This window comes from Xiphophorus maculatus, chromosome 15 (genome assembly GCF_002775205.1).
Source record: "Xiphophorus maculatus strain JP 163 A chromosome 15, X_maculatus-5.0-male, whole genome shotgun sequence".
NCBI lineage: Eukaryota > Metazoa > Chordata > Actinopteri > Cyprinodontiformes > Poeciliidae > Xiphophorus > Xiphophorus maculatus.
The window spans coordinates 21,981,510-22,125,688 of record NC_036457.1 but is presented as its reverse complement, the minus strand read 5'-3'; the positions used below and the strand labels follow the sequence as shown (position 1 = coordinate 22,125,688).

General features: G+C 40.0%; 3 protein-coding genes across 7 annotated transcripts; 2 read left to right on the top strand and 1 right to left on the bottom strand.

Annotated features, from left to right (window-relative positions):
* The first annotated feature begins 1,588 nt into the window (after positions 1-1,588).
* On the top strand, positions 1,589-64,464 carry cdk19 (cyclin dependent kinase 19). 2 transcript variants are annotated; one of them, XR_002754018.1, is made up of 14 exons: positions 1,589-1,865; positions 7,264-7,339; positions 33,249-33,359; positions 33,618-33,758; positions 45,799-45,856; positions 47,256-47,387; positions 48,267-48,410; positions 48,594-48,663; positions 48,821-48,893; positions 49,541-49,638; positions 49,776-49,854; positions 51,664-51,909; positions 55,259-56,310; positions 56,533-64,464. XR_002754018.1 is itself a non-coding variant. In XM_005806018.2 (13 exons), exons 1-13 carry the CDS (start codon positions 1,738-1,740, stop codon positions 55,382-55,384), a joined length of 1,482 nt encoding a protein of 493 aa, XP_005806075.1. In that variant the 5' UTR covers positions 1,589-1,737; the 3' UTR covers positions 55,385-64,464. The 2 variants fall into 2 exon arrangements, 1 of the variants encoding a protein (XP_005806075.1); XM_005806018.2 differs by having other exon boundaries at positions 55,259-64,464.
* Positions 64,465-75,859: 11,395 nt separating this feature from the next.
* Positions 75,860-126,230, top strand: tab2 (TGF-beta activated kinase 1/MAP3K7 binding protein 2). Of its 2 annotated transcripts, XM_023347805.1 has the most exons (7): positions 75,861-77,592; positions 113,502-113,694; positions 115,162-116,791; positions 120,189-120,349; positions 120,996-121,089; positions 121,560-121,655; positions 124,184-126,230. In XM_023347805.1, the coding sequence occupies exons 2-7, from the start codon at positions 113,593-113,595 to the stop codon at positions 124,321-124,323; spliced, it is 2,223 nt and encodes a 740-aa protein (XP_023203573.1). In that variant the 5' UTR covers positions 75,861-77,592; positions 113,502-113,592; the 3' UTR covers positions 124,324-126,230. The 2 variants fall into 2 exon arrangements, with proteins under 2 accessions (XP_023203574.1, XP_023203573.1); XM_023347806.1 differs by lacking the exon at positions 121,560-121,655 and having other exon boundaries at positions 75,860-77,592.
* A 3,455-nt stretch (positions 126,231-129,685) lies between these two features.
* On the bottom strand, positions 129,686-141,108 carry zc3h12d (zinc finger CCCH-type containing 12D). Of its 3 annotated transcripts, XM_023348338.1 has the most exons (7): positions 140,286-141,107; positions 139,739-139,859; positions 138,845-139,233; positions 135,107-135,246; positions 132,496-132,730; positions 132,292-132,398; positions 129,686-131,069 (listed from the first exon to the last, which is right to left on the bottom strand). In XM_023348338.1, the coding sequence occupies exons 3-7, from the start codon at positions 139,135-139,137 to the stop codon at positions 130,228-130,230; spliced, it is 1,617 nt and encodes a 538-aa protein (XP_023204106.1). In that variant the 5' UTR covers positions 139,138-139,233; positions 139,739-139,859; positions 140,286-141,107; the 3' UTR covers positions 129,686-130,227. The 3 variants fall into 3 exon arrangements, with proteins under 3 accessions (XP_023204106.1, XP_023204107.1, XP_005806093.1); XM_023348339.1 differs by lacking the exon at positions 139,739-139,859 and having other exon boundaries at positions 138,845-139,295; positions 140,286-141,108; XM_005806036.2 differs by lacking the exon at positions 139,739-139,859.
* Between the last annotated feature and the right edge of the window lie 3,071 nt (positions 141,109-144,179).

Below are 144,179 nucleotides of genomic sequence, written 5' to 3'. Positions count from 1 at the left end.
AATCTAACAGCAGGACCACTTCTTGTGGTTTCTGATTGGTCCAAGGACATGTCACTTTATGGCAGAGAAAGGTTTCCTCACGTGCCCTTCTACAGGTACTAAAAATTACGACACAATGGGGATTTATTGTTTTCATACGGCATAATATCAAATATTGGGCATTACTATTTGATAATTCTATGATTCTTTTTTATTTGAATTTGTAAAACTTTTTTGTTACATAGAAAAGTTGTGAATGTTTTTAGTGCGAACTGTAATGAGAACAAGAAAAAGCAATATTTTGAAATGAGCTAATACAGTATTTTAATAAACAAATTAAATATTCTTGAACACCATATGCATGTTTTCTAGGTCAGAAAAGATTTTTTTTATCCATGCAAAAATCATTATTAATGTTCAGCTTAAGTTTAATTGGAGTATCACATATCATTGCATACATTTAAAAGGGCGTTTAATTATAACCAGTCATTTTAAATATTGACTAAGCATTAAGAAGAAATACATATCCTCACACACCTATATATATATATATATATATATATATATATATATATATATATATATATATATATATATATATAAACAGCTAAAAACAGTATTTTAATAATCACATTTTAAAGATAAAATTAGAATGATTTAATTATTGAGCAGAAATGAAAATGCTGGAGATGTCAAAGTGAACGCTATGCAACAGCTGCTGTTGTTACCAGACACCACCACTGTTGCAGTGTAAGCAGGTACACTGCTACATATTCTGCCCTACAGTTTGAGAATGGTACAATGATAAGCCTGGACTTCCTGAATAACTTTGTGTATCCAGTCATTGTGTCACTGCATGAACAACACAGGCCTCATTTCACATTCATGGCTGAAAATGCTCCAAATCATCATGGCCACTGGAGACTGGGGTTCCTCGTACGGAGTGACCTGCAATTTCTCCAGACCTTAGTCCCATATGAAACCCAGAGAAACAACTCTAACTCTGAAGGCCACGTTTCAAGAAGAGTGGGATGCCATGCCTCAGCAGACAATAAACTGACTTGTGAACAGCATGAGTAGTACTGTCAAGCTGTTCCTGATGTTCAGGGAAACATGGAACATTATTGAGACATCGACACTTTCTGCTGTGGTAAAAGGCGGCCCACAGTTCTATGCAAAGAGGGTCCTCAGCTATTGAGAAATGATTGCTGGCTATTTGTACATTTTACCCAGTCAATAACATTTGGCTGCGGCTTATGTAAGGCATCGATTGGATGCTATGAAACTTACTGGAAATTACGTACAAATAACCAAAATATGATATCCCCAAATATATATATATATATATATATATATATATATATATATATATATATATATATATATATATATAACCCCATATTTGGTTATTTAAAAAACTGAAGCTATCCATGAACTCAAATGTCCGAGCTGCATTTTTGAACAGCGCTCAGGGGTACGCAAAGTGCACTAAACCGCAGCGAGTAAGGCGGGTTGTAGTTTTTTGCGTCTTCAGTTTGATAGTTTGCGAGCGGTGGCGACTGCCCAGAAGGACTGCTTTTCCCAGAAACCCACGCGCCCCAATTAGAAACGTCAACGAGCCAGTGAACATTAAGCGGAGCAGACCAAAATCCCAAACAAGGAAATGGTGGGGGAATAAAACGACCAGATTATTTAATTAATGCATGTAATAATTAATATTTTATTTTATTGTAATTTAAGACGTATTTATGGGTTAAAATGGATTACGACTTCAAAACAAAGCTGGCAGCCGAGAGGGAGAGAGTAGAAGATCTGTTCGAATATGAAGGTTGCAAAGTGGGTCGAGGCACCTACGGGCACGTTTATAAAGCTAAGCGCAAAGACGGGTAAGATAACCGTGATCGGTATTGTTTGTTCTGAGATTCAGCCCATTGCAGGATGCATTTTGGGACCGCGAGTACCGCTTGTGTGTTGAACGCAGCGTTAGATTTGAACCTCCCCGAAGCGATATCCTTCTGCGTGTGTGTGTGTGTGTGTGTGTCTGTGTTTTTGTTTTCATGTAACGCACGCATTCACTCACCAACGGTCCCCCTCTACACTCACGCGCACTCACACTCACGTATACACACACGCGCATACTTCCTCTCTTTCCTCCTCCTCAACTTCTCTCCCAACACCCCAAACAGCAGCATTGAAACCACGGCTGCTGGTTGTCTCTTAGAAAGCGTGGCGGCGTAGGTAGCTCGGTGTGCTGCGGCGCTCCGTAGGGGGCTGCTTGCGACACTTGGCGGGGTTGCGGTGGCCCCAGCTTTAACAGTGAGCAATACCGAACTTTGTTTACAGACACACTAGGCTATTAGGGGCTCCTTTTATTTTTGACAATCCGTGTGAAGCAGAAGACAAGCCCAGCATCACAGCAAATGGGATGTTTACATTTCTGCTCAACTGTTGTTAATGTTTACATTACTGTCAGTACTTACCCAAACCCCGTTTCTACCTCCTTGTGGGCTTTTATTTGACATTTGTATGCTAGCCAAGAGGTGAATCACTCTGACCCTTCAGCATAGAGGCGGAAATAGCATGGCAGACCAGGCAGTAAGTGCTATTTACAAAGGTTAAGATCAGCTACTTTCCCCCTGTCATACTCTGACAATTCTGTGTGATAATATGACGTAGGAGGTGCATGCTGCATACTCACCAATTGCACACACATTTTCTATCACTAACAGCAAGTTTGTTTTAAATTGGTAAATCAAACTATTGCAATTTCTTTTCTTAAACTAAAGAAAGTTCAGAGAATAGATCATTGCTTTTCAAAAACTAGGAAAATGATACGCAAATGTTTGCATAGGCCATAGATGTTCTACATATTTGGAGGGATAGTTTGCAGGCTTAAAGTAAAAGAGTAAAAGAAGCTATTGAAGGCTCCCGACTGACTTTTGAGGAGGCAGGATGATGGGTAGTCCTTGACTGACTGCAAAATACCTGCAGCAGTGGCTTAGTGACAGCCGCCGCTGAGATTTCAATTCCCAAAGCAAAGAACATACCAAGTACTGAGGACCTCCTTGCCTGAACTCCACAAAGTGCCACTTCTGACGTATAAGTACAAGTAAAAAGCAGTTTGCTCCCATCTACATAAATAAACTTAAAGCAGTTCAGGGATGAATCAAAACTGGGTCTATTTCAGGCCTGTGAACCGGCAATGTGACTGGAGAAGGAAGAATGATTTTCTCTTTATTTGTCCAGGTCTCAATATTTTGACCAGGAGTGAATGAATTTCTAAGTTGTAGAATATCACTCAAACCACAAGAGCTCTAAAAGCAAGAATTTTTTTTTTTTTTTTTTTTGCCTTCAAGGAAATACAGTGTTTGGAAAATATACTTACATGATTATGAACATGAATGTGAACTTTGGAGTCGATGAAATTGAGAAAAGTCAACAGTAGACAGATATGAAACAGCTGTGTAGCTTTTAGAAAAGCTCTCATCAGCGAGGCGAATCAAAACAGTTTGCCAGGGTCCATAAAGATTAGCCCTTGTAGCAATGGAAAAATGTCATGTGGTGTAATGGAGCCATATTTACTCTGCCGCAGGGCGATGATCAGGCCGAAATAAGAAGAACGCCGAAAGAATAAAGAGCCAGATTTTCTATTATTAGGTCTATTTATGAGTTCACAGGAATATTTAATAATCAGTTCATCAGTTTACAGGTGTCTGGCTCATCAGTTCAGTCTTGTTAAACTGTTATTATAACTCTGGGCAGAATTAAATGGAGTCGTACCATTAGCTTAATGCCTGGAAAAACCTATAAGTATCTGTACGCACATGGCCATGGATCGCTGGTGGGCCCAGATTCCTGCTAATGTTGCATACAGATGCAGATAAATTAGTTAGCACCTCTGGTAAATATGTGTTTAAAGCCATAAAATAGATATTTTTAAATGCAGCAGCATAATCTCCCTTTAGTAAACATTTTTATTTGAGCATGCTAAAATATAGTTGTTTTTCTCTAAATTACTAACTGGTGGCATATTTATTGTCCAGCCCCTTTGGCCAAATGCTAGACAGAGGGATGTTTGAACCTTTGGTCCTCTCTGATGCTCTCTGCAGTTCAGCTCAGTCTACAGGCTTTCTGTAGGTTGTAGCTCCTGGTACTGAGATATTGGTGGAGGAATGTTGAATCTGTGCCTGGTGAACCATTTTTCTGTTCATATGACCATATATTTTGGATTAGTGGACACTCACCTATTCACAGTTCTGTATTTGCAGAATTTTTTTTATAAAGCACAAGTAAAATATTCAAAAGGCACAGGAGCTATGGGAAGTTGAAATGGTGCAATGCTTCTCAACACATCATTGGCTGGTGCTTGCAAAGCCACCAATCCATTTGTTTTCCTTGCCACTGATTGGCTGAACCCTCCGAGAATGTAAACAAGGAAGATTGTGGATATGAACACTGCCTTTGCTGTAGTGCAAAGAGAGTGTTCATTGTTTGTATTAATGCATATTGTGGTGTATTTTGTAGAGATTCAATGATAAATTGGCTGGTCGATAAATTGCTCTCCTTCATTTTGAGAGATCTATGATTGGCCGATGCTTAGATGTGAAACCGATGTTTTCCACCGATCTTATCTACATCTGCAAAGGTCTGAAAATCAGCCACTGTCCCGTTTTGTTCTGCCCTGATAGAAGGCTGACTGACTGACAGACCCACCCACCAGGTCATATGGTTAACAGTAATCACTCTACTGTTTCCAATTTAGTGACCTTATTGTTATATTTTGTGACTTTTCATACAAAAAAAATGGTATTGGCCAATATCAGAATGAGCAGCTCTGTTTTTTTTCTGTTTTTTTTTTTAAAGATCACTGATCTGTTAGAAAACTGCAGTCTACTCCTAATTTGTGCCTACACTTTGGCATTTCCTCTACTTGTTCATAAATAATTTTGCACATACATGATGTATTTGTGTCAGTTTTTTGTTGTTGTAGTTAAGGGTTGCCATGATTCATAGACAATAAATGGTCATAAAAATGTTGAAATCTTAGGTGTGATGTAATGTACTTGCATAGCATTGTCAAGAATATTTGTATTGTATTTTAGTCCCATCTGTAAGACTCACACAGTTGTAAATGACTAATAGCAAGTTTCTGGAAAATTTGATTGATTTTAACAAGTAACGTGCAAATGAAATCAGCCGTTCACAATTTATATTGTTCTTTAGCTACATTTTAAATATGGATTGTTAGCAGGCAAGAATTGTGGCCAAATAGGAGTGGACAAAAAAGTCAGCATTAGCCAGTGGTATCAGGAGTTAGTTTCCTCTGATGGAGCCTGAGCCTGGGTTGGATTGTCAGTGGCAGCAGGGGAGGCTCCAGGGAAAGGAAGCATCACCTGTTCTCACCGGACCCAACCTGTAAAAATTATTAAAGTGAAAACTCCTGGTGCCATCCCCTGTGAGTGGAACACTGGGAACGAATTAATCCACCTTCTTAGGTAATATGAAGATATTCAATGCTTTTTATTTAACGTCGGTGCGCTTCACGCCTAAAGCCAGAGCAATATAGTGCTTTAGCAAGTTAATCCCACCAGAGGGATGGCAGAGCTCGACAAGGTGTGAGCAGGGTTTAATGTGCAAAAAGAAATTGAGGGATTGTCCCTCAATGTGCATTCAGTTTGGAATTGTGCTCATGAACTGTTAGACAGGATTAGGAAAGTGTGACTCGAAGAATGTGCCCACATGAACAAGTAAAGCATGATGTATGTGAAAGCTGTACTGTTTTTAAAAAAACCCATTTTGTTTCTATTCACTGAAGATTAGTGAAGAAAAACTTTTTTCACTGAAGAAAAAAGTTGAGGACCCAGAAGAATGGGTTATTTTTGTTTTGTTTGCGGGCAAAACATACTGAGAAATTCAAGTTTTAGTATTGCCGTAATTAAATTTGAAGAGTAGACTTAAATAATAATGTTTAATGTGATTTTTTTTTTAAATCTAGTCAGAAATAACCTCATTAATTGTTTAAAATGACTGAAATTCCACACATTTGCAGAAAGTAAAAAAAAAAAATCTCTAAAATTGTTTCACTACATTTTCTGGGATTTAGAAAAAAGAATTGTACTAATTCAAAAACAGTTTGGTCTGGTTTACCTTCGATAGTAAAGAATAACCCAGTCTGTATTATATCACAGTACATTAATTGTAAAGGAAAAAACCTCAAAACATATCTTAAAAGTTGCTGTGCTGGACTTGTAGACAAGTATATGTCAATATATATGTCGTTACATTTTTCCTTGCAAAAATGATTCGTAGCTTTTAGCCATGTATGGGTGAGTACAACAGACAACAACAAATCCCTTAGTTCCTAGTGAACCTCTGGGTATCTGTGTTTTTGCCCTGCAGAGTTCCTGATAAAGTTCTTCATGATCTGAATTTGCTTAAACGATAAGCACCTATTTTGTTTACAGACCAAAAGCTGAAATGTGACGAGTGCCTGCGCTGCTCGGTTAGCGTCTGCCAAGTGTGCCTGAGAGCTCCTTTTATAAACCGCGTCCATCTGAGATGCAAATGAGGCTGGAGAGGGTTTGATGTGAGCACTACCAGGAAGTGTTTGATCTGTGCGGGCTCCGCACTCTGTCAAGTCCTCTCTGGATGCTGCTTACGCTTTAATCACGCCTCTCAGCGTAGGTTTTAACAGGGCCGTGTCTCCCTTTGGCCATGATTTTCTCCAGTCTGCCTCTCCAACCCGTGGCCCTAAACACAGGGAGGTTGCTCAGTTGAAGCTATCGCTATTAGCCTGCAGACTCTGCTCTGCCCTGCAGGCTCACATTTCACTTATTAACTGATTTTCATGCACAGATCTGATTCTCAAGGGTAAATGGGGAAAAAAAGGGAAATGTGCCAGCTGAGAGCTGCAGCCAGGCCAGCGTGCAGTTTGAGTTTCTGTCTTTGCATCAAGGACATATTTCTGCAGGGCTGTGGTTCTGCTGTGGAACGTTCTGAATTCTACAGCAGATCACCATGTAGAGAACCCAGGAGAACTCACTGAAGTTAAATGAGCAGTATTATGTAAAATCAACTTTTCTTTTCTTTTTTTTAGTTTTACTTCATGTTACGAAAATATTCCCTCATAACTGCCATTCTTTCATAAGGTGTTTATTTGTATTTCTTAGTGTTAAAATGTATATGAACACATTCATGTCAGATTTTTTTCACATGAGAACATTGTGCTGCTCTGCCATCTAATAGTAATAACACCTCCACTTCTTTCTGTTTTTCTCTCCACAGGAAGGATGAGAAGGAATATGCACTGAAGCAAATTGAAGGCACTGGAATATCTATGTCAGCCTGCAGAGAAATTGCTGTAAGTCCCACTTTTTTTAACTGAGGCCTTAAAGATCCCCATCCTTAAGAAAACTCCAGTAGAATCTCATGATGGAGTCAAACATTTGACTTTTTAAGCACTTGTTGCAGATATGTCAAGTCTAGACTTTCTAATAACATTGAATTCTTTATTGTCCCTTAGTGTTACACAGTTAATATGGTATATTATTCTATATTAAGACTTACTCTAAAGATGAGGAGAATATCTATATTCATTACATGTTGCTTCACTGAAAACCAGTTTATAGTGGAACATTATAAGTTGATGAGCTAAACCTAAAGAGACAGCTTTTTACTTTATATCTATTTTATGTGCTGTACCATAAACTCTGAATATATAGCTTGGCATAGATTTGTACCATAAATTAATATTTTATTGCAGCAGCACAATCTCACACAGGAAAACCGAGAAATATTCCATCTTTATTCTCAATGTTTTCCAGTGGGGGACAAAAAATTCCCAGGTTGAGAAATTATTTTTTTTAACAAATGTATTTTTGAAACAATCTCTTTAAAGGGGGCAGAATGATGTGTCTTTTAAGCACATAGTGTCATTTTATAGCACAATCAAGTAGCAATGTTAGCTATCTATGTTACATGCGTTTCTGTCAAGAAAAGTAGATATTTTGTTTTGTAATAATTTCACACTGATTTTGCATTAATGGGTCACATGACTTAGAAGCTGTTGAAGAAAAATACTAAATTTAAACTAAAAAAATAGGTAACAAAAATAAAAAATTAGTTAAAATGGAATAAAAATGTGTGTGCCTCATCTATACAGTTTAGTAGAACAATTTCACATTGATTTTTAGTCAATGGGATACACTATATGGAAGCTATTGAAGAAAAAATTATATTAATTATTAAAATTAATGAAACTATTGAATATGACTTGAAATTTTAGTGGAGGATACTGTGTCTCATTTAAAAGCATGAATTACCACTTTTTTGTATCAGTTGGTCACAGGGCAAGGCATTTATTAACATTTGTTTGACAGGAGTGTTTGGTCCGGAAATTTGTTGACAGTCCCTAAGTGAACCTCCAAGTGCTTGAGGAGGGAGCGGTAGAGAACGGTTGGCTGAAATTAGCGTTCATATATCGGATCAACCCTGAGCTAAATGCCGCTTGCTCTGCGGATATTGGAATATCCAGGTTCTGTTTGATGGCCAAGGTACTGAAGTGAGCAGACCTGTCAAGTCTTTGGCACTTGGAATATCCAATATCCAACTTGAAACTAACTTCACTGCGGTTGGTGACACAATAAAAACACCGGGATAAAGTTTGTTTTGATCTGTGGCCTGTAAAGATGGCACCGAGTGACTGCGCGAGATGTAAACGCCCCACAATGTCTTACGCAGTGACGTTGGTTCCAAAGCTCTATTGGCCAATAGTAGGAGCTGGAAGGCAGCTCTCCTCATTAACATAAAGATGCACACGGAGAAGTAGAAAAAGGAGAGGAGGCAATGACAAAAGAAGGAGGGCTTGTATAAGGAAAAGACAAAACAAAATATCTACATTTCTTGACAAAAACACACATTTAAGGAAAAGTAAAATTAATATACATTTTTTGATGACAGCACATGTATAAAGGAAAGGAAAAACTAAACATACATTTCTTGACGACAACAAATGTGTAAGGACAAGGAAAAACAACATATATATCAGTATTTCTTGACAGAAACTCGTGTAAGGACAAGGAAAAACTAAATATATATATGCTTTTAATTCTTTTTATGTCAGTTTTGGTCCTCCATAGTTTGAAGCTTCAATGCTGGGGGAAAAAAAGTGCATTTTCACTGGAACGTCGTGTTCATATAGCTGTCCAATGCTTACCATAGCCGTTACAGCACACTACTCACTGAATCTCCTCATGTATCGGAACCTGTTCTTCCTTTCTTTCGCGCAAAAATACACATGTCCGTTGTAAGGACACTCAGTGGGGACCCGGAAATTCAACCACACACACAGGAGTTCGCAAAGGAAAAAACAAGTTTAATGAAATTTACAGACTCTGGTTGCTGCTCAGGATGAGGTCGTCAAACACAGCACTGAGAAAAGAGGGGAGAAGGCTGGTGATGCACTGATAAAGGAGGGGTATCTTAGAAATGTTCAGCTTAACTGACCTGTAGAGCAGTGGACGGGTGGAGCTGAAAAACCAAGGGTCTGACGACAGGGAGGTGCAGGTAACCAGGTAGAACAGGCTACTGCGGAAGCAACGAAGATCTCCACAAGGAGATCCAAGAGGCAACACCGAGGGACTTTGACGATAATCAGGCAGAGGTCATACACAGGAGGACAGAGAGAGCAAACGTAGCTTGAGGGGCAGGCAATATTCAGTGGTCGTGAGGCAAAGCTTGGGTCAGGGTCCAGAAATCCAGAACAGAAGGGATCCGTGAAGGGCTTGGCAGAGGGGGTCAATCCGTGGACAGAAAAGGGTTGTAGAAACACTGGAGGCTTGGAAGGAAACGCTGGATCTCTACTGGCTCGTGGCTGTTGATAATCTGGCAAGGAGGCAGAGGCTGAGAGGTGTTTAAGTAGGGCGGGGACCAGGTGGAACAGGTAAGCAATCAGGCGTGACAGGTGAGCTGAATGAGTGTTTTTAAACGCAGCATGGACAGGACAGAACATGAATCATGACAGTCCGTGTCATTTTTAATAAAACCAAATTGACTATCAGAGGTCAGGACAAACTCTTCTAGCCTGTTTATTGGTATTCTTTTAGAAAAACCTTTTGACAGACTACTAGCTAAGGTAATTGTCCAAAGAGATAACCTTAGCGGTTTTGTCCTTAATAATGGGTACCAGTATGATAGATAACATTAAATTAGGTAGCAAACCATGTAATAGACAGCCAGTAAAACACATAGAAAGTAACGGACAGAATTTCTTGCATTCATGCTCAGTAGGAATGTTATCCTTCCTACAGGCTTTGTTTTCTTTCTGTGTCTTTCTGTGCATTATGTATTGCTTGTGGGCATCCATTCACTTTCTCATTACTATGTATGCCATTCACTACAAAAGCGTTACTTTTAGCACAGTTAAACAGTGCACTGTAGTGGTCCTGTCATGAGTCATTTCTTTAACCTCAATGACACAATCAGTTGTAACTGGTTAAGAAACTCGTCTTCATTTTGAGGACATTCATAAGGTCACCTCAAAGTAGCGACACACATACACACCCGATGACCAGAGTATTGGTTTGTACATTTCTGCAACTTAATTGCACTCTGAAGTTATATGAAACAAACTAAATCGGTTAAGCATTGAGTGCATCTTCCTCCATTTCATCAGTTGGCACAGTTTCTCAATCAGATAGCCAAGCAGAGTGTCAGGATCAAGGTCCGGACAAAATTTTTGTAGCAACAACACAAAGGAATTAGAACAAACTTAGAATCCAGAAAAAATTCTTCCAGAACAAGAACATTTCATTTTTATTATTACTTAGAAACTGTGGAGTACTCATTACTTTTACAAATTTAGAGCAAACTTAGAAAGTCCAGGGATCTAGCATCCCAGACGTCCAGAGGATATTTATTTACTTACACTTATTTAGCAACCCAGAATAGGGATTAGAACTTGGAATCCAGAAAAACTACCTTAGCAACTACTTTTTAGACTCATATTCTTAAATCAGAAAAGGAATTAGACCAGAGGATACTTACTTATACTTATCTACCAACCCTGAATAGGAGTATCTAGTTTACATACTTTAAATCAACATTAGATTCTTTTTCTTCTTTTGCGCTTTCCTTTGGTTTGTTATTTTGTTTGTATTTCCTTTTAATTCCTGTAAAGCACTTTATATTGCCTTGTTGCTATATAAATAAAATGACCTTTACCTTTACCATAGGTGTTCTGTAAAGTCACTGACTACCATTTCCCAAAATGTCACAGTTGTAGCTGCTTTCGAGTAAAAGGGGCTTGTCACTTCAACGCCTCAAGACTCTGATGTTTCCTCTGAGGTTTGATGATGAGCACCAGTACCGTGACTGAATTACAAATATATTTCTTGTGCTACCATCCGTCACCGCCATGATTTTTAATGACTTAATGACATAATTTTAATAGCAGCAGCCAATGTAGGGAAATACCACATGGAAACCTGTTCCAGATAGCTCTGGCTCTGGAAAAAGGCATCGTACAAAAGTGAATTTAACTAATTCTTGATTAAGGCACTTTATACTATGTGAGCTTCCAATGAAAGTAATCAGGTGATGTGTGTGTGTGTGTGTAGAGGTGTGTCTCTGTGTGTGCATACTGCACTCTGAGACATTTCACTCTGTTTCAAGTTCACACAGGTCGTCAAACTCATGCTGTGTCATAGGTCGTGAATGATATTTACCTTGTTTAGCTGTGGAATGATTATTTCCTTCCTTATTTTTTGTTGATTTATTTGCTCATATTTTCTAAAGCTCATGTGCGATGCTTTTTTGGTTTTGTCTGTTCTTTGCACTCTTGCCTTCATTTTATTGGGCACTGATTTCACATAGTGTTTAAGTCATCCACACGTTTTATGGGTACATCGTCCTCATCAGTTGAAGCTGTGCTCTTTCTCTTATGCTGTTGGAAATCTTCGTTGTTATTCCAATTTGAATTTAAATGTTAATGTAAAAAGTCAAAGGTTTGGGGGCATATGTCAGTGATAGATCTCACATCTTAGGTCCCAGTTCTTTTGGTCTGTAGAGGGAACATCCATCCATACATCCATACATCCATCCATCCATATATCCATACATAGTTACATCCATGTGTGGTCACACGCACACTCTTATACTTGATGGCCATTTAGAATATTCAGTTGACCTAACCGTCAACTAAATATTTTTGGACTGTGAACAGAAACTGGAATTCCCACAAAGTCTCTGAAGTGGCAATGCAATGCGTTAAACCATGTCAAGGTTAACAAATCAATACATATCTGAATCTCAAGTTTTAGTTGCATGCTCATCATCTGGAGAGAGGTGGACTGCTTCCTCAGTGTCTGCAGTGAGCCTCTGCCTTCAGTGGAGGTGTTCAGTTTTCAGGTAGTTTTTAGGTCTACCTGTGTAAGTAGAACAGGTAGTAAAAGTGTTCTACCAACACAGATACCACAGGTGTAGGTAGAACACCAAGACCTGTTCCTACCTGTTTCCTATAAACCAGTTTTGGTAGAAGGAAGAGGGATAAAAGGGTCAAGGCTTCATCTAGTTTGTCATGGTGAAGAAAGGGCGGAGTCACGACTGGATATATTACAACCATGGTGGTGAGTTATGAGTCATGATTTATGGAATAAGGTGTCGGATACATAAAAATGTCCGGACTCTGCCTTAGAGAGCTGATGAGTCATTGTGTGATTGATGAACCTCATGGAAAATTTGCTTCTGTATGACCGTCGCATTATAGGTGATATGGACTCTTTCAGGTTAAACTGAATCTCAAGTTTAACCTGAAGGCGAATATGCTTCCTTTTTATCTTTACATCATACAGAAGAAACAGAGATTTCTACTTTTTTCTCAGGGTTACAATTTTACTTCAAATAACACTAAGTAAAAACTGGTAAGGAAATCAACAAGATCTGTTAATCTACTTGATTAATTTTATTATTAATCCACTCATTGATGTCTACTTTTTACTTAAATGCAGTGATTATATTTTTTGCTATGGATTACCTGACCTGTATATATATGTTGGTAAATATGTTGGTCAATGTTCCAGTGATAATGGTTCTAAAGCAACTCTAAGGTTCAGGTCCATTACTACATCCAATCCTGTGGCTTTTGTGACAGTCATGAGATTTAAAATATAAGTATAAATAAAAAATCAGCTAATGATAAGATTGTTACACTGAATTCACCTTTTATATTTGTGTTAAAAAAGGGGGGAGAATTCGAATTAGGGGTGTCTCGATACAACTTTTTCACTTCTGATACAACATCAATATTGCAACTTTGAGTATTGGCCAATACCAATATTGAGCTGATACAATATCAGATCAAGAACAAGATCCGGAGATACTTGAACTCCTCCACTTGGGGCAGGACCCCCCCCCCCCCCCCCCCCCCGGACCCGGAGAAGGCACTCTACCCTTTTTCGGCTCAAGACCACGGCCTCGGATTTGGAGGCACTGATCCTCATTACGACCGCTTCACACTCGGCTGCGAACCACTCCAGCGAGAGCTGCAGATCATGACCTGATGAAGCCAAAAGGACCACATCATCCGCAAAAAGCAGAGATGCGATCCTAAGGCCACCAAAACGGATCCCCTCAACACCTTGGCTGCGCCTAGGAATTCTGTCCATGAAAGTAATGAACAGAATCGGTGACAAAGGGCAGCCCTGGCGGAGTCCAACTGTCACCGGAAACGAGCCTGACTTACTGCCGGCAATGCGGACCAGACTCTGACACCGGTCATACAGGGACCTGACAGCCCGTATCAAAGGGCCCAGTACCCCATACTCCCGGAGAACCCCCCACAGGGCTCCCCGAGGGACACAGTCGAACACCTTCTCCAAGTCCACAAAACACATGTAGACTGGTTGGGCGAACTCCTATGCACCCTCCAGAACCCTGCCGAGGGTGTAGAGCTGGTCCAGTGTTCCACGACCAGGACGAAAACCACACTGCTCTTCCGGAATCCGAGGTTTGACTCTCCGACAGACCCTCCTCTCCAGGACCCCTGAATAGACCTTGCTAGGGAGGCTTAAGAGTGTGACCCCCCTGTAATTGGAGCACACCCTCCGGTCCCCATTTTTGAACAGGGGGACCACCACCCCAGTCTGCCAATCGAGGGGAACTGCCCCCGATGTCCATGCGATATTGCAGAGTCGCGTCAGCCAACACAACCCTGCAACATCCAGAGCCTTAAGGAACTCCGGGTGGATCTCATCCACCCCAGGGGCCTTGCCACCGAGGAGCTTTTTAGCCACCTCGGCAAACTCGTCCCCAGAGATTGGAGAGCCCAACCCAGAGTCCCCAGGCTCAGCTTCCTCAATGGAAGGCATGTTGGTGGCATTGAGGAGGTCTTTGAAGTATTCTGCCCACCGGCCCACAACGTCCCGAGTCGAGGTCAGCAGCACACCATCCCCACTATAAACAGTGTTGGTGCTGTACTGCATCCCCCTCCTGAGACGCTGGATGGTGGACCAGATTCACCTCGAAGCTGTGCGAAAGTCTTTCTCCATGGCCTCTCCAAACTTCTACCACGCCCGGGTTTTTGCCTCAGCGATCACCCGAGCCGCATGCCGCTTTGCCCGCCGGTACCCATCAGCTGCTTCTGGAGTCCCACAGGCCAAAAAGGCCTGATAGGACTCCTTCTTCAGCCTGACAGCATCCCTCACCGAAGGTGTCCACCAACGGGTTCGAGGGTTGCCGCCGGAGAGAAATGCACAAATAGGTCCTTCTGAAGTTGTGGCCGGCTCTCTCCCAGTGCGCTCTTTTTTTTTTTCATGTGGGAAGTGATCCAGACTCACCCCACTGTTTTTTTTGTGTGTTTTTTTGGTTTTAATTACAGCCAATAGCGACACAGTGTGGCATTATCTAAAATTACATCAGTCAAACGCAATAAGATAAACAACTACTTAGTTGAAGTTAGCCTTCCTGTGTTCACGCTGTAGATTCAGATTTCACTTGCTGGGTTGTGGACACAACCCAGCAAATGAAAAAATGGCAACCTCCATTGGTGAAAATTATAACAAAAGATACATTTTTGGAAGTAATTATGAGTTTTGGCGTATCAATAACATCTATTTTTTAGTTAATAGAAAAATTACAACATACAGTATTTAGGCATGTTCGACTAATTGTGGATCCCTTTAAACTATTTGAAACATCACTTAACAGCTAGTCACTTTACTGTGAGTAGCTGTTAGCTTGTTTGCTCAGATCCAACTTCTGGTTTTGGACCGGTACTGGGTCTACATGCTGCATGCCTATTCTATAGAGCTTGAAATCCAAAAATTCAGATCTTCCCTTATAGTTCGGGTTCATTTTTTGTAAACCAACTGTTGCACGTCATCCTGTAGATAGAATTCAACATAGAAAAATAATCCACACTTGGATGTTAGTTAATAAAATGTGTGGTTTAAAATGTTCATGTAGCGTATTTCCTCTTCTTTCTCAGCAGATCAGGCTTAAACTCATTTGTTTCTCAAATTTCACGGCCACCAGAATTTGGTCTTTCTCAAAACATCTCCAAGACTCTCCCAGCTGAACAAAAGGGTCTTTGTGGCTCCCAGACCGCCTCCACGCTTCGTTTAGCAAACAGTCGGGTTCAGCAACTGGCAAGCCACATGTGGCAGAGTTAAGTTGGGAAGGGTGGAAAGAGTTCGGTTTGGCTGCTCTGGGTTTTGGCTTTGCAGAATGGCTGGTAATTTTTTTCCATAGTAATGTTCTTCCTAAAGATATGAAAGTTAAGCAGCAGACAAAATGTTTAAGTAGACATGATATAACGATTCATTGTATGATGTATGGTTTTTATCTGGAGTCTATATATAGACAGATTTTGAATTCAGAGACACCTAGGTGAATCTTTATTGAGACCGCATAACTAGAAATGCAGTAGCATGAGAACAGCCTAAAGATATTTAGGGATCCATGAAATATTGGCATTAACATTGGGACTGGCTGATACTACTCAGTTTTTAACACATCAGTCCAATGAGTAAAACTGGGCCGGTATTAAAGGGCAAGTTAACAAAAAAATACTTTTTTTTTCTTTACATCATGTTATTTTCTCATCCAAAATAAACCTGGAGTGTTGCTTTCATTCTTTCATGCATGTTTAAGAAATCCTGTTATCTCCCATGTCAGCCATTCAGCTGTGCAAAAGGCCTGGTTGGACGTACTGAGCTACTTCTCAGAGGACGCAACTCTGCGACTCCCCCACTCAGATCCTTCAGACTAGCCAGCAGCAATTAGCAAACACCTCGCGGAACTGCACATCAGCTGTGCTCATTATACCAACTACTCCTCAATGCTATGCTGGTAAAAATGTTGTTAAAGATGTTAATGGAGGAGCCATGTTGCCATTTTTGTAACCGCTGAAGGTAAGCTTGATACTTGATTGTGCTATAAAACAGCACTATGTGACTGGAAAATACATAGTACTGATAATAGCAGATATTTATTGTCAGGTTTGTTTCTGGGTTGGGAAACCTTCCTATTGAGAAAAAATTTCTTTCTGGAGCCATGGATACTGCTGACGTTTTAAATCACTGGAACTGATTTTTACCCGAATGCTAACGTTTGGCTGTGACGTATGTAATACACCAACTCAATCATGAAGGAAGCTGCTCTGTGAAGCTTAGAGAAAATGGACCTTACCACAGGGGCCGCTTTTCATTGGCTGATGCCCATTCTACGTGCATAGCCCTCTCACAAACACGCTTCCCGTTAGCTAAGTACAGCATAATGGTACTGATACAACTTCTACATCTTGAAGCCTGTCTGCTACACAGTCTTATGTTAGCTAAACAGATCAATATGCAATGTGTACTGTATCTGACATACACTAAATATTTTTATTTTAGCAGAAAAGGCTTTGGACTAAACTGTTACTTGTGTTAGCCACTCTGGCACCAAGTACAGTGTATCAGGCCTAGGCACACTCAAACATTTGCCAACAAACCACAGGAATCACCCACTGATTTCAAAAGTAACCTACAAAATGATGAATGCCCGACTTACCCAGCCTTGCGAGACCAATAGGCATCAGTGATCTTGTCCGCAGCTATATTGATGTAGAGGGTGTGTGGATCTGCCGTTTTCTTCATTGAGTGAAAGCATTTTGCTGTGACGTGCACAATGTTGGAGGCATCGCGTGGCTCAAACACCTTGATCTCATCCAAAAAAGATGACATGAACTTCTTAGTTCCTCTGTCCATTGTAGTAGCTGATATATTGTGAAAATCCGGTAGAAATGATGCACTAATCGAGTCAGAAGTACACTGCAGAGAATCAGTCGGAGTGGAAGACGCCATGTTTACATAGAAACAACGCGTTGCCAGGTTTTGTTTGTGAGACTTTGAGGCCACGTGGGATTTTCTAGGTCGGTTGTGGGCGGCGCTTGGTAAGGTCCATTGCGTGAGCTGGAAACAACCATCCTCCACTGCAAGGAGAGAAGAGTCGAGTAGAACCATGGAATCTTTGGCAGCAATAAAATGTCTTACACATTCCTCTTGCACCGACTTTAACTGCTCAATATTTGGAACTGTGGCCAACATGGACTGAACGACTTCGTTCACTTCTTCCACTGCCATTGCTAAACTACAACCATAGGCAGATTACAATTCTAAAACTCGATGTCATCTGTTCACAAATCCTACTTCTGTTCACTGATTGGTCTTGATGAAATGCATAATCAGGCAATAATGAAAACTTTAGATGGCAGAAAAATATCAAATATGACATTTTATTGTTTTAGTTGACGATATTTTCACAGTTGGTCTTCCACCTACACATGGAAGGAGATGTAGGCAGAGATTGCATAACTAAGCCCAGCAAGGTTTCACGACCCTGTAAATCTCTGCGACACAAACAGTCTGGGTTTAGCTTCTGCTTGGGTGAGTTGCGTAAATGCTCTGGTTGTCTGAGGTGATCAGTTAGGTCAAAGCTAAGTTTAACAAGGTGGGCGGAGCTTACTCTGGGTGGAGGAACTCAGGTGTAAAGATTCCAAACACTTTGTGATTTTGTTGTAGTTCCAGAAAATACAGTTGTGTTCAACTAAGTTCAACACTCCCAGTTAGCTCATGTTTACTTTTTGGTGTAAACATGGTGTTTATTATGGTGTTTCGTAAGCAAACTTCATAAAGTCCAAGTTTTGGAGTGCATTACTTGAAGTAAACATATGGACGATGTTGTTGCGCAACACCCCCCCCCTCCTTTCTGTCTCTACTCTCTCACTCTCGTACTTCCTCTTCTGAGAGGGGAGATGTGCTACCAGCTCTCCATCTAACGGGTTAATTGAGTTTCCTAAATCTGCCGGGATTTACCCTGTCCAGAACTGAAGTAAACTCTGTTTAAGCTGGTTTCGAGAAACGATTCACCTGATTTTTAACGGCCTACATCCAGGTGTCTCACCCTTCTTCCCTCTGTGAATTAGCCAGACTGAGCAGCCTACAGCCAACTAGTTTCACAGAGCACACCTGTTAACGGTCGCTCGTTCTCTTATTTTACAACTTGCATTTGTTATTGAACCAGGTAGGTTTTAGTGACTCGGGCGAGTCCCAAGGATGTTGTTTTAAATTTGGGCTACCAGCAACCTATAAAACATTTTCCACTTCTTCCTCTCCAGAATCAAACATCACAGCTATTTTACAACCATCAAAGAACTTTAAGGTGACTCATTAACTGAATGTCCACAACATCTTTTAGATTTTCTTTATGCTAAATATTTTATTAGTAAGGCATTTTTGCAAGGGTCAGTACAGCTTAATTCAGTAGCAGAAATAATCAAATAAGTAAAATCAATCATCTAGTCTATCTTTCCCTACTGCTGACACTGAAAACTAAAAAAGGAACCTTTGAGAGAGACGGACGGAGCCTGGCGCCTCAAACCCCAGACCTGGCACGACGACGAAGAAGGTGCTGCAGCAGGAGGAAGACGCCGATCGATAAAGGCCAGGATCTCCGCAGGTCTGATGATGAAGAAGGTGTTGCAGCAGGAGGAAGACGCCGATCGATGAAGGCCAGGATCTCCGCAGGTCTGATGATGAAGAAGGTGTTGCAGCAGGAGGAAGATGTTGATCAGCGAAGGCAGGAATCTCTGTAGGTCTGATGAGCCTCCTCTCCGCATGGATGGTGAGGTCACACAGGACTTGGTGCTGGCAGGAAGGAAGGCACCAGTTCTTCTTCTTTGTCTTTGCCTTTGTCTTCATCTTTGTCTTTGGGGTCTGAACCCAGCCGATGAGAGAAGTGCGATTTGAAGCCACAGGTTGTGGGGCTGACGGGTTGGTCCCCATGGCCGGACAGTCTTCGGCTCCGTGGCCCCGGCTCTTCTTCAGCTGCAGAGTTCTTTGTCCATCTCTTGGCTCGAAGCTGCCCGGAGGATCCAACGAACGGTTCCTCTTTTGCACTCACCTTTTATAGGGTTTCTTTGGCTAGCACTGTTGCTGGGCTTGTTTCATTGGCTGACTGCTCAGATGATTTCATATCCATCACTGTCTTACAGACATTATGTCCTGATGTCTGTGCTAATGTCTCAGAGTTGCTCAACCTCCTGTCTCCATTGCCTGCACAACCTTTCACCTACTCTCTAAATAAGGCGTTGATCATCTCTGCTCTCCTGTTAGTTCCTTGCCTTTCACCTTTCACCTACTCTCTACCTCCAACATATCAGTGATGTTTAATTGCAGTTACACCTTTTACACCATTTCAAGTTCAATGTCAAAATCACATTTATATCACATTTATTTTCTTTAGCTTCTCTGATCTAGCATTCATTTATAATTTTATAACCATAACTTATATCACATTTATTTTCTTCAGCTTCTCTGATTTATCATTCATTTATGATTTTATAACCATAACTTATTAATTATACTTATTATAATCTTAATGTGAGTTATTACAGATGTTTTTCTGAAAAGAAACCAAAAGAATAATACATGATTCTAATTATTTACTACTAAAGTTACAGTTACTTGTTTTCCTTGTAACTGTTCCCACAAATATAAGTGTAAGTATTATTACAAGTAAACCAATATTAATATAAGTATTTTACTTTGAATCTTATCAAATTATCAAAATGTTTAGATTTAATTCTTTAAACTTTCATGCTTTAAAATAAGAAATAGTCTCATCTATTTTTATGAATCTGCAGGCTGGAAACTTCCTCTTTTTCCAGGAAACCTGCTTTTCCTGTTTCATGACTCTCTCTGTCTGACTATGATTTCTTATGATTAGATAGAAAAAAGTAAAATTAAAGCAAAGTTTGCATGAGACAAAAACAACACACACAACCAGATTTATTTTATTGACACTTAAGTCTACTGTTGGGCCTAGATATCACTTGAGTGATTCATTTTAAAGATAACTTTATTTATTATTACTGTTAAACTAAAATCTCCAGCATGGGGAAGTGGGATGAGCTCGGATTTTCTTGACACCCCCTCCACGAGGTCAGACCTTTCACATGCTGGGAGTCCATCACCCTCCTGCAGTTCGCCGTCCTCATCCCCTGGAAAGAGAAGATGTTCGTCTGGGATGTGAAGATGCAGATTCTTCATCCTCAGTTGTCACAGAGGGCTCAGTGTAGTCATCAAAACTCCACTTCTCTTGACACCCCCTCCTTGGAGTTTTGATTTCCCCCATGAGGTGATGAATGTCGAAGAAAACTTGGATCGCTCTGATTCTTCTACAGGAACCTTCGCTGGATGAACTGTCGGTTCTTCAGGATGTGGGATGGTTCTTTAGGGAAGATGGGCTGAGACAGAAGGCCTCAAACAAAAAAAAAATTCTGGCTGTTCAGCAGAGCAAAGCAAAAAGCATAAGCATCATGACGCTTTATCCGTAATCATGATCCTTTTCCATTTTAATCCATCAGGTTGTGACAGGAGTTCTTCTTTAGCATAATCCAATTTCTTCACGGCCCTCCCAGTCCAAAGCCTTGAAGTTGTTCTTTGAACGGCAACCTTCCTGTAATAGTGGCCAGTCTACTGTAGGATGGCATGGTGCTTGATTCTCTGGCCATCTTCTCGTAATGTTCTGGTTCGCTGTAGCTAAGAACTGGCTTGAGCACTGCTTCCTCATGGACCCCTTTCTTCATCAGTAGTACTGTGTTGAAGTTCAGTACTTACTTTACAAAATCTTGGGCGTTGAATCTCAGCTTGATCCCCGTAGCTGCAGGCCGATCTTGAGCTTTAATCCAAACTCTCTGCCCTGCTTTCAGTGACACTTTGAGCTGCAACTTCCCTTTTTCTTCTCTGAGCAAAAAGGAGAAGTGTCTTCGCCTCCCTGCTTTCTGTGACGTGAACGGAGTTCCTCTGCAGGGGAAGACCTGCTCTTCTAGCAGTTGTCACTGTGTCCATCAGCACCAAGAGGTACTTCTCACCTCTCTTTCTTGTTGTCCCCATTGGCTCTGCTACATCCATGCAGACTGAACCCCATGGGACTGTGCTCTTGATGAACAAACCTTCCATCCGCTGCCCTGGGTGCCCTGCGTATCGACCACATACCTCAAAGTCACACAGCTGCATCGGATGGGCTGAAGGGACATCCAGCAGTCCTGCTTGCTCAGTTCTTCACGGGGGTGTAGCACGCCTGCATATTCGAGGGCCTTATGCACGCACCGTACTACCTGGTCCCCGTGCTACTCTAGGACCACCTGTCCTTAGGTGTTCTGTCCCACCTCGACACCGGCAGAGACAACCTTTCTTAGTGGCACGAAAGGTCGTCATCTTTGCCCCTCCATAGGGCTTCTTCTCAGGTGTGCGCCTTGTCGCTGCACCTCAAGTTTCGGGTGGAGCCTCAGTTCTGCTTTCTTCTTCCATAAGTTGTGATGAGCTACTTGTTTCCCTCTCGCACTCTCAAGCTGCTTCTCTCGGGTCTGGCACTCTTGATTTTCCTTTTCACCAGCTCCAGCAATCCTTCCAGTACTGCCGTTACTTCTCCGGCTTGAGCACTACCGGGAGCTTTTCCTTTCTGACGGCATCTCTCTTTGCCGTCTTGCTTCAGAATAAATCCCCAGTATGCCGACTGGTCGGACCCCTTTCTGGATCCATCGGTGTAGATTGCCCCTTCCAGTTGTCCTGGCTTCTCAGATGTCGCTTGCGGTCGTTTCTTACTGGTGGGTTGTGCTGGCTCAATTTCAAGCTCCGGGTCCAGCAGGATGTCTTTAACCATGTCTGCGTCTGTGTGATGATGTCAGCTGCTGGTGTTTGTTCCTCTGTTGCCGGATGTCTTCTCGATGGCTGCAGTGGAGGACGTGGTGTTCTTCCTCATCCATCGTCAGCTGATGATACTTTTCTCTGTTTCTTGTGCATGCTTGCTGGCTGGTCTTTTCTTTTCTTGTCAGCATTACATCACGATCCACTCCAGCAAGACTGAGCCAACTTTCCTTTGTCAGGGGTTGATGTTTCAGTTCCTCATTCTTGGAACCAACTTCCCCCCTTGCTTCAGGTCTGAGTGACAGTAGCTGTGTAGAAGCTGATGCAGTTCTGTTGAGGTCTCCTCCTTTTCCAAACGATCTGGGCGGCCGGCTTCCTCCGGTTTCTTCCCCAGATTTTCCTCCTCGAAGTGATCATCCATCACTCCGTCTCTCTGTCGGTTCGAGTTGTCTATCCCCCAAAGCCTCTCTTTAGCCTTCAAGCAGGGATGGGTCTAGACTATGTTGGCTACTAGCTTCACTGTCTGGATCCGGTCATTTATCCTCAGTAGAAGCTTTCCCTCACCTGTATGCCATACAGTTACTGCAAGGGTTGTGACCGACGGCCTTATCAGTCACCATTAACTCTATTCCCTAAGAGTTAACAAACCAAGTGAGCTATTCAGATCCTCACATCTGTTTTTACTGACTTGGCATAGGGCCCTCCTACTCTGTTAGTCTGGGCCCCACGTTGGGCGCCACTTGTTGTTGCGCAACACCCCCCCCCTCCTTTCTGTCTCTACTCTCTCACTCTCGTACTTCCTCTTCTGAGAGGGGAGATGTGCTACCAGCTCTCCATCTAACGGGTTAATTGAGTTTCCTAAATCTGCCGGGATTTACCCTGTCCAGAACTGAAGTAAACTCTGTTTAAGCTGGTTTCGAGAAACGATTCACCTGATTTTTAACGGCCTACATCCAGGTGTCTCACCCTTCTTCCCTCTGTGAATTAGCCAGACTGAGCAGCCTACAGCCAACTAGTTTCACAGAGCACACCTGTTAACGGTCGCTCGTTCTCTTATTTTACAACTTGCATTTGTTATTGAACCAGGTAGGTTTTAGTGACTCGGGCGAGTCCCAAGGATGTTGTTTTAAATTTGGGCTACCAGCAACCTATAAAACATTTTCCACTTCTTCCTCTCCAGAATCAAACATCACAGCTATTTTACAACCATCAAAGAACTTTAAGGTGACTCATTAACTGAATGTCCACAACATCTTTTAGATTTTCTTTATGCTAAATATTTTATTAGTAAGGCATTTTTGCAAGGGTCAGTACAGCTTAATTCAGTAGCAGAAATAATCAAATAAGTAAAATCAATCATCTAGTCTATCTTTCCCTACTGCTGACACTGAAAACTAAAAAAGGAACCTTTGAGAGAGACGGACGGAGCCTGGCGCCTCAAACCCCAGACCTGGCACGACGACGAAGAAGGTGCTGCAGCAGGAGGAAGACGCCGATCGATAAAGGCCAGGATCTCCGCAGGTCTGATGATGAAGAAGGTGTTGCAGCAGGAGGAAGACGCCGATCGATGAAGGCCAGGATCTCCGCAGGTCTGATGATGAAGAAGGTGTTGCAGCAGGAGGAAGATGTTGATCAGCGAAGGCAGGAATCTCTGTAGGTCTGATGAGCCTCCTCTCCGCATGGATGGTGAGGTCACACAGGACTTGGTGCTGGCAGGAAGGAAGGCACCAGTTCTTCTTCTTTGTCTTTGCCTTTGTCTTCATCTTTGTCTTTGGGGTCTGAACCCAGCCGATGAGAGAAGTGCGATTTGAAGCCACAGGTTGTGGGGCTGACGGGTTGGTCCCCATGGCCGGACAGTCTTCGGCTCCGTGGCCCCGGCTCTTCTTCAGCTGCAGAGTTCTTTGTCCATCTCTTGGCTCGAAGCTGCCCGGAGGATCCAACGAACGGTTCCTCTTTTGCACTCACCTTTTATAGGGTTTCTTTGGCTAGCACTGTTGCTGGGCTTGTTTCATTGGCTGACTGCTCAGATGATTTCATATCCATCACTGTCTTACAGACATTATGTCCTGATGTCTGTGCTAATGTCTCAGAGTTGCTCAACCTCCTGTCTCCATTGCCTGCACAACCTTTCACCTACTCTCTAAATAAGGCGTTGATCATCTCTGCTCTCCTGTTAGTTCCTTGCCTTTCACCTTTCACCTACTCTCTACCTCCAACATATCAGTGATGTTTAATTGCAGTTACACCTTTTACACCATTTCAAGTTCAATGTCAAAATCACATTTATATCACATTTATTTTCTTTAGCTTCTCTGATCTAGCATTCATTTATAATTTTATAACCATAACTTATATCACATTTATTTTCTTCAGCTTCTCTGATTTATCATTCATTTATGATTTTATAACCATAACTTATTAATTATACTTATTATAATCTTAATGTGAGTTATTACAGATGTTTTTCTGAAAAGAAACCAAAAGAATAATACATGATTCTAATTATTTACTACTAAAGTTACAGTTACTTGTTTTCCTTGTAACTGTTCCCACAAATATAAGTGTAAGTATTATTACAAGTAAACCAATATTAATATAAGTATTTTACTTTGAATCTTATCAAATTATCAAAATGTTTAGATTTAATTCTTTAAACTTTCATGCTTTAAAATAAGAAATAGTCTCATCTATTTTTATGAATCTGCAGGCTGGAAACTTCCTCTTTTTCCAGGAAACCTGCTTTTCCTGTTTCATGACTCTCTCTGTCTGACTATGATTTCTTATGATTAGATAGAAAAAAGTAAAATTAAAGCAAAGTTTGCATGAGACAAAAACAACACACACAACCAGATTTATTTTATTGACACTTAAGTCTACTGTTGGGCCTAGATATCACTTGAGTGATTCATTTTAAAGATAACTTTATTTATTATTACTGTTAAACTAAAATCTCCAGCATGGGGAAGTGGGATGAGCTCGGATTTTCTTGACAACGAACACCTAAACCAGCACAGCTTATTAATGAAAGATTGTCAACAAAGGTCTTTCCTTGGTCACCTTTGTCCTTTCTGAATGATGCACTTCTTGCCTGGTTTCACTTGGGTCTTGGTGGTGTTGCACATTCTAAATCTTTTTTCATAGCTGATTGTTGAAGTAAAGTGATGTGCAGCACATCCTCCCAGTAGTTAGAGCCTTACTTGCATCAGTGAATCTATCAACAACGAGCAGCTCAATTTAGTTCACTTCTAGCCATCATAATTTAAGATAAATATGGAAAACAATGATAGTTAACATTATTAAGAATTTATTTTGACCCACCAGGCCTACTTTTCTCTGAAACTGAAATATGTATTTCTTTTTTTATGTTACAGTTTATCCTATAATTATTACATTTTTCAAAAATATTTTATGCTACGCCATATTTCCATTGTAGCTATAATCTGTTTGGGATTAGTTCAGTCAAATTAAGATAAACATGACGGACCTCCTTCTTGTCTGTATGTTTTATTTGGACTCCGTAATCCCCCCTTACCTTGAAATTGAGAACTTGAATAGTAGTTTGTTGCAAATGACCTTAAATCAGAGGAGATGAGTCCTAGACAAATCTTCATGTTGAAATATTTTCCCGATGCAAATGATACGTTTGTCTGCATGCCTGCGTGCAGGAAGAGGCAACATTCTGACAAGGTAATTCAACCTTTGAATCAGGTGTGTTTGAACTGGGATGCATCTAAAACACGCAATGCACCAGCTAAGGAGGGGTGTGATGATATGCAAAGGTATCAAGTTCACCAGAGCATAAAAGGAAGAGATATTTGCAAGATTTTGAAGAAGCAAAGCATTAAGTTTGCTTGCACACACAGATTTACAAATCGTAAAGTATTTTAAAGAATCTGTAATTGAAGGAAAAATAATTCAGTCCAAGTTTGACTAATTCTCATTCAACCATTATTTGCTTATCTATTATGAAATGATATATTACAAATCTGAATGTCCTGAACACAAATTTTCTTGGACATACATTATATGAAGATGATCGTCTGTGAGTGGTGTTTAATAAGCCAGTCGGCTGTGCTCCTCTAATGACCACTGGCTTTGTTTTGCCAGCATGATGTTTGTGTTACAGTTATATGTGTTTCTTGCCTCCATTGTTGCACTTTCTCAGTTTTTTCTCTGGATGTTATGGCGACAGCAATGAAACCGAACGTGGCAGAGAGGGATTTTCTTCCAGAACCGTAAAAGAGGTGTGGGTAGCATTTGGATAAAGTCGACGCTGCTCCTGTGTGCACCTTCACCTTAACAAAGTTATTGTGTCTAGCAGCATAATTCTGTGCAGTAAGAACATTAGGGTGTTTTAAATCTTGTTGTTTTCTGCCGAGAACAGCCTTAAGGGCTTTTGAGTGTTCTTCATGTTCAGGTTGAGGTGTGGTGAGGGGTTGGAGCAAATTATTTTGAAATTAAACAACAGTTCTTTCACATACAGACTTCCAAGATTCTAACTACCTGATTGAACACACTAAATATGTGTTTAGAGACTCGTATGGGTAGAAATTTATGTAGCAATCACCCATCAAAGTCCAGTCACACATTACAATTGACTGAGTTTCCTTTGATAGAAAACGTTTTATCAGTTGACCTAATAACTTATCAGTTCCTCCAGAGTGTTATAGTATTCTTTTGTGATTGTTTCAACTTAAAACAACTGAATTTTGCAGCTACTTTTTCAGTAAGTTGCGGTCAATTTGCAAATGTTCTTCAAGCTTGATTGAAAAGGTTTATATATGTAGAAAAACTTTTATAAAGATGGAGATTTAACAGATCACTACGATTCTTGTGAATAGTAGTAATTTCAGAAAGTTGAAATTGCTACACATAACCTTTCCCAAAAAGGCAGGATTTTAACATAGTTAATATCTAAAGTAATAATAATAATAAAAACATTTTCATGTACCTTCTTGTAATAGTGTCCTTAATACCAATCAAATCCTGTCCTGAGGAGCTGTCAAAGTGCAAAAGAAGAATTCCATATTGGTCATTACAACACAAATCCTAAAGAACGTCTCAAAATGGTTCTTGCAAAGAAACCCTCAAAAATCTTGCTTTCGTCTTGCAGGTTCCACTTTCAAGGGATGTTGTGAAATAGGAAGTTAAATTAGAATGGGATCGAGAGGATTGGTCAAAATTCAGCAAGAAGGAAGTGGAAAATGAGAAGGTGATTGGTCAGATTTGGGGAAAAGTTGCATTGACTGTTGAAAATTGCAAGTCTTTGCAAAATTTGCGAATGATGAATTAATGAACTTCCTGGAGGGACTGACTTCTACCTGTCTGCCATCGTTTGATGACCAGGATTGAACTGGCATGTCTGTAACTGACGTGTAACCTGTGTGTGTGACTAGCCACTGTTTCATACGGGGAAAGAAAAATCTGAATTTTCCTTAAAGTACTATATAGCTGAAAGCCTTTCAGTTTTTAGTCATTGTTCTGGAAGTCTCGTCACCAGCTCTCCCCTCTGCTCCATCTCCACCCTGCTTCATTCTCAGTTTGACCTTCATGAATTGAAACAATGTTCATGAATATTGTAATTCCCGAGGCATTTCCATGTTTGCTCACAATGGCTTTTGTTTTGCAAAAGCCCTGGCCTCACAAATGCAGTCTTTTACCTCCGGGCCCCCAGAAGCACGTGGCAGATGCGGAGGAAACCTTGACGCACATGATTGACGGGTTTGTTTTTCCTCACCTTGTTCCAGGTTAGGAGACGTCTCCAGTCAGCCCACAGTTTAAAAGAACTTATCCTTTTAAATTGTGCAGCATTTGGTGGCCTTTAACCTCAGCGGTAGAAACATAGAATGGTGAGGTTTTATCTTTACTGCCCCCAGGCTGATAAGCTGTGTTTGTTCTGGCCTATGCTGACAATTCTTCCTAGAAGCACGTGGATCGCTGTGCAAATAGGACCGCAGTTTAATGTTAAAAGCGGCGGTTATAAAGCCCTAAAAGACGGTTACCATGGAGCAAATGGCTACTAAAACCCATGATTTACACTTCTCTAAGAAGATCAAGTTCGGTAAACCATTAAAGAATTCACTGCTTCAGTAAAAACAACATAATACAATAATTCATGCGTTTAATCTGTCAGTAATATGTATTACTGCATTCCTTCTGCCCAGTCCCACACTATTATACTTGGAGCGGCAGCCTGTAGATTAGCCAGTGGTTTGTATGCAATAATAACACCAAATGTCTGCTGCTAAACTAGCCGCCGCTGTGTTCAGGGAAGAGAGCTGGCTTTTCCCTGCTCTGTCTGTCCGTAACCAGCGGTTGGCACGGAGCTCTCTGCAGCATTCATCGATCTGCTGCTCGCCAGCAGCATGAGAGCAGCCATTAATCAGTCCACAGCAGCTGGCTGATGCAGGACAGCATGTTTTCTTTCTCTCCAGTTGCTCCGTCAGTGTGATGCAAATCCGGTTTGGTGCGGCAATAAACTGGCATTTTTGCAGCCTTGCTTGTTGTGAGTTTCCCATTTCGACTGCAGAAATTTTGCTCATGCTATGTGATTCATTAAAGTTCTTCATGGATAATATATGACTTCCTGTCCAATATCAGCTAAAAGGTTCAATCTTGCAGGAGCATAAGGGAAGGAATAGAGCAAATAAATGATCTGAATCGATCTCAAACTCTAGTTTGTTTTCCTAGAAAGTCGAGGCAAATGAACTAGAGTTTCAGTCAAGTTTATTTGTATAAAACATTTCAGCAACATTTCAACATCTTTAACATGTTAAATAATACCCTAAACATCGTACAGTACCCAATTATGAAACAAGCACTAAACATTACATTTTGTCAAATGCCATCTTCAAAATCAACAGTAACTAGTGGTTGTACCAGCCAATTGGTGGCGGTACTTTCATTGAAGTGTCAGAATGGAGGTTTTGTATCAAATCTGCTGCCTTGAAGGTTGTACAGAATGATGTCCCCGCTAACCTGCTAGCTTTATAACTAGACTGGTCAAAAACAAAGAAACAGCAGTCTCTTACGTGACTGTGTATATTCTGCATGTGTATTTGCAGACATAAATATTCCATTGTGTTGTTCAAGTGACATTGGCAAAATATCCACCATCTTCCATGTATTATTTTTTTTAAGCTCCATTAAAAAGAGACAAAATATACATGTTTCTAATACTATGTTCAGTCTTCCACCCCATTGAAGTTGTTGTATCTTTGTAAAAACTGGACAGAGCAGCCAGCAGTGTGTTCCCAGCGTGTCCTCCATCCCTCCACATTTAAAATGGCCTAAATGGTCTTTGTTTAATAGTGCGTGAAAGCGAGTCACAAGATTTTCTGCACATGGAAAATTTTCCCACCCGGCTCGCTGCGGCTGAGGCTGGATTACAGCCGTATGATTATAGCCTGCAGCGGTGTTGTGTTGGTTTGCTGTAATGTTACACCAGCAGAGTCCACACAATAAATATTCTACATGTAAATCCCAGCGTTTATATATGTGAGGTCATTTCAGAAAATCAGTTCAGCCGCTTTTTCTCTGTGGTTGTCTGTGATGTTACGCCAAGAGGCAGGACCTTTTTGAAACTGCATTGAGTTTGTAATAATGGGACAACAAACCAGCACCACTGTGTTTAGATGGTTAAAGTTTAAACTGTGAACCACATCTTTATTTTTTTTTTTATCTCCTCCTCTATATTTTTAATTGTGCTGCTGATGAGCACTGTTTTTATTGCTGTACAGTACATTGTTGTTGTCAGGTATACAGGTAGGCTCAAAATGATTAATGTATGGATGTATGTTTTATGTTTTTGTTGAGGTCTTTATGTGCTACTGGATACTTGAATTTCCCTGGGATTTTATGACTATCTGTTGATTAATTGTTTGATTGATAATCAACCATCAGAGATGTTGGCATCTTATTCAGGCATTGGAGCGACAAGCCCCGCCTACTTGAGAAAGTCTACATATGCTGTGTTTTGGGGAAATTGCAGAAGATTCACCATCATTCAACGTGCTGGAAAAGTCTTCTTACCATCACCATAATCTTGATTCTCTTTCCCAATAAAGTCGGTACTCTGGCTCAGCCACTCCAAACATTGCTTAAATTATTGTTGCGATAACTCGCTGATTGCATTGTCTGCTTACCCCTGATGAACTTACAGACTTCCGTCTGATGATGATGAGTCTTGTGCGTGACAGTGCCTTCGGCAATTGAAGTCATAGTTCTGCTTTCATACAGCAAGTTTCCCTCAGGGGTGCTAGTGGTGGCAGTCTGATGGACTAACCCATGAACTTGGTGCCACAATGCTCCATTATAGCCTTTGGATTATCGCTGTAATCAAACACTAACCCCATTTCCACAGCCAGAGGCTAAATCAAACAGCTTGTGTACAATTCCACCATTATTTTCCTGGACTTACCCATCCTAACCCCTTCTATTTTTAAACCTGGCTATAAAGTGAAGAGCAAATGATTAAATAACTTGTTTTGGGGGTTTAACAGCAAGATTCCCTGTTTTTACTCCCTCAAAACTCAGCTGACACACTCAAAAGAAATCTTACTGACTTACAAATAGAAGTGAGTAAAATGTCTATTCATCAGCGCATTTCAAACATTTTTTTCCCAATTAAATATCGGTTGTGAAAACCCAGTGGATCGATTATTGCCACGGTGAGCAACACTATGGAGAGCCGTGTATACCACCATGGTCGTTTATATGGGCAGGAAAAATTATTTTAAAAAAGTAATACATCGAAATCTCTGACAAAAATTCTGAGTTTGATATATTTTAGGGACATTTTTGCTTTTGTTTGTTTGTAAAGCTTGGGAAAGAAGACAACGAGAGCTGTGTCCTGGTTGAGTTTAAAGATGCAATGTTATTTGTGTGGAGCTGGTGGTTTGTATGAGGCCATTTTGTTTTGTACGCTTTCTATGTAGAGTGTCTTATAAGCTCACCATAGATATACTACCATGTCCTTCTTCGATAAATACTTTTTCTATCAAAATGAAATGCACCATATTTCAAAAATAAGTACTGATATTGAAGTCTGCATATATATAAAGACATGTAAGAAAATCTGTGGATTCTTGGGCATTCTTTGCGCCCTCTGTGGCAGTTTTACTGTTAGACTCCTTGAAGCTTCTGCTACTGAATAATTCATCCACATGACAGGATTCATTTCTGTTGGAGCTCCCCTCTAGCTGAGCTAGCTTTGCAGTAATGGAGGCTTGTCGGAAGGCAGTGATTGATTCTGGACGGACTGTTATGGGTCAGAGAATGACGCAGCGTAAGTGGGAATTGTTCAGATCAGTGAACCATTACAAAAGGTGCAGCACAGAGTTTAGAATGCAGTTATTTAGCTCTGTCACTGCATACTGTCACTGTCACTGTTTACGTCCAATAAGCTGCTGTTACAGCTCCACACTCAGCAGCTCTCTGTCATGTTGGCATGCTGTTGGGTCCGTGGTTTTGAGTTTGTCATCTAAGTAACACTTTCAGAAGTACAATAAACCTGCCACAATAAGCAGTTAAGCAAGTAATTGTATAAGAAATATAACGAAGCTCAATATTTCCATTCTTCATAATGCGTTCTATTTGTTTGTTGTGGGTTGTTTTTTTAAAGTTTTAAATGTCTTCCAGTTTCACTGAGGAGTGTTCTGTACAAAATTAGTGTTTATTAGACTTTCAGAGTTTGAACTGGCATTATTATGCCCTTATCTTGAAAATGGTCTCAAAACAACATTATCATTTATTGAAATAATTTCTGGGACATTTTATGGTCAAGTGAAATGTATTATTGTGACACAGTCATAGGTGTTCATTTGTTGCAAGATTTAAAAGTGTATTTTACATGTTCTACTGAAAATGTATTGTTTTGTAGCATTTCATCATAAGGCGGTCCTCCCACATGCTGTATTACATTTCCAAATGTTGATATAAATCTCAGTGTAGTGTCTCTTCCAGCAGTGCACATCTAGAGACTGAAACTTTCTGCCCATTGTTCTGAGCTCAAGTTCCGCCAGATTGAATGGAGAACATACTGTATGTAAACTACAATTCTTTTTAGTTTTGCCATTGATTCTTTATTGGATTTAGGTCTGTACTTTAACTGGGCTGTTTATGCACATGAAAATAATTTGATGTAAACCATCCCACCATATCTCTGGAAGATAAACCTCTACCTCAGTTAATTTTTGCTACTTCTAACAGTCAAAGCAGAAAAGCTTCCTCCCAGCATGACGCTGCCATCGCCGTGTTTTGCTTTTGGTGTGTTCAAGAGGTTTACTTCTTCACATAGTAATTTGCATGTAGTTCAGAAAGTTGAGGTTTTATATTTTTGCTCTACATTACACTTCTTAACCTTGTCTCTGACCCTTTTATTTAGGGGTATCAGAACAAACACACCTTATAAATCTGCATTTTCAAACAGTGCATCCTGTTTTATGTAATGTGATTAAATGGAGGGAGAATGTTCTGGGTGTGTGAATAAATCTTGTTTACCAGCATCTTGTTATGAGAAAATACTATTTAAAATTTGAGCCAAACTTTTCAGACTGTGTGGTAAAGGACTTGTGACATTATGGAGGACAGGAAGCAGACAGTCCGCATGAGGTGAGAGGAACAGGTGCAAATCCGGATCCTGGTGGTTGTTCTGCTGCCTGGACGCCTTGTTATTAACTTACACTTTAACTGAGGGAGCAAAAAATGGGACACAATGTTTCACACCTGTCATCACCTCACCAAAAGTCTGAACTTTAATATTTGATTCAATTCATCTAGTCTGAATAGAAAAATATTCTGGAGAGCAGAGGTTATTGCATATAAACATGGATATATAGAAATCACTCTGTGTGTGTGTGTGTGTGGGCGTGCGCACGGGTGTGTGTGTGTGTGTGTGTGTGTGTGTGAGAGTGTAAATCATCTTTTGGAAAGAAAGAGGTGACGATTCTTTTTTTTCCCAAAATCATTTATGGCAAAACAATGACTTTGGGCATTATTTTAGGAAGGTGACAATATTACACTTTCAAAGGGTATGACTTATTTTCTCTCATATTTCCTCATATATTTCTTCTGTGTGTCTTCCAGCTGTTACGAGAACTGAAGCACCCGAACGTTATTGCCCTTCAGAAAGTGTTTCTGTCCCACAGCGACAGGAAGGTGTGGCTCCTGTTCGACTACGCTGAACATGATCTGTGGGTGAGTCTTTGTGCACCACTGCTGCAACATGCAACTGTGTTGATGACGGCCAAATCCACACTCTTTGTACAGAAACAGTCATTTGATTCTATTTTTGACTGCAATAAAAAAAATATCTAGTTTGTTTTATCTCTAGATGTTTGAAAGATAAAGCGTTTTGTCTGTCACAGTAAATCGATCCAGTGACATCCACAGACAGAGTGGGGGGATGTGAAGCCTTGGGAACTCAAACCGTCTCAAACTTTGTTTACTTTGCAGCACATCATTAAGTTCCACCGCGCCTCCAAAGCCAACAAGAAGCCCATGCAGCTCCCCAGAGGGATGGTGAAATCTCTCCTGTACCAGATCCTGGATGGGATCCATTACCTCCACACCAACTGGGTGCTCCACAGGGATCTGGTAAGCAGCTAACTTTACTGCTCCAGTTTGCCTGTATTAACACACACCACCCATGGCACACACTTCATCCTGGAGCCATTTCCATGTGATTAAGCAAGTAAATCTTTATCCATGGCTTTTTTAAGACATTGATGACAACTTGCTGAGTAGATATACGCTTCATTTATAGAAATGAAAAGCAATTATTTTAAAAACGAGCTTTTAGTTGCTTTTTGTAAAGCTAAAGTCCTGGTTCTGCAGCTGAGAAGTTTAATTCATTTTTAGTTTTCAACAACCAGCAGGCTTTGGTCACATGACCTGCAAAAGACATACAGTTTTTGAAGTTTGGAAGTATATACCGCTGGTTGGCCATTCAAACCTTATAAGTAAGAAGTAAGATGTTGCACAGTGGATGGGAGCCAGTGGAGCTGGATGAGGAGCAGTGTGACATGAGAAAACTCTCCAATGGCCATCAGTTATCCTCCATTAGCCTAAAGCAGCGCTGCTGTCTCTGGATTAATGCTGAAACTAAAGGACCGAGTGGCTCTCCAGTTTGTCACACTGAATCAGCGCAGTCAGCAGAGATGTGTTTGTCCTGCTGTGCAGGTGTTGTTATGTCCCAGCGTGTTCTATTATTATAAATGAGATAGTGCGAAGGAGTGGGATTGTTGTGTGTGAGGAGCAGAACGCCCTGAACTCAACCATCTAATCTGACTGCAGCACACCATTAGTTACTGTGAGATTCTTCTCTTCTTTCTTTTCCCACATAACGTCATTTGTTGTTGTTGACGGGAAGTTACATTCTCTGAGACTCAGACAGAAGCAACAACAATCCGTCAGGAGGAATCTCAAACTATCGTGTGTGTGAGCTGTGAGTTGAGATTAATTTGTTCACAAGCTGAATTGTTGCATAAGGGTTTGTTGATCTGGACTGATGAGTGTAAATGTTATTGAGTAGTTAGCAGGAGTGTTCCAATGCTTCAGCTGGCAGATGAATGCAATGAAAATGAAATGTTGGGGTTAGAATTAGAAAACATTCCACAAATAGATTTCTCCAGAAGAGTGTCTCAAAAATTTCAAGTTTGACTAGTTGTAGGACTTCGGATCTTGGACTAGGAGGAATGTGTGGGCAGATGCTTGAGAAACAGAAGCCCAGCCCTTTTAGGCAATCTGCTTCAAGACCTTGGGAGAAAAGAACATTTTCTGTGATCCCCTTTGGCACGCTTGAAAACTACTTTGCATGCTCACTAGGGTTGCACCAATAAATGGCCAGCCAATAAATTGACCCAGATTTCCTTAATTTTGGGAGATTGTTGATCGGCCGATACTTCCATTTGAAGACGGTCTTAACCAGTTTTTATCTGCATCAGTAAAGGTCTAAAAATTCTGTCTTGCTCTGCTGTGATAGAGGTTTTACTGATAGATAGATCTCTGCACGTTTGCAGTTAACAATAGTCACCCCACTGTTACCATCTCAGAAACGTTCTTGTTATATTTAGCAACATTTCAGACAAAAAAATGAGTATCGGCCAAACTCAGAATCAGAAAGTCAGGCTTTTTAAACATTTATAATCGGGGATCGGCCAAAAAAAATTACTATCGGTGCAGCCCTAATGCTTACTGTTGGTTTCCCTGCTGAAAGCTACAGAGACTGAGCGGAAAGGGTAAATAAAGTGTGGCAGAAAAAACATGGCCTGCAAGTGTTTCCTGAAAATCTTTATTCTAGCGCTACTTTAACGCCAACCATGGTGTACAAGTTTCTGGTACAGCTCACAAAAATATTGTGGACAAAAAACTACAAAAACATGATAGTGATGGATTCAACTGCCCTGAGTTCCAACAATTTGAATAAAATAAAATAAAAGGAATTTAAGAATCTTGTCAAATGTTTCCACTTTCATTGCTGATCTACTGGCACCTCTGTTATTATTACCCTCATCTGGTAGATCTCCTTTAGCTAACACTAATCTAAAGAAACTAAATAAAAATGCACAAAGAAGAACAAAATGTACGAATAAACTAAGAAACTAAATTCAAAGGAATAAAACTATATAGCAATAATTAATACAGAGTGCTGAACAGAATATGGCAAAACCTGGACTGAGGTACAACATAGTAGATCATTATAGTAAAAAATCTAAAGGAAATCAATATCATTTATTTATTTTTTCAGATAAAGGGTAAGATGATATGTTCCATGAGTTCGTTGAGGCCAGATTTAATACTGCAAAAAAAAAATTATATCATAACAGTAACTTCTTTATGATTTTAAGCAGCTTCAATTTTATGTCTTTATTTGTTCAACATTATTTTTCATGTCTACTTTAAAGCTATAAGACTTAAAGATCCAGTAACTAGTATTACTAGACTCACTACAAAAGTTAAAAAATGACACCAACCTATCACTTTGTAATCAGAGCATTACCTCTAACTGAAGTCCAAGCTGCAGCTTGAAGTCATGTTTGTATTGAAAAATATTGTGGCAGTATCACAAAATATATTTAAAGGTTGTAAATTAAATGAAGAATTTCTGTACATACCCTGATTTTCTTGTTCAAAATGTTTCTCATTGTAGATCTGATATAAAATATTGTCTGAATGTGTTTTTTCAGTGCTTGGTGAGATTCAGATATGAAATGTTTGTGCAGCTCTTAATATTTGTAGACATTAGGATGAGTCCGATGTCTTTAAAACAACAAATTTAAGATGTTAGCTGTAAACCTGCTCAAAGCAGCTCCATATCTGACAGTCAGCTCACAGATCTAAGTGTGTTACATAAGCAGCAGAACCAACAACCAGACACATCAGTGTTCTTGCAGCTTCTTAGCAAACAGATCTGTCACATTAGATTAAAACAACAGGACTGGTCCAATTTGCTTTCGCTGCATCTCACATGTGACTGTATGCTGCAGACTCCCGCAGCCCATCTGGATGTCAGCTCCCACGCTTCCATCTCCTTCTACAGCTGCCTCTCACAAAAAAGGCTAGTGTTGTCTTTCTATAATAAAAACTAAGCAAACAGAGCAGATTATGTGGGAGAACTTTAACTTGATTGGTGACGTCGCTGATTTGATGTCAGATGGCCAGAACAGAGGCTGTCTTTCCGTAATTCCCAGCAGACTGATATTACGCTTTGTGAGTTAAAACAGCTGAGCTGTCAGTTGTGGATAAGTGGAGTTCAGAGGTCAGCAGTTCAGGTCTTGGAATATAGATCTGTTTCTGTCAACTTTAAATCAGATTTTGTGTGTGTATCAGTAATCCATGATGATTGTTTTCTAAAATGCCTCATTGCTACTAAACAAGCCTACACCATCATTAACCCTCCTCCATAAGTTACTGGTGTAATTAGAAAGAGTTGCTACTATTTTGAATATTTTACTATAGTTCAGTTGTTCTCTTTGTTTGATGGTGGAATCATATTTAATGGCATTTTGACTCTTCCCAATTTGATGGCCATCTATAGTTTCTTAGATTATACTCACTGGCAACTGTATTAAACACACCGTACTATTAGTTCTGCCTTAATGCTTTGACATAGAACCAAAGTGATATCTGAAACATTCCTCAAACTTTTTTATCCATGTTCACATGGTAATGTGAATACTGGACATGCATAATGTGAATGTACTGCTCCTCCACATCCCAAAGGTTCTCTGTTGGACTGAGATCTAGAATCTTTGAAGGATGGAGTAAAGTCAGCTCACTGCCATGTCTAGGTCCTAGTTCACACGGCAAGATGTTTCTACCGATTTTTCTAACAATTTTTCCCTTTCGACAATCTTAAGGACGCCTTGATTATCATAATTCTAATCATAAACATTGCTTCCACTAACACTAAGGCGCTATACCAACATGGTATTTAGCAGAAACTAAAGCTAAAGTGCTACCTGTGCCATTGTACTTCAGCAAGTGATTCTTTGGATGCATTATTTTTCTTTCCAGTTTTACAGTTGAGTATTGCTAGCTCCTTTGCTTATTTTGCCAAGTTGACCACAATGGGTCTTCGATCAGAAAGCACTCAGGACATCAGTAGATTTTAAACTGTTTACTGTTTTACACTGATGCATTCTGGGTACAGAATCAACATCAGTTTTCAAGTACCTGTGGAGAGGAAACAGAACTGCTGCATAAACAGTCTTCACCCACTAGAGGCGTGAAAATATACATCTAATCACTTTCAGAATTCTTAATAGTCGATTTCCAAAACTTCAACACAGATCTGGAACTTTCTTCAGCTGAAAGTTTACAAAACAACCAAGTAGATTAGCACCTTAGGATTTATCCGCAAAAATTAATTCAAGGAAAGCCAAATGTGCTAAATGTTCTCAAAGTTAGCAAATTGCTAATGCGCTAAATGAAAAATTGGCTCCACTGTTAGCTGTAAGCTCTGTTGTAGCCACAGTTTACTGTTTGTAGTCGACAGATGTGTCCCCTGGTGTAGTCTTCTGCTTCTGTAGCCCATCTGCTTCAAGCCTTGTGCAGTCAGAGATGGCATTTTCATAACTTGGTTGTAACAGGTGGTTATTTTAGGTACTGTTGTGGTTATTTGTCATCTGGAACCAGTCAGCCCATTCTCCTTCGACATCAACAAGACATTTTCATCTAAACAACCGCTCCTGACTGAATATCGTAGACATTTCAGACCATTCTCTGCAGACCCATCCGATGGTTATGTGAAAAACTTTCATTAGATCAGCTGTTTCTGAAACGCTCAGACCAGCCTGACTGGCACCAACAGCAACACTACTGCTACACCTAGAGAGTTGCTGGCAAGGGATTGACTGATTTACTCTTTGTACTAAGAAGAAATTGAGAAGTGTACCTAATAAAATGGCTGATGAGTGCTTTTTTTTGTCTTAACTGGACTGAACCATGGTTTGGACTTTGTCTTTATGTGTAAACTTTAAAAACTCATAGTGACAATAGGAAGAGTCAAGTGGCTAAACTGAAATTGCAGTTCGTCAGTAAAAAACGAGCTGACTCTTAGTCTTTTGATGTCCAGCCGGTGGGTAAATCAAGTCATCTGCAGATTCTAAAATTAACACAAATTAATCTTTTTTTCACCCTTCAGACTAATGTTTAGAATTAATTGTAGTTTATTCTTTACATTCAGGTGTTATGTTCTATACTCACCAGATAGATGTGTATAGTCCATCAGTGGATATGACTTAAATAGCTTTATCAGACTTTTTAGCTGCGTTTATATTGACAATATAAATGCGCAATTTGACTGGTGCAAACCATGAAGACGACAGGAAGTATTTAGAGGATGATGGTATAGCAATTTTTTAATGACTTGCTGTGTGAGCAAAGTTATTCACATGTGATTTTATTTGTGTTTCTTATTTAATGAAAACACACAACTACGAAATCATGTTTTTTCAACATTAGTGGAATATTTGCAAAGTTTTGCACTCATTTGTTATAGAAAGGCAGCTACAGACATGCTCAATCTCTGCGTCAGGCACAGACCTGATCAGAACTGGAACAGAACCAGTGTCAGCGAACAGTCGACACTGGTTCAAGCTTTTAGAGTAATTAGCTGTCTGGAGCGGTGTTTCCAAATAAACAACGATATTATGGTTTGTTTTGACTGTAGACAGGTCACTGTCGTCATAAAGCTGCCATGTGGAAACATTAGCTCATGCTGAAGCTGTGGGTCCTCCATGTGACCGGGTTCCAAGATCCTCGCTGGTACCGGTCCTGATTTGGTCCTAGAGTTTGCTGCAGCTGCACAAGGGCCGTGAACATGTGGTCCTGCACAGGGGTATGTTGGCATTCAGCCACACCGTTGTGACTCTGTTTTGTTTCAGAGTCAGCTGCACCAAACCTGTGACCATTTGCTGTAAGGCACATGTACCGTCATGCTGCTCGATGGTTATTGGAAGCCTTTCCAGTGATCAGATCCTCAGTACTGTGATATCTTCAAACAACTTCATTTGCTGATGTTTTTTAGTTGAAAAGGCTAGATCAGAAAATCAGGAAAGTATCACAGAAAATATGTGTGATGATAAGATGCTTGTTTCACAAGTTTATCTTTTACAGCCGTGCAGTAGCAGAGTTAAATTACAGAAGATAACACATATGACTCTTCCTGCTGCTCCTGCAACACATGAAATAGAAGCTGCAGCGACTGCAGTGGGAAATTAGAGCTACAAATGAAAACTGTGCTGCAGTGTGTCTGGACTCATGCGCTACTGCAACAGTTTTCTGCTGTAGAAAAACACCCATATTGTACTTGGATTATATACAATAATTTACACTGTACCATAGATTAAAATAGATTGAACAGAAGCTCACTCTGAAGGGATAAAAGTGAAACCTCTTTGGGTCTGAATTCTCCCACAGCAGCATTGTTGTTGTTTTGCTCTCTGGAGGTCACACCGGTCTTATCGGTTCACCAACACTTCCGTCCTCCCACAACTATTTTCTGTGCAGCCAGATAAAACTATGATGCATTGCCCTTAGTCCTGTTATTGTAATGTTTCATTGCCAGGGCTTCCTGCCATTGTAGCAGGTTCAAGCTCTGATTTGTGTAATTCTTTAGCTCTCATTGTAGACCAGACTATTGTGCATCTTGCAGGTGCTCGCCTCTTGTTTAGTTTTCTCTGAGTGTGAGCAACAAGGAAAGAAAAGCGAGTGGCTGTTGACGCCTGGTGGAAAACAACCTCAAGGCCCGTATCAGAAATTCTCTGAGGAGTTGGAGGATAGCAGCGACACTGCAGCCGTATAGTCTCCAGCTCTCTATGTCTCCATGGGGAGCAGTGCTTCTACCATCACTTCCTTCACGGCTGCAGTACTTGGGCTGTTACATAAGCTTCAGTTTGTGCTGCTGTGTAGTTTTCTCTGGCTGTCTGGGAACAGGCATGTGTTCTGCAGTGCAGTGCTGCACAGTGCCCATCCCCCTATTTGTTTGTCCCCCCCACTGCCTCCTTTCTTGCCCCCGCCAGCTGTTCGGTGTGGCTTGGGGGTTATGTAAGTGCATCCAGGCCATGCGGAGCCGACTAGTCCACATTGACTTAGCAGGTGACCCAGCTTAAGGTCTTTTGCTTTACAAACCATCACAGCTCACCTGGATGACTGGAGTAAGACAGAGTGTCACTGAAAAATGATGCATCTGTGAAATGGTAAAGTTTAGACCGATATAGTAACCCATCTATGACTTAAAATATTATAATTTTTTTTAGAGTAAAATCAGTCAGTTTTCATTTTAAACTTGATAACCTTAGAAATGTCATTGCAGAGGGCACCAGGACATCTGGCAACCAAACAATCCAAAGACGTTGCATGTGATTACCATCCGTTGTCTGTATTTCTGTCTCTAGACAGAAATACATGTGAAATACATGTGCTACCAGTTGCGTATCCAGTTGGTCAGCTTACAGTTGTAAAGTCCAAATATAATGTTTGGTGGTTTACATATTTCTCTTTTTTTGTCAAATCCAGGCCTTTAGGGCCTGTGTTCTGCAACTTTTAGATGTGTCATTGGTTCAATACGCTTCAATCAAATGGCTGAATTACCTCCTCAGTATGCAGCAAAGTTCTCCAGAGTCCTGCTAATAAATTGATTGTTTGACACAGGACACTGGCCTTTGAGGCCTGAACTTGAGGATCCTTGGCCTAGAGTGTTTTAGAGTTGGCTACAGGGATTTGTTGCACCCGACTTTTATGGGTTGAATAATCTCTGCGTCTGGTAGCGGTCCTGATAGGTTTATTTTATGTCCTAACCTGCAAAGAATCAACCAGAGACACAAATTACTTTTCTGCAGAACAGGAGAGTTGAAAACAGACGCGAAAACTCGCTGTCAAACACTGTCTGGAATCAACTCTACCGGATCTTTCTCTGCATTCCTCTTTATTATGTATAGAAAAAGGAGGTTGGGCTTCTTCACACAGTCACACAAAAAATTGACCAACGATCTTTATGTTCTGGAACCTTCTGTGGACATGCCTAAGGGCATGTGGCTGACCGCAACTAATCAGTTTCACATGAAGCTGATAACACATGAATGTTTTAACGTTTTTAGCTTCCAGGGAAACATCCTAAACAAAGTTAATAATGTACTACAAAAGATTAATAAAGTACTACAAAAGAGAGAAGTTAAGTACACATAAAACAGAATAATAATATGAGAATAATAATATAAAAAGAATAATATGAAAACATAACTCGTAAAATAAACTCATAAGTAAATGAACCTAGAGAATAATTTTTCTAACAGGTCCTGCCTCAAGTGGAGGAGTTTCAGTATCTTGGAGTCTTGTTCACTAATAGCGGAAAAATGGAGTGGTAGACATACAGTCAGATTGGTGGGGCATCTGCAGTGATGTGGACGCCGTACCGGTCTGTTGTGGTGATGAGAGAAAGGTAAAGTTCTCAATTTACTGTCTGAGCTATGTTCCTACACTTATCTGTAGTCATGAGTGTTGGGTAATGATGGAATGAAACTGCGGACACAAGCGACCAAAATGAGCCTTCTCTGCAGGGTGTCTGGGCTGTCCCTCAGAGTTAAGGTGAGAAGCCAGTGGGAGTCTCACAGGAAGACCCAGGACACCCTGTGTTTCTCGGCTGCCTGCGAACGCTTTGGGATTCCACCAGAAGAACAGGTCCAAGCAGCTGGGGAGAGGGGGTCTGGATTTCTCTGCTTACGCTGCTCATATTAAAAAAAAAAAAGGCACAATGTGGTCCTAATAATAACCTGGCAAAACTCTTTGTTTTTGCCAAATGAGTTTGAACATCTAAAATATAAAATGTACAGCCTGCTACTGCGTCGGAATTTGGTTATCCATTTTCTTCCTCCATGCTTCACGATAATCTGTGAATCTAAGATAATACTAAAAATACTAATAATCTGTGCTCAGCCTGTTAGTATTCAGAAAAAAATGTTTGTTAAATAATTCCCAAAATAAGCCAGACTGCGTTCAGTTGAAGCCAACCCAAGCTTTTGCCATTCCAAGTCAAGTGAATCTTCGTCGATGCAGATAGAGCATCTGCACAGTATATTTTAAGGTTAAGTAATCAGTATTTGCAAATTAGTACTTGAATCAAAAGCAGTGGTGAATGTATGTAGTAAATATGGTGTCCCAATATTCCAAAGTAATTGGCATAGTACTTTTTTTCCACCAAAAAATCTTTGACTTAGCCAGTGATCACACTACACATTTTATTTTATTGGCTTCCACAAAGATGATGCTGGAGCATATCTACTAAAGACAGTGTGTCTTCATACGCCATGCCAACAGAAGACAGAGAGCAGGGGTAAACATTAAAACATTGTTCCCTTCCCTTTAAACAATCTAAACACTGATGGAATGTCATTGCTAACCGACAGGTGTCATGCTCTATCTGATTGGACACAGAATTTCCTTCATTCTGTGTCCAATCAAATAAAGCAGAATCAATGGTGGGTCTTACAAAGGAGACACGAGCAAACTAAATATAGCTAAAGAAAGAAAAAGTAAAAATATAACTGGTCTCCTAGATATAACACAAAACTGCAGGGCACGAAAATCTATTATCCAAGTACTAACTGGAACAAACCCCCTCAAAAATGACCATTTGAGGCTGATGTGTTCATGCAAAGCAGGAAGGGGAAAACTACCTTGACTTTTGATACATTTGCTTTATAGACTTTTGTGTTTTCTGTTTATCAGTTGTGTTAGTGAGCTTCTGGCTCCTGTTTGGCCTATTTGTGAAGACAAAGATGTAGATGGCTTTGTGAAAAGCGGCCATGTCCCTTAAGGACTGAGTTTCTGTGTCCCCGCAGGGACAGAGAAGGGTTTCCCTCAGCTCCTGATCCATTTCTAAAGCTGACCAACTGGAAATGATGAACCTCCCTGGATATGTTCAAAACAAAATGTCTGTTTTGGTTCATTTTTTAAAAAGTTGTTTGTCAATCCATTTCATAGGTTTTAACTTGATTTAAATGCAAGAGCAATTATATAATTAGTTTTTATGTGCTGTTTTATTCAGCTTACTGTCCACATGATCTGATTTGTTCCGTTCTGTGTTAGTTAAAGAGACCCATCAGGTCATTTACAGATCACAGAATACGTGGGGAACGCCAAAGATGAGCCGGTGAGCTTGAACTTGTCAGCTCTTTTCAGAGATGCTCCTCTTTGTGTTTTCTGATCGCAGCAGGTCATGTGGTGGGCGTGAATAATAGGCCTCCTTATTAGTGCCGTCTCTATAGCAACACAGCGTGTTTGCCAGGCAGGTCGGTGTCTGGGAAGTCAGTGGGTTCATGTACGTGCAGACATCCTGGGAGCTTCAGCGGATTCTAGTGATCTATAGTGTCTGATATAGATGCAGATACCGCGTCCTCCTTTAGCAGTGGTTATCTAAAACATATAGACTGGATCCTTTTGTGACTCTTTGAACTCACTTTACTTATGAGTTTAATGGTGAAATTTGACCTTCAGACATTTACTGTTAGGAACTCTATTAAAAAGCATAGAAAATATTTTTCCTTCCGGCCATAAATGATCATTCGTTTTAGTATGTTAGCTTAAACATAGTATTTTGCTTTTCATTCATTCTTAGTTAATATTCTGAAAAGTTTTTTTTCCTATATGCCCATTGAGCAAAATGTAATCATTTTTCAAGTCTTGAAAAGTACAGAAATACTTTTTTATACATAATTGTATGTATTTTGGCATCTTTTAATAGAATTTAAAACAATTACTTATGAAAACAAAGTGGAGATTTGAGAAATCTCTGTATTTGGATTTTTATATGTATGTGGGGAAAGTGGAGATTTAGAATCCCACGCATTACAGTCTAACAAATAATTTGCCATTATATTCACGTAAATGTTTGACATGATTCGCAATCAACATCGTTTTGTGTTTTGGTAACTTTATATTTTAATATGCTATTTAAAATTCACCACACAAATTCCTAACAGGAAGTTGTGGTTGTTTTGAAGCAATCTGATTGGTTGACATAGGTTTTAGCTCCCTATGGGTTTGGCATGTTTAAAACAATACTACGGAATGGTTGGTGTGGTTTCAAGCAGATAAAATCTCTTCTGAAACCTATCCCATGTGTACCATGTTATTATTTTTTAATGATATGATGGAGATATTTGTTTTTTAATGACGCGGTTATGTGTGTGCAAAGCCTAAATTAAGCATAATTTTTTTCCATCTTATTCTTAACGTTAAAGATAAAAGCCTTAAAGATAAAAATCTCAAGAAATGACCAAGGGTCAAAAAAAGGGTAAAAGGGAAAAAAAAAAAATTAATGCCGTTTGCATGACCTCTCTGTATTATGACTGTTTATTTCGCTTACCTCTATGTTCATTTTATGCTAAAAAAAAATACACATATGAAGCAAAATAACAGTTTACACTCCCTCAAATTAATGGTTTTTGTTTAGTTTCTAACCTAAACCTCGGGGATCAGCTGTGTACTTCTGAGTTTAACCTCATTTCCCATCTGTGTTTGATACGGTCATGTGGTTGCACAGTTTAGTGACCAGTCAGGCAGCCTGTTCGGAGGGTCAGAGGTACCAATCCCTGCATGAATGAGCCGATGTAACCATGAAATCACGCAGTTTACCATTTTGAAGATAAATTAGCTTAATGGAAACACGGCAATTTTGAAAAAGTTACGTTTTTCTATATAAAGTTTTGGCACTAGGATGATGTGGTTTTTTGGCCATATAAAAATCAGTGTATTTTGCAAAACACTTGCAAAACAATGGAAACACTTCTTTCACGTCATGAGTCACCTATCAACAACTGGATATCACTACTGTCGGAAACGACAAAGTTGACAGGAAGTGGTGGGAGGACAATGTTTTTTAATGACTTATCATGTGATTTTAATTGTGTTTCTTGTTTAATAGAAACACTGCAATAGCAAAATTGTGTTTTGTTTTTCAACTCTCAACAAATATCAACAAAGTTTTGCGCTCTTTTTGTGATGGGAGCGCAGCTTATGTTGGACCCTACAACTTCTCTTCTCCAGGGTTGCTTTATCTTGTCTGAGCCTGCTTTCTACACAAGCATTTTCCTTCTCTGTGGTGTTTAAAGTTTGCTCTCCTTGTCTTGTACAGAAACCAGCCAACATCCTGGTGATGGGAGAAGGTCCGGAACGAGGGAGAGTTAAAATTGGTAACAACTTTTTGTGTTTTCATATCTGTTTGAAATACAATCCAGAGACTGTGATATCATCATTGCAGTGGGTCAGTAAGGTTTGTCGCTGTTTAACCCTTCCTTTGGGATTTTAAATCGGGAACCCAGATCAGTGTTACATAAGCCATCTGGCAAGAGACTGTTGGAGGGTAATGCTGCAGAACTGGAATCTATTTTTAAACCCTCCCACTAATAGAATGAAGGTGTTGTACCAGTGCAGCCACACTCTATAGCTCCGCTGCTAGGGAGGATTGCACTGGACACACTGAGCCCGGCTGAGCTGCAGGGGCGACCAGATCAGAAGTCAGGAGACGTGCAATGGGAATAACTTTGTTCTCAGTTAGTTTATACCTTCAGTTTTCTATGTTGATAAAAGAAACTGATCAAATTGGATTGTGCTTCTCGAATTGTACAATTATTTTCAAGGCTTTTAAATTAGAGATATACCAATCAGACTTTTTTGGACATAATGCCATTTTTTTGAGATTTGTATTGCTCCTTAAAGGGGCAGTAATAGGTAAAATCAACTTTTTTGAGCTTGATATTATGTTGTAATCTTATTCCTTTATCAAAAACATACCTGAAATTTTGCTTTGATTGAGAAATCCTATAATCTCTATGGCAACCATTCAACTGTGCAAAATGGCAATTTTTTTTTTTACTTTCTATCCAGCCAGTCCATATAAACATTGACTGACCACAAGTATGTCTGTCACAATAACAAATGTAACAAAAGTTATTGCAATAAATGATAATATTGTTGTTTTGAGACCATTTTCAATTAATGCAATGACCATAGCATGATGATGCAGGAAAACATTCTCAAAGATCAATAAACTTTCAATTCTAGTGAACATTTAACACTGGAACTGGAAGACATTTTAAATATCCAAAATAAATAAACAACAGAAAGAGCAAATAAAATGAATTATGAAATCTCTGTAAACAAACTGTCCCTCAGATTGGCTAGTTGAGTCCAAAGAGAAAAAAAGTTGAGAGAAAAACAACAAATCATGCAAATGGAATTACTGAATAATCTTAATTTATCATGTGATTAATTGATTTATTACTTATTGCTGCATGCCTCACATGTAACAATAAGCTACAAGTTCTCAGTGCATCTCCTTAAGTGGTTCTTTGTGCAGCATTTTAAGGAAGTTAAAATTCCTTAAATCTAAATTTCAAAGCTCTTCTGATAGGCAGAGGTCATGTTGGACATCTGCACCGTTTTACAGACTCATTAGTGTGTCTGAAACATTTCTAGAGGGCTTTAGAAGAATGTCACATGTGAGAATCACAGCATACTTCACTCATGTCACTGTCACATAATTCCTTTGTTTGCTCAGCACATCTTGTCTTTTCTGTGAACACAACACAGCTGACATGGGGTTTGCCAGACTCTTCAACTCTCCCCTGAAGCCCCTGGCGGACCTGGACCCCGTGGTGGTGACCTTCTGGTACCGGGCCCCTGAGCTGCTCCTTGGGGCCCGGCATTACACCAAAGCAATCGGTGAGTGTGATTCATCTCAGGATTGAGATATGAAACAGGCAGGTGTTTGGTGGTTTATGTTGAGTCACTGTGGGGCATAAACAGGCGAGCTGCTGAAGGGGCATCCATTAACCACTGACTTGAAGGGGATGAATATTTCTGCATTCATTTCATTTATGTTACATATCTGTATTTAACTGTCATTATATTGTAGAAATCAGTAAAACGTAAAAGGGGCTGACTTCTTCGCATAAATTAAAAGACAAATTAGTTCAATCTTTAAGTAGAACTTCACCTCTTTTCACATTAACAGATTTTTTTTGCTGAATTGAGAAATTCCTGTAGCATTTGAACCTTCTGCTGAAATGTAAACAGAGATTTTACTGAGAAACTGAAAATTGTAATGAAGTGCTTTTTGGTAATCTTTACCTATGATCAGAATCTTCTAAAATTTGATGTTAATCTTGATCTTATCGCCACCTACTGACAAAGATATCCGTTGTTTCAGTAGGTTGGATTTGGAGACACTGGATAAATAAAATAGATGCTTAGATTCAGAATTCAGCCATCTTCATTAATGTCCCAGTTGGTAATTAATTTTTCAGCAAGTGACAATAAAAACAACAACAATTGATACTTAACTACAGGGCATGACACTAACATTCCATTTCTTCAATCAATGGTCAATAAAAACACAAAACTTGTCGATCAAGTTCTGGTAAGACTGAAACGATTAACAGTAAATAAATCAATAAATGCAACATATGTAACATTTAAAATTCCTCACACCATTTTACCAAGGAATACTTAGCAATTATTTTCATTCCTTTCATCATCTACTTGATTCAAAGTTGTAATCAAAGCAACACTGATTAAAAACTGTGTGTGTGTTTACGTCAGACATTTGGGCAATTGGCTGCATCTTTGCGGAGCTGCTAACGTCGGAGCCCATCTTCCACTGTCGCCAGGAGGACATCAAGACCAGCAACCCTTTCCACCATGACCAGCTGGACAGGATATTCAGTGTCATGGGTTTCCCTGCAGGTCTGCATCCAGAACACACAACCACAGCTTCAAACAAACCACCCCATTGCTGTGGAGTTAGCTACATTAGCTTTCATTGTGTGTTAAAAAGGCAACACAAATACACAGACACAAGTGTTAGAGGAATTTGCTAATTTGACCAGTTTTAGCCCTAAAGCAGCTACATGTTTGCTCTGTGTGCAGATAAAGACTGGGAGGACATCAGAAAGATGCCAGAGTATCCTACACTGCAGAAGGATTTCAGGAGGACAACGTGAGTGAACCTTTATTACATTTAGCATTTTATTTCATTTCCCTCTGGGATCAATAAAGTGTTTTTGAATTTGAATTTGATGAAGAGGTTCTGAGTTCAGGATGATGTCCAATCAACTAACGTACCAGATATGGATCATTTGTTTTCATCACAACAGGTATGCAAACAGCAGCCTCATCAAGTACATGGAGAAACATAAAGTGAAGCCTGACAGCAAGGTTTTCCTCCTGGTAACTAACACACACACACACACACACACACGCACGCACATCAATATATTTTTGTGTCTTCACAAGGACCTGTCATTGACATTAGTTTTTAATTTATTTCCATAGCCTAACTCAAAAACAGCACTTGCTTGTATGGGGCCTGAGCTTCAGGCTCCATAAGGAGCAGTTGCTCCTCACAACCTAGTATTTATTTTTTTATTCAACTCTTGTTTTTAAAATATCAACAAAAAAAAGTTCTATGTTGCATAATCACTTCTTTCTAGACAAAAAATCAAGTAAATCATTAGCATTTAAAAAAAAATCTAATATTAATTTCTGGAGTAGGTAATAAAGAATGAGCAAAAATTATATCTGCAGACTCCAGCGTCTCTCTACCGGGCTTTTTAACCAAACGGCCAGACAGAGAGTTGAAGAGGAGCAGTAAAAGCAAATGAGACGCATTAGTAGAGCTAGACAACATTTAGTTTCCCTTTAAGATAAATTAAAGTATTTTTGAATTGAATTGAATATGATATTCTTGACCATGATGAGTGTTTCTATGTGAATTTGCCCAGCCTCATATTTTCACCATGTTGGACATTTAAAATATTTAAAAGGTCATGACAACAATGAAAGGGATGTAACACTTTCTGCTCTCTGCCCCCCAGCTCCAAAAACTCCTCACCATGGACCCCACCAAGCGAATCACGTCGGAGCAGGCTCTGCAGGACGCCTACTTCCTGGAGGAGCCTTTACCAACCACAGAGTGAGCCCAAGAAAACTTGTTCCTCAAGTAGTGGGGGCAGGGGGTTCCCTCTTTCCCTTTCATCGTGTCTTCCTGTGTTGCCAATGTACACTGGTGCAGAAATGCTTTATGTGAGGACCTGATGTGTTTTTCTCCAGTGTGTTTGCTGGCTGTCAGATCCCCTACCCAAAGCGAGAGTTTCTTAACGAAGATGAGCCTGAAGAGAAAACCGACAAGGTAATTTATTCTGTACTGTATGCTGTTCCTGTACTCCATGTTCCATTCAGATATGTTTCACTGATGTAGTGGGATTCGCCTGCTTTAGAATATAGGTTCTAAATAGGTTCCAGCCTTGATTTATAGAATTCAGTGTTTCAGCAGTGCGGACTTTTCTGACACTGGTTGACAGCGTTGAGTTGAGAACATGATGCTTCTCTGTCTTTTTTTTTTAAATGTTCACAATCCCAGCATAGTAATATTGTAACGCCCTGGGTTGAGGCTGGGAAAATATCATTTTGTTGATTTTAAAAAGACAACAACAAAGAAAAAGTTGGTCTGTGATAAGTTATAAACTCAAGATTTCCCAAAGAAATGAAGATCAGTAAGTTATGGATTTGTCCAACATAATTCTAGCTTCTTTAAACCAAAATAATTCATCAGAATGTTTGTTGACAACCCCAGAACGGAACCCCAGAAGTCACTTTGATTCTGGAATCTTTGGGGCCTTTCGGCAGTTTGATCCCTTCACAGCCTTATGCATATATTTCAAAGTACCAGATGTGTGTGGAGACTTCCACATTCTCGCCGTAAAAAGCACAGATTTGGTTTCTTACACACTGCGACAGTGGAATGGGTTCTGAGAAATCTGGAGCCTGTTAGAATCTGCAGTCTCTCCTCTTGCCTTTCAGTTATTTTTACAGTGTAATATATCACTGAAAGGGTTCAGCTGTGACTTTGCCAAAGGCAGGAATGCACCATCCATGCAGTGACAGACCGCAGCAGGAGGTGGAGGTCGGTGCGCTGCGAGCAGCTGAAAAGGTGCAGCCCTCATCAGAGATGGTTGTTGGTTTAAAGAAACATTTCTCTGATGTAGAATCAGAAGGATTTTCCATCTGATGTACTGATAAAGGAAAAAAGGAATGGAGGTTAGAGAAGTGTGGTAACAATGCAGAGGCAGGAAGACATCAATTGTGATTAGTGCTGACATATCAGCACTAATATCTGTATCGTCTGATATTAGTCATTTTTTAATATATCGTATCGATCCGATAAATAAAACTTGGCCGATCTTAACAACCGATGTTTATTTCCATCTTGTTTGTTTCTGGAGGTTGGTCATGTGGTGTTTGTTTGGCCATGTGATAGTGACAGTGATGCAGCAAAGGATTGTGGGAGTTTAACTGAAGCAGAGAAGCAGTGGGGAAGTGTGGTCGTTTTTTTTGTTTGTTTGTTTGTTTGTCCAGAAATTGCACCAAGTTGTTCATATTCCATACATATTACATAACTTCTCATATATTTGTCAAATATGTGTCATAAGAACAGAGAGCAGAGAAAACATAAGAACAGACGAAGAAAGGAGGGGAATGTTGGGGGCTAAGATATTTTACCGTTCTGGGGTTGTTTATTTAAATATGTCAAAAGGGGAGTGAAATATTTATGATATATGTAATTTAGGTATAAAAAAACAGACCATAACAGCAATATTTATACTTGATATTAGTACTGACCCAAATGTTCATATCAGTGCTTCTGTATCTGTGATCATAGACAAGTAATTACTACCGCCCTCCTGTTTGGAAATCCTTTCCCAAACACGTCAAAGGCCGTCATTCTGCAGTGGGAACAAAATTATTCACAAGTGAAAAACATTTCAGACGGTTTTCCCTACAGAACATTTCATTATCTCAGGGTAGAAGTGGGTCGCAGGTGCGAGACAGAAAGATAAAAATAGAGAGGCAAACAAGGAGGTCCGCCGGGAGTCAGGATCCAGAATATCTCACGGTCCAGTTTTCTGAGGCCTCTCTCATGTTCACCTCTTTGCTGCAGAACCAGACCCAGCAGCACCAGCAGACGACGGGCCAGACCCAGGCCCAGACCCAGCAGCAGGCAGCGGCCCAGCAGGCCCCCTCCCAGCAGAGCTCGGCTCAGACCAACGGCACCACGGGGGCCACTGGGGCAGCCGGGGGAGGCGGCATGCAGCATGGGCAGGACCAGGGCCCGCCCAACAAGAAGCCTCGGATCGGGCCCTCTGGGGCTTCCTCCGGCACAGGGGTGCTACAGTCAGAATATCAGGTGTGCTTCTGGAGATTTTTTTGAGAAATGCACAAAAAAACCATCAGCTGGCTGCTGCAATCAGGACGTTTTATTCTTTACTGACACGTAGTCACTGATTGGCCAGTTAGAAAGTACAAAGCTAAGCTAGTTTTTGTTTACAGTGTCTAAGCCAGGGGTGGGCAATCCTGGTCCTCGAGGGCCGGTGTCCTGCAACTCTTAGATGTCTCCCTGATCAAACACACTTGAATCCAACATCTGAATCATCTCCTAAATTCAGTCAAGTTCTCCAGAGTCCTGCTAATGACCTCATTATTTGACTGAGGTGTGTTGAAGTAGATCTAAAAGTTGCAGGAGACCGGCCCTCCAGGCCTGGAGTTGCCCACCCCTGGTCTAAGCACTCACAGACGGCACTGACAACCAACTGGTAATGTTTCTGCTAACTGTTATTACAGTTAGTCTAAATAAACAGAAACACAAGAACTGAAGTTAAGAAAACATTTTTGTTAACTGAAATAAATAAAGATTATAATTAATGGGGACAAACTATAACTAACTGGAATTATGTTGTGTTTATAAAACTAACTAAAATATACTAAAACTATATTTATAATATCCTTTGTTTTTGTGTTTCTGAATCCATTTATTAGCCTTTTGAACTGATGTAAAATTAATTTTCTCCCCGCACACAGTTTACGTCAGCTGTTAGTAAATTACAACACTCTGTGTTCCTCCTGGCGTTGTTGACGCCAGTCAGCAAAAAGATGTCAGCAAGTTGAGTGAAAACACCAGATTCAGTTATTGTTCAACAATAATTGAGTACATTTTTTGAAAATGTAAACTTTATGTACACATAATCACAAATAAAATACTTTGACCTTTTAGACCTATAAATTAACCAAAGTAGGAAAAAACTAAAACTCCTGCTTTAACTAATCAAAACTAAACTGAAACTAAACAAGACTTAACTATTAAAAACCAGGAATAAAAACTAACTGAATTAGTCAAACAAAAAGTCACATATAAAAAAAAAACCTAAACAACTAAACTGTAGTGAAAAAGCCCACAACTATTCTAACCCTGCTAACAAGTATACCTTTCAGTGTAAAAGCCACTGAGTGAAGGCATGAGGTTGTGGCTGGTTTGGACTCGGTTTGCTCCAGCAGCCTCGCATTCACTCAGCAGACAGCAGCAGCTGCTGATTGGAGCATTCCGCAGCGTCCTGCTGACAGCGCTGATGAGAAATCACTGTTGTCCACTTGGGCGCCTGCTGTATCGCTGGCCTGACCCTTATCACTGCGTCAATGAGACCAGAGATCTGGGAGGGAGCAGCGACATCTAGGCGTAAGTTTGCTGAGCTGAAATGAAGAAAACAAACCTTGATGAAAGGCTGCCGAGGCAACGCCGCTGTGATAAATAAGCCGGAGACAGCTCGTATCATTAGAAACAGTGTAAACATCCCAGCAAGAGGAGACGAAGTGTTGGGTTTTTATCAACTATAAACCCAACAAAGTGATCTCTCCAAAGTGAGATCACTTGGTCCAAACAGTGATCTCTCCAAAGGGGCAGGCATAATGTGAGCAAGAAGGAAAATCTGATTCAGTACTGCCATGTTCAGGAAAACAATCTGGGATTCATTTCATAAAAATTCACCAGAAGAATGACTGAACTCACTCTGAGATTTTAGTTTGTTTTAAGTTCTCTTTTTGACCAAGTTGTCCACATTTAAAACTTGAAACATGTTGACACAGCAGGAGAGCAGTGGCTCTGCTTTCAACACGTCAAAGCAACATCTGGTTCTCATCGCGCCTCTCTGATCATATTCTAAGTCCCAACAAATACCGTCTACCACCTTGACCTCACAAGGCTTCCTACCCAAATCATAGAACGTTGTTCTTCTGTCCGGCTGGGAGCCATGTTCCTACACTCTGGGAGGAATCGAGGTTGAAAAGGCCAAAGGAAGTCATGAATCGTTTCACCCTGACTTCACTCAGGAAGAATAGAAATATTTAAAACTCACTGATGTTGATGCATCAGTAAAATGTCTTTTGGTGTTTTGTGGAGCTTAACTACATGCAATCTGATGCAGAAACATAATATTTTAGTGAACAGCACAATGAGTGCAGTCAGAGCTACAGTGGAATAAAAGTACAGGAGATTCATCTAATAGAATAAATAGAAACAGCTTTTACTATCAGACAGTGGGGAACGTCAGGTGTTACAGCTGTTAATAATCAAATAATCGAAAGTGTTAGAAATATATACAGCTCTAGAAAAAATTAAGACATCACTTAAAATGATCAGTTTCTCTTATTTTACTTTTTATAGTTATATGTTTGAGTAAAATGAACATTGTTCTTTTATTCTATGAACTACTGACGACATCTCTGAAATTCCAACCAAAGATTTTTTTTAAATTTATTTGCAGAAAATGAGAAATGGTCAAAATAATGAAAAATCTGCAATGCTTTCATACCTCAGATAATGCAAATAAAACGACAACACTAATGTTTGAACTCAGGAAGAGTTCAGAAATCAATATTTGGTGGAAGAACCAGGAGGTTTTCAGTGGAGCTCAGTGCAGCGGGCTCTTCATTTTTTCCAGAGCTGTATTAGTACATATTAATAAAATAAATTGATAATAATAATGACATACTGTACAAGATTATGACAACAAATAGTGTGCTGTTATCAGAAATGGGAAACATTGTACTCACTATCCAAGGGATGAGTGGGATGACTTTTTAAAAAATGTACATAATACAGAATGGCCCAGTCAAAGTCCAGTCCGATATTCTAAATCTGCACTTCTGCAGAGTTTATAACAACCGTTGCAAACAGCATCAATGGACGACATGGAGGAGCATCGTTGTGATGACATGTTGAAGAGTAGGAGCTTCTTAAAGAGACAGACGCCATTGTCAAGGTGCAAGATATGGCTTTGACGTGTAGTCATATTTCTTTGATATGTCTAGCATTTTTAGAACAGCTGAAGGTAACAAAGTTACTTCATTGTGCTATAACGTGGGACTATCTGCCTGGAAAATACATAAAAAAATAAATAGAAAGCTTAAAAGTATTGGTTGGAGCACACAGGCCTGTGGAATGCCGTGAATAACTCTGCAGCTTTAGGATGATATATATTTTTTTATATTCATAAAGAACCAAACAAATAAGGCTCGGATTCATATTTTATAAAGCCAATTATTGTTTTTTGGACAAACTACAGAATATCAGACAGTATGAGTTAAACCAGTCATATGGTTTCTTTTATTCCTCTGTCACTTTGTTTTTGGAACTGGCAGCTTTGAAATCAGAGTGGAATGTATTTACAGTTGTTCTGACACCATTTTTCTCTTCACCATCACAGCACTCCAGCTCCCGACTCGGTTACCAAAGCAACGTCCAAGGGTCCACTCAGTCTCAAAGTACCATGGGATACTCGTCATCGTCCCAGCAGAGCTCCCAGTACTCCCATCAGACACACCGCTACTAGGAGCCGTAGAATCGCCTCCAGACCCCCTGCCCCACTTGACCCTTCACCCCCCGCTTTGGAACCAGCAGAGGATGCAACTCCTCATCTTTAACCGACACCCAGCAGCCTTCCTCGCCTCGGTCGGACCCCTAATCTTAGGTGACGTCATTCCAATTTGGCCTTCCTCCGTTCGAAGCTGCTCTCATCTGTCATCTTATTGTCTGAAACATGAAGGCAAACACAAATGGGAACCAAAAAAAAAAAGACAAGTTCTGCCTTGTGGGGTGAAACTAAAGGAAACTAAATGCAAAAGGGAAGTGAAGGCATCACGCAAACTGAGAATCATGGCACTTATAAATGCAACGTTCCTCAGCAGGACGACTTGCAGCTGTGTTCGTATATGTATATTATATAGCACCTTTTTCTATTTGATTCTTTTTTTTTTTTTGTTCTCTTGCTCGTTTGCTAGACTTTCAGAGTTTACCTTGATAGTTGATGTCACTCGAAATATTGTTACACATGGGAGCAACGGGATGCAATGAAACGGTGGTGGAGCAGAACTTCATCCTCATCTCCGTCGTCCAATCAGAAGAAAAGGAGCGTTGGAGTTAACCCTGTCCGCCTAAATGCAACCATGACCCAGAGACTCCTGTTCCCACACAGCGGGGGGAAAACGTCGGCTGTTGAGCTGATGTCAGTGCAGGGAAATATTAAAGCGCAGTTTATTGGAAGCTTTGTAATATAGACTTTGTATATTTAGATCCTACTCATCTCAACCTGGATTTGGAGAGCGAGAGAAGCAGTCGTCTTTATAGAGCGCCACCTTCTGGGGGTTCCGCTTTTTGCCGGCGTCGACGGTAGTTTCAGGAGGCCAGACTCTTCATGTTTGTGCTGCTGGAAACTTTGCTCTGATACCCATCTTATCTCGGACCATCAGAACTTTGAAGGTCTTTTTTTTTTTTACTAGTATTTTAAACACAGATGTAACGTGCGCATTACGTACAGGGCAGCTAAAATTACCCTGCCTTCCCCCCGAAATATGATTCTTGAGACTGTTACTGCCTAATGTCAGATTTTTATTTTTTTTAAGGTTTAATTATTACCAACAGTGTGTAAGAGTGTGTGTGCATGTATGAATTTTTATTTGCATGTTTTTTCAAACCTACCAGAATTGCACTGAGCGCTGAACCCGTCTGCAACGAGCTGGAACAAACGCTGGGTGAGTTTTTGTCACCTGAACTTTTGCCTTTTTTTTTCTGGGACAAATTTGCCAAAATGTGACAAACAGTTGTTTGTCAATAGCCTCATTTGGCCACATTTAGAGATAAAGGGTGCGTTCTTTACTACCACTAATATGTTCAATCTTTTAAGTTTATTAACACTATGAATGCCATATTAGTTTTTAACTTCAATAAATTTTGGATTTATTCTGGCTTTTTACAGAGCCAAAATCATACAGTGCATATGTGCATGCACCTCCACTGGTATTCAGATTAAGTATGTCTTTTTAGCAAGTTGCATAGAAACCACATGATTTGTTTTGCCAGCAGCAGCTTATTTCATAACTCACTCTTCCTACCAGAATCGGTCCAGCTTATTGAAAGCTGTTGGTTTCCAAGCACAGAGCTGGATTGTGAGCATAATCCAAACATTTTCCACATGTTTAACATTTGGATTGTCCAGAAACCCAATGTTAGTCTTCATTATCTTTTGGAAAAGTGATACAAAAGTGACTCTTTTTCACACTCAAATGGTGTATTCCACATTCATCCATCTAGCTGATGAGTTGAAACTAACTGATGAATTACTTGGTAGCCCTCCTTCTTCATTGACCGCAGCTCGGCCGGGCTGGCCCTATTCCTGCCCTGGTTGTGTTTGCATTGACCAGAGTTCTGCCTTCAAAGTGGGTGTACACCATCATACCAAACCGCAAACTTCCGGAAATCTTCCAATGAAGTGGCGTTTGTAATTCCACTGTCCAATCAGATCAACATCAAAGCACAAGCAAGTGAACATAATTCAGTTGCAATCGTTTAATTTCAGTGTGGTTTTGTACGTATTGGGGCCACAGTTGGTGGTTTCTTTGTCACTGCAGAGAAAAAGTCGCATGTATTTATCTGCTTGATGTGTGATCTGTTCAGCTTGTTGAATATTTAATGCAGTTGAATTTGTTATGCTTGTCATTTAAAAATCGACAGGGAAAAACAGATGATGACAGGATGTTTTTGACGCTGCCGGTCAAAATGATGGAGATTGAGAAAGTCTAAACGCTCCTCTGCCTGAAAGATCTGGGAGATGACCCGTGTTGGTACCCGGCCCCGCAGCCGGTGAACCAATCAATAGCCAAGTCTCGTCTGGGGGGCACAGAATGGAACCATATCTCTTGATAAGAGGTGAAGGTAAAACTGTGCCACTAGAGGAGTTGTGGGTAGGATATATTTGCAAAGTAAATTTAGTCTATTTTTTATTTTTTTGAGTCCTTATACTCCAGTTAACGATTAATCGATCAGCCCTAAAACTAAGCTAACATATTTCTTTTTTTTAAACATTCTTTATTTAAGAATATTATGAATCCAACATATATACATATCTATATTTCTACATGCACTTACATAATACAACAAAAAAAAGAGAGAGAGAGAAAAAGGGGGAGCTCAGCAAACATTTAAATCCATTTTGGCAATTGACATTTCTTAGAAAGGTCCTCATGGGCTCACATGAAAGGGAGGTGTACATATCCAGTGTCTTCCATTTTAAAAGAGACATACAAAGGGGCCTGGCACAGCTTTTTATAACCCATAGCATCTTTATCCGTGTGGCCATCCAAAGTGGGAAATAGCTGGGGTCCATACACTCAGAAAGATGTCCATTTTTACACAAAGTTTTGCTGTTATCTTTTCCATTATATACACATTCTTCAATTTTTCACCCTCCATTGTTGAAGGGTGGGAGGCAAAAGCTTGAGCCAGGACAGAGTTATCATTTTCCTTGCAACCAGTAGCAGAATCTGTAGTAACTGGACCCAATATTTTCTCCTGAGGTCAAACCCAATATATAATGCAGTGGGTTCAGTGGTAACGTGAACTTAAATATTTTTTACATTTCTGTCTGAACCCCCTGCCAGAATGGAATCAGTCCCAAAAAATGTGAGTGTGATCCCCAATCTGATTCCAGTTCCTCCAGCACAAATTTGTTTCATTTCTGTCGTATTTTGAAATACTGAAAGGTGTTTTGAAGAATCTCATTCTTAATTTCCAATCAAATTCCTTCCAACCTGGACTTTGGGTGATCTTAAAACCTTTTTCACAAACCTCCTCTCACTCCTCATCTTCAATAACAATATTTGTTTCTTGTTCCCACTTTTGCTTTATATCTATAGAATTGTCAGAGAAATGCATCTGTAAATGTTTATGTAGATTAGATATAATCTTCCTCTTATTATTTTCCTCTACACATTTTATCAGAAATATTTCTAAAGGTAATTTTTGTTTACCTTTTGTTTCAAGGTAGGCCATTCTTTGTGTGATAAAAGGTAATCCCTTAATTGTAAGTACTTATAGAAATCTTTTGAGCATAATCCATATTTATCTTGTAACTGCTTAATTGACTTAAGTCTTAAGAGTTTCTCCACTGAATAACTGATTAATTCTTATTAATCCTTTCTGTGCCCATCTCTGATAACCCGTATCCAGTTTGTTTGGAAAAAAGTCAGTAATTTTTATTTTTATAAATGTGTGATATTGTTAAAGGTGCTCCTAAGCTAACATATTTCTGTCAGCTTTCTTTGTGGTTTCTCTGGAACTTTCTGACAGACATTAAACCAAATATCAGTTTGGGTATATGTATATGTTTGAGCCAGCATATATAATTGTGATGCTGTGTGGAATATTTAAAAGTTGTGCATCAAATTCCTGTTTTTAATATTAATAGAACACGTTTGGATCAGCGCTCCTTCAATTTTGGCTTTTCCCTTCAGAGGCCGCCACGGCAAATCTTCTGCATCGCCTACGCTCTCACCAACCAGACAGCCTAGGCCAACCAATGTTCATAACACTACACAACCCCAAACAGAACAGTTACAGTCCAAAATTCATATGACATCATTAGACCCGGTGAGTTTATGTAAACTTCAGATCGGCCCTGCATTTTGCATTTCATAATTATCTTGAGTCCAGATTTGAGAAAACCTGTGTGGAAACAAGGAGCTCTAATGTAGAGCGTTTTCTCCTCTCTTATTTTTCCCTGAATCTTCCAGACTTAAACAGTTTTTCTTGGACCAATTATTTGTGCAGTTGGGAAGAAGCAGGAAGATTATTCTTCAGTTCAGAAGTTTATTTAAGAGGAATTTTGCCACATGTTTTTGTTCCATGAAATTAATGGAAGTAAGAATTCATATCCAATCAGCTCTCCTGAAGTCACACAGCTGCCTTCCTATCTACTTGACTGGACCGTTGCAAACCTGAGTGAAGTTGACCCCCTCCACTTTCTTCAAATCAAACAAATTTGGTGTGGAACATTTATGCAGCAGAAATCTTTGTTCTTTTTTTTTTTTTGAGGATATGAAGGATTTACATCGTTGAAAGGTCAACCAATCCTACCTCACACTAACCAAATAAGAACAAAATCGGTCAATGACTTGTGCTACATTTGTAATGGTTTATGCTGCTAAAAAGGTTTTTGGTCCCATTATAATTTTGTGTGTGGTTCTCTACCCCTGCACCACCACAGCACCTTTAAATTTTAAAAACAATATCTTCATAACAAAAGCAGCACAAACGTAACAGAGTTGACCAGTTTTGTCTCTTGCAAATTTCATTAACATCTTTAAAATGATAAAGGCACAAACACACATTTTTGCTGCAGAGGCGATTGACACCAGTTTGATTTGGTTTGAATAAGGTTAAATGTGGGAGAGATTGTTAACTCCACTCAGGTTTCATTGCAGACAGAAGGCCTGACATTAGACTTTTTCCTCTTTGTTGTGATATTCATGATGCATTTCCGAGTGTTTCTAATGTTTTGTTGTCAGGCCATAATGAGCTCACTACATTAAATTAGCTAAACACATTTAGGAATCAGTTAGATATGAAATCATCCTTGGTGTTTTTCTACTCCTATATTTGCTGTTTATTGAGTGAACATTATGAACGGTGAAAGAATAGACCATTTCCTTCAACCTTATTGGTCCCGGCTGGTCATGTGATCAGCTGTAATAAAGGCTGTATTAAAGAACGCACCCAGTGGGTCCGCTAGGTGTGTCTGTGTTTGCCTTCACGCAGGCTTTAACCCACAAAAGACTTTTTTTTATTTGCCTGATAGCATAAGAAAAACACTGACACCTGGTGGCTGAAAGTAGAACTAAACCCTCTGCTTTCAATTTGCAGGACTTGATTTGTGGAGGCAGGACAATGAGCAGTAAACAACTGAAGTAAAACCAGGACAAACTTTTAGATGAATAAAACAGTTTAACAGAATTATTACCCATCAGTTAGTTCCTAAATTCTATTTCACACATGATCTTGATATACAGATTGCCATATGGCATCTGTAAGGTTGTCTTCCTGACTTTTATGTTTGTGCTTTTAGTTGTTTTGCCTGAGATTTCTTAGCATTCAAGCAGAAACTGAAAGTTTAGTTTTTCTCTGTGAAGTCTGTGTAGTTGAGTTATTTTGTACGATGTGTTTTTGTGTGTGTTTTTGTGTGTGTTATGGCATTTTGGCAGACAGGAGTCGAATGGGAATGGGGGAAGGGAGGCAGGGTTGGGTTGTACACAACGCCGTGGATCAAAACCAGCAGCTATATTTGAAGGTTTTCCTCCTCCCTTCAGCTTGCATATGAGAAGGGAGCGGCAGCAAAGACACCTGAAGACACTTTGTTGTACATTTCTCTCTCCACAAGAAGCGAGGTGTCACAAGTATTAACTGAGCTCTAGGCACGAGTGAGTGGCAGGTCACCGTCAAACTACTCCTATGCAAACAAACCCCAGACTGAAGCTCTCACCCATGCTTAACTTCTGTGATGATGACTCCAGCACACACAGTGCTCCTACTTTTGTTCACTTCCTTTTAAATTGTATGTTAAATGTTCTATTGTAAAAAAAGAAATGCATATATATCAATATTATACTATCATATTTATTATTTCCATGCATCTACATCTAGCGGACTTTCCTCTGCCTTAACAATGACAGCTGTAGAAATGAACCGGGCATGTTTTTAAGCAGTAGCCTACTTTTCCTCCACCAACAAGTGGCTATGGGCTATGGGTGCACCGATTGCAGATTTCTGGCCGATCACCGATCCTTAAAAAGCCTGATTCTAATTGAGCTATTTTTTTTGTCTGAAATGTTGCTAAGTTGGCAACAGCGGGGTGACCACTTCACATCACATGTACTGTAGATGTGAGCTGGTGGGCGGGTCTATCAGTCAAACTTCACATGGCTGATTTTCAGACCTTTGCTGAGGTCAATAAGATCGGTAGAAACGATCAGCTTCACATCAGCCGATCACTGATGTCCCAAAGTTAAGGAAATTGTGGCCGATTTATTGGCCGGCCAATTTATCAGCGCACCCATACTATGGGCCCCCTGTGGGTTTTGGTCAGGCAGGTTGATCTGGGCTCTGTGTAGGGTCCATTTAAGTTGTTTTAAGAACACCTTCTAGTCTGACCCAGTTGGGTAGCAGGGATAGCTCCTAGCTGGGTCAATCTGTTAATACCTGCCAGAAACGGCAGAGTTCTTGTGGGCCCAGATTTCCATCAAACATCTACCGAACATTGATATTGGACTGTGAAACAGTTTTTGCAAAAACATTCATACTCATTCATACATTTCAAGTTTTGAAAAACGTTATGTGCACACAAGCCTCAAGTTGTCTTTTGGGGATTTTATGAGATAAACTAAAACTCAGTAGATCATGATGGAGGTAGACACCAACAAACTCTGGGGCTTAAATTCTACATTGAGGTTTAGGTTGTTGCAGATCGATCAAATTCTGATCTATTGATTTTAAACTTGCAAACATTGTAAGTTTTGTAACGACATTGCAATGAAAACCTATTTGTAGTGTAGTTTTGCCCTACTACAAAATGATTTGACCACCAGACACGCAGGTGTAGACAAAGGATCAAGGGATGTTTAGAAGAGCTTTTATCATTTTCTTTCAACTCCACAATTTAAAATTACCTTGTGTTGGTCTGTCCTAATAAAATCCACTGAAGTTTGTGGCAGTAACACAACAAACTAAAAAAATTGAGTATGAATATTTTTACAGCCACTGTCACCTGTAATTATCCCCCATTTAAAAATAAGAGTGAAATATTTCTTGTGAGTTATCTCAGAAAGTGAACCGGTCATTTTATAGAGACTCATTAGGCACAGAGCAAAAATACTTCAAGCTATGTTTTTTTTGCAATTTTAATGGCTATTGCTTACAGGTAAAAAAAACAAAAACATAAGATGACTGACAAGAAATATTCCACTTTGCACAACATTCTAACTTGTTCAGATGTAATACTTTCTGGCTCTTTTAGATGAATTGCCGTTGAATGATTGGTCGTTTCCCACTAAGGTCCAGCTTGTTCTACTGTGAGCCCAACATAAGCTGCGTTTCCATTACAAATGTGTGCAAACCTTTGTCAATAGTAAGCTAAACAACACCAAAAAACCCCCCCACAATTTCGTAATTGCAGTTTCTAGCCCAAAAACCTTTTATCAATAAACTTGAGCGTTTCCTCGTTTTTTAATTTTCTTGTTTCCATTAAGCGAATCTATTTTCATAATTCCAGTTTGCGCAATTTGAAGGTCGATGGAAACGCAGCTGTAGTTCCACAGCTGTCTTCACAGCACCGAATGATGATGATCCACCTTTTGTTTTGTGTGGATGGTGCCTTTTCTTTCTATCGTCCAAACATGCCATTTCAGTTTGTGTTCTCTGGCCTTTTTTAACTCCTAGCAGCTAAGCATCCATGTTTAGCATGACTTTGACGTGTCTCATCTCAGAGGACTGCAGAGAATCCTGAGGGTGAGCGTGTGGTTCCTCTGCTGACAGATTATTATCGTCACACATTGCTAGTTCCAAGTCTGTTTTGAGATGCTGTACATAACCACATTTTAAGACTTCCTCATTGAGATACTAATAAGATAATTGTCTTCTAATGCACTGTTGTTGCTAAGATACCTGGCATAGTGATAAGTTGAAAGAAAGTATTTACTGTTCTTTATTGTCTCGCTTTGGACACTAAAGTTCCTGGCAGTGCACACTATTAAACTCTGGTGCACCGTAGGCCACTCTCCTTCTCTTCTCGCTGTTTTTGAATAGTGTTGCATGTGCCTGCTTTTTTCCAGTGGAGAACGTTAGCACTTATTGTCCCACAGTTTGTACAGACGGACAGATGCTCCACCCGCACAGCTCAGTTCCTGCCGTGCCACTCGTCCATTGGTTCTTTTAGCTCTCCCACGCTGTTAAGAGACGGGATCCGTTCGACCCCATGAGCTTTTTACCTTATGTGGGGTCACACTGACCCTGCATGCGCTTCTAAAAGGTTGGGTTTTTTTGTGTGTGTGTGGTTTCGGGAACTGACAGTCTGATGGGACAAACCCCCGCTTTCCCACTCTCTGACTGTGACATCTTCTGCGCTCCTTCTAAGCGCCGTGCTAAGACCACAAGAGGGTTAATTGTCATTAGTAGTGTTGCCCCTCTGGGGCAGAACCCAGTCCCTTCCAACCCCCCCTCGCTGGTTGTCCCAGAATGCTGAGCTGCAGCAGGAAACACAGAGCTTTGCTTGTTGGAGCGTCTGTCCACTCTCCTATCTGTTTTTGGTATGGGTGTGTGTGTGGGTGTGGGTGTGTGTGTGTGTGTGTGTGTGTGAGAGAGAGAGTTGGCCTGCACATGACTTTGGAATCTACATATGGCCTAAATGTGTTGTCTTTTTTCATAGCGTTTATAGATGAGGCAGCAATAGCCCTGCGCAGGAAAATCAGATGTTTATTTAGCTGCTTTTAGCAAACTTGTCCAAATGTTACTGTACAAATGACTGTTAATGAGAAAAAAGTCATGTATATTTATTTTATATCCTCTATAATAAAAACCTCTTTTGTCTGACTTGTTGTTTTTTTTTCTTTTAAGATTCATTTAGAAAAACTGTGGCAACAATTTCCACTCAGCAGTTTTAGTTACCAGCATTGCCTATTATCAAGTAAACCCAGCATGTCATTTTAAACCCAGTATGTCATTTTTAGGTCCAGTTAACTCAACTGGTTTAGGAAACCAGCGTGATTTACTCCGACCTCCCAAAGCATAATTATGTTGAAGCAACTTAATATTAATTTAGAATCTCTTAATATTAAGTTGACAAATTAACTAGTTGAATTATTCTAACAATTTTTTTTACTCACAAATATTGATGTAATTTGTATTCGGAGTTGAAATAACTTTTCAAACCAATTATTATGAAATGTTTTCCAAGCTAAAAGGAACAGCTACACACTTTTTTTTTTTTCCCTCATGTTGCATTATGGGCAATGCAACCGCAAAGGATGTGCAAACTCACTTTACATGTCTTACAAGCTTGATGTTGTCCGTTAATGATAAAAGTGTTTGTTCATTGAACTCAAACATTTAAGCTGAGGTGTTCTTGATTTATTTTTGTGATGTATTGTCTTTTAAAAATTACTGTTACGGCTGCAGTGGGTCTCTGCCCTTTTTCCTTGCAGGGTTCTGGAGACAGGCCTTCTGCAGGTGTTATGTTTTGCCCTGATTGGTGCTCTGCTGCTTTAAAAGCTGCCATGCAGGCAGCAGATGAGAGGACTTTTTCCTTCTCCCTCCTCAGAACCTCATTTGGTTTGGTTTGTATCTTATGGTTGAGTTTTGTTAGGTTTGCTTTGCATTTGCCTATTTCTGGTTGGTTATGGGTTTTGCATTAATCTATTTTGGTTTCTCATTTCAGGTATTCCCTTCTCAGGTTTTATTTCTTTAGTATAATTTAATAAATTCAATTTTCACTGAATCAGAAAATCCTTGTGTGGTCTCCTTTAATGTTACCCCACCAAACGAGCCTGGTGGACGTAACATTACTCTATAAAGTTTATAGACAACTTATGCTGAAAAGTGCTTTTATATTCAGTCCTATCAACAAACACCATAAATATTTTTTCTTTATTTTGACCACATGATGGCGCCCTATAGCAACTCTTCGCTGTCTGGGCTTTGAGAAAAAAGGTAAAAGGAGATTTTTTTTAAACTGTCTTCCACAAAACATCTTTGGACCAGTTCAGACCAGCCCAGTTCATCTTTGGCCTTCATTCTTTTTGACATAGAACCAACTCACAGATTCTGGAAGTTTCCATCAGAAGATGGGAACACCGTGACCTTAAAGTAACGGACATGGCCAGCAACAGTTCTCAGGTAGGCTGTAGAGAGTACACAAAGACCAACTGACACAAAAGAGCCCCACATAGCCACCTATCACCACCAACAGAGCCAGCCAGAGGCATGTGAGGTGCTTAAGGATTTTCACCAATAGGGGGCCCAAAAAGTGCCAAACTTACTTACATGGTTAAAAAAAAAATACATTGAATAATACCTTTGATATACAAAGAACAATTTCTATATTGATTCTTTTTTTTTTTTTTGTTACAGTTAAACAAATAAATTACTTTCTTCCTCATGTTGACTGCTGCCACTTCTGGGGAAATATACAATATCAAGCTTGTTAACTTGTTTACTGTAAATGTATTGTACATGAGCTGGTGTTACTTTCAAATAGTAAGAATAATATGGCTCTCTTCAATGCCATTCTGTGTTTCAAAATCGCAAAATATACAATTTTAGTTTGCTTTTAAAATCAAAAGCAATAACACCGGTATAATGTAAGCTAGTTACAAACCATGCTAGTGATGTTACATACATAGAGTAGCTTAGGAATGATGAAGAAATGAAGATCTGCTTAAGGCCCAAAAAAGGTTCTGAACACCAGCTGAACTGTTAATACAGGCAGAAAGGATCCTTGCTTTCATTTTCACATTTGTATCAATCTAAGATGGTGCTAAGGCCTCTGGATGTCCTGAGACTTTTAGGTGCGTCTCTGCTTCACCTGAGGGTGAGGAGTCTGAGACGACGTTGATTCAGTGATCCCTGGTCCGTTGATCATGCACCAGGTATCGGGATTTGCTCAGGACTCATTACGGCCTGCTGGAGGGAAGAGAGCAACCAGTACAGGCAAGCTAAAACCTGGCAATGCCCCCACGACTTCTGGCGTAGCGTTGAGTCGACGGATGAGCCTCTGGTGTTCCTGCCAGCCCCTAAAAATTTATGACTGACATGTAGAGAGCTCAGCAGAATGTGCTTATAAAATAGATCCTGTGTCCTACTTATGTTGCTGCTGCTGCAGCAGCACAAGCTGCCTGCACACACAGACTCCAGGCCAACCCCACAAGGTGGCTGTGTGGATATGCAGGTGCTGCAAGGAGGAATGTTTGTGGTGGGTGCTAACTCGTTTGGTTTTTACAGTTGATGAATCTGTGTGTTGCTAATGAATTGCAGCGTGAGATTTAATGTGTTTAATGGGTTTGATAATGAGTGAGACCATTTTTAAAGCTTCAGTTTTATTTTACAGCCCAAAACCAACAGGTATGAAAATTGAAATTTAAAAAAAAAAAAAAAAACACTGTGGCAGTTATTTTGACTTTTATTGCAGGTAATATAATCTAGAAATGTTTCATGTTTCATCTTGTCTGCCCGATTCTGCATTTAAGACCTGCAACACATTCCAGAAAAAGAAAAAAGAAACAGAAAAACTAGAACAGGAAGCTTCTGGAACTTCATAATGTTATCAATAAAAAACTGAACTTGACTGTGTTGTTTGAAAATTAGGATTAATTAGGAATATATTTATTAATTGATTTGGAATCTGTCTTAATGGTTGATTTGAGCTGATTGGAAACGATATGTGAATTGGTGCTATATAAATAAACCGAACTAAATCCTCCATTCCCACAATATTTACAATAATATTGATCAGTTTTCTGCTTTTAATTTTATTTTGGATCCGGAGGATCTGAATGTCAACAATACCTAACGCAAACACAGAGGAGGAGCCCAATAAACACAAAGGAATTATCAGACAGACACTAAGGGCGCAAATGTAGCTTCTGTCCTCCCAACGCCTGACTAAGACACTGACGTCTCCACTGGTGGCTAAGCGCGTCTACCACAGCTGAAATATGAATATTATCTCATGTAAGTGTTTACATTTGTTGCTGTCCTGATTTTTAATCATTTATTGCTTGAATATCCTTATTCACATGTGATTTTCATTGCAGTTTTCATGTAACGGAAACACCACATTTGCAAAATTGTGGTGCAACCTATACATCACAAGTATAGGTTGCATAAATATATGTCATAATAGTTTTGGGTTTTTTTTTTTGCAACATTAGCAGAATATTGAAAACCTTTTGAGCAAATTTGTAGTGGAACAATGTTGTCCCAGACTAACTGGGGCAAGTGCTGCCTGAAGTTCCTCAGATGTTCTGGTTCGTTTTGGGACTTTCTGGATGACTCATCAATCAGCTGTTGGAGTAACTTGCCAGGCTGACCCACCAGGCTGACCCACCAGGCTGACCCACCTGGGATTGTTCACCACTGTTCCATGTTTTCTCCATTTCTGGACAATGAATCACTGCTATCTGCTGATGTTTAGAGTTTTAATGTTAATCTTGGTGTATTTCATTTATTCACATGTAAAGCACTTCACACGTTTTTCTTTCAATTAGCGGTACATTAAAACTACAGTATGTAACTTTAAAAAATATGAGTTGGTTTTTTTAACATATTTTGCTGAAAGTGTCAATATTTCATGATTTTCATTGCAGTTCTCATTAAAGGGAAACTGCAACCGTCTATATGAGACAGGTAGTCTTTGAAAAAATCAATCTCATCCTCCTCCCTGAACTATTAATGCCGTGTGAAGAAATGCACCGCTCCTGACCAAAAATAACCAATCAGAGGCAGAAGGAGCGTTTCAATCAGCATCGTGTATGTGCTGCTAACTATGGCAGCGAAACAACTCACTATTACAGGAAAACCATTTATCTCTGTCCTTAGCACATTGGACAGCACATACACGAGCTTGATTGGCAGCACTAATACCCTCCTCTCCTGGCTCTGATTGGTTGTTTTTCACTGAAAATAGAAGCACTGGGAGGTGAAGGAGCCTGATTCTTTTTTTCACCGTTTTTCTGTTTCACAATATGCTGTCATGATAAAGTGACAGTTTTAGCAAATATATGAAAATCCAGGCTGTCTTATTGAGATATATAAGCTCTCATTTATAAGAGAGACCTGCTTTGATAAAACATTAGATAAAACTATTAGATCTAAAACTCGTCTGCTTCATCTAAATCAAGATCCTAGGTGTTACTGTATCTACCACAGATAAAAACGTTCACAGATGATTGGCTCTAAACCGATGAAAATTTGAACCAGCCTTAAACATTTTTTGACAACAGAAATGTTAGCAACATTTCTGTGATGGCTGCTTGTCATCACTGAAGGTTAAGATGTGTAGAACCATACAGAACCTTACAGTAGCTGTTTAAGTTTCTCCTCAGTCTGTTCTATCTGCTCTAGTTCTGGGTGGAAAACACTCGTCCCATCCGCAGAGAGTCAGTTTGACCTTACGGGTAGGAGATTGGTGTCTGGAGCTCGGCCATCGCACCACTCACTCCCTGTCTGCTTTCAGAGCAGGGTCCAAACACTCCACAGACCTTGACATTTCAATTGGTAATAAACTCTCCTCTCTCCTCTAAACTTACCAGAGACTTTCTGAATGCAGGTGTTTCGCCATTGAGATTCGATTTTTCTGCATTCAGTTTTCTCTCATTGTTACACACGCAACAACGTTTGCTTAGAATGCATCGCAAGTATAGGTCGCATAAATATATATCATAATAATAGTAACTGAAAAAGCTACTTGAATTTCATAGACGTGTTAAATTATTTAATTTTTGTAACATTTATGCTGGTCTCAAATCAAAAATCAACCTGCAGTTGTAGATTTTGTCCTGCACACTGAGGAATAAGTCCTATTTAAATCAGCTCAGATATTAAACCATTAGTGATGACATTATTATAGTGAAATATCAACAGCAGAAAACAAATAACCTAACTGTTCTAACCAAAAGAATTTTCTGAAAGGAATAAGCAGTCAGAGTATTATCAGTGAAATGTTTAATTTTATCAACAATATTTTTAGCGTATCCCTCTTTCTCTCTGAAACTCAAACTTATGATTTTCACACAAAACTTGCAGGTCTAAAGTTCTGACGTCAGGTAATGAAAAGTTCTGAAAAGAGAGAATAAAAAGAAGAACGGCTTCGTCTAAGTTATTTATTTAGGATTTGACCAACTATAAAGTTTTATTGCTTGTTTCATAACTGGTTACTGAATTATGTTTTTATGATGTAAACCTTGCCTTGTTGCTGAAATGTTCCACAACAAGTCAAATAGACTTGATTTTATTTGTGTTTGAAATATGTAATGACACGTTAACAACTAACAAAGTCTATCAGATAGTTGAGGTCAACGAAAACAGATCAGATGATCAGAATCAGAATTAGCCTTTATTGTCATTTATTTCAGTGAAGTCCATCCAAAACAAAGACAGACAGACAACATGAGCCGACAGGAGCCTGAGGCTGCAGCCATCATGGGAGGTGATAAGGAATCACTCTCCTGTAATTTAGGCACTAGTGGAATTTATTGAACAGGAAATAGACAGGAAATAGTGAGAAGGAAGTAGAAGACATGCAGGAAAAGATTCCAGATGAGGAATTGAACCAGGACAGCTGCATTGAGGACTACCGTCTCTGCACATGGAGCATGTGCTCCACCAACACACTAACATACCCTACTGTTGGCCGGAGTCTGGACGTCACCTCTCATCCAGAACTGTTCATCCCTCAGCCCAGTGGACAGGGAAATCTCTGCACACCAGGAATGAAAACGTTCAGCAAACAAATGTTTTTTTTTGTTTGTTTTTTTACAACCGAAACCCAAACATGGTGTTCAGGCTTGTTTCAGTGCATCTGTTTGGACTCTCTACTTCTTGGTTCTGTGTGTCACTCAGTCAGCCCAGACTCTTCTTTGGGCCTGGATTCAATCCCCCTTCATCATCGGGCCTCTGCTTGTGGCACATTAAACAATGAGGTTCAAAATCTACACTTTTTTTTTTTTAACTATATTGTTTACATTCTCAGACAGAAATGTTTCCAAAGCAGCCCTGGGTGAGATATGTCTTCAGCTGAGAGCAGCAGTGTAATTCAAGGTTTCCTGACATTCAATCTGCATTTGTGTCAACTGCTTATCAAGTTCTAAAGCAGCAGAAAAAGATTCATTTGAAGGATTTATTAGAAAAACATCCATAATGGCTTCAGGGTCACAAAAGTCAGATTCCCAAGGTTTCATAAGGCAGCAGATCACTGTTAGGAGGAGGGAAGTGGACTGTTTGGCTCAACATGTCTCCTTAAAGGGGCAGTATTATGTCATTTCTAGGAACATAGTGCCATTTTATAGCACAACAAAGTATCTATGTTACCTTCAGCTGTATTTGATATATAAATTTGATATTGTAAGTTAACATTGTGAAATTGGGCCTCTGTCTCTTTAAAACAAAAATTGCAGATCCGAGGAGGAGGTACGTCTTGAAGGCGGCACTGGGTCCCCCGAGGCATTTTGCACAGCTGAATGGTTGCCATGGAGACTAAAGAATTTCTCAAACATCAAAGCAACACTGTAGGCATGTTTTTGAGGAGGGAACAACATCATGGCCTGGATCATCATCACATAATGCTGCAGAACAGATCACTTCTCTGTTCAGTGAAGTAAGGACGATGCTGCATTCAAGTTGTTACCATGCAGGTAGCAGTTGGTTCTAGGAAAATGTCCTTTACTGCCATTGTAGTAAAAATTATATTGGATATCGATATCGGACCATGCAACATAGAATCAACAAATGAAACATTACATGTCGTCACTTGCCATCGTTAAATTCTTAATCCGTTATGTTGCAAAAGCAACTCCAAACAGGCGGCTTTTTGGACAAGATTCAAAGGAACTCAGTGTTTCAGCAGTTTTGCTATATTCTGGACATTTGTTCCAGATGTGTGGCACATAGAAGCTGAATGCTGCCTCTCCTGCAAAAACTGAAAAAAAAGAAGCTCTGTTTACGATGGAAAAAAACTAAGAAACTCAGGCACCTAGCAATGCTCCTACCTGCTCTGCTAAGGCAACACTGCGTATATGTGAGATACATCGGCTTCGTATTTCTGCTTTCTCTCACTGGATAGCAGGGATTTTACAACGTGACGTCTGGATGACTGTACGGGTTAAATGCTGGGATGGAAAACAGAAGTGTGTAGAGTACATGTGAAGTGCAATGAGGATGCAGGAAGATCAAGGGCAGAACTGTGTGAAGTTTGCATTAATATCATGTAGTCTGGCTGAAGGTAGAGCCATCACTGGTGGAGGATTTCCCCAGACAACCCTCCCAAATTCACTCAGGGTCTGTCACAAACTCTACAGAGCTAACTGAGCCATGCAGCATCTGACGTGGAGCTCTTTGGGGATTTTGTTTCTCCTTTGAGCAACACGCAGTCTGACCTCGGGGAGATTTCAGTGGGATGTAGTATCTTGAATGCTGACCTCCAGATGCCATGGTGTCAGCTTCCTGTGTGGTTTGCTGTGGGTTTCCTGCTGGTTGCAGCAGTTCTTGCCTAATTTCGACAGCGTTTGTCCCTGCAGCTCTGCTCCTGCTCCTGTTCTCAGTGTTTCAATGAGAAGTTGGTTTTTTTTTTTTTTTTCAACGTCACTTTCAACAAATATCAGTATCTAATGGAGGAAAAATATTTCTCTCCTCTTTTTGATAAACTTTGCTATTTTTATGCATTTTAAAATCTAAAAACATGAAGAAAATTCTTTAAAAAATGACAACTTTTCAGGTCCAGTAGGTACTTATCAAAAAATTATAAGTTGTATTTTTTTTTTTTAAACAAGTTTTACTTGGCTGGATTAAAAGTAAACATGGCTGTTTGCCTTTAGTGCATCAGACGTTTTTGTATTTGTAATTACAGCAAAAACATGTATAGATTATTGGAAAAAAATGTTGAAAATAATGTTGGTTCCACATTTTAACTAAGCACTTAATCCAAATAAAGTACAATAAATTGTATAATTGTAAAGTAATAAAATGGGACAGGAACACTTTAGCCAGCCGCTGCAGTTTAGATATATTATAATAAATAGCATCAACAGTTTTTTCTTTACTACCATTGCTAATGTCTGCTAATGACATTAGCGGAGATCGCTTTTCTGATTCACCGGCTCTTCACAATATCTTTTGTAGCATCATCTAATTCCAGCTTGCCCTCTAAAATGCAAAGTGGAATTAAATTGCAGTTTTTAAAAATTGGTGAGGATCTGTTCTCAATGCGCTCATGAGACACAGTCAACATTTCTTAATTTTTATGTAAGATTTAACATGAAGAAAATGGTTCTCTTCCTTATCTCCGCGACAGTGTGCATAATTCCACACGTGTGAAGGTTTGAAGTTGCAGCTTGATGTGTCTCTCCTGCATAAGAGCTGAACAACTTTCTGCTGCCCTCATTTCCTCTGTCCCCTGTATCTCTGCATGGAGCTTGTTTGTGCAGGATGCCTGCATGACCCTCTCCCAGCGGCCAGCAGACAAGCAAAGAGGTTTGCTTAAGACGGGAGTAATGACTGGAGGACCACTGCAGAGCTGAATCTAAACTGCTGACCCACGACATGCTGTCCTCAGACCGTGAGAAACGGGCCTCTTTCCATGCCAAGAATGTGGGTGGCCAAGTCCTCTTCCTCCAGAACAGCACATCACAGGAGCGTGTTCGGTTTCAGGCCTGGGATTTTCTTTTCTTCCAGTCTGCTTGTGTTGAATGCACATGCTCCCCCTTTGGTTAAGCATGCTTTGCAAAAGATTGCAAAGTAGTGAAATATATGCATTATGTACAATATTGGTAAATATTGGTTATCTGCCATGGCAGTAAAATTTATATTGGGATATCAATATCGGACCAAAGTTTGAAATCGGTGCATCCGTAGAAAATATTCAAGGTCATTGCTGGTCAGAATAACGTTTTAACCAAAAATAATGCAAAATATTGTATGTTACCATACACAATAAAATCATGGTGGTGGCAGCATCATTCTGAGGAAGTGGGGGGTTTTTTGAGTAGGGAAAATAAAGCTGGATATAGATGATGGAAAAATAGCTGGAGCTAAAACCAGAAACCAGACCAGTCCTGGAAGCTGCAGACCGGAGACTGGAGCGAAGCTTCACCTTCCGGCTGGACAGCGACCCGACGCCCGGACCCGGATACGACCACAGCAGACTGATGAGTTAAAACAGTCTGCCTACATCTGGAATCCAATTGGGAATATGTGGCAAGACTTTCAAGTTCCCAGATGCTGACCGTCCAATCTGACTGGACTGGAGCTGCTGTGCATTAAAAAAAACAACAATAAATTTGGTCTCCAGCTGTGCAAAACTGGTTCTGACTGAATATGAGCGCATGCTTGTTAGGTTTTTATTTCTTAACTACATTAAAACACATGTATCGCTTTATGCACTTTTGCATAAGACAAAAAACAAACAAACAAACATATTCATTTGGCATGACGTGTGTTTGCACAAAGAAAGTGAGCAAGTCTCTGAAACTGCAGCCACAGTCACAAAGTCAAGTCGTTGGAAATTCTTAAGAATTCTGATCCGGTTTTGTTTCCCTGCTGATTCGGTGAGCTGACCCTGCGCCCCGCATGCCACAAGCTTCTCCCAGAGTGTGGACGGCATTGTGCAAAGCAAGGAGAGCAGTGTCCAGGGAGCATGAGAGGCCGCACTGTCCCCCCTCAGCGCGGCGCTCACAAGAGAGACGGGGAATTCTGCTCCCTGTGTTTTCAGCTCCAGAGTCAAAGGTCAGAGTCCGTGTGAGATTGCTGCGGCCCGATCCTTTGTGTGCGTGAGTCACCACATTACGCCGACGCACGAGACGCCACATGTTTCCACCGAGTTCACGTGAGAGCCGCCGACTTTTCGCCGAGGTTCCCACAAGCCTCTGTTTTCTCGCTCCCACCCCGCGAGCTGCGGGTTGATGCGGCGCGAAGCGGCGAGCAGGAGACGTGGTTGAAAAGGCGAGTTAAGTGGGTCACCTGTTCATGATGTCCATGCGGAAAGAACAGCAGCGACAACAACAACAACGGTTTCTTGTTGGAAGTAACTGGCTGCGACATTGCAGAAGGAAACTGGAGGACACAATGGTTTCATGGTGAGCAGAGGAGTCCTTTGAAGTAGAGCTTTGTTTGTTTGACCTTAAAAAAAAAGAAAAAGAAAAGCTGTTGCTGAAAACAAATGAAGTTCTGCAAAGTAATGAGGTGATACTGGAGCAATTTAATATCCAACACTATATTTTTAGAATGTTTTAAAACTGGTCAGCTCCAAGATCCTGGAATTAAAAACTACATTTGGCTTCTCTGACTGCTGGGCTCCTAAAAACCGGAATGCCGGATGGATCCAGTGACAATCATTCCTGATATACTGTGCAAAAAAAAAAATCATTTTAGGTCGTGTACAGTCACAAGACTATTTTGTTTAAATATTTGCACATTTTAATATCAATCTTCACAACACGGAAAATTAAAGTACTTTTACCAAGACTCTGCAACATGTCATTTTAAAGGGGCAGTTTTACATATTTTCCAGGCACATAGTGTAATTTCATAGCACAATCAGGAAAATGTTACCTTCAGTTGATTTGAAAATTATATATATATATATATATATATATATATATGGGAAACATGACTTAAAGAAATTTGACATTGCAATTTCATGCTCTGAAATTCGTCTGTCTCTTTAAGAAGCTCCTCTTCTTTCCAGCACTCTGTCTTCAGTATATCATCACAACAATGCTTCCTCATTATGCCGTTTACCACAGTTCTTAGGAGCACTGGACTCAGAAGTCATTCGTATGATGAGCTCATATGAACACATCTGTGCATAAGGATCGTGCAGTTACACCAGCTGTTTGCTAATCGCTGCTGCCACTAGTCTGAAGGAACTGAGAGGGGGAGGGACTTTTGTGAGAGCAATTTTGCACAATCCACTGCCTTTGAAACAAGCAGGTTTTGGTTCAGGAGAATATTAGGACACTCCGACATAAAAAATGACAGACAGCTGTATCACATCAGGTCATGTTTAATACATCGTCACTCATGATTCTGAAGGAGGTTTGGTCTGTTTTAACCTTGGTGCTCTGGTTTCTGCCGAGGCTAGGTTGTCGAGGAGGTAAGTTTACCCCGGAAGCAGACAGCAAGATGCTAAAAGAAGTCTCCAAAACTCCTAAAAGGAAAGCCATATTAATGTTCCTTGTGTAGTTACACAAATTTCCATGCCAATCTGTTATTTTCAATTATGTTTTACTAAAAAGTGAATATCAGAAGGTTTCTTTAGACAGAATATTTCGCCTGAAAAAACAAAACAGTAAATGATTACTAAATCGAGTGTAAAAAATTACTTGACATGTAAAGGTGAACGTCTCTTCACAGTGAGCTTTCTTCTGCTACCTGGCAGCTCTTCAGCTGCTCGAGTGGCTGAGCAAAGTGTGTTTACAGTCCCCTGATGAGGGAGCTCATCATGTTTGGTCTTCCTCTCCCTACAGAGTCGGTGAGCCAGAAAGAGCTTTTCAGGTTCAGCTCTGTTTGTGTTGCTGGAGCGGTTCAGTCCAGATCTTTGGATATCATTATTATTATTTTTCTTTCAACCAGGGGGAGTTCACCATAATATGAACAACTTATTCCAATTTTCTTGGAGAATGGGCGTGATTTCTAGTACTAACCACATTTTGACAAAACAGAAAGAAAAGAAATCCCAATCGATGCCATGTTGTCAGACCAAATCCAACGTTTTGGGCCACATATAGAATGCAATGTGCAATGGGAAATCATTACTATGCATCCACCTACACACATCATCACAAAGGTGAAAGCCCTGCGGGGGTGCTTGGAAAAATTCTCAATGCAAAGATATGCAAATCTAGTAGTAACACATTCAAGTAGACTTACAGCAGCAATATTCCCTATGACTTAATAAATTAAAAAATCAAGTTATTTTCCATCTAACTCACAAACATGCATTACCTTTTAATGGTTTGTCACATTTGATCCAAATATAACACATTCAAGATTGTGGAAGTAAAAGTGACAAATAGTGAAAAGGTTCAAGGCATCTTATGGTACAAATATTATAGTGACTTAGGTTGTAATCATGCAGCACAACTTCTCAAGCTGAGAACTCTATTGTTTCAAACAAGTCTTTTTTAATGGATATCTCATGTGTCAAGCACTCTTGGTGGGCAATATTTATTGAATTAGCGTTTGAGTTAGAGTTTTTGTAAAGAACAAAGCACAGCTATCTGAAATCCACATGTCAAATAAGCTGTTGTAAATTGTTGCTTGTTTTCTGTCTTTGCTGTCTGCAAGCATTCAAAATGGCTTCAGAAAATCTCAGCATTCCAGCTCAAGGTTTTGGAACAGCTACCCATCAGCTGACCTAAGGATGAAATTACAATGAGATGAATGCTGGTGATAAAACGTCCTTAGGAAAACCAGTTTTCATCCCTTCAGCCGTAACCAAACTCTTCCTCTAGTTTGTCTTCTGCTTGCACAATCTGGAACTGCAAGCAGCTCAACCTAATTTTCAGATGGTGAACGTTCTCCTCCTTCATCAGCACAACTTTGGAAACTGGGAGAAAAAAAAAGGAAAACAATTTCTTCATCTCGCGATAGCAGCTTGCTGAAGCAGCCGCCATATTCTGTGACAGTATTTTGATTCGTATCTGCTGGAAGTGAGGAAAAAGAGAAAAGTGAAGGGCTGCAGAGGGGAGGGGGGGCGAAGACGAGGAGCTGTCAAAAAGTTCTCCCGGAGTCTCTGTCAAACAGCGCAGGGCTGTGGCTCGGTTTGCCTCCGCTTCTTGCTCTTCCGAGGACGCAGGCCCGGGGCCTCGGTGCTGTTAGCTCTTCTCCCAGTGAGCGCCCGGACCCCTTACGGCTTCTCCTCTCCCAGCTCCGCGGCCCTTCGGAGGTCCGGCGGCGGTCTCGGGTGTTGAAGGCGGCCCGGGGAGCGGCGGCAGCGGTGGAGACTGGAAGGTAAGTTCCATTAAATTAACGAGACTTTTCCATTTAGCGACAACCAGGAGGGCAGGATTTAGTCTCGCTTTTCTGGAGTAGAAAAACAAATTGAGCGTCTTCTACGGCAAGTGTTGTTACGTACGAGCCACACAGGCAGAGAAGAAAAATTTGATGTGTGGAAAAACTTTTTGTCTCTAGCAGGCAGCTAGCAAAGTCAGCTAAGCTTAAGAGTTTATTGACCGTCGCCTTCCTGGCCCAGTGAAGGAAAAATGTTAAACTTTCGAAACATTTTCCGAAAGTTTAACGTATGTGTTAATGGCTAAATGTGGAAATTATTAGCCGCCTCCTTAGAGTTTCACACTGCCAAGCGCTGCATGTTTTGTAGCTCATGTTAGCCCAGGCTACTTTTTCCATTGAGCTTCTCTGTTGAAACCTCGCAAAAATTAGTCAAGATGTAAATGTTCAATCATTAAACTGTAAACTGACTAAGCTCCTTCACCCGGGTTGGTTCATTTCATATCAACAAGTTTTCCTCGTCTCTAATAAACCGAAGTTAATTTAAACAATGACATAAATACAGTACAGTTTAGTGTCTCCACAGATTATTTTTCCTTTTTGCTGATAGATACGGTTCAGGGCTGGGACATTGATTTCGGACGTGTTTTGATTTATTGAATCCTTCCTTTTTCTGTGATGGAATGATAATACAACAAATAATTAATTTAGTGCACAGGGTTATATTGTATATTGCAATGTTTTGACATAGATATTTTTGTGTTCTTGAGTGCTAATAATTAAAATTATTCTCATTTTCCCTGCACAACCTGCAGGCTTTGAGAATATTCTAGTACTCTAGTTTGTTTGCCTAAAGTGTCCCCACTAAAACAGTTTTTTTTAATGATGAATTAATATGTAGTTTTCCATTTTCATTATTCCACTTTACGTTTCAGTAACTAGTACAGCTGGCAGTGAAACAACCCCACAGCATGCTGCCTCCACCGCCATATTACATACAGTGTACTTGACTTAGACACGCAGAATTTATCAGCGTGGCATCGGTGAAGGAGAACCGTCTGCCTCCAGAAGCATCCTCCCAGTTCTTGCTCGTGTAAAACTTGTTTTACAACAAATAGAAAATCCAGCGCATGGCAGATTTGAGCTTTACTGCTTCCTAGGTTGTTATAGAACATTTTAGTTTGTTTTCTTCCCCAGCAGGACATTTAGTGTCTTCTCCCAGACCTTTTAAAGACGTGAAGTTGCACTCGGTTGCAGTCGTTTAAGCTGATCTTGGGATATGGAGGTGTTTAGAAAATGGCTCAAAAAATGCTCAGTTTTCACTGAGCGTTTACTAGACGTTCTTATTGCTCTCACTGTACAAACCGAATTTTATTCAGAGAGAAGTTTGTATGCCCCAAGATTGTTCAAGTTAAAAGATGACCTAGAACCTTTAGCATCACTTAAGATTGTACATATACAGTTGAGCTTTTGACTCAACTGTATACATACAGCTGTATGTATACAGTTAGCAAAACCCTACAATAAATTAAAAATGGAGCATACAATTTTTGTTCTAAAAAAAAAAAGTGATGTTAAAACAAAGCGGAGTTCAAATAAACCAATAAAGGCCTTAATAGTACACTGTACTGCCACTGTTTAAGCTTCTGACCTCTAGCTTATATACGCTTTCAGAAGTTGTTTGTGTTGCACAACTTTGGCCCAGGTAATGAAATATTCAGTGACAGTTTATAATGAAAGTCCTCCTGGTTGTCCAGGTGACCGTATTTAGACGGATGCAGGATGAGTTGGTCTCGACCTTTTGCAAGCCGCTGATACGGACGCCCAGTTGGTGCGCTTTGTGCTGTTAGAATGATGTGTTTGGCCTGAGATAACCCTACAGGAGAATGTTGACTTCCTCGTCATATATTATTTCTACATGTGCGGCCTCTAAAAACGTCCGGCTGGATAGTGTGCTACAGAGTTCTGCCACCTTTGAAAACCAAGGAGACGTTTTTGGTCTCAGTCCAGCTAAATAAACCGTCTTTAGATCCGCTGATGTTACTGAACCATTTGAAAAAAGTCATCTTGTACCGTCATTTTTTATGACTATCTACTGTAGGAAAATTTTCCTTTTTAACATTTTGCTTTTGTTTTCACATTTTAAGATGAAGAAAAATTTAACAACTTTGCAAAAGAAGGAAATATTCTTCTATGGGATATGGTTGAAATTATGTAAAAGGAAAAAAGAAAGTCCACCAGATGACGAGAAAAATAGGTGTAAAATTCAAAACAATTATAACATAAAGAACCGCTAAAACTTGCTTTTACATTTGTTGGTTCTTACCTGCTTAGATCCAAAATTAATTTTACCCTACTTGATCTATTTTACAAATTACAAATATCTTTAAAAAACTGTCTTTTATTTCAATCATTCCTTTTGTGACCTGAATTCAAAGTGGAAATAAATGGCTGTAAAACAGGCTTGCCAATAAAATGATGGTTGGGCTGACATCACTCTGAACTAGGGGAACCCAAGGAGCGCTTTGGTGGAACACCCCAGACCCCCAGAATTTTCTAAAAACTGAACTTTCAAAACAGAAAATTTGATTAAGTGATGAAATTGATTGATCTCCCACCTGTATTTGCAGCCAAACATACAAAATTTACTGTCACAATTTGTTTGAAAATATACAAAAATAATTTTTTTTGTATGTTTATATAGCTGTTGTTGAATTATTGTAGTTGTGATTGCATTTACAATGATTCAACTTGTTTTATTTTTGTAGGAGCCAGTTAAGAAACTTACTGAACTTTCTGACATAATGGGATGATGTTATCATGACACCTTCAGACTTGCTGCATCTATATCTCACTCTGAACTAAATCAGGTTTTATCCTCTGCTGAGGTTGCCTGACCTTTTACTTTTACTACTTTGACTAGATTCGGAGTCACTTCTTTTTTTCCCCTGCAGAACTCTGGATGCCTCCAGTCCAAACCTGCTGTTAACAGCTAAACTGTGAGAGTATATGTCCTTCATTAGCAGTTTGTGCCTGCCTTGACTTGCAGTCAACACTGCACTTCCTGACCAGAGAACTGCCATGGCCAACTGTTTATAGGTGCAGACCCCTAACTGAAACCATGTGTGCCTGTAGCTGGGCAAACGTGTTGCCAGGAGACCTCGCTGATTTGCCACTTTGCAGAGACCCAGCAGTAGCTGCTCACAGCGTTCGTGGTAAGTGCCAAGTCAGGATTTTTGTGCAGCACGAGGGGCTAATTGCCCTGTTTGGATGTCATGAGGTATCTGCAGAAGGCCTGAATGAACACGTAAAAGAAATGTGCGGATCAGTAAAATAGGAGCGTCCTGCGTTTGCGCGGTGCTTGTTGACGCGGGTGTGAATGCTTGTGTGCAGTAAACAAGTGCTGAACTAGGATTTGTTCTTGAGCGCAAACCAAGTTTGTGGCTTTCTGTTGCGCCAACACTCAGGAAAACAGGTTTCGTTAGAGGGAAGAGACGTTTATCACTTTCACAAATCTCCATGAAAACAAATGAATGGAAAATATACAGTTATTTGCCTCTTTTAAACAGGGAGGACGGCTATGTCCTTGGACTGAGTAGAAACATGGAGTGGAGGAAGTACTTGTTCCGATCCACAATGTCAGTTTAACCTTGGGAAATGATTTCTCTGTTGCCGACTCATTTCAGTTTCTTTTTAAGGCTGCAGATACTGGTTTAGTGTATTTCCAGCTAAGGCCTGTCACCTGACCCCTCAGACTGCTCCATGCTTGCGCTCTCTGTCAGATAAGTAAGTACACACTGTGCATTTCCCACCAAGTGTCTCTTCTGGTAGAGCTGTGGAGCTAGCTCCTAGTCCAGTAGGCAGAAGGAAGGATCCATCATGCTCATTCCAGCAGATTCAGGAAGAGGGCCCGGGTGTTGGGAACCCTCCCCCCTCCTGACTGTGTGGCTGTCAGGAACAGAGGCTCCTACTGGAGCCCCCTCCCCCTGTCCACTTCTTCTCTTTAAAAGGAGGCTTCCATTACATGCTGCTCATGCTTCTAGTTGGTCCTAGGGTGAAAATGCATTGGCTGGTGCAGACACTGTAGGATTCTGTGACGTATATGATGTATGTGCAGTGTTCACTTCACAGTTAATGTAGGGCCAAGTAAATCTAAGCGTTATGGAAACTGTTCAGGAACACAAATCTTTAAGAGCTTGTTTTCCTGTTGCATTTTCACCAGATGAGTGTACACCCACTGGCCACTTAAAGTTGCTCTATGGGACTTTCATATAAAAAGAAGCTTTTACACATTTGTTAAAACTATCACCATGTTGTGGTAGTATAATACGAGACAGATAATCTGTGAAAAGATCAATCTCCTCCATCTTCTCCCTGACATACTATTACCGTCTGAAGAAATGCACCACTCCCAGTCGGAAACGACCAATCAGAGCCAGGAGGAGGGTCTTAGCGCTGTCAAACATCCTCATGTACTCACTGCTCAATGTGCTAATGGTGGAGAAACAACTTACAGGAAAATCGTTTAACCACTGTCATTGTTGGCTATGCTAACTAGCTTGAGCATTCAAAACATTTTCTGCTAGCTGCAGCGTAGCAGAGAACAAGAAGTAAGGGGAGGGCGAGCAATGCCACACGGTGGATGAATGACATGCCTCTTGGCTCTGATTGGTTGTTCCTACATAGTACTGGGAAAAAGCAGAGGAGCTTGATTTTTTTTTTTTTCTTTGAGTTTATGGTAGTTCATACCATCCTGCCACTATGGAACTTTTATAAATATTTTATTTATTTATATATTTACATATTTTTTTAAGCATGCATAGCTGTTGTAAAAGATTGTTTTAGTAATTGAGTAATCTACTGATTATTCTGACGACTAACTGAGTAATCGAATAAAAAAATATTGATAAAATGAAATATTGGTGAAGTCTGACATAACAGTATTAACATCGGATATCAATATCGGCTCAAATTTTCATGTCTGTACATCCCAAGCAATTATTTTTCTGTATCTTAGAAAATTAACCTGTAATAATAATCAAGTCATTTTTTAAAGTCAATATGGACAATAATTACACAAAAATCTGAAATTGTATTCAGTTTATTAATAAACATAATAAGGAAGCAGACTGACATTGGGGAAAAAAATACTCCCGTGTTTACATATTAATCCTCAGAACAACTCTATCTTTTATGCATTTATAGATTTTGTGTACACTGGTAGAACCTCATGTTCCTGCTTTACAATGTGCTAATCGTGGTGAAACAATTTACTGTTCCAGGAGAACTGTTTACCCGTCGTCATCCGTGGCCATGCTAACTAGCCATGGCATTTACGACAAGCTCCTCTTTGACGAGCTGTAACAGAGAGGAATGTGGAGGATGAAAGCAGTGCGTACATGAGCTTGGTTGACAACGCTGAGACTCTCCTCTTGGTTCTGATTGGTTGTTCGAGAGATTCATTTCTGCAGATGGCAGAAAAGGCAGAAAAAGGAGCTCTTTATTTTAAACAGATTATCTGTCTCATATTATACTGTCGTGACATAGTGATAACTTTAAGCTATATTTAAAGAAAAATACCTAAAAAAAAATAATAATAAAAGTTACCTACTGTAGCTTTAATTAGGTACATGACCCCCTTCTGCCTTCACAACTGGCTTAATCCTTTGTGGCTAAGATTCCACAAGGTGCTGGAAACATTCCTCAGAGGTTTTGCTCTGTGTTGATGCATCACACAGTTGCTGCAGATTTGTCAGCTGCTAATCCGAATGGAAACCTCCAGCTGCGCCACATCCCAACTCTGCACTATTGGATTGAGATCTGTTGTCTGTGGAGACCACTGCAGTTAAGTGAAGTCACTGTCATGTTCCAAAAAAGCAGCTGAAGATGATATGATCTATGTGACATGGTGGATTAGCCTGCTGGAGGTAGTCCTTAGAGGGTTGGACCACTTGGCGTCATAAGGTTAAAGACATGGTTAGCAATAATACTTGTACTGTTTCATTAAAAGAATGGTAAATTGTGTCCATCACAAGGCCACTGTTGCCTTTCTTTTACTCTGAAGCAGTCTGCCATTTTATCCATTTTCTGTATAACCAAACAATGGTTGTGAAAATGTTATGTTGTTTCATTTTAGATTATAAATTTTTTTCCTCATTTAAAAAAGAATTGGATTCTTTATTTGTATTTTTAATTTTAATGTTGTATAACAAAGTGGTTACATAAAAAGCAGCAGAATGTGACAATCTTAAAAGATTAATCACCAGAATAATCTATAGAATATTCCTACAGGGACAGTATTATGTTACTATCGAGCTTTACATCATGTCATAATGTTATTCTCTCATCACAAACATACCTTGAGAGTTGTCTTTATTTCTTTCATGCATGTTTGAGAAATCCTTTTAGTCTCCATGGCAACCATTCAGCTATGCAAAACACCTGGGTGAACCTAGAACCGCCTTGGAGACGTAGCTCCTCCTCAGAGCTGCAGTTCCCAAGCTTCTGAGATTATGCAATACAGAGCAGCTCTCCTCTGCAACTCTCCCACTCAGCTCCTTCAGACTAGTCAGCAGCAGCAATTAGCAAACACCTGGTGGTCATCTGCTGAGCTCATTATAGGAGCTAGTTCTCAGTGAAATGCTGGTAAAAACATTATTAAAGGGCTAATAGAGGAGTGATGTTGTGATGACTTCCTGAGTTTCAGAAAGAACAGGAGTTTTTAAAGAGACAAGGACCCAATTTCAGGGCATTGAATTACAAAGTCAGATTTTCTTGAAGTCGTCTTTGATATATACAGCATTTACTACTTAGTGTTTTGATTGTGCTATGAAATGTGACTGGAAAATACATAATACATAACACTGCCTCTATAATAAAAGAAACGTTAGATGCAGCCTTTATTTAAAGTCACTTTATTTCCTTTTCGTCCCCATTTCGATGCTTGCTTTGACCTTGGGTATCTTCAACACGACTAAATATGCAAATGCATGTAGTTTCCAGTGTGTGATTTGCTGAGGTGCTTTTACAATTGAACAGTTGAGTCTCAGAGAACATTTATGACCCCCATCGTTGCGGAATATATCATTGTGTCTGCCAGCGGCCATTATGAGATTATTCCCAACAATTTATCACGTTGACCTCATTTCTGTTAGACTGGGTCTGTAGTGAATCAGCTCTGCTTCGTAACATGATGTTTACGATGTCATTTTTCAATCCATAAAATATGTGCAAGCTAAAACATTTACTGTGATAGAGGACTTGACGTAAGTTGATTCAACCTTTGACATTAAAAAATAAGAATGATAGATAGAATTGTTGTCCCTTTAAGAGAAAATCTAGTACATGTTTCAGTAACTTTGATTTAGAATGAAAACTAATATTTATTCCTGCTGTTAGGGAAAGAAAGGAAAAGGGTAAAAGAGTAACGTATTGATAATTGAAATAAGCTGCATGATGAAGTAGTTTGTAGCACTGTTGCCTTGCAGCAATCAAGGTTCTAGGTTCGAATCCTGACCTGGAGCCTTTCTCCATGTGGTTTGCATGTTTTCTCTGGGTACTCCAGTTTCTGTACTCCAGATCTGTGTGTCTCTCTGCTGGATTGGCGACCTGTACAGGGTGGATCTTGCCTTTCGAAACATTTCCTTTGACTACTCAAACTTAAAGGAAAATATGGAATATAGACACACTAAATTGTTCATTAAGTAAATGTGCTAACTGTACAAGTCATTATAGCTTTTTGCTGTCCTAGTTTTATATAGTAACACTAAGAGCTCATATTATTTGGGTAACTACATAATCACGTCTCTTTAGAAATGATCTGCTGTGATCATTCCTTGTGTTGCACTTTAACGACATAGACCAATTCCCACTGTACCATCTGTAAATCAGACGTTTGTTTAGCACACACAGTGAGCAGCCAAGTTCTGCTTGTCCACTGGACTAACAGCTTAAATGTTAAAGAAGCAGTTTAGATAAGGAAATGAGGATGCATGGAGATTAGGTAATGGTTGACAAAAACTATAAGTGTTTGATAAATGTGTAAGATTAGGTTGTGGCGTGTTGTAAAAGTCAGCAGTCATATTGCTGTTGTGAAGGGAGCTTTCCACTCCTGCAGAGTGTGTTTCCATCTGATCTGGAAAATAAAGATAAGTGCCACTTTTAGTTTCCATTTATGTTGCCTACCACATTATTGTTTCTGTCTGGCACTTCATGATTTTGACTGTTTGCCATTTTTGGAATTGTACATATTTTGCATATGTTTGAGTCTTGTGACTCTTTTTCAAAGGCTCTTCATTTGGCTGATGTCATAAATCAGCGTTCCACAGCTTTGGGCTGCAGAACGCAGAGGTTGTTAAAATATTTAGCACATGTATTATAAAATAATCACTGGATTTATAATTTTATTAGATCAAACTCTTTGGTCCTTGTGTGCCTGCAGGAATCAAAATGTTCTATTTAGATTGATCACTAGTAAAATGTTTTATTACTGTGAGCTCTGACATTTTGTTAAGTGACTGTTAAAATCAGTGATGCAGATGAATTTATGAATTAAACTATGAAAATAAAGCACTAATGTTCTGCCTTCATTCTGAGCCAACTCCTTCAGATGTGAGTTGTTATTTCTCTAAGAGAGGTGAGCAGCATAACGAGCATGCTAAGATGCTGGCTAGCTAATTTTCTCTCTGTCTTCTATTCGTATTTTCTGTCCCTCATTTCCCTTTCTCAGAGAGAGGACTTTTGTGTCTCTTGCTGCAGCATCATTCTATACGTCAGCTGAATCAGGGTGCACGTGTGGACTAATTTATTTTTTATCTTGTTTCAAAAATGATTGGGACCTCAGACAGTATCTATTTTTAAAGCAGAATTCAAACTCGAACCACTGGGCTTTTTAAGGGCCTCTGCCGGTTGGAGGTCCTTGGTAAATTGTACCCTAAACACCCTCAGATAAGTCTCTCTACAGATTTCAGTGGATATGCGGTATCTTCAACATTATTATAAATTATATCGTAATTTATTATACCAGACATTGGTCGTTCTGATGAAAGATCCATATTTATTTCCATTGTTTTCATTCTGTTTCCTACAGTGACTTTAGGATACTAGAGGAGTTGTAGTTTACCTTCTTCTTCTTTTACTTTCCTTTTTGAAGTGAATTGATAAAGGTAGCAATAACCACATCCTAAAGTCAGGTTGTGCATGCTACCCTTCCCCCATACTGCTTCACTTGACCTAAGTTTTGGGTTTAGCTTGTATGCCTTCCTATTCTGCAGTGTTTTCACTTCTCTCAAATGGCACATCGTCTCACACAAGTTACCCACACTTTGGACCAGTTGGACAGGTCTAATTCAAATTGAGTGGGATATTTGAATTCAACCTGCAATGCAAACAACCATTATACTAAAACAGGCTGTTCACCAGGTGATCAACAGTTTAAGGCCATATCATTCAAAAACCCAGATCTTTGCAAAAATGTGGATTTAGTGTCATTTTGCACAGGAATCCACACCGTCGTGACCTGATGGCAAAGGAAAAAAGCTTTCTCTCTTTGAATGTGATTCGATTGTTGAACTGCATAAGCAAGGCCTCTTGCGTTTTACCCACTCAACCCCTCACAGCCTGCTAAGCAAGCTTGGTGGCATCAACTGACTCACTCACTCTTTGGTTACCTAGCAACAACCTTCTGAGTAACATGTTTCATGTTTTGCCACTGTGTCTCATAACTGCTTAAGAATAAAATAAATATGTACATGAAGTGAGAGAATGAGCACAACAGCTCAAGAGGAAAGTGGATAAAACAGAAAAGGTCACATCACCAGTTTGGCAGTATTTCAGGTATTTAAAGCAATCAATTATCAATATCGACAGATATGAAATCATGGTATGTTTTTTTAATAGCATGATACATTTTTCAGCCATATCACCCAGTGCTAGAGGCGATTAACAAGACTCATTACAAAGTTATTTTTTGAAACTTTTCATTTTTAATTTCAGGGTTGTTTTGGGTTTTGATCAGCTGATAAACGGCCTATTTCAGTTCAGTGGTTGTTTGCAATAAAATGCTTGGATCTTTTTTTTTTTTTTGTCTCGCTGCCATTTCTTAAGGTTAAGCACACAAAGAAGAATGTATAAAGTTACTAAAGCTAACCATACTATAGCTAATAAGATGCTAAAGACAGTTTAAAATTTCAACTCTGTAAATATTTAGTTTAAAAAATGTATATTAAAAAGCCTGTTTTACAGTAGCCCTTCTGACTGCTCTTGTCTGGAAGGCTAAAAATGAACTATTTTATATTGTGGTAGAACTCGGGATCAACAGGTCCAAACTTTACAAAACTGGAAATTGACCACAAATATCCCAACGGTGCATCAAAAGTTTTTAGACAAAAGTAGGGTTAGTTGTGTTGCCCAGTCATTCTGTTAAACTCATAATAGGCGTTTAATGTGATCCTGCTTGAGATATTAAACACTGCGAAATAGTTAAAGACCAGCTTTTTATGTTTATAATTTTTTTAGATTGCCTCTGCAGAGACATGGCTATGAAATAGGATAGTAGCAGCGCCATCAATTAAAGGAACACAGTGGTGCTCCTAGGCTGGCTCACTTTGACTGTACTATTTAAACTAATTGGAAACAGAGCCGCTAGTGTCTGAAACGGGCAGCGTTGGAGCTCTTTAGCATTGTTACAAGCTTTCATTTCCACCCCTGCTTCTTTTTTATGATATAAAAATGGAAGTCAATGGAAGTGGCAGACCAGCAGGATTGCATTGCCTTTTGCAATGAAGGAGAACATGTTGTGTTCCAACAATCTATGTGTGATAAAAGGAGCTCAGGCTTCAGAAAGCCTACTTCCTGTTGTTGAGGTGAACTGTCTGGTGGGTGATTTACTTTCATGCAAAATGAGCTTTGCATCTCGTCTTTCAAAAATGGTCTGGTGTTTGTCACAAACAAGCAAAATGCCGTTTAACTGTAACAGCTCATTTGCTTGTTTACTTGGTTTCATTCACAAATCTTCCTGTCCTTCCTCTTGCATCTAACCGCAGTGCTGTTACAGTAAGAGCTGTCGCTAGAATGTCAACGTCGTGACAGCTCACAGGAAGATGGGTCAAGAGTTATCTTTGGCCTCTGCGCTCCCTGTGCAGACAGAAGTCGATGCAGCAGGATACACGTGTGTGTGACACAAACACTTCCTCTCAGTGTGTGCTGCTCTTACTAACACTAATCTTCAGCTCATTCTCACATTAGACTCTTTTAGTTTGAGAAGCAGGCTGCAGAAAGTGTGCATGTGCTAAATGTAAAATGCCCATTTTTTATAAAAGGTGATTGCAATAAATGGCTATATAATGAATATACAGTATATATATATAACATTCTGAATCAATTTAAAATGTTTCAAAGTTGATTTTAAAGCAGCAGTATTATGTAAAATTAACTTTTTAATCTTTACATCATGTCATAATATCATTCCCTCATCAAAAACATACGTGGAGTGCTACTTTGATTATTTCATGCATGTTTGAGAAATCCTGTAATCTCCCATGGCAACCATTCAACTGTGCAAAATCCTTGGTTGGACTAGGCCTGTCTCGATAACAAATTTTGCTGGAAGATAAATTGTCCCAAAGGTTATTGTGATAAATATTCTTGGTTTGACATTATTTTCCAGTAATATAATGGTAATGGCAAAACAATGCAAGAACACATTCTCAAAGATCAATAAACTTTACATTTTAAAGTCAGGTTCTTCAGACTGGCCAGCAGCAATTAGCCAACACCTGGTGGAACTGCTGATCTCGGTATTCAGTCTCAATCTCAGTGCGACGCAGTTAAAGGGTTAATTGAGGAGCGTCGTTGTGATGACTTTCTGGTGGCACAGAGATGGAAAGAGCAGGACTGTTGTGGAGACAGAGGCCCAATTTCAATGTGTTAAATTACAAAGTCAAATGTATTTTAAGTCATATTTGACATACACAGAATTTTTCTTTACAAAAACTGAAGGTAACAGTTACTTTATTGTGCTGTAAAATGGCACTATGTTCCCGGAAGACCCGCGATACTGTCCCTTTAAACATTTAAAGAATGCCATCTATGAATGCCCTCCATTTACTTGTGTCTTCTGAAGATGCTGTGCAAAGCTCACCACTGTTCTTTCATATGGACATGGGGACTCCAGGCCAGCCCCTCACATTGCACTCCACTTTATCACTCAGTTCTGTATCAACCATGGCCTTGATACTTCTCGCCCAACAAATGACTTAAAAGAAACGGAGGCTTTGCATGAAATACTTGTAGAAAATGTTTCGCATCTTTCTGCAGATGTTAATGCTTAAAGTCTCTTTTGTCTCTTGAGCACAACCCGAGTGTGGCACATCCAGCCTGGTCTGGTTTCCAGGTGTTGTCCTGACCAAGCAGGGCAGACAGAGGTGTGTTGGATTGAAAGCAAGTATTTGTGCTCACTGGGACATGACTTGATTTTGCCAACAAAGTCACTAAGTTGTACGTAAATCTGCAGCTTGCCCAGCCAGTTTCTCGCTCTAGAGCCAGAATGGACACAACACACCAGTTGTGTGGGTTTACAGACCAAACATCTAATCCATCATAAAGCAGAAACTGTTTAGCTGGAGATCCACCAATCAGAGGTTTTAGGGCGAACTTAAGAAATTACAAATTTTAGCTGAATACTTTTTCTCCAACCTTCTTGCCATTATTCATTATTTATAGGAGCAGAGGTGATGACCCACTGTGTGAGAACGATTAGTCCCTGTAAACCTGGGTTTTATTAGTATTTTGTAACAACAACAAAAAACCAAAAAGCTTTTGGCGTTGACATTTTGAGCTGTTTTTTCATTAGATATTAGCACCATTAGCATCGCCAATATCTTGGGTTCTGGGGGAATGTAGACTCTTACCGTAACGCTAACATTTTTAAACGGCTGTCAACATTTTCAATTTCTGCATGTTTAATGGCAAACAGAAAAGGATAAAACAACTTTGTTTACGTGTTTACATGAGTTGTCACATAATTTTTAATGACTTGGAACATGAACAAATGTGTCCATGTGTAATTTTAGTTGCATTTCTTAAATTACGGAAACACTGCAAAATTGTGTTTTCTCAACATTAAGAGAATATAGACATATAAAGATTGAGACTTGTGCAAGCTTTGTTATATTTCAGCAGTTGTTTGCGGTTAACATGAACCATAAATGGAAAATATATAGCAGGAGTTTTTTTTTTTTTTTGTTTGGTTTTTTTGTTCAGGATAGTAATTTATAGGCCACCAGAAAAAAATGTTCCCATGATTATTCCCATTTACTGCTCAACAGTTGTGTCCTTTATTCAAATTTTACTAAACTCATATATGTTGTAAAGTGGCAGTATTCTGTAAAATCAACATTTTTGAGCTTCTCATCATGGTATAATGTTATTCCTTCATCAAATACATATCTAGGTTTACCTCGTGGTAATCATTCGACTGTGTAAAACGCCTTTGAGGACGAAGCACCTTCTGTCACAGAGTAGCCCTCCCCTGTGACTCCCCCACTCGGCTCCTTCAGACTAGCCAGCAGCAATTGGCAAATACCTGGTGGAACTGCGAACCTCGTCAAACAAACTCAGTGCAACGCCCCTAAGAACGATGTTAAAGGCTTGAAAGAGGAGTGACGTTATGACAACTTCCTAAAGGCGGCGTTTCCGAAGGAACGGGAGCGTTAAATTACAACGTCAAAATTCTTTTAAGATGTATTTGATATAAATATCACTTCTATAACTGCAGGTAACATAGTTTCTTGATTGTGCTACAAAATGACACTATGTGTCTGGAAAATGCGTAACCTTGCCCCTGTAAAGAACATGCTGTTCAGTTGCACATACAAATCAGTTGTTTGTGATGCATGTAACGTACTAAAAGAAAAATCAATATTTCAATATAATTAATGCAGACATTTTTTTAAGCTACTCATCTGCGTCACAATCGAATAGGAAGTGAGCTGATTACCCAAATGTGTACATCACAGCAGAACCTCAGACTCAGGTGCTCGACCTCTACCCTTGTCCTACAGTGGCTTACCTGATGGCCAACAGTTTTAAACTCATTTCACATGGCCAACGCGGCAACTGGGGTTGCACAGTATTTTAAATCGCAGTCGACATTGCAATATCAATATCTGAAATATGGCAATCGTAAGACTGCTGGGTTGCAAGGTTTGGTCGTATATTAGATTTCCAGCGCTATGCATGCAGGTTCTGCATGCCAGTAATATATCTGCCCTGCTGGGTGAGCGTTTGCTGCCTTCGATGCACACATTTCATGTATATTTTTAGTGCCTGAGATATTAAAGCTCATAAGGGCTGTTAAGGACATTATAATGGAAAAGAACAGATCATCATAATGATAGTCAGCAAATGTGTCGCATTTATAATGTAACATTTAATTACATTGAATCCAGGGTACAACCTTTTCATTAGAAATATTAACACGCTTAGCAAGTGGTGTCTTGTCTACAATTTTCTACGCAGGAAGTGACTCAGTTTATTTTCTAAACTAAATAATTTCTGAATTACTCATGATTTATTAGTTTATAGCAATAAACCTGTGAATCATTTATTGGTTCTTTCTGATCTCTATTGGAAAGAGCATAATATCTTTAAAAAATTTCAAAAAGGATTTTTCTTATTTGTATCAAGTTTGAGATGCATTTGATAAAAATAACAATGGGGTTAGGATTACCATACTCTCAGAATTTGACCATATGCTCCTCTAATCTGGAACAAACTTCCAGAAAACTGCAAAAAAAAAAAAAAAAAAGCCGAAACACTGAGTTCCTTTAAATTGAGGCTAAAAACATCCACCTGTTTAGCGCCATCTGATTCATAACTGGAACATGGATCGATGTATTTGATGTCTGCTTGACGCTGATATTTGACAAACTGTAATGTTGATAGCTATTTTATAATTAGTCACTGTATGTTGTTTTTAAGGCGGAAAGCACTTTGAGCTGCCTTGTTTTTAAACGGTGCTGCACAAATAAACTTGACTGATTTCAAGTTTCTTTTTGTCATTTTAATAAACCCAGAATTTTGATTTGTATTTTTCCAAATAAGCTTTTAAAGACAGAATCTGGTCAGCATTAAAACCTGTTGTTGCAGAAAAAACAAACTGATGTTAGTCTCTTGTGGTCAAAGAAAAGGATGGTGACTTAAATTTGTAGAATTTCTCAAGAAATTTTGGGTGTACACTTTGTTCTATCTGCAAGTTTTGTTTCCTTTTTATCTTATCTCATGACCACAGTTTTGTGAAATGCTGTCTGTTACTGACTCTTATCTGCTTAGTAGTTGTACCAATGTCAGCTTCCTAATCCTAACACTGTGTCTTTAAAATGAATCCAGCATGTGCATGTTGATAGCTACGGATATGCAGGTTTTTATTAATCAGTTTTGTGTAGCTACTGCTCTGAGAGACTTATGACCTTTTTTTTCTTAACACTAGTACAACAGCAGCACTGTGTGTATGTAGCTCCTATATCCCAATATTTCATGGTATAGAATGACTAATTATTCCTGGCCCTTGTGAAATAAGGGCCCCCACCGCAGCAGCAGAAGGCTGGGACCACTTACTGCTGTTGGTAAGACCATCCAAGTCGAGTAGCAGAGCATGACTTGAATGTTTTGGGATGGCTGGATTAAGACTGAATAGCATTTGTTGAGTGGAGGAGTCACGTGACGTCGCTGCTATGTGTCTTTTGGTTGGCCTCAAAGTGGAGAATGATACTCCTAACAGCTGCGAGAAGCATTTCCGGTGGAGGCTTTTCTGCTCAGCCAGACAGATGGAGATCCAGCAGCACACTCGAGCAGAGATGCATCCATCAGTAACTCCATGTTCACTACATGCATGCATGTATATCTCATATGCATGCGTGTTTTCAAAATGTAATATCGCCCTGGTAGCAATCTGGAAGCCCCACTTTGATCACAGCTCTGCTTTTTCTTTTATCAAAGCAGTGTTGAGGGCAGACATGAATGCTTTATGGGTGAGATTTTGTTACTCTGTGTGAAGAACGGTGCTTATAGTTGAGATGTGGCTGCCAGGCGCTGCGCCTCCTCCAGGACATCACCATTTAAATCTGGGCTCACCTGAATGTGGATGATCAACGTTTTCATTTCTTTGGTGGCAAATGAGGGTGTGAACTAGGCCGATAATAGTTAGTGAATGGTGACTAGAGAAAATATAATTGTTACATTAGAAATTTACTCAAAAATAACAAATTATTTATATTTTATGACTGCTACTAACAGTTATTTTAATAATTGGTTATTTTAAGGAAAGATGGAAAGACAAAAAAAACTTGGCAGATTCTGCAAACTTTTCATTTAACCACTTAAGCATTTTATACAATATTAAAAAGAAACTAAAGGGTGCATGTTAACAAACAATTCAATCCTCTTCTTAAATAAGAGAATACACATTTTATTGAACAAAATCAAATAACAGCATTCCTTTAGAGAACACTTGATTATTTATAGCAAAGGATGCAACTAAAAAAATCTTAACATCAACAGGTGAAAGACTCAGACCTTTCTGCTGGTCTTAACATCAGTACAGTGAAGGGCTGATCTGTTGATTCATTTTTGAATTAATTGGTTAATAATCGGATAGAGAAAAGTTCTTAGTTGGAGGTTCTGTTTTGTTTTACAGAATTGAACCAGGTGAAACTGTCACTTGAGGAGTTCTTGGTAGAATAGATTTGCAGACAGCTAATTATTATTTTTTTTAATCTATCTTATGCAGAATGTATATATTTTATACAAATTAGTCATAATTACTGCTTTGCTGATGGTAAAGCAAAGTGTCTTTTTTGAGTTTTACACTCCAGGTAACGCTTTACTGAATTAGCCAGTGATACAATCGATTAATCGTTTCAACCCTAAATATTTCTTGAATTAGGACGTATTGGTGTGAGATGCAGGCAGTGGTGAACCTCAGAGCTGTGTGTCGGTTGATGAATGTGTGAATGACTTCCTGGTGAAGGTGGGGCTGTGAATTGGGATTGACAGGGAAGTTATGTCTGGTATTTATGACTTTGTGAATCAAGGACAGGGTGTAGTTAAATCAGCAGACAGCACACCAGGTATTAGTCAGAGTGCAGACTGATCTCATGATAATTGGCTGCAGTTAGATTGGGAATTGTATGAAAAGTAAATGCATTTCACTTTTCCCCCTGAGTTTTGTTTGTTTGTTTACCCCCAAAGTCCAAATGAGCCAGAATCTGAGCTCTTAAGTAGACATGGAGATTTACTGCTGTAAAAATGGTCTTAAGATGTGAACCGTGTACAGAAGGAACATGCAGGTTTACCTCCCACAGAACCAGTCTACAATCCTGACAAACATCCCTCAATTCAGGTCTTTGACTGTAATATGACAATAACGAGTTGTTAGGAGTAGGAGCATTGCCAGACTCTGAGTCAGTCAACCTTTAACTGACTTTAAATTTACCCTTCCTGTTCACTATTTCCCACCGATCCTACAGTCTGATTGATGGTCTTTTACCTTTTATTAGAAGCAGCAGGGTGACTTTTTGGCCATTTACATGCAGGCTCCAGGTGGATCTGTCAATGAATGACAGTTTTCAGTAATTAGCCATCATGCTGGTTTTTCAAATCAGCTGTCCTTATGTTGGAGCTTATTTATGTAAGGTGGTGGTTATTTTGGTAGTGAACTGGTGTTTGGTCCTCTCTTTAGTGGAAAGTGTTTAACTTTGTTATTCATTTTAAAACATAAGGTTGAAAATGTTACTAAATCTTAAGGACAACACATTTCAGGTATTCTTATGATCATATTGTTAAACCTTCCTTGTATTATAAGCTTTATGTCTTTCCTTCTTACCTGCTTCATTATGTTCTCTTTAGGACATTTTAAGGATTCCTACTGGGTAATCTCTCTAGTTCAGGGGTGGGCAATCCTGGTCCTCGAGGGCCAGTGTCCTGCAACTCTTAGATGTCTCCCTGGTCCAACACACTTGAATCCAATAGCTGAATCACCTCCTAAGTGCAGTCAAGTTCTCCAGAGTCCTGCTAATGACCTCATTATTTGACTCAGGTGTGTTGAAGTAGAGATACATCTAAAAGTTGCAGGAGACCGACCCTCGAGGCCTGGAGTTGCCCACCCCTGCTCTAGATCAACATCCTGGCTGCTAATCTTACTACATTCACACCAGACCTGTTTAGTCCACTTTAATCCAACTCCAGTCTGTTTCCCTGGAAAGTCCAGTTCATTTTGGGAGGTCCATCCATTCATCCAGTATCAGACCTTGCAACCCCAATGCTTATCCCATTGGGGTTGTGAGGACTGCTGGTGCCTATCTCCAGTAGTTGAGAGGTGAGGTCATGGCGAGTGCACGTTTCTCAAAGGGTACGGTTCAAATGACACAGTGCAGTGTGATAGCCAACACCATCTGAAAATGTAATAAATTCTGCAATTGTGGTCCCCAATCCAACCAGGACTGTCAGGTGTGAAAATAACCTTGGTGTATTCACACCAGGAAAGTTCTTTGGTGCGGTTGTTTGGTCTGGGTCAGAAGTGTGGTTTATTTTTTGCAATTTGCTTTGTACTTTTTTGCAAGCAGACCAATATTTGTAAACAAAACCACGCGGTCACTCGTTGCTCACATTGAACAGACTTGATGAGGACGGGACAGAGAACAGAGCCGGGAAAAATTAACATGGAAGTCCAGGGTTTCTGTGGGGAAAATTTGTGCTATTATTTCAACTTCAATACCATATTGAATGTCAAGAGCAACTCATACAGTGTTGGTCTCATTATGGGATCAGCAAAGCTGTAGAAGGCGAGATGTTCTGTATGTTCTGACCCACAGCATGCTGGCATCAGCATCACTAGGCAGAAAACAGCGGACCAGGTATGATTCAGTACTATCAGTATGCAGAAGCAGCATAAGCAACACTGAAGGGCTCATTTTTATCATAATGCCCAGCAACAGAAGCTCTGAAGTCCATAGAGATACATATATATTTTCTGTAGTTGGTACAGGTTGAGGTCGGTCTGTAGTCACACCAGAAGTGAACTGCCCCAGAGTTTGTTCGTAAACAGACAGACACCACCTCACAAAGTGGTCTGAGTCCTGTTTGTTTGGTCCGCACCAGGATTCACTTGAGTGCATTCACACCTGCACAAAAGATCCAGACCAACGGGGGAAACAAACTGTGTCAGATACGAATACACCCCAAAGTGTTTTCTGTCAGATTTAGGACTGAGATGTCTACAAAACATAGATCTGAATGTGGTAAACCTGTTATTGTGGGATTTACTTGTGTTTTAAATCACTATCCTATTGAAAAACCCATAAACCACATTTTTATTCAAAATGCCTTTGTATTCCAAAGAGTTATTGATTGATGCCATGCACTGTAACAAGGCTTCTGGGGGTTTTGTATCACAAGTCCTCCACCTCACTTAACAGACACGGCACATGGTCCTGGTTGAAGCCCCATCAAGCGCTAGCTGTTTGCGTTTGTGATGGTAAGAAAAAAAATACTTTTTTTTTTTTGCAAAACAACTGGCTTGCATGTAGATGACTGATTTATATGGAGACATGTAGATCTCAAGATGCAATGTAGGAGTGCACCGATTGCAGTTTTCTGGTTGATTACCGATCTTTAAAAAAACCTGAGCTGTCGATTCCGATTTTGGTCGATACCATTTTTTTTCTTTGTCTGAAATGTTGCTAGATATAGCAAGAAAGCTGCTAAGTTGGCAACAATGGGGTGACTATTGTTAACTGTGAATGTGCAGACATGACCCGGTGGGCCAGCCTGTTCCAGGAGAGCAGAAGAGGAGCTCTGATCTTTGCTAAGGCAGATAAGATCGGTGGATAAGATTGGTTTCACATGCAAGTATCGGTCGATTACTGATCTCTCAAAATTAAGAAAATTTGCGCCGATACATTGTTACCCCTAATGTAAATTTCTGTGTTTTTTCAATATAGAGCTTCAGAGATTGTATCACTTCCATTGCCATCCTGCTCACCGTGCACGTTGGCTGTTCCTAACTTTATAGGCTCATGTTGTTGCTCCTCTGATTGCTTTATGTTCAACCGGTATGTCGCCTTGTTCCACGACTCTGCAATACTACGGCCATTACTGCTCTGGACCTGCATACTGTGGTGTAACAGCCTTTAACTCCCCCACTCTGTGTCGGGTCCTTTGACTTAACCGCAAGGCGTAAAGAACATACATAAATTGCAGATTAAAATCATGATCCGAAAAAAGCTGCATGTGCACTCAAGAGGAACAGGAAGTCCTAGAATACCATTGAAACGTTTGTAGACATTCAGATCAACTAAAGTAAACTTGATGGTTAAGTTTTGTTTTTTAATTAATGGTGTAAAGAAAATAAATGTGCCATCAAGGATTTTATTAAAAGCACCTTAAATTACTCAGTTTATTTTCTAAAATTGTCAGTGTACGATTATTCTACCAGATAAGATGAGTTTGTTACACATCTTTATTCTGCTGGGCTAAGAAACAAATAAAATAAAAAACTGCAGATTTAACTATTTTTATCAAACAACTTCCAGGGCCGTTGGTGATCTTAGTGTCAGCCTTCTTAGCTAACACAGCACACCTTTATCTGTATCTTTATCTCTTTTCAGTGCTCAGCCACATGCTTCACATTATTCTGCCTGCCAGAGGAAGAGCAGATATGGAAATACCGCAGTAACACTCTGACCAGTTGTTACACCAGTTACACACGTCACCATTAATTTGGGATTTTAGTGGCTAAATTATTAAAAGCAGTTGGCTATACAAGCTAATGCTAATTAGTTCTGCAAAATATTTTGCAACTTTATTATTATTGCACTGACTGGCTACACTTTCACTGAAAGAACTACTTTCAGTAGTTCTTGAACTGAAGCGAACATTAGTTATTCACGTAGAATTCATTCATGTTAATGTTTTAGAATGTATTAAAAGCTATTAAAAAGTAGAACTATTTTACCATCAAATGTAACCAGATGAAACGTTTCGAAAATGGGCCAAACCTTTGGTGATATTTTGCTAATGTAAAAAAAGAAAACCACACAATTTTGAAAAGCTGTTTTCATTAAATAAGATAAGAAATAAAAATCACATGTCAATAAGTTTGTTCAATAAAACTCCTGGCGGTGGATGTAAACAGTTACAAATATAACAGACATATACTTCTTCTGGGAGTTTAACACCAAGGTTATAAAGCAGAGTAACCCTGGATTTGAAACGGTCAGTAATTCTCCTGTAGTGCAAACATGCAGGACAGCATAAGCTAACATCTTAGCAACTTACAATGGATAGCAGATTGCTAAAGACTGGTGTGAAATAGATGGTGCACCAATAAATTGACCTTGTCCAACAATTTTATCTACCTCTGCAAAGGCAAATCAGGCTTTTCAAAGAACTGGGTTCAGCCAGAAAACTACAATTGGTGCAACCCTAGCATGAAACACTGAAACTATGACCACTCCACCCCTTCTCCGTTACTCCACTCAGTTTATTAGTAAAGAATTAGTGGCTACTGTGGCTAATAATAGAATGAGCAAAGGTTACTAAACGGAGGGTCCAAAACAAGGCTGAGAATTAGAGCAGAATTAGTCAGAACCCATAAAAGCCTGCCCTGCTGACTCGGGTTGATGGGACAATTACCAAAAACTGAACTTGGCTGCTGCTTAATGTATTTATATGGACTGGAACGTTGTTTACACTGTAAAATGATGTATTTTCCAATTAATTATTTTACTGGATTGAAACTACATGCTTCCATAATGGTCACTAACACTTCTTAATGTTATTTTCAGTACCGTTTTACCATACAAAAAGCAACCCATCTGTTGTTTTCCACCTTTAAAGGTGGAAAAGGCAATTTTAATCTAAATTGTCTTTTGTTTTTGTTTTTTTGTTGGTTGGTTTATCTTTACTTGATATGACTGTGTTGTGTGCAGCCCTCCTGCTAATCGGTGCTCCCAATTTGTTTCCATTCTGGCAGCTTCTTCTGCATTCTGCATGGGAGACATTTAAAATGGCAGGAGGGGAGAGAGGAGCAGAAGTAAAAACACAGCCAAATGATTTTATATTTGTGAGGATAGAAAAAAGCTGTTGGCTTGTTTTTGAATTTTTTTGTGATTTAAGCTAACTAGGGCTGCAACTAATGATTGTTTTAGTAATCGATTATTCTGAGGATTAATTGGACAAAAAATTAGCATATTCTGCAGATTTTTTCTAATGTGTATAATTTTTCTAATTATGCACATTAGTAATTCTTCAAAAGATACAAATAAACAAGTCAGGAAAAAAAAAGAAAACAAACATTTTAATTTCTAAACTGCAGCAACAGCATGACTTCACTTACTCCATGTATATGGCTAAAACTATGCCACTGTAGGACTTCTGTGCAGAATGTATTTACAGATAAGGAAGGGTGTTTTTATCTCAGATGCATAATGTATATTTTTGGATAGTTTTGATTTATCTATCACTCTGAGTGTTTTTTCTATAAATTACAATTTTTCTTAAATCTAACAATTAATTACTCTTTCAGTAATAATTCATCATGATTAATTTGATTATTTCTGCTCTAAAGGTAACTCTGTAAAGGCATACATAGTTTTGTTGAATAAGATGAGAGCAGAAGTGGTTTTATTTCCCTGCTAAACTACAATAATACTATGACTCATTTCATCTGGTTTAGCCTCTTCTTAACCAACCATCTTTAACATACTTTTCCTATTAACTTAAAACTGCTCTGAAAGAGCAAACCTATTTGGCCCAGACAGAATGCCAAGGTAAGGTTGTTTTGTCAGATGTTTTTTTTTTTTTTTCCGACTTGGTAGTAAATTCAAGCACCCAAAGCAAACATGATGTACATCATTATTGTTGTTGTTTTTCTCTGAAATGTGTTCCCTTTACCATACAGCTGTTCCTAACACAGCTGGACAGGCCAGCGTGTGCTGTGGTGGGGTTAACACCAGAGTGTGAGGGAACGGTTGCTGACTCGTGCCTTTTTGGGATGTGTGCTATAGAAGCCTCATCTAGCAGCTCTACTCTCCCACGTTCTCTGCAGGGATTTGTCAGCTTTAACCTTTACCTCCCTTGTGATTTATGGAGGTAGAATCTGCACTACTGTAATGATGGCCGCCTAGCGGTGTGTAAAACATTTGTTTTCCTCTGAGCAAATGATACTGTTTATGTAAAAACACATTGTACAAAGTGCGTGGTCTGGAAATGGCGGTTGAAAGCCGTCAGAATGGAAAGCAACCCCTACATGTAGCAAATGTTTCCTGAAATTAGATTTGGAAAATGGAGTTTATAGATTATATGGTGCATGCTCAATGAGTCTCTGTCAGGGCTTGTCGCCCGGCAGTTAATGTTTCCACAGTGTAAGGAAAAACTCTGCACAGGACTCTGCTGAAAACGCCACCGCTACGCACTTTTAACTTATTAATTTCTGACTTTGTAAAATCTTCGCTCCGTGTTTTTCAGTCCGGATTTTTTTGCAGGCAGCAAAGCAGACGATTAGTGGTTTTGAATAAAACGTTTGATGCTGAGATCTTTCTATTTTAAGCTCAAGTTTTGCTCCTGACAAAAACATCTAAGGAAAATAAAATGTGGAAGGGTGGGGGCGGCCAGAAGTTTTTTTGTGTGCAGAAGGTGGATTGTTTGCAGTCTAGTTAAACACTACACCTTTTGCTAAATGTGTTTCTTTAGCCTGATTTATTTATCAAAACACTTCTAATGCAAATAGTTCTTAAGACAAACTCCCAGTTTTAAGCCTCAGACAGTCTTTGAAAGTAAAGGGAAGTAAAAGTAAATGCATCAATTAGACGTTGTTAAAGTGGTAATACATGTAGTCTATCAAAAATACCTTTCTGCTTTGGGCTCAGTGCAAACAAATACAACATGTTGCTTAATGGCTTCATCTTCTTTCCACCACCACTTTACCTTCTAACACATTTCATACCTGCTTTAATCAACAAATGTCACCAATTATGCTTCTACCATACAAAGCCTGAATGCCTTGTACTAATTTAGCTAATTGCAGTTTAATTTACTTGCACTGTATGAGGCATTTTGCCCATGATGCAGACTAGTGGGAACAACTGACTGAAGCCTGGCAAATAATTTTAAACTCTGATGCTTAAATACCTGAAAGGGATTTAAAAGTTTCAGTTAAGTCCAAATCAATTAATCTACAAGTGATTCAATGCTATTTAAATTTATAACTAAAACAAATATAAAGAAATATGAAATAAAATTGACAACAATGAATAAGTGTATTTGCATGCTATTTAAATAATAGATATTTTTTACGGTTCAAAATTCAACCATTTGTTGTATTATGTTTTCTTCTAAATGTTGTCGATTATTGTTTGTCTGCACCGTTGAAGTATTTTGATTTGCTAGTCGTTGGTTATTTATACATGTGAATGCTGTTCTTTTGAGGAATACTTTGGATGAAGAAGACCCGTCTGTGATTGGCTGGTGGTGTGACTTATTTACGTCAACTTCCTAGCGGGAGCCAGAACACGTATTGAGTGAGCATGTGGGAGATGTACAGTATATGTGCTCACATTGATCTCACTGCGCGGTCAGGTTGGTGGCACAAATGCAATGTCATACACAGAAAAGAAAGTGTCCATTGTTTTAGGCAGATGGACAAGAAATCCCAAAGAATGACACATGCTTGCTGCGCTAATGCAGAATGCTAATGCTACGACGCTAATGTCTAACAGCAACTTAAGATGGTCAGTAAAACTCCTGTATGAAGTAGAAAACTTCCCAGATGACATAGGCTAGTGCCATTTGTTTAAATCTTGACTTCATGGACACAAATTGTGCAATAACTGTATCATGATGTTCTATTGAAGATGCACTTCCCACATCTGAAGTTCCAAACACATGGATTTTGGGATTGGGTGAGTGTTTAGAAACAAATAAATAGACTATTCACATCCAGGTGAAAACTTGACAACACTTGAGGCTACTTCATCAACCTGTGATGGAGCCGCATATTAAGCTGCTCTGCAGAAACTCCAGTTGGGACAAATATCCAACACTGTCAGGAAAAACTAAGACTGTTGGTGAGAAAGTTGAGTGGAATGCAATCAGAACACTAACGTAGACCATGTTATACTTATGAAATGCAGCGTTGTATTTTACTGCTTACATATGGCATTCATTTTGATTAAGCTCTGGATGGGGATTTGGCATCAGCGAATGCATATTCTTAAATATTTTGGATCGGTACCTATGAGGTAAAAATCCTAATCTGGGCATCCAATCTTATACATATAACAGTATAACAAAGTTATTACTGCATTTATCCAGATTGATATTTGATTTGAGTGGAATTTAGCAGATATTTCATCTCATTCGATTCTATTTTTGCTGAATCTTGCTCTTTATGCCTGTCAGTTTAAATCACACACTCCTTTGAAGGGGCCTTGATTTGCTCAAATGCAAACTAGGCTTTCTCATTTCATTTAGTTTCAGCTGTGTGCAATATCTGTGGCTCTTCTTTACTGTGAGAAACGGCTGTGTGAAGATAAGCCTGTTTATGCAGACATGGACGTTGACATTGTTATCTGTTTCACAAGGACAAACAGATAAGGATGGATGGATATTTTGTCTTGAAGTTATGATTAAAAATAGTTGAGAAAACCTGAAGATGATTAAGCCTGAGCCAGTAACATATCCATTCCTCCATTTCTTTCCTGTTCGTTTTGGCCGACAGTCCAACTGTAGCACTACAGGTTGTCCAGTGGAGATTTGAAGTGTCATATGAAATTAAATATAAGGCTGCATTCTCACCAGCCCTGCTTAGTCCACTTTAATTAAACTCTAGTCCGTTTGCCTCAACAGTCCAGTTTGTTTGGTGATGTGTGAATAAATAATGGAACTCTGATGCGGACTAAAAAACAAACTATGTTCTGCCTACAAACCTTGGTCTCGGGTCAGTTAAAGCAAATTCTAATGCGGTTTGAATGCATATGTGAAGACCAGGCGAACTGGAGACCGCTCCAAAAGCAGGAAGTTGACTACACCGCAAGGCATTCTGGGTAAATACAACCAAACAAATGGGCCAGTCTAGCGCTATTGGGAGAAATGCCTCATGATCTTTTACTATAGATAAAAGAGAAATCCTACTGCCTTAACATCTAACAATATTTTTACATTTCTTGAAGACTGAAGTTGCGCTCAGGGTCTTCTTCAGAGGTTTTCGTGTTGTTTCCTTCTGTAGTTCTTGGTGCAGTGCCCCCACAGGTGAAGGAGAGAACAGATTTTCAATTAGTTTGGATTGTTTGACAGTGCAGTGTGAAAGTGAACCACAGCAGCTGAAAATGGAACAAATGTCTCAACTTTGGTCCTCAATCAAACAGAGTTTACAGACCATCAGGTGTGAAAACACCCTAAAAGAATATTTTCTATTAAATTTTTCCGATTCTTTGCTAGCTGGTGTTATCTAAGAAGGCTGACATTAAGATCATTAAAACTAGCAAAAAAAAAGCATAATTAACATCTCTAAACATAAACATTTTTTATCTATTTTATTTAGTAGTCAGATATGTGAAATTGGAACACTGTATTATATCTTAATGTGTATTCAGTTGTTTAAAGTGTTCAAGTGATGGAGATAAAGTCTGATGTCTAATGTGTTGGACTTTGCAAATCTTTCATTAGAGGTTAGAGATTGGCGTTTACTTTTTTTTCTTCTGAAGATCTGTTTTAAAGCATTATTTGAGCTGCCAGCAGGGATGAAGACCAGAGTGCGTTATATTTAATGCCCCCAGATTCTCCAGAAATCTCAGAAGCTGCCGGATGAACTAAACAATCTTGTTTTGTGTTGCGCCCTGAAGATCTGTTTTCAAAAGGAGGAAAGAATAAAGTATAGAGAAGGGCAGATCAAGTCGGAGGGAGGTCAATGTGAACTGAGCCAGGAACATGTTCACACTGCAGCAAGTGTCCCACAACTTCAACCTCTTTTTCTCAAAGGAACAACCTTCCCGCCGCAGCCACGGCAGATCGTTTCCGTTAGTAGGAAACAATTTACACAGAAAAACAAAGTGTTGGATAAACTGCGCTCATGATGCAGAGAGGCCTGGAGTGAGCCGTGTTTCCAAAAACCTGCCAGTTTTCCCACAGTGCCGTGGGAGGGGCTGGTCAACCTGGAGAGCTGCTGCTTTTGCCTGCTTCCAATCAACCACCATCTGCTGGCTGCGGCACTGAAGAATTTTTGATTTCCTTCACACACACACCCACACACACTTATTCACTCCCCCACCAAGCATACACACATGCTTCCACACAATCGCTCTGGTCCCCCTGTGTTTAAATGGTGGGCAGCTAAAAGCATAGCAGGCAGTCGGTTCTGCGGGTTGTGGGAGGCCCAGAGTTTAGCACAGTTAGGGCTCTGCACATAATGTTTTGTTTGTTGCTTTCCTGCCAGCAATGCCTTTGAACAAAACAGCCTCAGCTGCTCGGTAAGCTCTGACTGCTTGGGGAATGTCTTCTCAAACAAATCAGAGAGGAGTCCTTCACTGAAGATCAAATCATTTATATTCCTCTATGATGTTAAAAATAGTTTTTCTAGTTACTCTAAATATTCTGATTAAGACTTTATTTTAAAGAGGCACAGCATGTTCATTGAAGGAAGTTGAGTTTTATCCTGCCATTTGCTGAGACATCTGACATTAAGATGGCGGGAAATCACTTTGATTCTGTGGCTCACATCTTTCAGAAGTGCTTTTGTTAAGACTAGTCTGCTGAGTGAGGTTTCCAAGCATTCCTGTGTTCTAAGGGACAAGCTATTGTTTGTGCTTCCTCAGTCATTCAGTCAGAACTAAATGTAGCAAAAAGGTTGCCTCTGCTTGCATTCTTAAAAAGAAAAAAATGTACATTTACAGCTAAGCTCCAAATTATTCACCCTGGCAGATTTCAGTTTAAAGTAGGCTTTTAGTTTTATCAACATGTTTCTTCTGGAAGTAATATTAATGTTTAGGAGGATCCCAGTTAGAGTCATGACTTCAATCTGATAATCAGCAAAGAGCTAAATATTAGAGTGATGGGAGGCCTTCCACTCAAACGCCTGAAGTTCATCAGCAAAAAAAGGGTAAACACCAGAGGAAGCCTGCAAAATCAAACGGGTTAGCAATTATAAAGGGTTTGATTAATTAAACATCGAAAACTATATAAATAATTTTTGACGCAGAATTTTTAAATTAAAATCTGAATGATTCTACTTTTTTTTTTTTTATAGTTGTATCATCTTTTAAAAGAAATACTTTCTTACCAGAAACAAACTGCTTGGTGGAATGAAAAAGGGTTGGAGTAATTTTCTGCTCGTCAGTGAAGGGACCATTATACGTGAAGCATGTTTGCACAACTCAAACCGCGAGCATGACAAACTTTGGGCTTTGATCCTTGGGCTGAGTTATGCTGACTTCTCTCTTACTGTCACTGAGGCTGTTATTTACTGGAGACAAACATAATCACACTCCCTGACTCTTTTCCACATTTTTTCATATATGATCACCAACATCACTGCATTTTATATTGCATTATTGGTGGGAGGAAAATGATGCATTTTAAAGATTTGCATCTGTATTCTGGCGGGTATGCCAAAAAAAAATCGATTTGTATAAGAATCCCAATTCCCATTTATTACTATTAAGAATCTATTTAAAATGTAGCAAAATTGATTTTAAATGGGGCAGTATTATTTGAGCTTTACATCAGGTTACAACATTATTCCCTCATTAAAAACGTACCTGGAGTGTTGCTTTGATTCATGCATGTTTTATGAATCCTTTCATCTCTGTGTAAAACGCCTGGGTGGACATAGCACCTTCCTACAGTTTCCAAACTTCTGCCTCTCAGAGCAGTCCTCACTTAACTCCCCCACTCTGCTCCTTCAGACTACCAGCAGCAATAAGCAAACACCTGGTGTATCTGCTGAGCTCATTATAGGAGCATCTTCTCAGTGAAACACTGGTAAAAAAGGTTATTAAAGGGTTAATGGAGGAGCCATGTTGTGATGACTTCTTGAAGGTTTCTGCCACACTTTCTATATTCTTGTGAAAGATGCATTAAAACTTGTGCAACATCTTAATTCCAGGCTCATGCAGTAGCTGGCTCTGTACGTTGCAGTTACGTTGATGTTGACTTCTACACTCGCGCTTGTTTGAAACATCAGACCCAGACGAGCGCTCTGATTCCTAACGATACACGAGTGGCTGCAAGCCCAGCTGCATCCTCTGCCAATTTGTCTCTTTGTTTGTTTCAAACTTTCCTGGCCTAAACCACAGCACTTAGTCAGCAGGTCTTAGCTGCTGGGTTGCTGCAGGGAAAGCAGATGAGATGCTCACTGTTTACACTGTAGGTAATGTTTTAATTGATGCTGGTTCTTTTTCTACTTGACATGCAGCATTTAGGAAAGTTTTTTTTTTGTTTGTTTATAATTCGGTCCCAGTCAACTGTTCCAGTCCGCACATGCTGCAGATACAGAGGCATGACATTTATTTATTTTTTTCTTTTCCACTGATGTGTAACTTCTCTGTTTACATCAGTATGTTCTGTAGAAGACAGCTCACAAGTCTAATACCAGGTTTAAAGTCAATATTCCTTTCCAAAGGTTTGTGTTCCCTACCTATTAAAGATTGATTTTAGGTTTCAATTTCTCTGGTCGTCTTCAGAAGTGTTTACTCGGGAGTGAATGAGTTCATTGATGGTGGATGGCAGGCGTTGTGAGTGGAGCTGTGGGTCAGCGCCTTGGCTCTGGGAATAAAACCTGAGCAAAAGGAAGCTTTGTCTCTTATCAGAGCTGGCTGTGCAGCGCCTCCTCAGGCCCTGCTCCACCGCAGCCCTCAGGGACAGCAGGGCCTAATCTGCCAGCTTCAGTTGGCTCCTGCATTTCAGCACCAGGCAAGCCTATAATTACTTACAGTGAAGAGGTGTGTGTGTGTATGAAAGAGTTTTTTTGAGGTTGGGAAACCTCAAATAAACCAATTTATCCACATTTTTGACCTGTAATTGGGTCAGTTGTCAACGAGTAAATCTTTCCCACTGCTCTGCAGGTTGGACAGTTTAAAGTTGAAAGATTTGCTGTTGAAACAAAGGGTCACCCTTAACATGTTGACTTGTGTTTTCTGACAGAAGATGTTGGTTTCCATCTTGGACTTCGTTTCTGACAAATCCGAAATAAATCTTGTTTGATCTTGGAGTGGTCGACTTTGTCCCCATTTTCATTTGCTATTTAAGATATATGGGGGCTTCACAGCCAGTCAGGACTCCTTTGAAAAATAGGTTTCTGATCTCGGTGGGACTTTTTCTGATTTCAATAAAAATGAAGAATAAAAAAATATAAACTAGAGATGCACTCAGGATTTACGGACCTTCCTGTTCTCTGCTTTTTGTAAAGTTGTGACCTGCAAATACTTAGGCTACATTCACACAGCAGGTCATGATACTCAGTTCCATTTTTTTTACTTATTATTTTTCCGTAGTTATGCAACCCCAATTAGACGGTGAACAGTTTACGAACCCAAAGCGACAAAAGAAGAACGTAGACGTCTGATGGAAAGTTTGGATGGAGCCGTTTAGTGACCAATTTTAACATTTATTCAGCAATGACAATTGACAGTATCCTCACAAAATCATAACACAAAGGACGTTAATGAAAAGAAAGTACAAGTAATCACGGCCTTTTTGTAGAGCCTGGACTGCAGCTTCTGTAGAGAAGCCTGTTTGGATGTGGAGTGGTAGCTAACCGTGGTGGGATTGTGATGTGATGCGCTTCAGTAATACAGACTTCTTTCATAAGTTCATAATTAGACATTTTCAACCAACCATGGCTTACGTCTGGATTCACCATGTCTGGCATCTTCTGGTGCAGGATTATGATGCATGTCTCGCATCAATCACATAAAAGTTAAATAAAATGCGTCCTGACCGTTCAGACTGCAGACACTTAGTATACGTACCTGAATTATTTCTACATATGGAAGTGGCATAGAGCGGATTTTCAGGGGGTGAAAAAATCGGAATTGGATCATTCAGATTGTCTGATATGGGTCGCAATCATATGCTGTGTGAACGAAGCCTAATTTATTTTGCTGAATTTAATAATCCACTAAAATTGTGAGAACAGCATTCAAATCACACAAGATGTTTTGAACCACTGCTTTATTATCATTTCAAAACCAAATGACAGAACTGTGGAGTTTGAAGCATCTTACATTTGAGATCGGCATAGCTAGCATTAGCAACAATAAACATCAGTCTCCATGTATTTCCGACAGAATCTAAATCCCAGATTGTCAACATGTCCCATAATTCTTGGAGGTTGAACATTCAAAAGGAAACAACAGAGCAACTTTGCTGTGACATGTTCCTGTTATGTGCTAGAGACAAACTCTCCTAAAAGAACATCCTTAATGAATGAATGGTCTAAAAATCCTTCAATTCTGGCCAATATCTCTACAATGATTGTCCAAATGGTGATGTTAGCAGCACCACTGTGATGCTAACGTATCAGCTGCTCTCTTTGAATGAGTGAGTATAATCTTGTATTAGCCTGGTTCCTATGTAGCCTGATAAAATGAGTTATGCCTGAGTCACACGGCAAGATTTTCCTAAACCTGTGAGACCACACACCTGAAGATAAACAGTCTTGGGTACAACAGGTTTGATCTTACAGTGGGTGGTGTTGAGACACACAGCAGGAGCAACACACCACACACAGATTTCATTCAAACATTCAGATGTTTGAATGCTTTCGATAGGATTGGTGAGATTTCCCTAACAGTTCAGAGTAAACAATCATAGCCGACTGGGAAGAAGCTTTGGTGATATTTCGTGGACTATATTTAAGAGAAAAAAACCAAAACAATTTAAAGCGATGTTTCCGACATCCTCCTTTCTGGTGCGCCATGACAGTCGTTCATTCTTGTGTTTTTTAGATTCCTCTCAGCGTTTCTCTCACTTCTCTTTCTGATTGGCTAAATGTCACATTCAACAGGCTGCGCTCCCGTTTCTCCTCGAGGAACATCCATTACTCTGTGATATCGGGGACAAGATAATCCAACATGAATATTCCTTATTTTAGATGGGAGCGGACTCTTAACGCATGACACACAGCAGGAAGATCTCATGCGATTAACTTAAGAGCCTTCCTGACAATCGGGGCGTCATTAAGATTGTCGGAAGGGGGAAGAATTGGCATAAAAGTCTTGCTGTGTGAACTAGGCGTAACGTGCCTGTAATGACAGAACGCTTGTAAATAACAGCATGGCACATGTATTTTTTGTTTGTTTTTTGTTTTTTTCCAAAAGGAGCTTGTTCCTATTTAAATTCAGTGTGAAACTTTTAACTCAGAGCACTTGATAATTATTATTATTGTTATTGTTATTATTGCAGAATTTATTTCACTTTGAGTCGTCTGGAAATTCATTCAGAAGTAACAAGCCGGAGAAACTCTCATAAACAGTGTAATCCCTGTGGAGGGCATGGCTTTATGGCCCACTTAGTTAGGTACAGGCTCTGGGTATGAGTGTGTGTTTTCTTTTCCGTCTCGTTGAATGAAACATGCAGCTCCTGTTGTTTTTTCCTAGCTGAAACATGAATGTGGGCCCAGCCTCAGCTCCTTCAGCCGTCTCCTTCCTGCTCTTCTTCTTTGACAGCAGCTGAGCTGTGGCTCCTCCCACTATCAGCTCGATCAGTCGGATATTTTTCAGAGCCGATTCACAACTTTTCAGTTATGACACTTCCTCGCAGATAACAGATGCTTAGATGAAAACTGGAAGCGGGTGTGATTGGAGGCACACTTCTGACTTTCCTTTCAGTTCAATCTTCAGCTTTAATATCCTCCTGGATTTTCTCTCAGTAAAATTCCTAGACGTTCCGCAGCTGAAGCCTGTGCTGGAGTGTCTTTGTGGTTTTTCTCTCTTCATGTAGCGCCAATCAGAATACAACGGAAACAGGAAGAGCTTCGTGTGTCACAATGTTTTGATTGGCATGTTTGAACCTCCCACAGGAGGCTGTTTTGAAAGCTTGCGGTTAGGAGAAAAAGTGTGACAAGACAGAAAACATGGCCATCATGCACTTGAAGTGCTTGAAGACAGCTCTGCTCCATATCAGGCTTCTGTGGTTCTCATCGGTTAACCCTGTGGGGTTGAAGAAGTGAATTTAATTCTGCGTCATGCAGCCAGATCATCCCCCTCGAGTTGGGATTTTCTAATAGGATCTGTGAAGAAATTGAGGCATAACTGGTGCAGCGCTGCGAAACTGTACAGTCTTAAAAAGTTGTGGTTGTTTGGGCTGGCTTTCAGATATGCGTACAGTTTATTTCCTGAGAGCAGCAAAGCTCACTCTGCTCTGTTTCCATGAAGGTTCCATGGCTGAACTTCGGTTTTCACCAACTACTCTTTAACTTTGAAGCTTTAGATTTTAAATATTTGAAATGAAGACAAAAAGTTTGGAGCTAGATTTTATATCTGCAACTAATATGACCAGAACTGATTATGAACATTAGTCTCAATGTGGTCTTCTAGATAATTTAGACCATTACCTTCACTTGGAGACTTCTAAAAGGATTTCCTAAGCTAGCATGTTTCATCAAACAAACGGAGAGTTTGAAAGCTTAAAATGATCAAACTAGAAACGTTGTAGCAATGCCCTGCCTTCATGTAATCTGCACAAGTCAGCTCTGGGTCAAGTTGCTCCATTACCAATGTAAGAAGGTTGTAAGATACAAGTTGATAGTGAAAATAACTTTGTGGAAGTTGTGACTATGGGAAGAAGATTTTAAGAAGAATGACATGGCAGCACTTAAGTATAGTGATGCACCGATTTGATATTAATATCTGGAGCATTCCAGATATTGAAAAAAATTCAGACATCGGTGACAATGTGCCCAATCCATACGGATAGATCTATTTTGTCTAATTCTATGCTTTGTGCTCTGAGCTTTATCATTTATTTTAAATTATATTTAGAATTCCTAATTCCACTTTCGGAACCATTTGAAAGGTTTGTTGCAGTTTATTTTTACATGTTTGACCAAGGTAGTTAACCTATTGTTTTAGTCGGTTTCTTTATTATTTATTTTCCATTAACTTTGGAAAATAAGTTACACAGTCAGTGTAATTTGTTACACTAACTAAGTGGTTCCCAAAGTGTGAGGCATGCCCCCTATGGGGGCGCAGTGCCATTGCAGGGGGGTGCTACATGCATGAATGAAAAAAAAAAACAAACGGCTACACAAGTGTTTCACTGTCAAGATGGTTTGTAGTTTGTTTTGTTGCAACCTGAAGTGTGAAATAAACTTCAGTGGAGTTTGAAGACAAAATATGTGTATAGGTTTATGTCTGGTTGAACGATGTGTGTGCCCAGTTGATTTTTATTTTTTTATTTTTTGGGGGGGGGATTTTATTGTAATCCATATGGGGGCCCAGAAGAAAATCTTTGGGAACCACTGCACTAACTGAACAAATTATGGATGTTTTTAGGTGTTTGACCAAGCTGGTGAAGTCTTTGGTGTATGTAAGTGTGCTGTACTGGTGCAAAGTTATCAAAATAAAATTGTAATTCAGTATATTTATGTCTGTTTAAAAAAAAATAAAATAAACGTTTTAAGTCGGCTTACTTGTTTTTCTGTATCAGCCGATACTAAACCTCAGATATCGGAATTGGAAATGAGAAAAGTGGATCGGTGCATCCCTAATTAGAAATTGGATTTTTACTGATTGTTTTTTTTTTCCAATCTAATTTTTTAAACTTTTTTTTTTTTTTCCTCACTAGTCACAGTTTAGAGCAGGTCGAGGTGAAAATGGCCCAGTCTCATTCTCCACAACAATCTCCTGGTGCATCACTAAACAATTGTTTCCTTTGTGTTTCTGAAAATCCTTTCTAGTTATTGCTTCTGAATTTAAGCCTAGAAAAAGTATCAGTATAGTGATGTATTGCTGCTGGTCCAATTCCTCCCCAGAGATTAAGTGATTGAAATATGATTTAAATAATACTTATTTGGCGTACATGCTGTTTGTTTTAACACATTTGTGGCAGACTGACATGAGCCGGCTGAATCAGCAGCTTCTTTCTCTTTGCCTCTGGTCAGACGGCATTGCTCTCTGAGCCACTGGTGACCAGCAGCACATGGATCGGTTCACCACTGAGCTTCCTCTGGAGACAGGAGGCTTTAGTGTCACACATTTCACCCTTTCCCTGCCTGCACAGCCACAGCAGCATGAGGTCCTCCTCATTCCTGGTTTTCTGCTGAGTTTGCTCCTTTTCCGACTCGCTCCTAAATCGTGCGCTGCCTGCTTCAGATTTTCCTGCCCTGACCTTGATGGAAACCAATTGTTTTGCAGAGCAGCTTTATTGTTGAACTTGAAATCAAAAAAATATGTCCGTACCAGACTACCGCTCGTCCTCTTAGTTTCTTTAATAAGTAAATGATGATGTTAAGAGGAGTTGGAGTGGCTGGTTTCCTGTACAGTCAGTCAGAGGTGGTTTCCTCCCTCTGCTTCTCCTTTATTAAGGAGCTTTGTGGGGAGGAGGCCCTCTGACATGAATGCAGCCTCTTCTCATCAAGCCTCTCTGAAATCTGCTCTTATAAACTCCAAGACTTAATAAAATGGATGGCCTCTTGGACAGGCTCATGGAAAAACTCTTCAGCAGTTTGTTCATGCAAAGGTTTCTTCAAGTAGACCTGTAAACACGCTGCGCCCATAATATATATATATATATATATATATATATATATATATATATATATATATATATATGTTTTTTATTATTATTTATTTTATTTTCCGCGTTTAAATATGGCTTATTTACCATTTGGTTCTTTTTCTTTTCTTCTCTCTGTCTTGTAGTTGATATGTTCAGGATGAGGGTGGGATTGTGCCACAGCTGATGCTCCAGTCTGCTGACCTGAACAAGCGGTCCTGACCTGGCAACATACGAATGGCCCAGGGAAACCAGCAGATTGACATTCAGGTTTTGCAAGACCTGCGCCAGAAGTTCCCTGAAGTCCCTGAAGGTGTCGTCTCTCAGTGTGTTTTGGAGGTAAAGAGGCTTGAAATTACGCATAATTTAAAAAATAGAATAAAACACAAAGGAAATTAATGAAGTTACAAAATGTATTGAAGTTAATAATGTAAAATTAAACAAATACTAATGAAACATATTGAATTTTATTAACTTAGTTATTTATTGGACGGTAAAAACTGATGTTTGATTGGAGAGTTGTTTAGAAAAAATAACAGTATCCAAATATTAGACTGTCATAGTTATCTTGTCATATGGTTCAAAATGATCAAGTTGATCATTTTAGACAAGGAAAGTTTCTTTTTTTAAATTATTTATTTATTTTTGTTAAAAGATTCTGAAAAAGCAAGAAATATATTTGATGAGACGGATTCTCCCCGTTGTGCCTAAGATGTTTCATTTAGACCTAATTTGTCTGAGAATTTCACCCAATTTTAAAAAAAACCAAAACATCTCATATCTGTATCAACCACTTCTACCATTTGTGAGTTATGGTTGTAGGCCACACATAACCATTCTGAGGGCCATAAATGGCCCCTTGGCCACACGTTTTACACCTGTGCCTTTTACTGATGTTCCTGTCTGCTTGTTTTTGTGTCTGCATGCCTGTTGGCTCATATTGATGCCATAAGAGCCAACAGGCCGGAGAGCACAATATATCAAGGGACACAGATTATGCTGAATTATTTTTCAGTCATTATGGATTCCAGTTAATCAAGTGGTGTGTTTCATGTCGGTTGTAAATTACATCACTAAACCATACATATCTGTACCTCTGAATGTCACGTAGAGGGAAGGCAGGATGGACTCCAGGGGGGACATGGACAGGCCAAAGCTAAAGATATAATCATGTTTTTTTTAGATTTCATATCAGGATTGATCTCCACTTGGTGCCTAGAGTTTTGTTTAGTTTGGATTTAGAATAAAGCTGCACAATATCCCACCGATACTTGTAATTGCAATACTACTGCTTAGAGTTGTGAAAAAAATGAACTTATATTTAAATGACTATTTCTTTCTGCATTATGACATTATGTCCCCACTCTGACTGCTAGAGTTCTACATAATGAACTCTAAAAACATCCATCAGAGTCACAGTGGCTGTTTGACTTGACAAACTGACCTGACATATAATCTTTATACAGAGTCAATACATGACGCCTGGAATATAACAGCATGCCAGTTATTTAGAGGTGCACTGATATCAATGTTGCTGTTATTACCAATATTCACTGATATTATGTATATTTCTCCACACTTATGACACCATGAAAACAACAACCACCCTGATGACTTTCTCTCTGCTTCAGTTAAACTCCCCACAATCCTTTGCTGCATTACTATCATTGTCACATGACCAAACACCACATGACCAACCTCCTCTCGTCCCCCAGAAACAAACGATGAGATGGAAATAAATATCTTCAGTTACAATCGGCCAATTATTTAACATCTTATTTCTCACTTCTTCTCTCCTTCCTACAGTGCAACAACAATCTGGACGCCTGTTGTAAATACTTGTCCAAGGTCAGTCCAGGCTACCTTTACAGTGACTCCAGCAGCCCCAGCTTCTCTGAGGACCCCAACTTGAAGCACATGACCCAGCTGAACCTGGGCCTGCAGTCTCAGAATGTGCATGTGGCCCCAGACCGGGACGGCCTGAGAATGAATGGCAGCCGGACCCTGGCCCACAGCATGAGCGACGGGCCCCTCCAGACAGGCCAGGCCCCCAGCAGTGACTTTTTCCAGCACGAGCCGCAGTCCGCCCCGGTGCAGGTCCCCTCCACCCTCAACGTCTTCAGCGTGATGGAGCCCACTCGTAAGGTGCAGCCCCCGCAGAACCTGGGGCTCTACACACTGGGAGCCAAAGGGCCGAGCGTGGGGCCGCACCAGGCCCCCCGTTTCAACCCCATCACGGTGACGCTCGCCCCGAACCTTCAAACGGGCCGCAACACCCCCGCCTCTTTGCACATACACAGCGTGCCCCAGCAGGGCCTGGGCAGCCCTCAGGGCAACTCCATCTTCATCCGGCCGTACGTCAGCCAGTCCGGCTCGGGCCGGCAGAGCCAGCAGCCGGGTGGCCGTGCCCAGTACAGCCCCACTTCCCAGCCTCAGCAGCAGATCTTCCAGATCCACCCATCACCCTCCCCCAGCCCGCGCCCCGCCCCCCACCACGCCTCTTCAAACGCCTCAAGGACCTCTCACGTCTACATGCCCATCAGTTCCCCCACCAACCCTCAGGCACCTGCCATTCCCTGCAGCAGCGGCGTGGTGGCATCCTCCAGCATGTCATCCTGCCCCCCGTCCTCCTCCTCCTCCGCCCTGCCCTCCTCCCTGTCTGCCGTCAGCCAGTACAACATCCAGAACATCTCCACCGGCCCCCGGAAGAACCAGATTGAGATCAAACTTGAATCTCCTCAGCGGAGCAGCTCCGCCACAGCGGTGCTGCGGGCGAGCGGCGGGCCCTGGTCCTCTTCCTCCTCCTCCTCTGGCTGCCCGTCCTCTTCCTCCTCTTCTACCGTCTCCAGCACCCCTCAGTCCATCGGAGGGCCTGGCTCCAGCCGCAACCAGCCCACTGTTTACTTCTCAGCCAGCCCACCCACTGCTGCTAGTGCCCTCTCTGAGGAGGCCATGGTGGCCCCGCTGGGGTCGCGCTCCCAGCCCAAGTTTTACATTTCTGCCAGCGACGACAGCGGCAGCAGAAACCCTCCTACAGTCTACATCTCAGCTAACCCTCAGATCCAGGGGCCCTCGGTGGCCAGGACCATGGGGGGCCAAGTGAGCATGGGCCCCGCCTACATTCACCACCATCCGCCTAAGAGTCGGCCCTCTGTGGGAGGCGGAGGCACAGCGTCTTCGCCTCGCGTGGTAGTGACTCAGCCCAACACCAAATATACCTTTAAAATCACTGTGTCTCCTAACAAACCTCCAGCCGTGTCCCCTGGGGTCGTGTCGCCGACCTTTGAGCCCAACAACCTCCTCAGCCTGCCGTCGGACCACCACTTTGTGGAGCCGGAGCCCCTGCATCTGTCTGACCCGCTGTCGCTGCACAGAGAGCGGCCAAGCGAACCGCGCAGACTCAGCATGGGTTCTGATGACGCAGCGTACACACAAGGTGAGCAACGCTCCGGCGCTGAGGTGGCTTTGAGTCTCACTGCAGAAAAATGTTTGTACCCTGGCTCAGTTCCTGGCTGAATAACTCTCATAAGTGTTCAAAATAAAATGTTAGAACTGAGGAGCAAATTTTTCCTTCAATGTTTGAGCTGCTTCCTTTCCAGGGTTTTTTTTTTGGTTGTGCCTGGTACACACGGCAAGATTTTAAAGGGGTAATATTATTTAAAAACATTTTTTTACCTTTACATCATGTTGTAATGTAATTCCCTCATCAAAAACATACCTTTTTTGCATGTTTGAGAAATCTTACAGTCTCCCATGGCAACCAATCAGCTTCACAAAAACACATGGGTGAACTTAGCTCCACCTTTGAGGGGCAGCTCCTCCACAGAGCTGCCGTTTGCAAGCTTTTGCCTCACAGAACACCCCACCGCCTCGACTCCTCCACTCAGCTCCTTCAGACTAGCCAGCAGCAATTAGCAAACACCTGGTGGAACCGCTGAGCTCATAATAGGAGCTACTTCTCAGTGCAACACTGGTAAAAACGTTAATAGAGGAACCACCTTGTGATGACTTCCTGAAGGCGAAGTTTCAGAAAGAGCAGGAGTTTTTAAAGACACAGAGGTCCAATTTCAAGGCCTAACATTATGAAGTTAAATTTCTTTTAAGACCTATTTGATATATTTGCAGTTTTTATAACAATTTAGGATAACACAGTTCCTTAATTGTGCCATAGAATGCCATTATATTCCTGGAAAATACTTAACAACCAACTTCCCCCACAATTTTTTTTTTTATTTTCAACATTAAATCATCTCTGAAGGAGATGATGCAGCTCAGCTGAGCGCTCACTCTGCACCAGCAGAGATAACAGCTGGCTCCTCCCATACAGTTTAATAGATTACTATGTATGTTTTATTTAAGTGTGCACTAATTTAAACATCCAGAATAAAACGAGTGTAAAACATGACCACCAGCAACAGCAGACCACACTGTCTGTATTGGTTTACCAACCTTTTTTGAGAACTACCCTAACAGCTAGCTATGGTACTGTTGAGGCTGAAAGTTGTTTTTTTGTCTAAAAGTTTTGAATTATAATTCCATTGCTTCTACTTCTTTTTTTATGCTCCCTAAGTGCTTTCCAACTCCCCTTAAACGCTTGCCCCGAAGCTAAAGTTGCTAAAAAGTATATAGTGTATAATCAGAAAAGTTTCTTATGAAAACATAGACTTTAAAAGTATTTCTTGAGTGGTACAGTGTATACTTGCTGTCAGTACTGTGGTGGAGACATGTTCTTCATGGCCTTTTCCACATGGTAGATGAAAGCCAAGGTGGCTCTCTAAGTAAGGCCTGGTGTGATGACTGCAGTGTGAGTCCTCCACAGTAAATGCTCTGTTTGCCCCCGTCAGCCCCTAACTACAGATCCTGGAGTGAGTCAAACATGTGGCAGCACACTGCTCTTTCCTTTTTTGGACTTTTGACTGTATCATATGTGAGTCACTGGCTTTGGCTTTTGCTCTATGGCGACTACCACACTTAACACTTCATGTGCGTTTGTATCAAGACACGGAATATCGATTGGCGGCGTTACGCCTGGCTGAGTCCCATTTAAAGCCACCTGATACGGACACACCTGTTACCACATAACGGTTAATTAAACACTAATGTTTTTACCACCAGTCACTAAGATTATATCGCTCTTTGTTTGGCAGCAGAATATCATCTTTGGTGTTGCGCAACGCTTTTTCCTGATATGCAAGTGAAAACCTGTTTGAAATGTAGCCTCCCTGTTAAACTGGTTCAGTTTGGAAAAACAGATTGTTCCGATTGCCTTTTCTGCTTTTACTTTGGACATCTTTTGGAGGGGTTTTTTATGGGGGAAGAGAGGAAGAGAGGTTTCCAAATCTATTTTCTGAACATATCTTGACATTAAATGTACAGATAGAGTTGGAAATTGCTAGAATTTGATTAAATTGTTAGGATAAAGATTCTTTAGGGTAATATTGTAACAGCCCACCGCCACAAACTCCTAAAATCACCATAGCAACAATTCAAATCTAAAGCTGGATCAGATTTTTAACAAGTAAGTTAAAACTTGTTAAAATGTCTGAAGTAGCCATTTCCAAAGGAAGGCATTTCTCAGGAGGCACAGCTGATACTCAGGATTAACAAACTGAAGCACAACACGATTGGACAAGAATGTTTATAGGGTTTTCTCAAGGACCACACTTGATTGGATAAAATTAATGCCGTCATTTGACTTTTTCTCTTTAATAATCTAGCTTACTTCTCTGGCATCTGACTTTAATTTATTTATTTATTTTCAAAACCTATATGTTGTAACCGAGGGTATCAGAAGAATAGCCTGTCTGACATTAGCGACATATCCAAACCTGCTTCTCCTCAAAACAAAAATAATTTTGGTTACTGAAATAATGTGAAACTGACATCAGTGGTTACAACAAATAATGAAGTAAAACATAATATTAAACTGTCCCAAAGATGAAGGGTCCTTGTTCTATAGCTTGTCCAACTTTTTGAAGTGGTCACCGATTTCTGTCAGTTTTTGTAAGATTTCTGCTGCTAGAACTAGCCTATCAGTGTTTGCACTGTAGAAATGACCACAGTAGGAGTTAAAAGATCCTCCCTTAAATGTAGCATTCAAAATTAGCTTCATCTGAGACAACAACAAACTCCTGACCAGACTGGACTGTTGATGTTAACAATTAATGTCACCAATGTCAAAATCCATTGTCAATGCTTTTAATACTTTCATTTGTTTTTGGGTTGTTTGTTTTGTTTTTTTAACAGAAGTTCCCACAGTTTCCTTCCTGCTGTTTGTAGTGAGTCACCTCCATGCAGACGTCTCTGTCCCTTTAATTCAGACAGTCATAAACACTGTTACCACTAGATTAAAGATCTTAACTTTGAGTCATTTTAAAGACCAAATTCACTCCAAGCCAAAAGTGTTATGGAGCTCTTAGTTTGACTGACTGCTTTGTACTGATGGTAAGATGCTTACTGATTCTAACTACTCAACACAACCCCACATTCACAACACTTTTCACACCTGGTTTCTCAACCATAGGGAGACTCTGTGGGATCGCTGTATCTATGAACAGATACAGTAATTCCTTTGAAAGTTGGGAGGTGTAGAAGAACCCTGAGTGGATCCTGATACAGCTGTGGTTTTTAGAACAATCACTGCAGAACTATTTAACTACAATAGTTCGTGTTCAAAGGCCAACAACTTCTTACCACAGAGTTCTTTTAACAAAACACTCTTAATGAGGTTTTATCCACATGTTTCTGTTTCGTGTCTTCATGTTGGAGAAAGCAGGACGCTTGCTGCAGCTGCTGCCTCTGATAAAACATGCTGTTTTTCTCTCTGCTTTCAGCTCTGTTGGTCCATCAGAAAGCTCGAATGGAGAGACTGTGGCACGAGTTGGAAATGAAGAAGAAGAAGCTGGAGAAGCTAAAAGAGGAAGTGAATGAAATGGAGAATGACCTGACCAGGAGAAGGCTGGAGAGATCCAACTCTGCCTCCCAAATTCCTTCTGTAAGATGACAGACATGGTGTTTGCTACTTTGCTTTGGTTTGACCTCTTCATGTTTAGATTCTAGGTTACAAGTTTGAATAAAAGTGCCTCAGACATTTTCTCAGCTAAGTAGAAAAGTGTGGGCTGACTCAAAATTTTCACACGATTTATCCATCCAACAGAACACTGGAGATGCATATTTATCACAAGTCACATCTCTGTCTTTACGTTTACCAATATTATCATGTGTTCCTGTTATGCAACCCTCCACCACACGCTGTTTAAACAGTAGAGATAAAATACTAGTTTACATTCCCAAGAAATTTCTCTGTCAGAACAGATGAAACCACGTAGGTCAACTTTTATATGACATCTCTGTATCCATGGTGATAACAGCATCTGTTTAGGTCTATATAAAATAGTACTGTATGCTCAGACTTGATAGGCCACACGATTTACATCAGGTAGGCTTCACAGTTCATGTGCAACACATATAAGCACATGCATCATTTATCACTTTATTGATAGACTCTATCTTTAGATTAAGTTGATAAAATATTAGCTGAGTTTTTGGAGTTGTAGAAAGCTCTGGGTAGTTGGAGACTTTGCCCAGGACATTGAGATATTGGTTTAGGTTTGAGATTCTTTCTCTGTTTGTTCCTTCAGATCGATGAAATGAAGAATCTGCGATGCAAAAACAGAACGCTGCAGATCGACATCGACTGTCTCAGCAAAGAAATTGATCTCCTTCAAACAAATGGTATGTATCCACTTCTGTCTCCTGCATAATACTCCGGATGTTCTGCTCAATGAATATAAATATAAATTTTTGTCTTTAAAGTGAGTTTTTGGCCTGTTTGTTGTTCATTAAACAGTAAGTTATTAGAGAAAGCAGTGCAGCAGCAGCCTGCTTGCGTGTTCTTTGCACTCAGCGCTGTTAGCTACCAGCTCTTCCTGAATTGCATCCTGCTGCTGCTGGGTAACGAGAGATTTACAGCCCCCTCCAATACTCCCCCCCAGCCTCCCCAGGCTGAGCCGCCGCAGGGCCAGCAGCTTCCACACGGCAAGGAAGGATGTTGGGTCTTGCTCTCTCATAAATGTTTTATTGATGACGTCTGTTTGAACACAAAGAGCCTCCAATACAAAGCGAATCAAAACTGATTTTAAAGTTTTGATACGGCACTGATGCGCCAACGTTGTTGCTTCCATTCTGTTTCCATCTGTGTGCAGGACCACACTTAAATCCAAGTGTAATCCATAATTTTTATGACAACATTGGATTCCTTGGTCCTGTCCCACCCAAACCCAAAGGTACTTCATCTGTTGGTAAGGAGATTCCTGGATGCATTCTCTTCATTGCTGGCATCTTGTTACAACTGCTTCTGTTTGCATGAACTCCCTTGTTTTTTCAGCAAAAGTCACATTTATGTGTGCTCATATATAGGCCTGTCATAATAACAAATTTTGCTGAACGAAAAATTGTCCCAGGAGTTATTGCGGTAAACTTCTACTCAAAAGAGTAATATTGCTCTTTTGAGACAAATTTCCTTGTAATAATGCAAGAACATGTTCTCAAAGATCAATAAACTTTCAATTCTAACGAACATTTAACACTGGAACTGGAAGACATTTTGAATTTACAAAATAAACCAAATGAATTATGAGGTCTCTGTGAACAAAATTGTCCATAAAAGGCTTGGTTGAGACTAAGGCCGCACTGATTGCTATTTTTTTTTTTTTTGGACGATCGCCATTTACCAGTGTTTAAAAAACGTGATCTACAGATTCCGATGTTGGCCAATACCAATTTGTTTGCCTGAAATGTTGCTAAATCTTGTAAGAAAGTGGCTGAGTTGGCAACAGTGGGGTGACTATTGTTAACTACAAAACATGCAGACATGACCTGGTGGACCGGTCAGTCAAACCTTTCTAAAGGCAGAGCAGAAGAAGAAAAGCAGTTTCTGATTTTTAGATGTTGGCTGAGGTAGATTAGATCAGGGGATAAGGTCGGCTTCATATGCAAGGATCAGTCGATCACCAATCTCTCAAAATGAAGGAAATCGCCACCAATAAATCGGAGCACCCCTACTTGAGACCAAAGCACCAGACTGAAGACTTTTATCATCCAGTTTTTGATAGGAAGAGAGAAAAGAGAAAAACAATAAATCATGCAAATAGAAATTATTGAGCTCGTTTTAATTTATCATGCAATTAATTGCTTTACTGCTTATTGTGACAGGCCTACTAATATTTGTTTTTTCATCATTCATGTTTGCTTGTACAGTGCTTTGCTGAAGAATTTATACCCCTTATGTTTTGTTATTGGCATCTTATGTAATAGACTAACTAATAAGCTCAGGACTCTGAAATAGAATGAAAATTGTCCATAGTTTTCAGTATCATTTACAAATAAAAATCTGAGAGCTGTACTTTATTCAGACCCATGTATTTTAATATCCCCATTTTTTTTTTATTTCATTTTATTTTTTACTTAGCCTTTATTTAAGGTTGAATGAAAAAGTTTGGTGCAACCATTTTCCTTAGGAAGTGCCATAATTAGAGAACAAAACATATCATAAAGACCAAGAAGATGGCACACAAGAAGATTAAAGCAGCTGAGTTGGAACACAACCTTCTTCTGAACATGAAGACAGGACGGACTAACGGCAGACCTACTGAGGGCTGAATCAGGCTTAACAAACCCTGAATAGAAGGCAGATACTTTGAGTAAACCTACTCAGCTGTGTGATAAGATTTTCAGTTTCAGAACTGAAAATTTAGAATAGAGTAACTCAATTATAAGTGAGAAGCCCTCATCAATGGATGGCAGATACTGCGATTCACCATGGCAACGGGAGGAAATGAGAAGCCTCACAGTGCACATTTCTCACAGAAGGAATTAGAAATGCTAGTACCTGCATAAGGAGAATATCATAACATATTTAAGAACAAAAAGTGATTCTATTGCTGCTATAAAGTAGTGAGTTTTATCTTGGCAGAGACCAAGTCAATGTGTGAGTGTGATTTGACAGAGAACTCCAGTTTTATTCTCGACACTTTTGTTTAATTTCCAACAAAAACGTGCAGGGTGTAATTTTACTGAGATAAATGGCAGTAACTTTTCAAAATATCTTAATCCAGAGACATCCAGTCGTGGTCCGATCTACGTATCTCTCCTGGTGGATAATTCTGCTGAAGATTAGTGTTCCACAGTCTACTAGGCTATTTCTGACACGTTCCTCTTGTCACGTCTCTGCAAAACAGTGAGACAGACTCTGGATTTGTAGACAGAGTAAGCTGACTCAGGATAATGCCTATGTGGATTTCTGAAACCAAAAACTCAGGATATCCACGTTGAACTTACCCTGACTTTTCCATATATACGGCTTTCTGAAAACTGTTGACAGGACCACTGTTTGTATCAAACCCACCAAAACTGAACTTTTATAGAAGATAGGCAAAAAGAAAGCCAGAAGAAGTCTAGTTTACAGTTTGCTACAGGGACACAGCAGACATGTAGCAGGAGGTTCTCTGGGAAAATCAGACCCCAACTGGACTAGGACTGCAACGATTAATCAAATTTCATGATTAATCGATTATTGAAATAAATATTAACTAATTTAGTAGTAGACTAATTATTAACTGGAGTACACCAACTTTAAAAAGGTAATTTGCTGAAAAACATTTAGAATGGTAACTAAGCTAAAACGGTACAAAATATACATACATACAAAACAAAAGCTTAGTCTGTAAATATGTTCAACCCAAAAGTACTCAAGTGGCAGTTTGGCCCAAATGCACACTAGAATTTTCAGCGGTGTTGTTGACCTCCTTTCCTTTCCCTTTGCTCTCAGACCCAGGAAGTAAAATTGTGAAGCCAAGCACAGATCCAGAGGAGGATGAGGGCACCCATTGGAACTGCACAGCCTGCACCTTCCTCAACCATCCCGCCCTCAACCGCTGTGAACAGTGCGACTTCCCGCGGCACTTCTGAGCCAACGGGGCGCCGCGCCCTGCCTCCGCACACCCTGACGTCTCACAGGCTGCAGTAGACCAGACTTTTTGAGTTCTCCTTTTGCGGCGAAAGAGAAAAACGGACGGCGGGCTGCGGCGGTGAAAACCGCGCAGCCTTTTCTTCTCAGCTATTAATCGTCTTTCCTGTTCTCTGAGGTAGGTGTAAAGCTGTCCACCGAAGGCCTGACTGGACAGCGCATACAGCTCCTGTTGGTTCCCAACAGTGGGATGATACCTCGCCTTAGAGACCGGGACTGTGTCTCGTTGGGAAACGCTTCGCTGCTTCCACTCACAGTATTATGAGCGTGGCCCCGCAGTGACGGCACACACTCGCACAAACACTCCAGGTGCCGCTGTGCCTTTTCCTGATTGTAAATCTGAATTATTTCTTCCTCCGTGACGGCCTGACCTGGTGATGGAACTGAGCTCAGCCGCCGAAGGAAATCCACTTGTGGACTTGAACGTTGGTTTGCCGTTTCTAGAGGATGCCAAAGGGCAAACAGCCACTGTTGCTGCCATGTTTCCATGCTTATAAATGTCTGTCCAGCACCCCCGTTCTGCCTACGTAGTCACGACTCGATGAAAAACAAGTTGCATGCTTTATGTACAGTACATTGAAGCAGAAGCTCTCCTCGAGCTCCTTGCTGTACATAATTTGTAGAATGTGCTTTCAAACCTTTTTTCCTCACACTATGAATCACGTGTATTTCCTGTAATTATAGCTTTATAGACTTTATCAACTATTTTATTTCTGTTTTCCTTAAACAGACAAGCACCATGCTCCAATTTTAAGCTTTCTACTTGATTTGTGTGGGAGCGGACATTTTGCAAAAGGAGACGAGCGGAGCCGGTAAAAACCCTCACAGTCATCACGAAGCTACATGTGTCGGTTGGTTCGTTCATCGCTTGTGTATTTGCTGAGTTTCCCGTGTACGATCTGTTGACGTAAGGCGACGGAGGAGGAGTTCTTTTTGTTTTTATTTTTGTTTTTGTTCTTCAGGACATATTAGAGACTTTCTGGGGTTGGGGTACAAGAGCTGGGTTAAAAAAAAAGAAAGAAAATGACAAACTGCCATCCTATCTGACAACTGGAATGTAGGATTGATGTTTGGGGATAAACTACACCTCAGTGCGAAGAGACTCATTTTGTAACACACCAGGATTGATTTAGAGGAGATCCTGGAAAAGCTCTGAAGTTCCCAAGCAGACATGAGTCTGAGTGGAGCTTCTGGTTTCAACCAACTGGTGTTGAATTAAAACGTCTTTCCTCTGTTTCAATGACCCCTCTGTGACCCTTGTGCCTTATACACAGGTTAGAATTGTTACATAGACAGAACCCCCCCACACACACAAAAACACCCCCACACACAATGTAAGCACATGATTGTCCACTGTGTATTCCCTTATTTTTATTGGCTCATTTTATCCTCTTAACCTTTTTATCTAAGAGGGAGCGTCTAAAGTTTACTCAATGTGATTTAAGATATCGTAACCTTGAACTAGTTACTTTTGAGTTTTTCCTTATTTGTGAGCTGGTGCCTTGCATTAGTGCCTTATGAATTTATATTGACAATCTCCTCAGTTAAATTTCAAGTGCCATTTTTTTACACCAAATTCTTAGTATTATGTAATCCCATTTAAAAGTAGAAGATGAATTATTGTCTCTTTAGCACTTACATCTTTGTTCTTCCTTTTTCCAACTGAAAGAATACAGTTTTCAGCGTTACCTGCACCTTGGTGTGAAGAGGCAGTTCATTCATGTTTTATTAAATGGAAGAAAAAGTCATTTGGATATCTAAAGTTTTTTTTTATTTTTTATTTTAGCTGGGAAAACTGTCTTTGTAACAGATAAGTTATTTGTAAAAATAAAAAAAAATCTATTCTGAATGTTGTTGGCGTGCCTTCAGAATACTCTTCCCACTAGATGGCAGTAGAGCTCAATTACTGTTCAGCAATTGAAGTCACTTTTTGACTGTGGTTCCAGCTAATGAAAACCAAAAGTTCTGTTTTTCAGGAAATTAGAAAATCATATAAGTTCAATTTGAAACATAAAAAGGAATTAATGGAATGAATTTAATTAACATTTTTATTTCAGTGTTTGACTGTTATAAAGTAGAAATAAGAATAACAGTAATACAAAAATGATAAAGGAGTGGATAGAAGTATAAACTTGTTAGAACAAATCCCTACTCAGAAATGTCATTATTAAAATATCTTCTTGTTTCTAAGTATTGTAGCAGTGAGCCTTCATCCTCCTCTGGTTCTTTACTAAAATATGCTGTATTGATCGCCATGGGGAAATTACAGCTATTCCAGCCAAAGTTTTCAATATTGGTAAACACAAATATAACCATAAGCAATTTAAAATGTATATTAAAATATATGTTTTATCAGTGATTTAAGTAACTAAATTTGAAATAAATGTATAAAACACATAATAAAATAAGAGTGCACATGGAAATATATTTCCATATAAATAAAATATATAAAAAATAAATACATGAGTCCAGAGAAAACTTAGATTAAGGACAGTCAAGTTGGGCATTGTATCATCTGATGGCCACATGAGGAATGAGTTCTGTAGTGCATTCAATGATGTGCTTATAATATTTCCATAGAGATATACTTGCATAGAATGTAAAGATTTCATTTCTGTGGCTTTTTTTATTCTGAGTCCAAACCATGTTAAAGACCGTAGAGTTCCCAGGTATAATTACAAAGTTTGCAACAGGATGAAATTAGATTTTTATTTTTATATTTTTTCCCTGATCTGGACAGACTGAGAAATAATAAACCAAAAACAAATACTGTACATTAATTTTCCCCAGATGGCATTCATAAGCTGGGACATGGTGAGTTGGTGTACTGTACTTTGTGTCCTGTTGGCCTGCTGTTGTTGAAGAAGCCTGCTTTAATGGCAGCATCATTAAAGCAGGTAAAATGACACCAGCAGCTTCACAGTTTCGTTGTGCGTCTTTTTGTTCACAATGACATGAAAATTAATTCAGATTCATAAAACCTGTCAGCAGAAAGATGCAACATTTGGCTTCAATCAGCTTTTTCCCTTGGTGGAAGTGAAGACAATGTGGGCCACAGCAATTCTGTATAAATGTTTTTATGCAATATTCTGAGTATATCAATCAGAATAATAATCAGAAATATATCAATTTATAGATGGCGTATCTGTATGAGATTTTCTGGAGTGAATTAATGAAACGTCATTCTGTATCACATTAAGAATTCCTGTTGTGTAACTCGGTGGGAAAGTCTTCACCGATCTCTGTTCGTGCTGATGTGCCTTTGGGCAAGGCACTTTACCACATGTTGAGTGAGTTTACTGAGAAACCTGAAATCACAATAACAACTGAACAGCTTTGTTAGGCTTTCAATTTAAAGTCATTATGCAATGTTGTCTTATGGGTTTATTGGAACATTTAATTTTTTAAAGGGGCAGTGTGATGTGTTTGCTGGCCACACAGTGCCATTTTAACGCACAATCAATAACTGTTCATTTCAGTTATTTAAAAAATACTGTGTATATCAAATATAGCTTAAAAGAAACATTACTTTGTAATTTAGGATTAAAATTGGGCCTCCCTCTCATGGGGGTCTGAACTGTGAGGCAGAAGTTTGGAAACTGCAATATGGTGCTGGTCATTCTGACAACAACGCCACACAAAAAACACTCAAATATTTCCCAAACAAAGAGCAGGACATTCAGTCTGTTGCAGTAATATGGTTTTAGGTTGTGGTTTTTGCGATTATTAGGAGAAAACTATAACTATATCGCTGTACTTGACTTTACTGTATTTCTAGCTCGCTGTTACTGTCTCTTACTCTGCAGTTGTGGAGTCACAATGTCTGGGATCATGAGCGCCCCCTGCCACGAGGCAAGAGAACTGCCTGCCTCACCTCGAATCTGTGTTCTGCTGTTTCTGATCGCTGCTCAGCTCACCAAACACGTTACAGTTGGTGACAAAAAAAACACTGTACATTATATACATAAGCTACATTTAGTAAAATCTGTTCATACATTAAATGTTTTTTAGACATTTTATTGGTGACGTACAGACAGGAGGAACATCCTCCTCATAGAATGGCAGCCAGTGAAGTTAGAGGTTGATCAATCCCAGGTGAGGCTCCTCCCGCTGCTGCCTCACCAGCTGCGCTTCCGAGGATTTGAATGGGAAAATTCAGCGATTTTGAAGAAAAACTACCATAATCAGAATTGGTTAAGCTAAATGAAAAATAGGAGCTTTATAGTACAAACTACAGGGTGAAAATAGCGATATAAATTATTTTATCATGATCGCACGTCACTGGTGCAAACTATTACTGACTTCAATCATAATGCAAAGCAGCATCAGTACTGTACCTCTCAATATTTTAGCCCATGCATGAACATGATCAACTCCCGTTAGCCATAGCCTTCATTAGGCCTGCACTACAAGCATAATACCTTCTGAATATGAAATGATCACGTTTATACAATATAATTATTACGTTCGTACAATATGAATATTACATTTATACAATACATTATCATGTTTGTATAATATAATTATAACGCGATAGCAGTTTTGTAAAAGCAACACACTTCCGCAGAAAATAACTCGATTTTCAATCAGGTTTTTTTGCACCAAAGAGTTTTCACCTTGGCTCTTTAAATGTGTATATATTAGAAATTTTAAATTGAAATTTGTGACTGTATCCAAAATAGACCACGGAGTATTTGCTTATTGTGAGGGAACTCACCAATTAAGAGGAAATGCAAAAGACATTTTCTCCCATCTCCCCTAGGGGCTCCGTAGCATGGCTGTGCTAGATCCACCGGTGTTTTCTTAATTTCTTTCTTTTTTTTTCTTTTTTAAAAAAAATTAATTTATTAATACATTTATTCAGGGGTCAGATTTAGGACTAAGGTGTGAATTAAGTTTTGGTTGGGTTTAGGTATGTAATAGATAGGGTTAGGCTGTAGAAATGAATGGAAGTAAATGGAAAGTTCCCGCAAAGATAGCTGCGCAAACACGCGTGCGGACGTATGTATGTATGTTGAAAATAAAATAACACATTTTCAGTCTGACACAAAAGCGTCAAAGAAGCAAGAAGTTGCCGTTATTAAGCTGTAGCTGGTCTGGCACCCTGTGTTGCTGGGCCGTGGATCTCTGCAGCCCGTGGCACCTTATGGCAGCTGTCACCGGAAGTGCCGTGATAGCTGCCGGTGCCACGAGTTAAGCCTGCTGTCTCTCCCTTTTAAAGAGCTATGCCGCTACGGCCACCAGGAGGCGCCACTCTTCGTCATAAAGTAATTGGCATACTCAACACATAAACCAAACCCCGACTTCTTAACAAAGTTTTTATTCAAAATGTGCAACAAAACCACAATGTTTCACAGTTAATATCGGGACAGTCTTTACAAAAGTACAGTCTTTAGTGTTCCTCATTTTGAGGCAACATGAAAAAACAACACATGTTGCTTTAATAAACATTTGTCAGCGCTACAATAAGTAGCTGGAATGGAGCTAAGTGCATTGCACTTCTGTAATAGGATAAAGGAATAGCCGACATTTTAGTTTTATCAGACCAACTTCCTTCTTAATGCTTAAAATAATGCGTGTGACACATTTCATAACAAATAAAATTTCTCTTGAGGAAATGTTCACCTGCGACAGACTGGTGACCTGTCCAGGGTGACCTGTCCAGGGTGACCCCGCCTCTCGCCCGGAACCTTAGCTGGAGATAGACACCAGCACCTCCTGACCCCACTAATGGACAAGGGTGTTGGAAAATGGATGGATGGAAATGTTCACTTTGGTTTCACTATTTCCGGAATGAGAACTCCAGTGTGGGCTCAGTTTGAAGGCACCAATAGAGGTTTGGCAGCCTAGAAGGACATGTTGCTGGTCCTGTAGCTCTGGATGAGTCCGATCAGTTCCAGCGTGTCTGAGACGTGGGGGTGGGCGTTCAGGACCTGCTCCACCATGCTCTGAGGGAAGAGCGTGCTCAGCTGACTCCGCAGGCCGTTCCTCTGCTCACTGGACACGCTTCTGCTCTGGCTAATGGGGGCGCTGGGCTGCTGCACCCAGGGGTCTCTGGACAGGCTGGTATGCCGGTACTGCATGTCTGCCCCGCTGTGTGCAGGCACAGCGGGGCAGGAGCTCCACGCCGGCTGGCGCTGCTGCTGCTGCTGCTGCTGGTGGTGGTGATGGTGGTGATGGTTGGCCGGGTTTTGGTGGCCACACCTGCACTGGCTGTACATGTGACTCTCACAGGGCATAGAGCCGTTCTGGGGAGGGTAGTAACTGTGTCCATTGGGTGAAAGCCTCAGGCTGTTCCCGGCGTACGAGCCGGACATTTGGTAGCTGCCTCTGCCGCTGCTGTAGCTGGTCAGAGGGGGCTCCAGGCTGTAGGGCAGGTCCTGGATGCTGAGCCTGGACATGGAGCTACCCATGGAGCTGAAGGCCTCGTCTGCATCGGAGCTGGAGTACTGGTAAAAAAGAGGACTTTTGTTTAGCTGGCTTCTCAGGTTGCTGCTCTCCCTGTAACAGATGGCGGGGTCGCTGTGAGTCAGGTCGTCTCTGCTTCCGTAGGGAGGGGTGGGCGGAGTGTATCTGTGTTCAGGTTGATGTGCCAGAGCCCTCAGTTCATCTGCTACAGCCAGCTGTGACTGGTTCACCCTCTCTGGATGGTAGAACTTGCACTTTATCCCATAAGTACATTTCTTTCCTGGAAAACCAAACAAACAGGGAAATCTGTTTATTTTGAGCTCCACAGAGAAAATACACAGCGTGCCGCCATCGCTACTGTCTCTGATAAACAAAAAAGAAATCTCAAACTTGTCCTCATCCTTCAGTTCCAGGGTTCTATTACTCAGAATTCGAAACTTGAATTTTCAGACACATTAAGCCAAAGTTAATTGTTTTCCAGTCACAAGTTCAAACGTCAGTGAACAGGAAAACAACTCGTAGCGTTACAAGCTAATAATACATTTTGGATTTTCAAGCACAACAGCACCATGTTCACTGAAGGACTAAATAAATGAATTCCTGACCATCAGCCATATTGGATTTTGAGTTCAGGGTTCGTAGGAAACCCCTATTTTTCCCACTTGGAATTCCAACCTCTGAAGGCGCTATAGACCTTTCTGTTAACTGGTGTATAAAAATTTCAACTTTAAAATAACAAGAGGACATTTTCTGTTAGATTACTAAGTAAATTTTTCTTTTCTGTTTTGTTTTTATGTTCATTGCACAAATCAAAAAGGCTCATGTTTTCTAACGGTTCTGTTTCAAATTGTCCAGATGGTGTACTTAAAATATGTTTCTCAAATGAGGTGTTTGCTAAAAAGCTAGAAAATGTTTTTTATTTACTATGAAGACCCTCCAGGTTTAGTCTCAATATTTTCTATTTTCAGTTTAGATGAACACATCTCCACAACCTTAATATTTGACAGTATGATCTGTTAGACAGAGAAAACATGTATTAGCTTTTATTTGCCCACTTGTTAGAACTTATGTCTAAGTAGAATAAACTCCATCTGCATGTTTACAGATGATAATTTATCTCTGGGATGCAGTTAGCTGCTAGCTTGCAGGCAGTTCTCTGTCTCTGCAGGTCTAACTTGTGGTACAAGCTAAATGAAAGTTGATGCTTTAACTGGCTCTTTGGTTTTTGTCCCATTTGCTCTGAAAGGTTATGATGAAGTCTGAGTGGAAACATGTGAAGGCGTTTTGTCTCCATGCATCCCTGGAGAGTGAACATTTTTGCTCATTAGAAATGTTCCATCCAACATTGGTGAAACTAACAACTTTCTACATGAATGATTAACTTCTAAGATGTTGATCACACGTATCATCTATTTTTGCTGCTTGCTACAGTATTGGTTTCTATTTTGCTCCAGTCCCATGGGGCAGAATGAGTGATTATTAATAAAGTGATGGGAACTTACCATATGGACAGTGCTGCTGCTTGTTGTCCTGTGTCCATGGCTTCTTCCTGAGGAAGTCATCAATGGTGGGACCGTTTCTACCCAGGGGATCATCCGGAGGCATGAACCTGCACAGCACCACACGGATAAAATAAGGTCAGTGGCTGCTGGGGAAGAAGAACCCAAACCCAAGGCAGGCAGTTGGGACAACTGAGGAAGCCTTACTTGTCGTTGGCAAATGTGTACATTAGGAGTCTCTCCTCAATAAACTTTTTCCACTGGGGATTCTCCGTCTGCAGGTCACGGTAGTTGTCGTTGGACACGATGATTCCGTCATATTCAACTGCCAGCTTGATGATGTAGCGGTCATCATAACACACCACCCTCTTGCCGTTGACACAGCGGGACGGTGTGTACACCAGGATCTTTCTCCGCTCCAGTTCATGGAGAATATGTTGATCTATGGGACACAAGACAATGCAATTTAGTACAACGATGGAGCTGTTTGCAAATCTGCTCTTTGGTAAAGAACCTCTTTATATTTAAGTACCAAAGCAGTTACTATAACCATAACCTGGTTGATGATCAGACCAGGTTTGGATGAGGACTCTGGCTGCTCTTTCTGCTCCAGATGTTTTAGACTTAAACCCTTCGTAGTGTTTGAACGATGTTTTATGCCATCTCAGCAGCTGAGATGTATTTGAAAGATTTTTCTTGCCTTTCTGATCTTGACCATTACAAAAGGCCCTTCTAAGTCAGTTATTCCAACTTTTTTAAAAGTAGATTTTAAAAATCCTAATGGTAGAGAACGACAATTGCAATGGAGTGAAGACAGGCTTATCATGCATTCACACAGGAAGATAAACATCAACATTTTCCACGAATTGACAAGATCACTTTGAGGTTTCTATAGAATTTGTTCTGGCATGAAACAGAGGCTACATTGAAAACACTAGCAACCAGCTAGTTATTTCTGGAGCTGCCTGTGTAAATGGTTAAAGTTTGATATTTTGGCCTTCCCACAATATTTGGTAATATTGCTGTTTCTTCATGTTGCAGCTGTCATATTTGGTTGCTAGATTTGAGCTAGTGTTAACATGTTTAAGCACCTGCTGTACATTAGATTCTCTGAAGCAGGAGGCCTAAACCTGGCTGTTCACACGGCCCTTCACTGCTTGTTTTGACAGTGACTGTCAGAGCAGAAAATATCAAAGGTGTAGAGTTACCTCCTGCACTGCTTCTTTGTAAGCTCCTGATGAGCACTTTCCTGGAACAAATTTAGGTTTGTAGGGATGATCCAACACAAACAACATACTGAATATCATTTAGGTGCAGCCACTTCCTCGTTCTGCATGGAGTTTTTATCCTGCTTCACTTCAGTCACTAAAGTTCAGTGGAAGTCGCTGAGGGCGCTTTGACCGGCTGCAGCTGCCAAACGGGATGAATGCAACACAAAGGATGCCAGGATGGGAATTTACCTGCACTAATCAGTTATATGCCTCAGTGGCATATTGCATGCCTTGACAGTTCCAAAGATTGTACAACTTACTTCCTTGATTTGTCTAACTTCAATTTCTTGCTAAAGTTGCCGCTGCCTCAACATGCTAAATGAGCAAAAAGACTTCGACTGTTCTATTATGCAAATGAATCACCTTGCTCTGCCTCCTTTCCAGTAAGCTCCATCGATTGCTTTGATGTGGCAGTTCACCATGAAAGTGCACTGGTTTCCACTCGTGTCGAACAATAATACCAAAAAAAGAAAACTGTACAAAACAAGTTGTTTTTGTAATTTCACAAGTTTTGAGTTTCGAATCATGTGCGTCAGAGTTTCAGGTTGATGTCTTGAGACCTTTAGCTTGGCTCTCATCTAGAGGTTCAGACATCTGCATACATGAGTAAATCCCCATCAGGACGGTAAGTGCCCCTTTAGATGGGTAAGAAGTTTGCAACATCTTCCCTGAGTCCAAAGACATGACTGTCAGGTTAACTGGTTTCTCTAGATGTGATTGTGTGTGTCCTGTGTTTCCCTATGATGGACTGGTGACCTGTCCAGTGTGTACCCCGCCTCTTGCCCAATGACCACTAAAGATGAGCACCTGTGGCCCTGTGAGAACCAACGGGTACAGACAATGGACATGTCGATGTTTACAGGCAGAAAGGACTAGGAGTTAAAAAGTACATTTTTCTCATTAGATAATTAAGTATCATTAATACTTTTGATAAATCTTATCAGAAGTATTTATAGAAGTCCATCCATACTTTCATCCATTCATTGTCTTCCACTTATCTGAAGATGACTGGAAGATCTATTGTCCCCTCACTCATAAATAAAGTCACCAAGGTTCTTGAATTGTTCTACTCTAGGTAGGTAGAAATCTCCCTTTTGACTGTAGCATCAGATGTTGGTTCTAAGTGTAATTTGTCTTTTCAAAAAGGAAAACAACAAAATCTCTGAGATCCACGCAACAGTCGAAAAAAAAAAAAACCCTGCCTGACTGAGCTCTGAGGTCTGCGTGCAAACTAAAAGGTCACTCTGTAGTCGAGCATCGGTCACTCAGCTTGATTCAGACAACCAGGAGACGTCAACAAGGGCCACTAATGCAACCCACTGGTTCTTATGAAGAACTTTACTGCAGATGTGTGCTATGAGGCGCATCTGCAGCACAGTAACCACTGCCCTAAACCTGCCGAGTTCACACAAGTCAAAGTGTTTCATCCTGCACAGCAGAGCCACGATACTAAACCCTCCAGTCACCTGGCAGGGATTTCTAAAATGGACAGTGGCATTTCCCTCTCAGTGTGACGGAGTGACTGCAGCGCATTCAGGTGGTCTTACCTGTGATGGGCGCCTCAGGCCGCGGTTGCTCCTTCCTCCACAGGGGCACAAACACGGTGATGTGACGCAGCCCTTTGTCCCAAAACCAGTTCACCGCCAGCTGGAGGCCTTGGCACGAAAACACCTTCTTGTCACCATGGCTACGGAGACAAAAGCCAGTGTCAACAAAAAGAAATCTACTTCTGCTTTTGCATTTCCTTATACGTTAGTCACACTCATACACACCCACACACCTCCTCTCCCACTCTCAGGAAGCTGATGGTGTTGTAAGACATGTGCTTCAGAGTTCTGTCCACTCTCATGACTGGGTCACCAGATGCAGAACTGAAACTTTTCATATGTTCTTTCTCTAACTGAGTGCTGCTGACCTATGAGAACTAAAACTGTTGGCTGATTCAACGGTGGTGCCTTTTACAACTGACAACATGCCTGTGTTTTTAAAGACATTTACTTCCCCATACTAGTATAATTGTGAATAAGACATTTCGTAACAATCATCATGTCAGATACAAACTCATAATAAATGGATGGAATTTGTCTTGTCTTGATTTGAAGTTCTTGACATTTGGGAAAACAAATTCTGAAGGGTATTTTTAAAGGGAAAATAAATTATTCACATTGATTGATGTTGTAGTTTTATATATTATTGCTACCTGATAATATTTACCCAGAACAGCAACACATATGCACTTTATTTAGTCATAGTGAAAATCCTAAAATCCTTGCAAAGGTTTGCAACAACACAGGGGGAGTCGTTCAGTTTTTAGCAGTTTAACACCTTGACTCTTGAACCTCAGTGACAGAAGCGTTACCAAGCGCCGACTACTGAGCAGGTAAACTAGATCATTTTGTGTCTGCAAACGTGCTCATGGGTATCTGTTCACATGTGTGTGCAAGTGGGAGTTTCCCTTTTTTCCATAAGCAGGAAGTGGTGAGCCGCTTTCCATACAACAGGTAAAAAGATAATGACTGACACAAGCTACTGGTGGCTCACCCAGATGAGTTACCTGATAGTCTGTTTCTTTAAACCACTTTGGCTTCTAGCACTTTATTAAAAATCCTGATAGTTTCTTAACTCTGCTTCCTGTCGGTATTAAAATGTCTCATTGCTCTTCCCTCCTTCGATTCCATCAGGATTGTGTCAGATGAATGTATGATAGAGATCTAGTCATTAGGTTCCATCAGTATCGATCCAAATTCAGTAACTTTATAAAGAACTGGATTTTGGTAGTCAGTGCCACATTTATGACATCTTCTGGCTACATTATTGCGGCTAAACTAACTTTCTCCTTCGCAATACTTGGAATTTCATTTTAAGCTGCATGATAATTGTTTTGGAGCGTTTTTGGAGGAAGAAGAAACTTAGATTAGCAAAGATGCTAGCTAAAACATAACTTGTTCTGCCTCCTGTCTTTGTGGTTTTTGTTTCAAATTACTTCCTGTACTATTTATACATTTAGTTCTGGTGTGGCATTCTCAGAGCTTTGGGAAATTATTGTTTTAAATGCTACATTGACAAACATGCTATTATTAGCATCTTTTCCTCATTGGTTCCCAGCAGGGAAGCTATAATAATTAGATTAGATACGATTCTAAATATGGAACATAAAAGCTTTCACGTTAGACAGCTTTTAACTTGAAAGTTAAAAGATTTTAACTTTCAATCTAGAAAGCTTTCTAGTTGTTGCACTAAAACTTTTAGAAAGCTTTTAGTGCAACAGTGTGAGGTTCTAGCTTCATTACAGTTAGCTCAGGTTTGCCTTTTAATTTTCAATTCTCGTACTGTTAGTTGTTTTAATGACGAGGCTGATTCAACAGCCGTAACTTTAAAAGCATCTTACAGAAATCTAAAACATTTTCATGTATGTATATATATTTTTAAAAAGAGCAAACAATAAAATGTATGTTTTCGAGCATTAGTTCAAGGCATTCTTTTCCAGTGGGGAAACTTTTGCCTACAAACATTCACATCGTTTTAATTACAGATGTGTCTGTGAGGTACGAGTGAGTTGTGCTGATTGCTTCTGCAGATTCGTGGGTGAGCATGACAAAAGTGTGAGAAAGTCGGATGCAAGTTACTACTGAGAGTGGGACTGAGACTGAAAACAAGTTGGCGTTTAACAAGTAAGACTCAACTGCAATTTGAACCGTGTTGCATCATGGGAACTGGAAGATGTGACTTTTCTTTAAGGTTTGAGCCAAAGACCTTTTTTAGTTTCTGATAAGTTACCCGATTCAAAGGAACTCTTCTTGCCATTCGGGTCTTTCTGGGTGACGACTCAGTTATTTGGAATAACTGAAGGAGTATCTAACATCTGTGAGGTGGCATAAACCTCTCTCTGCTTTACCTGGGAAAAACGTCAGAGTAAATAGTTCAGCTTTCTTCCTCTTTGGACTCATTCCATGTCCTTACAGGAACATGTGTTGTAAAAACATCCCTCCTTTATCTTCTAGTTTAAATTCATAACGTTTCCGCCATTCTTCTTACTAAGCCGTCTGTTTTAATTTAGAACTTCCTGATCCATTAATGTGGGTCGTGAAAATATACCAGCCACGCAATCATGTCATTAAGCAATTCTCATTGTGCTGCACATTCTGTGATGGTTCTAGCATGAATGTGCGACTCCCTCCTTCTTGGCTCCATGTACAATACTGTGTTCACACAAATAGGAGGAGACCATAACAAATTTTGACAATTTTTCTGAGAAAGAGAAGGATTAGTAGAAAATTGCATCTTTCATGCTAAAATGATTGTAGTGTCAAAAAACAATAATTGTTTTTTGTGTGTGTGTGATTTCACAGAATCTGTTTTGAGTCTAGAATTATTTACTAGAACAGGAGCTGATCAGATTTAAAGATGAAATTTAAAGCTGAGTAACTTGTAGTGTTCATCCACACGTTTCTATTTACAGAGCATTAACTGCGTAACAACATTGTTATTCTCAGAATAATGGAAAATCTAAAACCCGAACAAACATTTCAGGTGAACAGCGAGCAGAAACCAACAACATGTCAAGCTGCTTCTCAAGCACAACCCAGAGTGACACATCATCTGCAAAGAGGAAGTGAACTAAAGCCTGAACTAAAACCACACCAAGCAACGTTAAGAATGACCAAAAAAGATCCACCGAAATGTTCAAACTAATGTTTCTGAGTGATAATGTAGGATAATGTCTACTGACACTAGTAGACACAAACTGCTGCTCTGCATATGCGCATCGCCAGGCAAGAAACAATTTTTCCAGGAAGTAAAGGAAGAAAAACATGCTTTCCGGTGCTGATAAACCTTTGCTTGGCTTGAGAATAAGACGGGACTATTTATGTGAGAATAAGTGAGTTCTGGGAATGATCCTGCTTTCTGTTCTGGTAGAATCACTTTAATGTTCAGAGCACATTAACTGCAGTCTGGTCAACACGATTTATCTTAGAGATTATATGCTTAATCAGTACTTCATCATCATCAGCTATGTGACGCAACCCTGTAGATTCGGTAATACAGCACTAAATAGGCAATAAAGCACCAGCATTTTCTACAGTAAATACCTAGAACCTCTTTAGTTTCACAGAGAACCTCTCTGTATCAATGTTGCAGAGAAAACAAATAGTTTTTAAACTATAAAGTTAAACTTTCTCAGCAAAGTGAGTTTAAATAGCCCAACTGCTGCTGTGTCTTCCTCCACACACTCAGTGAAACTCAAGATAAGTGTTTCTAGTGACAGATAAGTGTTGCTGACTCACCTCATGGCCACGTTGCTGCCGTCTATAACCACGGGTCTGAAGCCTGTGTTCGACTCTCTGTCAGGGCCGGTCCTGGCCTTGCTGGGGCCGGGGCTGGGGCTGCAGCCTCTGGGCACCAGCTTGGGACTGTTGGGTACGCTGGTGCTGCGAGTGTGGCAGGTCTTGATGAGCTCCTCCAGGATGTCGTTGGTCTGGGCGTCGTGGTGCAGGCTCTCCAGCACCCTGAGGATGTCGGTGTGAGCGTATCCCAACTTGAGAAAGCGTTCCACTTTGGCGTGCTGCTGGCGGTCCATCGCTCCTAGCTGCTGTCTTTCTCAGGTCTGTCTGTCTTTGGGAATCCCTCGTCTCACCTCCTTATTCTGGCCGACGCTGGTCTCCAAGGCAACAGCCTGTGTTTTGGAACAGTTGACAGGTGTCAAAGATTGTGGGTGCAGACAGAGGAGCTCTGTCACTGAAAACACAGGAAGCACATCTGTGGTTTCTACGGGGTTTTCAGACAATCAGATTGTGGTCGCATGCGCGGAGATAGAATCTGCTCTGGTTGCCGCAGCCTCATGACTCTGAACGCAAGCGCCAAAACCGGCTGACGTCACACTGAGCGAAGAAAGCCCCTCGCGGCCGGAGAAAGGAAGCAAAGGGGTCGGCTGTGAACTCTGGTCTAATTTTACCTCCTGACTCACTGAAAACAGCCACCAAAAACATGAATGAATGGAAACAGCGTGAATGGACGGCGAGGCTTTCAAGCCCCCAGTGTTGTCATCACGCCCCGGGAACTCCCTAAGGCTCCCACCCAGAGCGGCAGCACACTGCTGGGTGACTCAGCCCGCAGCCTTCAGCTTTCCTGCCCCTGAGACGACACGGCCTCACCTGAAAACACAAACCCGTATGTCATACCTGAAGTCGGACCTGAAGGGTGTGCCTCTAAGAGAAACAGCCAGAGAACAGCAGATGACAGTCATTCTTTGGAGCTTTCAATCATTGTCCAGCCTCGTTGATAAACAAGGTAGCCTGACGTCTAAAGAATGAGGAAAAAGCTCCAGTCAGACATTATAGACGGCTGTCTAAAAAGACCAGTTTTCTGTTTTTATCTGCCGTTTCCTTCTCTGTGCTTGCACACTGTTGCTACAAAGTGCACCTAACCACATCCTTTGCCTTTGCTTCACACTCTCTGTTTAACTCCTGTTTGTCTCACTCTACCAACGGTGTGTGTGTGTGTGTGTGTGTGTGTGCGTGTGTGTGTGTGTGTGTGTGCCCTTTGTGAGGCAGCTTTCAGCTCGGACCACAGTCTGACCCCTAACACTTTACCTCCCTCTCTGTGTTTGTCTGAGACGTGACATGACACGCTCTAACCAGTCGAGATTCCTCACAGAAACAGCAGAGCAACGTCTCCACCAGAGCAGCGCTGTCACCCAGCCGAAGCCGGGTCTGTTAGTGGACTTACCCGCTCCAGGTGGATCCCTCCTGTGTCCCGGCTGCCGTGTGTGTGTGAGCTGCTCCTGCCTGCCAGCCGTTCTGACAAACGCTGCCGGTGTGTGTGAAGCTGCCCTTATTGCTCACAGGAGGAAGAGAAAAAAATTGCCTCTACTTCCTGATCTGGGATCAGTTCCTGACAAGCCTAAGGGATTTTATGTGAACGAACACTTCCTTGTGTGGTGTAATAAATGCTGGATAAATGTGTGCAGCTCCTGGAAGCGTACCAGGGTTATTCCTTGACAGGAGATTTAAAAAAAATCATCTTGGCGTCTTATTTCAGTTTTTTTAATGTCTCTACCTTCATATCTGTGAACGGATTAGAGAGAAAAAATATGGTATCTTCAGCTTACTGTAACTGATTTGGTAGACAAAGTGTGGCAATCAGTTCAATTCAAATTCATTCATTCATTCAAATTTGTCCCGTTCACAACGAAATTCATGAGAGCTAACAGAGAAATTCATGACCAAAGCAAATTCATGAAGAGCCACTGGCTCCTCTTTACCAACGCCGGCTATTTTATTTTATTTTTTTGCCACACTTGAATGTTTCAGATCATCTGATTGATTTTAGCATCCAACCAAGATAATCGTATTCAAAGCAAAAAGCGGTTTTCAAACAATGACATACAAATCTACCCAAACCAAGCCAGGCCCAATGAGAAACATGAATGGCCTCTCCTTAGACACAGAGTCAAAACTTCAGTGAAACAGAACTTGTTCGACAACATGAAGTAGGTGAAAGATCTCCAAAAGCAGCACATCATGCCTCAGTCTCAGTCTGACTAATCTGAAAATGAGGTTGAAAAGTGGAAAAAATGTCAAACTCACCTATTGATGTTCCGATGTGGTTGATGAAATGTGCTAACCCGGTCGGACCGAGTAAAATAATCAAATAAAATAAGGCTTTTTAGCTATTTTTAAATCAATATGTGACTGCTCCGCCCTGTTTGGGCAGACCAGGTATAAAACAGTCAATAGTATAATGTACCTCTGAAAACAGAGATGGGATGATGATGATGATGATGATGATTGATGATGACGATGATGATGACGATGATGAAGAAGCCTGGGGTTCATTAAGTTGCAGGCAATATTACTGTAGCACAGAGAAAAACTGGGTCAATATCAATATTTATTTTGGGCTGTTTCTGTGTTTCGCTGTATCATCTGCCTGGCTGTGACCATCGCCGGCGCTATCAGTTCCAATAACTTCACGTTCTCCACAGATGATACACTTGACCTAGTTTTCCTGTTTTTAAATTGTCAGTTTCCTGGACAAAGTCTCTAAAGCAGCTGTTGCTTCAGAGACTAGCTAGAGAATATGCACTCTGATTTCAGAGATTGTAACATTAGCTCAGAGTTTATCTGCTAGTTTTCTCCTAAATGAAGCCACTAACGGAGCGACTGCTGCTACTAATTCTTTGTTAACACAAACCGTGTTTGTTGACAAGTGTTTCTGTACAAGTCTCCTCCATCCTGAGCTTTCTGGGCTTTCTTACCAATGGCCATCATAGGTTGAGTTTCATTGACCATTGAAATGGTCCAGTTGCATTGGAAATTGTCTGTACGTGGATTGAAGTAGATTATACATTCTGGACATTAACCAGAATAGTTTATCTTGTTAAGTGCCTCGTCAGTGCTATGTAAACAAATAGAATTGAGTCCATTTAAATTCATTCAGAAATCTGTTGAGCTGTGAAAACTTACCACAGAAATGCTACAAAGTCAAGTGAATTTATTATTTAGTCAGGGCCGGCCTTATATAAGGGTCTTTATCAGAAGTCATGTCAACTCAGGTCACATTTGCTGTGCACAGTACAGACTGTGAACCTTTCTTTAGATAACTATATTTAGACAATAAGTCCCATTGACCAGAGTTTTGGTGAGAAAAGGAAACATGTCAAGCATTTCTTCAAGAACTCAACACTGAAGCAGCAACACTATTTTATTAGGCACTATGGCATTTCAGCTTATAGAAATTACTTATTTATTCATAATCTATTCCATTCATATTTTATCACTTCTGTTACAGGCTATTGCAAAATAACCGAGCAAGCATCGGTAAGTAAAGTTCCAGGATGAAGGCAACAATGTAGGTGAGCCAACAGAAAAAATGTTCCCACAAAGGTTTCAACACAGAGAATATTAAGAAACCGTTTCTTATCTGAAGCAGCTAGCTAGCTTAGCTCAGTAGGAAGCTAACAAAGCTAAAAGCTAGTGTCTTTCTCGGTTAGTAAAATAGCTTCTGCCTGTCTTCTGGTTAACAATTATTTTTTATGTTGTTAAATCTGAATAATATAAGTATATAATACAACATATTACAGTACAGTCACAACATTTATTTTTTGTCTTGGTTTCTTAAGAGGATCACATATAGACTGGGGCTCCAAACCCAGTCTATAATAACAAACAAAAACAAATATAGATTTTTTTGGAGGGTTAAAATGTCTTGTTGTGTAGTGAGATAAAATATAAAAATGACAAGTCATACCCTGTCATTACTTTTGAATGTTTTTTTCTGGTACATTCATAGCCTTCATTGCTTCCTCATCAGTCTGACATTTACGATTTAAAAAGGATTTTTGAAAAGGATTCATAAACGCCCCCCCTCAGCCCAGTTTGTGGCCATGTCCAGTTTAAATATATAAACAGAATTTTCTTTTGATTTAGATACAGTACTATACACACAATTGTTTTAACACAATAAAAAACCAGCATCACTGAATATATTAATCAATGTTTTTGGAAGACATTATATTTCTACATGCTAGTTTAATTGGTAGGAGATACACTAATTTAAAATCCACCTGTGCTGTTAATTATGTGTTATTACATTATTATTGAACGTGGCATGTTTAAAATAATATCAGTCATTGAGGCTATTCATTCTGTAAAAAAAAAAAACGGTCAACCCTTCACTGAGGAGGAAGGCAACAGATGTATTTACTGGTTTTAATGCATTCGGCCAGTTCAGAGTAAAATGGGTTAGAAACATTGAGATTAAGCAGTGGGCTGGAGAGGGAGGCCAGGCTGTCCTGCCAAGACAAGGAAGAAAACCGAAAACTACAATCTGAATAGATGAAGAAGAAACCTCCACAAAATGTCCTTATGAAAATATTGTTCCTTTGGTAAACAGTTTGTCGATGATCCCAATCACAGAATTGAAGCTCCAGTTTGCTGTGAAGCTCAGAGAACAAACTGGAACGGATTGAGCTGTTTTATGGATGCATTTGCGTGTACAGAAGGAAAAGCTATAAATGTTTGCTCATTTTAATACTGCAAATTCTTTTAGTATAATTGTGTGACACTAAATGTGAATTATATACGCTTCACTCTCCTTGTTTTTTATTTCAATTTCCTTGCTAAAAAAAACCTGAAAACTTTTTTTGCCAATCAGGAAGAGGAAAAGAAAATTTCCAGTTATAGGCCTCAAAAGAACAGCAGCTCTATGTCGGATTTTTGGAGATAAGTTGCTGGTTGTGTTATGATTACCATGAACCCGACCCTGACTGCAGCTTCCCAGAGGAATCAGCTTCACTATCAGACATGTTGCAAAAGCACAAGAGATTCATTCTGCACAAAGTAGCATATCATATTTTTTAATTTGTATTTTTTTTTTTCCAACAAGGTATTTTCCCCAGGTTTTTTCCAGGTACTCTCTAACGATAGTCAGACTTTAATTGAGCCAGCCAGACTGTTTGCCTGAGCAGGCTCAGGGCTAAATATAGACTGACACAGCATTTCAAGCAAGCTGAGCAATTCCAGGAAAGAGATAAGAGTTGACTTTCATTTAACACTTTAAAGTCACAGTGTAAACACAGTGTAATCTCACTGAAAAAACTCACTGATTTAAACATACAAC

Coding starts and splice junctions, on each gene's coding strand:
- zc3h12d (XM_023348339.1), bottom strand. CDS start 139,137: ATGGACCGCCAGCAGCACGCCAAAGTGGAACGCTTTCTCAAGTTGGGA. Junction 135,247..138,844: donor GGCAGCAACGTGGCCATGAG/GTGAGTCAGCAA, acceptor TTGTCTCCGTAG/CCATGGTGACAAGAAGGTGT. Junction 131,070..132,291: donor GCAGCAGCACTGTCCATATG/GTAAGTTCCCAT, acceptor TTGGTTTTCCAG/GAAAGAAATGTACTTATGGG.
- tab2 (XM_023347805.1), top strand. CDS start 113,593: ATGGCCCAGGGAAACCAGCAGATTGACATTCAGGTTTTGCAAGACCTG. Junction 121,090..121,559: donor TGATCTCCTTCAAACAAATG/GTATGTATCCAC, acceptor ATCTGTGTGCAG/GACCACACTTAAATCCAAGT. Junction 121,656..124,183: donor CAAAGGTACTTCATCTGTTG/GTAAGGAGATTC, acceptor CTTTGCTCTCAG/ACCCAGGAAGTAAAATTGTG.
- cdk19 (XM_005806018.2), top strand. CDS start 1,738: ATGGATTACGACTTCAAAACAAAGCTGGCAGCCGAGAGGGAGAGAGTA. Junction 7,340..33,248: donor CAGCCTGCAGAGAAATTGCT/GTAAGTCCCACT, acceptor TGTGTCTTCCAG/CTGTTACGAGAACTGAAGCA. Junction 33,759..45,798: donor GGGTGCTCCACAGGGATCTG/GTAAGCAGCTAA, acceptor TGTCTTGTACAG/AAACCAGCCAACATCCTGGT.